At 40.9% G+C, this 125,714-nt stretch overlaps 3 protein-coding genes across 7 annotated transcripts; all 3 read left to right on the plus strand.

The window, feature by feature from the left end:
- The first annotated feature begins 7,961 nt into the window (after nt 1-7,961).
- On the plus strand, nt 7,962-15,846 carry LOC110217191 (natural cytotoxicity triggering receptor 2-like). Its single transcript, XM_020999408.2, has 5 exons — nt 7,962-8,145; nt 8,899-9,240; nt 10,326-10,410; nt 12,082-12,203; nt 12,761-15,846. The coding sequence occupies exons 1-5, from the start codon at nt 8,097-8,099 to the stop codon at nt 12,811-12,813; spliced, it is 651 nt and encodes a 216-aa protein (XP_020855067.1). The 5' UTR covers nt 7,962-8,096; the 3' UTR covers nt 12,814-15,846.
- A 10,911-nt stretch (nt 15,847-26,757) lies between these two features.
- LOC110217241 (CMRF35-like molecule 7) lies at nt 26,758-72,865 on the plus strand. 3 transcript variants are annotated; one of them, XM_020999505.2, is made up of 8 exons: nt 26,758-26,917; nt 41,547-41,713; nt 42,378-42,719; nt 43,782-43,866; nt 46,325-46,443; nt 48,189-48,247; nt 71,836-71,922; nt 72,664-72,865. In XM_020999505.2, the coding sequence occupies exons 2-8, from the start codon at nt 41,662-41,664 to the stop codon at nt 72,751-72,753; spliced, it is 834 nt and encodes a 277-aa protein (XP_020855164.2). In that variant the 5' UTR covers nt 26,758-26,917; nt 41,547-41,661; the 3' UTR covers nt 72,754-72,865. The 3 variants fall into 3 exon arrangements, 2 of the variants coding, with proteins under 2 accessions (XP_020855164.2, XP_020855166.1); XR_013487028.1 differs by lacking the exon at nt 72,664-72,865 and adding an exon at nt 51,514-52,519 and having other exon boundaries at nt 26,768-26,917; nt 71,836-71,910; XM_020999507.2 differs by lacking the exons at nt 71,836-71,922; nt 72,664-72,865 and adding an exon at nt 51,514-52,677 and having other exon boundaries at nt 26,768-26,917.
- Nucleotides 48,736-88,464, plus strand: LOC144457592 (uncharacterized). 3 transcript variants are annotated; one of them, XR_013487029.1, is made up of 8 exons: nt 48,736-48,840; nt 76,566-76,750; nt 77,013-77,442; nt 80,021-80,096; nt 81,979-82,014; nt 82,888-83,003; nt 84,125-84,245; nt 87,448-88,464. XR_013487029.1 is itself a non-coding variant. In XM_078155381.1 (6 exons), exons 2-6 carry the CDS (start codon nt 77,253-77,255, stop codon nt 87,471-87,473), a joined length of 444 nt encoding a protein of 147 aa, XP_078011507.1. In that variant the 5' UTR covers nt 75,795-76,750; nt 77,013-77,252; the 3' UTR covers nt 87,474-88,464. The 3 variants fall into 3 exon arrangements, 1 of the variants encoding a protein (XP_078011507.1); XM_078155381.1 differs by lacking the exons at nt 48,736-48,840; nt 84,125-84,245 and having other exon boundaries at nt 75,795-76,750; XR_013487030.1 differs by lacking the exons at nt 48,736-48,840; nt 82,888-83,003 and having other exon boundaries at nt 75,802-76,750.
- The last annotated feature ends 37,250 nt before the right edge of the window (nt 88,465-125,714 follow it).

A 125,714-nucleotide genomic window follows, 5' to 3' on the forward strand; every position in this document is an offset into this window, starting at 1 on the left:
AAAACAATAACTACACCCCCCCCAAATCCCAAAACTTGTAAGCACCCAAACAGAAAGAGTTCAGATACCAAGCAAGGTACTACACTCAGGATCCCACAGCTATCCTCTGAGTCACTCACGTTGGTAAGCTTGGTGATATCTGGACTCCCCACTCTCATTCACCACTACTACCACCCCTGTTCTCCTGTACCTAATCTGCTGCCACGGTCTGTTGCTTTTACCCCCATAATATCTCTCTCATTCACCCCTTCCTGCTGTAGACACTCATCTCTTCATTCCTGTACTATTGTAATAGCCTGCTGGGTGCCTCAGGTCTCTGCTTGCTCTATCTTCCCTTCAGGTGTCAAAAGTGATCTTCCTAAAGCATAAGTCCCACCACGGCCAAACCCTAATCAATATACTCTGGTAGCTCCCCATCACCTCCAGGAGCAAGTATATAATACTCTGGCATTGAAAGCCCTCTAAACTCATTTTTCCAGTTGTCTTACATTTTGCAAGCTACATCCCACCCCCTCCACTTCCCAGTCCCAGACTTCTATTCCCACCCTCGCTCCACCTACGTCCTCAGGATCCAGTAGCCTGTCCTCATACTCTAACTCTGGATTTTGGGCATTTTCGCTTGGCTGAGCTCCATGCATGCAATGTTCTCCTTCCTCCTCACTGCCTCTTGGCTTAACTTGCTAACATCAAGCCTCAACTAAAATCCCACCTTCTACAGGACGCTTTTTTCATTAATCTTTAATTCAAGTTCCTGCACTCTATTCTTTAATTCCCAATTCATGCCGTATGTAGCATGCTTGCACATAACTGTTGGCGTGTTGGCTCGCCATTAGACTGTGAGTTCTTTAAAACCAAGGGCCAGTTTTTGCCTTTCTTTGTATCCTTAGCACTTAGCACGGTGCCTTAACAAATGCTTCTTCACTAACTGAGCACCTTCTACCTCCTACCTTGCCGGTCCCTGAACGTAAAAGAGAAGGGGCCTCTCCCCCAAACACACGACTTCCTCCTGCCTTCCAGACGTCCATCTCCTTCTTCATCTTCCTGACCTCTGGCTCCAGTGAGAAAAGTGAGAATATCCTCTGACTGTGATCGTTCCTGCTCCATCCCCATCTGGGCACGTCCTCAGAGGCTGCTGAGGGCTAGTGGAACAACTTTCGGAACAAGGCAAATTTCACCTCCTGCTGCTTTAATCCTTTCTGACCTGGGGCTAGCGGAAGGAAGGGCAGGGAAGGAAAAGGGAAAGAATGTGAAGGAGGGACTGGAGAAGCAGAGAGGAAGAAGGAAAGAGATAAGGTAGTGGTCTTGGGAGCAAAAGAGGCGGTGATGGTTGCTATACTGGAAGAATGTGAGCCAGAGCAGAGGAGGAGAAGCGCTAAGTCCAGTAGGGGGCGAAAGGGAGAAGGAGCTGAGGCCGTCGCCGGGAGAGCCGAGAGCGTGAGAAGTTTGTGATCACCTCCCTCTCCCTCCCCGTTATTCTTACAGCTCCCCTTCCTGCTCCTCTGGAGGAGGACCCAGCCATGAGACCCCTCCTCCCTGAATGTTCAGCACTCACCACACCCGGACCGGGGAGGGGATTCTGCCTCTTTACAGGGTGAGATGTGAGATTGAGGTGCAGCCCGAGCCTCCCACTTCCCCAAATAGAGGGCAAGATTTCCGACTCAGTTCCCATTGCCACAGCCAGAATGAGCTCCGAACCCCTTCTGACTCCCCTCGTTCTCTTCTTCTCATGTAGAGCTGGACAAGCTTAACCTCTTCCTCTTATTGCTACTCCCACCCCTTTCTCCTGACCCCAACCTAAGGCAGCCGACTTTTAGGGACTCCCTGTGTCCAGAGAGCGTTCTCAGAAGAATGAAGCATCTTTAGCCTTCGGAAAAAGGAGCTGAGAAAGGAGAGTGGTGATGGATGTTAAGAAATCTTGGAAAGATGCAGAGCTTGAAGATGAAACCGTGGAGCCTTAGGGGAGATAATGAAAAGAGTGGGAAAGGGAAGGGGTGTATGCAGGAACTGGGGAGGCTTCAGGCTGTTATTGCCCCTTTTTATATTTTATCCACTGTATTTTTCTTCTCTTCCCCCCCACCCGAATAATTCTACTTATTTCCTACCTTAGGACCCGACTTACTTTCTCCAGAGTTATTCTAAGTCCCAAGTAGTCTTGATATTTTATCGTGGCTCCAACTCCCTTTTCCTTCCCAGATAGAAACATTTTTATCTCTTTAAAAAGAATTTCATAATTTACCCTTGCTTTCTTTTTTAATAGTCACCAGTCAACTTTTATCTTTTTGAGGACATTGACCCCCTCCCCTTAAATGTCAGAGATTACTTGAAGATGAAAGCAACCTTGGAAGGAATTCGGGCCTGGAGGCCAGCTACCCCTGGAACATCCCCAGTCCTTCTATTTTCCAGCCCAGAGTGCCTCTGAAGGCTCCCACTCCCAAACCACTGTTAAAGTGGGGTTGGGGGGATTAGGCCAGACACCAGGACAGGGATCACATTTCCTGCCCACTGACTCCTTCCCCCTTGGTCCTCCTTTGATGCTTCAGCCAGTGAAGAGGATGATGAGGATGATGAAGAAAAGGATAAGGAGAAGAAGGTGGTGTCTTGGAGACTTTCCCCTGGTTGAGGCCAGCTAGGAATACCTCAGTCCCACCCCCCTCTCTGTCCTCCACCCAGTGGAGTTTGTTCTCAGCAGCACCACCACTGAGCTGAGCGTCTTTTGAAAACTGCTGTTCTGTAAGAGCTCCTCCTTGACATATCACTGGAAATTGTGAGGTCCAGTGAGGGGGTCTGTGGCAGGGCCCTCCACATCCCAACAGCCTTCTCCTTTCCCAGGAAAGGGGAGTAGCCGCTCCTGCCATATCCTCCAGCTGCAGGCTTGATTCACCAAGGCGACCTCCCCAAACTGAGCTGGGGCTGTTAGGGGCACTGAAGGCTGAAGAAGGGGTCTAATGTTTTTTTTTCAATCCCCACCTTCCTGACCTCTCTGCAGCCTCTGACACTATCTAGAATGCTCTTCTCCTTGAAATTCCCTCCTCTCTAGGTTTTTGTGACTCTACTCTGTACTGGGTCTCCTCCCAACCGTTTGACTGGTCCTTCCCAGTCTTCTTTGCTGGACCATCATCCAGGTGAAACCAGTTAAAAGTGGGTCTGCACTCTGCCCTTTTTTCTTCTGTTGCTATATTTGTATCACTTGGTGATGTTATCTCCTCCTACAGAATGAATTATCATTTCTATGCCCATGATTCTCAAATCTACTTATCTAGTATAGATAACCCAAACTCTTTACTGACCTCCAAACTCACACCTCCAACTACCATTGGACATCTTGAATGAGATATCCCACAGACAGCTTAAACTCAGCACTTCCAAAACTGAACTTATCTTTCCCCTCCCTAACCCTCCACTTTTTCAGATTTCACTGTCACTGCTGAGAGCATCACAATCCTCCCAATCATCCAGGCTGGCAACGTAGATGTTATATTTGACTCCTCACTGTCCCACCCTTCCCTTCCCCCAATAAAATTTACTGCCAACGCCTTTTGATTTTTACCTTCATAGTAGCTCTGAAATATACCCTTTTCTCTCCTTTGAAACTGCTATTGTCCTGTTGCATACCCTCATAAACTCCTACCTTGACCATTGCAGTAATTCAGGTGGCTGGTCCATCTTACATTCAGCTGTCAGTCTGAATTCCCTAAAGCATATGACCGTGTCATCCATCAGTCAATAAATTCCAGGGGCTCCCTTTCACCTCCAAGATCCAATACACAATCTTTTATTAGGCATTCAAAAGCCTTCATAACCAACCTCCCTCACTCCAAACTTCCAGGCTTCTTACTCATTACACCCTCCCAGTCCCCACCATGTCCTCTGGGCTCCAGTGACAATGGCATGTTCCTCACACAAAGCATTCAATCTCCTGATGGTGCATTTTCACTGGCTCTCCCCCATGCTTGGAATGCTGTCCCTCTTCATCTCAGCCTCCTGGCTCTCCTTCAGGTTTCACCTAACATACCACCTTCTACATGAAGCCTTTTCCATTCTCCCTTATTTCTAGTTTCTTCCCTTTGTTGATTATTTTAATTTCTCCTGTATAGCATGGTTGTTTACATGAGGTCTTCAGACTGTGACCTCCTTGAGAGCAGGACAGTATTTTGTCTTTTTTTTTTGGTAACTTTACTACCTCACATAGTGCCCTAAAAGTAACTTAACAACTTTCTTTTCCATCTGCAGCTCTGTTTGACTTTGACTCCAAAGAATATCATGCCCTCCTCCCAGGAAAAGCAGATAACCTGAGATCTCACAACCAGGAAGAAAGATTCAGGTTTTGATAGCCTTCACCTTCCCAACTCACCCTTAATTGCCTCTTCCCTCTAATTGGTGGGCTGGAGGTCTGTGCACTAAACTCCTTTCAATGCCTTCCCTTATAGAGACCTCCCAGCATTCCTAGTAACTCTTTTTTGCTTTCTTTTGTGTGTGTTGACTTCCCTCCTTGGATTATAAGCTCCTGGAGAATGAACATTGCCTCAAACACACTGAGACCCGGGAAAGATCTCAGCTTGAAAAGGCCATCCTGGGCAATGTCCATCTTCTTGGCTTGTGTCTTGCCACTTGACTCCTATGATTCTGGAGGAGAGAGTTAGGCTGATGATTTGAGCTGCTCTGCCTCATTTAAAGTCAATCAGTTTACAAGTCGAGATGTTAACCTCATGATGTCATTGGTCATCTTTGAGAATGAAGGAAGAACAACAAACAAGAAGCTCTTTGTGGGCAGGAGCTGTCTCTTTTTCTTATTTATAGTTCCAGCACTTAGCATATTGCCTGGCATATAGTAGGTACTTAATAAATGTTTACTGAATTGAGTTGAAATTCCATAATCGCTTGCCATTGCAAGCATTTAATAAATGCTTGCTGACTGACTGACTGACACATCTTTCCTCATCTATTGCCTCACAAGGAGACCCTCCTCCCATTGCACAGGATCTACCCAGGCCCCGCTCTGCCCCTTATTTTGGAGCAGAAACAATGACAGTTGCTGTCTTCTATTAAAGGGATTCTTGTTGTTGTTTTTCTTCTGTTCTCACAGAGGACCATGACATTAGGAAAGTGATGTCATGGCTTGCAAATGAATTGGTTTTAAGTCAGGGAGGGCTTGCAAAGTCACCAGCCTCCCTGTCTCCTCTGGAGCCATCTGAGATTCTACCCTATCCATAAATCACCAAAGACCTCATTTGTAAGGGACAAAAAAAGTTACCTCTGTCTTTTCTTGAAGACCATAATCCTGCCATGAGAAATGTGCCAGGAACAGCCTCCTGCTGCCTAGTCTTTGAATCCAGGAACCATTGTGCCTTAGAAAGAGTACTGTCCTGGGAGCTGGGAGACCTTGGATCTAGACCCAGATCTGCTTCTAATTGGGTTGAAAATATTACTTGGCTCCTCTGAACCTCTGTTTCCTCATCTTTCAAATGAGGGAGATAAATTAAATGAGTCATTCTCCACTTGTAAACTGTATGTGGAGCCAAGCAATTGTTGCAAGAGATCCATCTCAGTAAAGAATTCAGTAGAAAAAAAATACAAAAGACTCACATTTTCTATGGATTGAATAAATAATTTGTCTCCAACACACATATAGCTCTTGTATCAGACATGGCCTGCTAACAGGAGGGAGGTCAGGATAACCTTTAGGGTGACTTTCCCTTCTGTGGCTAATTGTACTTCTTCCCCTCCACCACTAATGAATGGTAGACCCTGGGAATATCAGTATCAGGAATTCCACATAGGGTAGGTATTAACTGCCTTTATAAGCATTTATTTTAGGTTAGTTCAAAACTTTGAAAAGGAAGCCAATAGACTCTTTCCTCACTCCTCTCAGAAGGCAATCTCACCATAGACTTCTTTCTTTTCTGCTAGTGAGAAGATCTCAGAAACTGAACAAGTTACCTTGACACAATCAATTAGTTTATGTTATAGTAAATTAATCCACAGGACAGCTGGATGTATCAACCCAATGATATCACTGTGAAGTTAGGCTAGCAGGCGCATTCATGGACTCTCATAGTGTCTGCTTCTATACAGGGCTCTGGTATCTTTTGTCTCATGAAGATGAGCATGGCCAGCGCCCACATTTCCTTCCTCTCCCACATGGGACTTGACACGGCTGAGGATCATACTACCTGGCCTCACCTTAGGTTTTTATTATCTTTAAGAACAATGGATGTTCTCATTGCTCCCTGAGCTCAGCCTCACACCTGGATACATCTGTGGTCAGATTCCAAAGGTCAGGAGACTGTACATGCAGAGGGGTAGCTCTCACCACCTTCTCGGGAATTTTTGCAGGGAAACTTTAAAAATACATAGGTTACCAAATGAGTTCATACTCAGAACATTCTCCCAAATGAAATCTTATACCAATGGTTCTTGAACTTCATGGTCTCAGGACCCAAATACACTCTTAAAAGTTACTGAGAACCCCAAAATGATTTTGTTTATGGGTTATCTCTATTGATATTTTCCATATTAGAAATTAAAACTGAGAAATTTGAATCAATTCTTTAATTCAGTTAAGATAATAATAAAATAATAAACCTGTTACATGTTGACAAGACATTTAAAATTAAAGAGAACTTTTAAAAAAAAATTTCAGTGGGAAGAGCCATTGTTTCTACATAACTGTGTAAATCTCTTCACTGTCTTAATAGGACAAAGCTGCATTCTCATGTCTGCTCTCCATTCAATCTCTTGCAAATAGTTGTTTTAGCTGAAGTACATGAAAAAAAATCTGTACTCACACAGATATATAGTTGGAAAAGAAATATGCAAATAGAGAATTAGTACAATTATGTAGATAGTTGTTACCTATGAAACCCTTAAAAGAGGTTTGGGGACTGAGAGGCACCTGATTGTGCAGTGGATACAGTTCTGGGTATGGAGGCAGTTGGAGATGGTTTCAAATCTAGACTTAGATACTTATAAGTTGTGGGACCCTGTTAAAGTCATTGCCCTCTTTTTGCCTCAGTTTCCTCAACTGTAAAATGAGGAATAACAGTAGTACCTACTTCCCTGGGTTCTTATGAGAATCAGTGAGATATATGTAAACAGCCCTTAGCATAGTGCCTGGCACGTGGTAGGCACCATATTAAAGCATTTTCCCCTCCCTCCCCTCTTCCAGAGATCCTTGGACTACAAATTGAGAACTGCTGGATTAAATGGTCTTTAACGTTTCTTTTGGTTGTGGTTTTATGCTCTGTGGTCCCATGACATAGCTTACGTGGATAGCAATGCTAGTCACCATCTATTCCCCAGGGGAGTAATGAAGAATAATTTCTGATTAGACCACAGAACTCTGTGTCCAGCAGTCAGTCCTCCCTATTTTCCCAAATTCCTTTAGCCAAATCACTTTTCTGTGGAAAAGAAACATAATAACCATAAAAAAGAAAGAACTTAGGATGTTGTATGACCAGGAAGACGAGGAAGAATCTTTAAATCTATGACCAGTTCCTCTTGGCCATAGGGAAAGGACAAGTGAAGAGGCAGTGAGGAGATGACATCCATCCTTCCTAAATAGAATCCCCCCCAAAAAAGACACCCCTCAGCAACTGCCATCCATCTGAAGTTTTGCTATCAGACCAGACAACTCCATTTCCATTTGCCTGAATCTTTATTAATTACTAGGCCTAGTTTTCATACGTATGTCTACCTCTCCCAATCTCCCTCATGTCCAGGCTCTTTGGATATCTAAACATGGGATAGATCAGGAAGCCTATGATGTAACATAAGCTCCAGGAGTGGTTCTAAGGGCCAAGGCTTTTCCTGAGGAGGATCCCTAGGCCATCCTTGGGGTCAGATCCCTGACAAGTAGAATCTTCTAGACATAAGTGATTTCACCCCTCTCCTCTGAGGTCAGCACTTATGCTCCTTCCTCTCCTCCCACTTTGGCAACTTTAGCTTCCCCCACCCTCTCTTACTTCTTCTTTCCTCTCAGAGACTCAGAATCAGGCAGGGGAGAATTGGGACCAGCACCATCCTGCCATCCAATAGCTCAAGGACAGCATGAAGAGACCACCTAACATGTCCCCTGCCTCAGTACCCATGGAGGCATAATGGCCCAGGCGGCCCCAGTGCTACTGCTGCTGTTTTTGCTGTTAATGGGTATCTGGGGGTGGGGGGAGGTTAGGGAAAGGTAGAGGTGATGACTGACAGGGAGCAGAGAAGAGAGAGGAGAGAAGAAGAGGGGAAGGAGTACAATGTTGTGATGCTATTGAGGGACTGGGGAGGGATGGGAGCAGAGGTGTGCTGGAGCCAGTTCACACTGGCTTGGAAGAGTTGATTGTTAAATTTCTGGTGAGAACCTTTACACTTTGAAAATTGACAGACACTGCATAGAAATGAAGAGGTGATTTATTGTTTAGTTAATTGGCTAGACTTAAAAAGGGGATGGAGAAAATGTTAATAATGTATATTAAATTTTAAAATGTGTCATGAGTATGTATATATACATGTTTCTGGATATGCTTATATGTGTGTGTATATACATATATACGTATATATATACATATATACACATATGTATATCTATAAATATATACACATATGTATATCTATACATATATATAGTAACAGAGGAGAGAGGAGAAGGAAAGACATAGGAGGGGAGGGAAGAAAAGGAAGAGGGAGGGAAAGAGAAAGATTGAGAGAACTGGTTGTTCATTGTTTACTAGGCCACCACTGATGAGGAGGCCCCCTTGGGTGATGGGATGTCTCTTTGAGGTATGTTTTCTTAGAAGAGGGTGTTATGTAAGGAGACCAGCCCCCTTATCTTGTTCCTATTCTTTGGTCAAGGAAGGGAGATGACTCAAAGGAGGCCCAGCTGGGCTCCCCCTGACCTGATGATCTGCTTTTCAGGTTCACAGGGTAAAGTGTTGAAAAAGAAGTACGAGGAGGGGCAGACACTCAGAGTGAGCTGTGGCTACAATCCCTGGAGAGCTGAGAAGAGCTGGAAAACCTGGTGTAAAGTGAGAAAAGATGGAAAGATGTGTGATAGACTAATTACCAGGAATTCAATCTTTACTGAGCAACTGTGCAACCCACAAGCCTCCCTGGAGGATGACACCTACACTGGTATCATCACCATCACCATGTCTAACCTCAGAGTGAAGGACTCGGGCATCTATTGGTGTGGAATCTATGACCCTGTCAGTGACACTACTGATATTCTCAGGACAATCAGGCTGGAGGTTTCTCCAGGTAAGGCTCTGCCAACTCAATCCCCTTCAGTTCCAGCAGAGCTTAGGAAATACCTGGTGTGAACATGACCGTGGGCTAGGATGTGAAGTTGGGTCTCCTTGGGGTCTCCAGGGAGAAGCTGCTCCCCCTCCTTCAGTCCTTCAGCTTCCTGCCCCTCCCCATTCCCATCCTCTCCTCACTTCCTTCTGGACCACGGTTTTGACAGTAGCTCCTCTTCCGGTCCCTGGGGAAGGTGAGGCGTTTCCTTCTCTGGTCTCATTCCCATGCAGGGCCAACATTTGTCCTGGGGCTTCTAAGTCTTGGGTGTCCTGTGTCACACACTCACACTCATTCATACAAATGTACCTGCACTTACCCAGGCATAGAGACACACAGGGTCCTCCCAACATATACACAGACACAGAATTGTGCTTCACTGATTTAAGGTGGAGCTCTGGCCCCAGGAGACAAGGGAGACAGGGGTGGGTCCACCAGAGGTATTGTTGGAGTAGATCCTGGCAGATTCCAATGGAAGAGCATAGACATAGGGTGCAGTTTTAGTTGTGAAAATGATTATATTGTGACTCTGACAGGTCATTCTATTTCTCTTAGAATTAGTTCCTCATTTGTAAAATGGAGGTAGGGAGGGGGAGTAGGGTGTGATTGTAACAATGAATGTAGGAAATACTCTTTGTGAATTATAAATGTTCTACATCTGGGGATTATTAGTATTGCCTTCATTCTGGACACTGATCACAGCCAACTCCTGGGGATAGTGGAAGCATCCCAGAGGGATATCCTTGGTCAGGCCATCAATGTGCCTGCGGGTAGTAAAGGAGTCTGATGGTGACATTAACAGTAGAAACTATAGGCTAGAGTATTTGACAATACTTAAGGAATGAGATATGAGATATGATGTACTATAATATATTAGCTCATAGCATGCATGCACAGGCATGTATTAGGCATCATTGCCTAAAAGTTTTTCAAGGCCCAGTACCTCACTGGGGCCAGCAGTCTACTGTTCTGGCTTCTCTGGGGAAGAGGAGGCGTGGGAGGGTGTGGGGTCAAGGGCCAAGTGTTTCTTTTCTCTGTTCTTTTTTCAGGCACAACATCGAAGACCACCAAACATTCTCAAATTACCACTGACTCACCTCTCACCACCTCTGCCATCCCCTTGGGCACCAGCAGGTACAACTACTTTTGGAAATCCATTGTGTCTCAAGATCTCCCATCCTTAGCAGTTAATGTGGGGCTCACTAGTGCTGCCCCAGATTCTTAGTCTAACATGACCTCTTTCCAGCTTTCCATTCTAGATGGAAGAACAAAAGGGCAAGCAAAAGGATCTGAGGGTTCGCTTGGGCCTAGTGGAACTGTACTGACTAGCTTTCCCCCTTTCCTTCATTTCCAAGATTCAAATGGCTTGAACTCTGATTTCTTTTGACCCTGGCCTGGCATTGTTCAGTCCTGAACCCACCCTGCATTGTGTCCTATGCTAAGCTCTGTCCCTCCTCCTTTATTTTTGACAGTGGGTATAGTTTATCACACTTCTTCACCTCCAGATAAACCAGGCAAATCCCCAAATTCCTCTCTGTGAAATAACTCTCTCTTCTTGATAAGCTGGGCAGCATTCCCTCATGACTGATGGACAGAGGTCTGGTTGTGTCACCCCAGAAGCTTTAGCGCCTCCCTATGACTTTCAGGATATAATCCAAAGTCCTGGGTTCCATCTGACTCTCTTCAGACTCTGGTTCCAGCCAACTTTTCTAGATTGATAGAACCTTGTATTCCACACCCTCCATGTTCCAGCCAAACAGTCTTCCTTGCTTTTCCTCACACACAACATGCCAGCTCTCATTTCTAAGCCTGTATACTGTCTCTGTCCCATGCTTCAATGCAAGCCCTCCTCACCTCAGCCTTTAGTTATCTGGAGCTTCCTTCAAGTCTCAACTCAAACACTTTCAAAGAGACTTTCCTCATCCCCCCTAATTGCCAGTGACTCCTAAACATTTCTTTGTATTTTTCTGGTTGAATGTTGCATCTACTTGTTGGTGAATGTGTTGTCATCCCCCTAGAATACCGGGAAGCTCCTTGCAGGATGACATCACTTCATTTCTGTCCTGCTCTCCCACCATCTACTACAGCTCCTGGCTCTGGGCAGGCACTTAATTCATAAACACTCCTGGATTCATTCAGAGACCTCAGCCCTGCTTTGGGCACCTGTGACAAGAGAAAACTAAATAGAAAAAAATCAAATCTTCAGACATCCCAAAGTCACGAAGTAAGAAGTAGTGACTAGGATTCCTACTGAAGGATGACATTGCTTTTTTTTTTCCTCTTCTCTTCCCTCTCTGTGGTGGCTCACCCTCATTCTGTCTTTGTTCTTTTATTCTCTGAAGCCTAAGGCCTGCTGGTGTTCCTCTGAGGAGCCAGGGAGGCCTCCTCTTCTTTATCCTTTATCCATTAACACTTTACAGTGGACACACCGTACACCAAATGTAGACAGTACCTAGAGAGGATTCCATCAGTAAGTCAGCCAGTAAGGTACCTAGAATTTATTAAGTACCTACTGTATACTGAATACTAGGCTAAGCTCTGAAGATACAGAGGAAGGGAAAGACCATCTCTAGTTTCAAGGAGCTCACAGAAAAATGGGGGAGACAAGATGCAAACAATTGTGTAGAACATTCTACATACAGGATAAATTATATAGGAGATAACACACATAGGAGATAATCAACAGAGGAAATGTAGGAACCTCCATGGGTAGGGTTAAGACCTGAGCAGTCACTCACCCCACCACCATACCCCCTGCCACATCCCAGTTATATCTCACTTTTCTTGCTTTCCTCTGTCCCATAGGCCATCACACTCTTCCATTTTCTCCAGTTCCCCAGTTATCCAAGTACTATGTGGACTCATTGTGACCAAAGGCCTAGTCTTCACAGCTCTGGTGGTTTGGTTGGGCAGGTACAGGAGCTGCTGTGAGTATGGGACCCTCCATCTGATTTCATTTTAACTCCACCAGGAAGCATGGCTTTTTCTATTCCCAGATAAAAGCAGCTCCCTGAGCCCTAAGCTCTGAAGGAAAGATGCCCAGGCATTTCTAAAAGTCTCATTCTTAGAATCAGACCCTGAGGTAGTGTAGTTGAGAATACCTTGAAAATGCAAGAATAATGAACAAACAGGAGGAAATGTCATCCTAAATATAAATAGGTGTTTCTGGAATTGGCCTGAAGGCTGTGAGCTAGAGGCCATGGGGGGAGGGGGGACTGAGGAGTGGGGCTTGTCTGAGCTTGTGTCCCCAAAGGGGAGGAAGGATGTGGGGTAATGAGAAAGTGAAAATGGAGGCTTGTTCCTTTTCCTTTCTGCATTGATTCTGCCTGTAGGGCTGGGGTCTCCACCTTGACCTCAGCCCTGGGTGGAATCAGGTGAGAATTGAAAGCAAGAGGTATCAGGCTTGGGGGAAAAAAGGGAATACTTTCAGGCTGTAGGACAATGGGGAAGTATTTATTATCTGGACTTTCTCTTCTTTCCTCAGGTAAAGGAAGGAGTCACTCTGAGCTTTCTCAGGACCAAAATGACCTGAAGTGAAATGAACTCATTTCAATGTACATCTCAACCTGAGGTACATTCCTGCCATCCTGAGCTTGGCCCAGGCCACCAGCAATATGCAGACATCCCTATCAGCACAGGCAGTCCAGCCACCATACCCATGCTGATTCCCTGTCCAGATCCTTGAAGCCCTTTTCATGCCTTTTCAGCTTTCAGTGGACCTCAGAGCTCACCTCTTTTTTTTTTCTCTTATGATGAGAAGCACCTATTGTCTATTCCTGTCATCCTTATTACTCTGTAGATGGGTCAATCTGTTTCTCTTAGGCCTTAGAATGGCTCCTCATTGCATTTGAAATGAAGTTCAAAATCCTAGTACTCAAGACCTCTTTCATGGTGTGGCCCTCAAATAGTGATCCAATCTTCTTTCTCACTATTTCCCTGCAGAGACTCTCCCTTATGGCCAGGTTGGGCTCTTCATGTTCTCTAGAACATTATATAAAACTCAATATCAAAGGGGGCCATTCACTTGTTTATAAAGATCCCTCTGTGCTATGTCTGACTTTTAAAAACCAGTTATCAGTATTATCTGCGTTATATTGTGTTTTTATTTATATTGTTACCTATTTTCCAATTATGTCTTAATCTGGTTCAGAGTACACTTGGGAGCATTGAGGGAGGTGTGCAGGCCCTATGTTATGTTTGGACACATCTGTCTGTTCTAGAAGAGGGTTATGTTCACTTGCTTATCTTGCTCCTTCCTATTCTGCCTATTTCTAAGGTCCTTCTGGGCTCCTATGCAGGACCTATTTATTCATTAAAACACTTTAGCAATCAGAATTCCTTTAAGAAGAGGTCTGTGAGCTCACAATAAGATTTGAGGCTCCCCTCCTTTTAAAATCCATTGACATTCTATCTCTCCTTTCATAACATTTATCACTCCCCAACCTGTATTGCCCCAAAGTGGGCTCTTATACACCAGGGGATCCCAACCTGGGGCATGTGACCTTTTTCTATAAATATTTTGAAAAGTAGTTCTGATACAATTGTTCTTCAAGCAGCATGTGGTACAGGTAGTACAGTGGATGGAGCACTGGGCTTGGAGTCAGGAAGACTCATCTTCTTGAGTTCAAATCCAGCCTCAGACACTTAGCAGCTGTGTCACTGTGGGCGAGTTTGCCCCAGTTCCTCATCTATAACATAAGCTGGTGAAGGCAATGGCAACCTTCCTGTATCCTGAACCCAAATGGGTTCACATATAGTTGGACATGACTGAAAAAAGACTGGACAATATTTATTCCAGGTTTTGTTTTTTTTCTTACCTAGAGGATGAGTTCAGATGTGAGTAAAGAGTGGAAAGCAGGCAGGAAGAAGACGGTATAGATTTTTGTTACTTAAAAAAAATATATAAAATCAAAATCTAAAAAAGAAAGAGAATAAGGATTTCTAAGAAAGAGAGATCTGACCAAGGAATGGGTATCCCTCATGTACCTCAAGAAGGCCATTGAGAATTTAGGGATCTCAGCATGACTTAGTTATCTCCTGTTTGGTCAAGATATTATTCCCTGAATTGGGTAATGTTATGAAATGTCTTTTGACAAAAGGTGGGGAGGATTTAGCACAAGTCACAAACAAACACAGAATTGTGGATCTCATACAACTGTGGACTAAGCAGAATCTATTGACTTGGAAAACTTTAGCATTCCTAGAATCCAAAGGCCTAAGTATCCAAGTGCAGGAGTGCGCGTGCATGCACGCGCGCACACACACACACACACACACACACACACACACACACACACACACACACTTATGACTTCATTCATTTCTACAGTCCATTGCTACCATACAGGAGAAATGCCCCCTCAGGGTACCCAGACTGGGACCCTCATGAAAAAGAAAGCAATTTGCTAGCACTGGACTCACTGGTACAAGGGCATTCAGAAGACATCATCCATTGAATCTCTTTTGAGAAAATTCCCCATCTTTCCTATATTTCATCAAGGCTTTCCCCCCACTTTCTCCCAAAGAAGGAGTGTCTATTCTATACTATACTATACAGATTTTTTATGAAGGCATTTGGGGGTTAACATCAGAGATAATAAAGAAGAGACTATCCCACTAAAGGGTAAAGGAGATAAAAAAAAATTAAAAATAGGATAGGGAAGGATGGGTTTGGTCACTTGGGATATCAGAGGATCAAGAAGACTAATGTAGGTATTTGGATTGGAGTAGCCCTTACAAAACAGGAGTAGGGCTACAACTACACCCACTAGCTCATGAAGCATGGGCTGAGTTCTCCTGGCAACTTCTGGGGAAACGTGACAAAATAGACAGGATAGACACTTGAGGATGATGCAGTCTCTGGGAGAGTCCTTTTCTCTCTTGCTCACCATCCCAAACACCATGGCTACAGCAGAATGGGGGCATGTATCAAAGTTCTACCTCTCTGAGGGGCAATCTCATCATAGATTGCTGCCATTTAAGGCAGTAGGCAGATCTGAGACATTGAACAAGTAACCCTGGGCCCAATCAATTAGTTTGGATTGTGGAAATTCAATCTACAGGACAGCAGGCTATATTGAGTCAATGATATCATTGTAGAGTTAAGCCAGAAGAGGCATTTATGGTGCCTCTCAGTGTTCAACTACCTGGGTTTTCTTGTTCCATAGAAATGAACATGACCAGCAGCCAGAAGTATTGGGTTCCCACTTGGTGGGGCTTAACCACACTGAAGATTATAATACCTCGTCCCAGACAGAGTTTTTATCACCATTAAGGGCAATGGAGCATGTGACTAGTCCCTAAATTCAGTCTTATACTTACATATGTCTATGTGCTGACCAGATTCCAAAGTTCAGGAGGGTGTAAATCCTCTGAAGATGTAGAGGCTTAGTTCTCACCATAGTCTCAAGACCTGATGTAGAAACAACTTAAAGGATAGTTGGATTGCCACATCATAAAGTGGGGTCAAGCTTAGAGCATTCCCCTAGCTGAACTCCTATCCCAACAGTCCTCAAACTTTTTCATCATAAGACCCATTTATGCTAATAAAATTATTGAGTTCATCAAAGAGCTTTGGCTTACGGGGCTTTTTTCATCAATATTTATTATATTAAATGTGAGCTGGTAAAATTTTAAAATACACATTAATTTATTTCAAATAAGAATAATAAACCTATTAAATGTTTAAAAACTGTTTTTAATGAAAAACTGTTTTCTAAAACAAAACAAAATTTGTGAGAAGAGTGGCACTTTTTAACGTCAGAATTAATAAGGGACAGTTAGAATGTCCTATGTGATTCTGCAGTGAGTCCGTTGTTTGTGTTGGAATACATGGAAAAAAATTGGCTTCATCCAAGGAGAGGAATGAAGATTTTAAGAGACAGAATCTTGGTTCATGACTTAGCTATAAAGGCCGATACCATAAGCAAAATGGGAGAACAAGGAATAGATTACCTATCAGATCTATGGAGAACGGAAGAATTCGTGACCAAACAGGAGATAGAGAACATTATGAAAAGCAAAATGGATAATTTTGATTACATTAAATTGAAAAGTTTTTGCACAAACAAAGCCAATGCAACTAAGATTAGAAGGGAGGTAGAAAATTGGGAAAGAATTTTTACAACCAATCTCTCTGATAAAGACCTCATTTCTAAAATATATAGAGAATTAAGACAAATTTATAAGAACACGAGCCATTCCCCAATTGATAAATGGCCAAAGGATATGAACAGACAGTTCTCAGATGAAGAAATTAAAGCCATCTATAGTCATATGAAAAAATGCTCTAAATCATTATTGATTAGAGAAATGCAAATCAAAACAACTCTGAGGTACCACATCACACCTATCAGATTGGCCAACATGACAAAACAGGAAAATGATAAATGTTGGAGAAGAAGTGGGAAAATTGGAACATTACTATGTTGTTGGTGGAGTTGTGAAATGATCCAACCATTTTGGAGAACAATTTGGAACTATGCCCAAAGGGCTACAAAAATGGGCATACCCTTTGATCCAGCAATAGCACTTCTAGGGCTATATCCCAAAGAGATCAAACAAATGGGAAAAGGAGCCACATGTACAAAAGCATTCATAGCAGCTCTTTTTGTGGTGGCAAAGAATTGGAAATTGAGAGGATGCCCATCAATTGGGGAATGGCTGAGAAAGTTGTGGTATATGAATGTAATGGAATACTATTGTGCTATAAGAAATGATGGATAGGCTGACTTCAGAAAAACCTGGAAAGACTTGTATGGTCTGATGCTGAGTGAAGTGAGCAGAACCAAAAGGACTTTGTACACAGTAACAGCCATGTTATTCGATGACTAATATTGTTAAACTGAACCCTTCTCAGAATTACAAGGATCTAAGACATCTCCAGAGGACTCAGGATGGAAAACACTGTCCACATCCAAAGAAAGAACTATGGAAGTCAAATTGCTATCACTTATTTTTACCTTCTGTTGAGTTTTGTTTCATCTTTCTAACAGTTCCCCCTATTGGTTTTAATTTTTACTTACAACTTCACTAATGTGAAAAAATGTTTAATAAGAATGTAAATGTAAAGCTTATATCAGATTGTGTGCTGTCTTGGGGTGGGGAGGGTGGGTGGGAGAAAGGGAGGGGGAAAAATTTTCAACTCAAAAGCATGTGGAAGTGATTGTTGATAAATCAAAATAAACTAATAAAATCTAAAAAAAAAAGAGACAGAATCTTGACATTATGACAAAAATAGTTTTAACCTAGCAGATATGCTGAAAAGGTCTCAGGGACACTAAAGGGTTATTCAACCATGCTTTGATGACCTCTGGATTAAATGGTCTCTGAGGTTTCCTTCAGGTCCTGAGCTCTGGTCTAAGACCCTAGGACCTAGTTGATATGCTTTTATAACTGATATAGCAATTGCATTATGAACCCCAGGGGGCCAATGTGGGGAATAATCACTGGTTAGATTGCAGGACTGTGTGTTCAACATTCAACCCTCCCCTTATTCCTAACCCTCCTTAGCCAAATCCCTTCCCTGGAGCTGGAAAAAGGAATCATAAGGCCAGGTGGCAAGGACCTAGTGTGAGCAGAAAGAAGAGAAGGGGCAGTCTCTCCCTTGCCACTGGCCCCTCCTGTCCATAAGGAGAGGTTAATGGAAGACAGAATGGGAGATCCAGGAATCTGCATCTGCTTCTGCCATAGATCTGCCTCCTAAATATATATCCCAGTACATCTAGCAGCTGCTTTCTGAAGTGCTCCCTCTCAGGCCAGACAATTCCATTTCCATTTGTCTGAGCCCTGAATGAATCCCAGAACCATTTCTAGTATCATTGTCTCCTCACTCTCTTCCCAAACCCCACAGTCTTTTGGGGTCCCAAATATAAGGTTCATAGGTATGAGAACAGCATAAAGACAGGATAAATTACATACGAGATAACACACATAGGAGATAATCAACAGAGTGAGTGTAGGGAATCTCCACAGGTAGGGCTGAGGCCTAGACCTAAGGAGACACTAACCCCGCCACCACACCTCTTTCCTTGTAGCTATCTTGCAGGTTTCTTGTTTTCCTCTCTCCCACAGGCCATCACACTCCTCCATTTTCTTTAGTTCTCCAGTTATCCAAGTTCTATGTGGGCTCATTGTGTCCAAAAACCTAGTCTTCACAGCTCTGCTTGTTCTGCTGGATAGATGCAGGGGCCCAGGTGAGTACAGAAACTCAATGTGACTTCATTTTAAATGCACCAGGAAGCATGGCCTTTTCAATTCCCAGACAAAAGTATTTGCTCGAGCCCCAAGCTCCAAAGGAGAGATGCTCAGGCATTTCTAAAAGTGTCATTGTTAGGGACAGACCTTAATTTAGTATGGTTGAGAATTCCTTGAAAAGCCAAAAGTAATAAATACATGTAAGGAAATTTCATCCTGAATGTAAGGGGCTGTTTTGGGTATTGGCCTAGAGTCTGTGAGCTGGAGGCCATGGGAAGAGCTTGCAGTAGACACACCGAGCTTGTATCCCCAAAGCAGAGGAAGGATGGGGGGTAATGAGAAAATGGAAATGGAGGCTTTTTCGCTTTTTTTTTCTTCTTCTCTGTCATTGATTCTGCCTCTGGAGCTGGCGTCTCAACCTCAACCTCAGCCCTGGGTGGATTTGGGTGAGAATTGAAAACAAAAAGTGTCAGGCTTGAGGAAAGAAGGCCCCTAGAAGTATCTCTGAAAACAGCTGCACAAAACCCCTGAAGCTTGGGACAGTACATTCTCCACACTGGAAGCAGACCCCTACCTTAAAAAAGAATTTAAAACTCATGTAATCGGCTGGGATCATGACCAAACCTCGCAAAAAAAGTCAGACCACAGAATCTTTCATTGGTAACAAAGAAAATCAAAATATACAACCAGAAGAAGACAGCAAAGTCAAAGCTTCTACATCCAAAGCCTCCAAGAAAAATATGAATCAGTCCCAAGCCATGGAAGAACTCAAAAAGGATTTTGAGAAACAAGTAAGAGAAGCAGAGGAAAAACTGGGAAGAGAAATGGGAGTGATGCAAGAAAATCATGAAAAACAAGTCAACAGCTTGCTAAAGGAGACCCAAAAAAATACTGAAGAAAATAACACCTTAAAAAATAGCCTAACCCAAATGGCAAAAGAGGTCTAAAAAGCCAATGAGGAGAAGAATACTTTAAAAAGCAAAATTGGCCAAATGGAAAAGGCAGTCCAAAAGATTAATGAAGAAAACACTTCCTTTAAAATTAGAATAGAGCAATTGGAAGCTAGTGACTTTATGAGAAATCAAGACACTGTAAAACAAATCCAAATGAATGAAAAAAAGAAAACAATGTGAAATATCCCATTGGGAAAATAACAGACCTGGAAAAAAGATCCAGGAGAGAGAATTTAAAAATTATTGGACTATCTGAAAGCCATGATCAAAAAAGAGCCTAGACATCATCTTTCAAGAAATTATCAAGGAAAACTGCCCTGACATTTCAGAACCAGAGGGCAAAGTAGAAATTGAAAGAATCCACCAATCACTTCCTGAAACGAATCCCCAAAGGAAAACTCCTAGCAATATTATAGCCAAACTCCAGAGTTTCCAGATCAAGGAGAAAATATTACAAGCATCCAGAAAGAAACCATTCAAGTATTTTGGAAACACAATCAGAATAGCACAAGATTTAGCAACTTCTACATTAAGGAACTGCAGGGCATGGAATATAATATTCCAGAGGGCAAAGGAGATAGGATTACAACCAAGAATCACCTACACAGCAAAACTGAGTATAATCCTTTAGGGGGAAAATGGTCATTCAGTGAAATAGAGGACTTTCAAGCATTCTTGATGAAAACACCAGAGCTGAATGGAAAATTTGAACTTTCAAATACAAGACTCAAGTGGAACATAAAGAGATAAACAGGAAAGAGAAATTATTAGAGACTTATTAAGGTTGAACTGTTTACATTCCTGCATGTAAAGATGATATTTGTAACTTATAAGACCTTTGTCAGTATTAGGGTAGTTGGAGGGAAAAAAATTATGTATATGTATATATAGAGATAGATAGAGGGTGCAGGGTGAGTTGAAGATGAAGTTTTAATATCTGGAGAATAAAATTAAGGGGTGAAAGAGGATTATACTGGGAGAAGGGGAAAGGGAGAGGTAGAATGGGATAAATTATCTCACATAAAACAGAGAAGAAAAGGCTTTTACAGTGGAGTGAAAGTGGGAGAAGGTAAGAAGGAATGAGTGAATCTTATTCTCATAGGATTTGGCTTAAGGAGGGAATAACATACATACTCATTTGGGTATGGAAAACTATCTTACTCTATAGGAAAAAGGAAGAAGGGGAAAAGAGAGCAGGGGGATGATAGAGGGGAGGGCACATATGGGGAGGGGGTAATCAGAAGCAAACACTTCAGAGGAAGGACAGGGTGAAAAGAGAGAATAGAATAAATGGGGGGAGTGGGATAGGATTAAGGGAAATATAGTTAATTTTTCACAACATGACTACTACAGAAGTGTTTTGCATAACTACAGAAGTATAATCTGTATTGAGTTGCTTGCCTTTTTAATAAGGGTGATGGGGAGGGAGGAAAGGAGAAAATTTGGAACCCAAAGTTTTAAAAAAAACATTGAAAAAAAAATTTTTCATATGCAATTGGGAAATAAGAAATACAGGAAATGGAGTATAGAAATCTATCCTGCCCTATAGGAAAATAGAAGGGGAAGGGGATAAGAGAAGGTGGGGAGAGATAGAAGGGAGGGAAGATTAGGGGAAGGGGTATTCAGAATGCATGCCATCTTGGGGTGGGGAGGGGCAAGATGGGGAGAAAATCTGGAATCAAAGTCTTGTGCAAGTGAATGTTGAAAACTAAAAATAAATAAACCAAAAGTGAAAAAACAGAGAGAGAGAGAGAGAGAGAGAGAGAGAGAGAGAGAGAGAGAGAGAGAGAGAGATCTGACCAGGGAATGGGTGTCCCTCAAATAACTGGGAGAGGGGATTTGAGAATTTAGGAATCTCAGCATGATTTCATTATCTCCTGTTTGGTCAAGTTATTATTCCCTGAATTGGATAATGCTGTGAAAAATGTCTTTTGATATAAAAGGCAGGGAAGACTTAGGATAACGCATAATTGTAGATCTCATACATCTGTGGACTAAGCAGAATCTGTTAACTTGGAAATCTCCAGTACTCCTAGAATCCAAAGGCCCAAGCACCAAAGTGGGCACACACACACACACACACACACACACACACACACACACACACTCATATTTATGGATTCATTCATTTCTACAATCCATTGCTACCATAAGAAGGAATGCTCCGTCAGGTTACCCACACTGGTATCCTCATGAAAAACAAAGCAATTCTTGAGCACTGGTCTTGCCAGTACAAGGGCACTCACAAGACATGGTCCATTGAATCCCTTCTGAGAAAATTCCCCATCTTTCCTGTATTTCATCAAGGTTTTCCCCCCACTTTCTCCCAAAGAAGGAGTGTCTATATTATACAGATTTTTTAAGACATTTGGGGGTTAACATCAGGGATAATAAAGAAGAGACTATCCCACTAAAGGGTAAAGGAGATAAAAAATAAAAAATAGGATAGGGAAGGATTGGTCACTCAGGAGATCAGTGGATCAAGAAGACTAGTGTAGGAGTTTGGATTGGAGTATCCCTTACAAAGCAGGAGTAAGGATAGGACTACACAGACTAGCCCATGAAGCATGGGCTGAGCTCTCCTGGCAACTTCTGGGGAAACATGTGACAAAATAGACAGAATAGACACTTGGGGATGATGCAATCTCTGGGAGAGTCCTTTTCTCACTTGCCCATCATCCCAAACACCATGGCTATAGCAGAACGGGGGATGTATCAAAGTTCTACCTCTCTGAGAGGTAATCTCACCATATATTGCTGCCCTTTCAGGCAGTAGGCAGATCTGAGACACTGAACAAATAACCCTAGGCACAATCGATTAGTTTGGATTATGGAAATACAATCTACAGGAAAGCAGGCTGTGTTGAATCAGTGATATCATTGTAGAGTTAAGCCAGAAGAGGCATTCATGGTGCCTTCCAGTGTCTTTCACTGTTCAGCTGCCTGGGCTCTCATCCCATAGAGATGAACATGACCAGGGCTAAGAGGTATTGGATTCCAATTTGGTTTAATCACACTGAATATCTTAATATCTTATCCCAGCCTGAGTTTTTATCATCATTAAGGGCAATGAAGTGTCTGACTGATCCCTAAATTGAGTCTCATACTTGCATATGTCTATGTGCTTACCAGATTCCAAAATTCAGGAGACTGTGTGTGCCAAAGGTTAGTTCTCACCACAGTCCCAAGACCTGCTGAAGAAACAACTTAAAAAGCAGTTGAATTGCCACATCATACAATGGGTTCAAGGGCATTCCCCCAGTTAAAGTCTTATGTCAACAGTTCTCAAACTTTTTGGTCATAAGACCCATTTATACTAATAAAAATTATTGAGTACACCAAAGAGCTTGTGTTTACAGTGGCTCTATTTATCAATATTTACTGTATTATAAATGAGAATTGGTAAAAATTTTTAAATATTAATTCATTTCAAATAACAATAATAACATAATTACATGTTAATCACTTTTTCAAAATTAAAAATAAGTGTTTTCCAAAACAAAACACAATTAGTCAGGAGAGTATCATTATTTTACATATTCCTGCAGAGCTCTTTAATGTCAGAATTAATAGGAGGCAGCTAGAAGTTTCTGATTCTGCATTCAGCGTGTAGTTTTTGTTGCAATGTATGGAGAAAATCTGGCCTCACCCAAGGATGAAAATAGTTTCAACCTAGCAGATATTCTGAAAGGATCTCAGGGAGTCTGAAGGGTTCTTCAACCATACTTTGAAAACTTCTGGATTAGATGGACTCTGAGCTTTCTCTCACCTCTGGAGCTAGAGTCTATGACCCTAGGACCTAGTTGATATGTCTGGCAATTGCTCTCTGGACCCCAACTGACCAAAGGGGGAATAATCTCTGGTTAGATCACAGGACTGTCTCTTCAGCCTTCAACTCTCCCCTTGCTCTTAACTTTTCTTAGTCAAATCCCTTCCCTGCAGCTGGAAAAAGGACTGATAAGTCTGGATGGGGAGGATCTAGTGTAAGCAGAAAGAAGAGAAGGGGCAATCTGTCATTTTCCGCTGGCTTCTCCTGTCCCTGAGGAGAGGTTAATGGAAGAGATAGTGAGAAAATCCAGGAATCACAATCTACTTCTGCCATAGGTGTCTTTCCTAAGTATATACCCCTCCCTCCACAGCTAGCAGCTGCTGTCCATCTGAAGTGCTCCCTCTCAGGCCAAACAACTCCATTTCCATTTGTCTGAGCCCTGATTGAATCCCAGCCCCACTGTTAGCATCTTTGCCCCCTCATTGTCTTCCCAAAACCCCACACTCTTTGGGGTTCTAAACACAGGATTCATGGGTGTGAGAACAGAAAATCAGTGCAAAAAGAGAAGCTCTACTTGTAGGTCTGTCCTTCTACTGACCCAGGCAGGAGCTTGAGGTCAGTCTCAGGGCTTATGGAGGCACAGCCAAGATGGCAGACCAGCAGGAAGCCAGACAGACAAGCTTCCCTCCACAAAACTCCTCCAAAAAGATCTAGAAAAAGAAGCATACTGAATCCTGATGGGGAAATTCAGAACAAGTTCCATTGAGTCATTTGTCCAGTTCAGGTTAGCACATAGAGACAGACAGAGAGGCCTATGGATACTAGGGATGGGATTGGACCAGAACACTCCAATGTCCAGGAGGAGGATGAGCCAGGTCAAGAAGATGTCTTATATCCACACCAAGCATGTGAGACCAGGACCAGGGCACTGTAGTGAATACAAGTGCCAACTGATAGCTTTGTTGCCAGTTTGCCCAGTTCTGGGTCATAGATCCAGGGCAGATTGAGAAATGGTCCTGCCCATGAGGTTGGTGTCCCAACGTAGGGAGGCCCAAGATGGTGTCCTGGCCCACTTAGAAAGAAGAAGTTCAGAAGGATCAGTATTGTGACTCAGACTCCAGGAATAGAGCAGGTCTCACTTCTACCATCTAGCCCAGCCTGAAGAGGAATAGGCAGGGCATGGATACCAGACCAAAAGGCAGCCCACAGTTCTGTCCCTATGAACCAACAAAGCCTTCCAGGTGGCTGATTGTGGCAGAGTCCAGCAGCATTCCACTGTTGCTCAGGCTGAAACTCAGGTCAGGAACTTAGATCAGGGAGGCAGCAAGTGCACTTGCCCTGGATCAGACTATGTGTCAGCCCTGCAGCCTTAAAGGTCCTCAACCTGTTCCTGAGATCCTGGAATCACAGAGCACTCAATACTCACTAAAGCAGTAAGTAATAGGATCAGTCCAGACTTTCCAGAAGTGCTGCTGAGTTCAGCCCTAACAACAAGACTGAAGGCGAGAAATCAGTTAAAAGAATGAGTAATGAAAAATGAACCCAAATATAAAGGGTTATTTTGTTATCAGGGAAGCTCAAAACACAATTGGAGAAGACAAGAATGATCCCAAAACATCTATAAACAATGCCTCATTAAAAAAAAAACACAGGTTGGGCACAAGCTCAATTAGAATTCCTGGAAGAGATGATCCAAGAGTTAAAACCTGTTTCTAGAAATGTAATGAGAGTACTTGAGGAAAATAATTGGAAAAGAAATGAAAGCTATGCCAGAAAAAAATTAGAAAAGGAATCAACAGCTGGCAAGAAGTAAAAAACTTTCCCAAGCAATAAATTCCCTGAAAATTAGAAAGGACCAAGTAGAAGATAATGACACCATTGGACAATAAGGAATACTAAAACCAAGGCAAAAGATGGAAAAAAGAAGAAAATTTAAAATATTCAATATTAAAAATGGATCTAGATCAGATTAAGATGGTATAATTTAATAAATATTGGAATACCTGACAGCTATGTCACCCTAACATGCCTAGAAATGTTGAAAAATATTGTCCATATCTCTTAAACTAGAGTTCAAAATGAAAACAGAAAGAATCTATCAATCACTTCCTAAAAGAAACCTCAAATTACAAACTCCCTGGAACATAATAATACAAATCCAGGCCAAGTCAAAACAACAGCAACTGCAAAAAAAAAGCAACAGCACCCAAAAAGAAAGAGTTCTGGTACCAAGCTAATACACTCAGGCTCCCACAACCATCCTCTCAGTCCCCCAGGCTGGCAATCTTGGTGTTACCTGGACTCCTCACTCTCACTCACTCACCCCCCCCATGTTCCTGTACCCAATCTTCTGTCATGGCTTGTCGATTTTACGCTCATAGTATCTCTCTCACACCCCTTCCTCTCCTCTGACACTGCCACCACCCTGCTGCAGGCACTCATCTCCTCATTCCTGTTCTACTGAAAGAGTCTGCTGGTTGCCTCAGGTCTCTCTTTGCTTTGTCATTTTCTCAGCTGATTGTGATCTTCCTAAAGTATAGGTCCCACCGTGCCCAACCCCTAATCAATATACTCTGGTAGCGCCCCATCACCTCCAGGAGCAAATACACAATACTTTGGCATTCAATGCCCTCTCTTCTCACCTTTCCATTATTCTTACACATTACAACCCTCTCTGCCCGCCCCCTCCAGACACGGATCCCCACTCTCCCTCGACCTACATATTCGGAATCCTCTGGCCTGTCCTCATACTCCATCTCTGGATTTGGGGCATTTTCCCTGCCTGAGTTAGCTCCATTCCTGCAATACTCTCCTTCCTCACCTCTGCCTCCTGGCTTCCCTCACCTAAAATCCCAGCTCCTACAGGAAGCTTTTTTCATTAACCTTTAATTCAAGTTCCTGCCCTCTGTTCATTTTTCCCAATTCAGGCTTTATATAGAATGTTTGCACGTAATTGTTTGCATGTTAGCTCTCCATTAGACTGTCAGCAAGAGCTGTTTTTGCCTTTCTTTGTATCCTTAGCACTTAGCACGGTGCCTTAACAAATGCATCTTCGCTGACTGAGCACCTTCTACCTCCTGCCTTGCCGGTCCCTGAACGTAAAAGAGAAGGGGCCTCTGCTCCAAACACGCGACTTCCCCCTGCCTTCCAGACTTCTACCTCCTACTGCCGCTGCCTGACCCCTGGCTCCAGTGAGAAAAGTGAGAATATCCTCTGACTGTGATCGTTCCTGCTCCATCCCCTTCTGGGCACATCCTCAGAGGCTGCTGAGGGCTAGTGGAACAACTTTCGGAACAAGGCAAATTTCACCTCCTGCTGCTTTAATCCTTCCTGACCTGGGGCTAGCGGGAAGGAAGGGGAGGGAAAGAAAGAGGACAGAATGAGAAGGAGAGACAGGGGAAGGGGGGAAGGAAAAGAAGGAAAGGAAAAAAGGTATCGGTGGTGGAAGCGAACGAGGCGGTGATGGTTGCAAAACTGGAAGAACGTGAGCCAGAGCAGAGGAAGGGAAGCGCCGAGTCCAGTAGGCGGCGAAAGGGAGAAGGAGCTGCGGCCGGGGTGAGCGGGAGCATGAGCTGTTTGTGATCACCTCCCTCTCCCTCCCCGTTACTCTTCCAGCTCGCCTTCCTGCTCCTCTTGGGGGGACCTGACTGGAGACCCTTCCCCCCTCAGAATGTTCAGCACTAACCACTCCCAGACTGGAGAGGAACTTCTGCCTCCTTCCAGGGTAAGATGTGAGATTGAAGTGGAGAGCGAGCCTCCCCCCCAAATCGAGGACAAGATTCCCGCCTCGGTTCCCATCCCCGCAGCCAGAATGAATCTCTCCTTCTCGTTCCTCTCGTTCTCCTCCCGTCTGGTAGATCTGGACAAGCTTAACCTCCTCCCCGCCCCTCCTCCCACCTCTTTCTCCTGACCCCCACCCAAGACAGCCAACTTTTAGGGACTCCTAGTGTCTAGAAAGCGATCACCAGAGACTGAAGCATGTTTAGCCTTTGGAAACAGGAACTGAGGATGGGGGGTGGTGACGGCTGCTAGGAAACTTTGGAAAGGCGTGGATCTTGAAGATGCAGCCCTGGAGGTTTAGAGGGGATAAAGAAAAGAGTGTGGAAGGGAAGGGGTGGATGTAGGAACTGGGAGGCGTCAGGCTGCTATGTCGCTTTGCATTTTATCCACTCGATTTTTCTTCACTTTCCTCTCCCCCCACCAGTAATTCTAGTTATTTCCTACCTTAGGACCCGATTTTCTTTTCCCAGAGTCATTCAAAATCCCAATCAATCTTAGTGTTGTATTCTGACTCCAACTCCCTTTTCCTTCCCAAATAGAGGTATTAACTCTTCAAAAGAATTTCATGATTTCCCCTTGCTTCCTCGTTTAATAGTCACCTGTTAACTTTTACCTTTTTGATAAGTGTCTTAAGTGTCACAGATTACCTGAAGATGAAAAAGACTTTCCAAAGAAATCGGCCCTAGAGGCCAACTCCTCCTGGAACATTCCCAATCCTTCTATCTTTCAGCCAGGATTGCCTCTGTTGGCTTCCCCTCCCAAACTACAGTTAAAGTGGGTTGGGGGGTTGGGGCTAGACACAGGGACAGGGATCACAGTTTCTGACCAAGGACTCCTCCCTTGGCCCTCCTGTGATGCTTCAGCCAACAAAGAGGATGATGAGGATGATGAAGAAGAGGAGAAGGAGAAGGTGATGACTTGGGGACTTCCCTCAGGCTGAAGCCAGCTAGGAACACCTCAGTACTACCCCCTTCTCCAAGTTCTTTTCTTTCTCATCCTCTCAGTAAAATTTGTTCTCAGCAAAACAACTCAGCTATGAAAGTCTTTCAAATGCTGCTATTCTCTAAGAGCTCCTCCCTGACATACTACTGGAAGTTGTGGGGTTGACTGGGGGGATTTGAGGTGGGGCCTCTACACCCCAACAATCTTCTCCCTTCCCAGAAAGGGGGAGCAACCCCTCCTGCCACCTCCTCCAGCTGCAGGCTTGACTCACCAAAGGCAACTCCTAGCTGGGTCTGCTAGGGGCACTAATGGCTGAAGAAGGGGTCTAATGGTCATTTCTCCTTCCTTATCCTTCCTGACCTCTCTGCAGCCTCTGACACTATCTGGAATGCTCTTCTCCTTGAAACTCCCTTCTCTCTAAATTTTTCTGATGCTACTGTGTCCCAGGGCTCCTCCTAAGTATCAGATGGGTTCTTTCCAGTCTTCTTTGCTTTATCTTTATCCAGGTCACACCAATTAAAAGTGGGTCTTCACAGGGCTCTGCCCTCTACCGTCTTCTTTTCTGCCTCTACATTATTTCACTTGGTGATCTCAGTCTCTTCCTATAAACTGAATTATCATCTCTATGCTGCTGATTCTCAAATCTACTTATCTAGCCCCAACCTTTTTACTGACCTTCAGTCTCACATCTCCAACTACCATTGGACATCTTGAATGGGATACCCCACAGATAGCTTAAACTCAGCATGTCATGAAAATAAACTTATTAACTCCCACTTTAAAAAATTTCACTATTACTAATGAGAGCACCACAATCCTCCCAGTAGTTCAGGCTTGCAAAGTAGGTGTTATATTTAACTCCTCACTGTCCCATCCTCACCTCCCCACCATAAAATTTGTTGTCAATGCCTGTTGATTTTACCTTCATAAAATCTCTCAAATATATGCTTTTCTCTCCTTTGAAACTGCTATCCTCCTATTGCATGCCCCCATAAACTCTTTCCTTGACCACTGCAATAATTCATGTTGCTGAATAGTCTCCCTGCTTTTGGTCCATCTTATACTCAGCTGTCAATCTGAATTTCCTAAAGCACAGATCTGACCATGTCCTTCCTTGGTCAATAAATTCCAGGGGCTCCCTCTCACCTCCAAAATCCAAAACATAATCCTTCATTTGGCATTCAAAGGTCAACCTTTGAGCCAACCAACCTCCCTTACTCTACATTTCCAGTCTTCTTACTCATTATACCCCTCTTCCCAGTCCCTACCATGTCCTCTGGGCTCCAGTGACAATGGCATGTTCCTTAACACAAAGCATTCAACCTCCTGATGGTGCATGTTCACTGGCTCTCCCTCATGCTTTGAACAGTATCTCTCTTCATCACAGCTTCTCTTCATCTCTCTTCATCTCCTGGCTTCCCTTCAGGTTTCACTTAACATACCACCTTCTACATGAAGCCTTTTCCATTCTCCCTTAATTCTAGTTTCTTCACTTTGTTGACTATTTTTATTTCTCCTGTATGTAACATGGGTGTTTGCATAAGGTCTCATCCTTTAGACTATGACCTCCTTGAGTGCAGGGACAGTATTTGTCTTTCTTTGTATCCTCAGTGATGGGGGTAGCAAATGTTAGCAACAATTGTATTGTTAGTTGATGGGGATAACAATGTTAGCAACAACTGTGTTGTTAGCAACACTAGTGTCAGCAACAGTTGCTAGACAAGGAAGAACCTCTGTTGCCCAAGATAAATAGGTTTTAATCAGTGAATGCATTACCTACTCATGATGTTAGCCACTAAATCACAGAAGGGACTTTCCCTAATTAGGCACCTGCACAGTAATAGTAGGTGAACCTATGATGTAGACAGGCTTATTATAATATCATTATCATACATTCATGCCCCGCAGTTGGCTTTTCTGTATGCTTTAAAGGTGACTGCACATATAGTTCTCTGTTGCCTTTTTGAATGTTTTTGTTACCAGGAGACTGTGGGTTGAACTAGAGCCAGGATATTTGGTGGTACTTTCTGTTCTATAATAATCCCCATTTTGTTGGGGCAGCTAGTTAGCACCGTGGATAGAGCTTAGACCTTTGAGTCAGGAGGACTTGAGTTCAAATCTGGCCTCAGACATTTGACACTTACTAGCTGTGTGACCCTGGGCAAGTCACTTAACTCCTATTGCCTCACCAAAAAAACCCAAAATGTTTTGTTTTGTTAAGCTGCTGGTTCCTCTAAGTAGCCTAGCCCACTGGAGAGCATAATCCTCAATAAATGCCTATGCTTGGGTTGGAGATGATCTGAGTCTGTGAATTCTTTTGCACTCAACCTGGGGCAAAGTCTCTGATTCTGACCCTCTCCAATTCAAAGTAAACCTTTCAACTCCTTTAGGCCCAGGTCACTCAAGTTCCTAGGAAAACTTGATGGGACTGCTTGGGTCCTAGCACCTGTGGGCCTCTGTGCCTGGCAAATCCCCTCTAAGGAAGGATGCTCTGTTTGGGAACTTTGTGCTGAGTTCCCTGAACTCAAGAGTGTCTCCCTCCTCATGGGATGCTGTGAAACAAGGAGAGTGGCTATAGAGAGGGTCCCTCAGGCTTATGGCTTCAGTCCCCTTCCATCCCACAGGACTTACCACTAGGCAGTCTCCTGCAAAAATTGGAACAAATTTGGCTTACAAGACTAAGAAATATAAAGAGAGAGAGGGAGATACCTCATCTTTGTCTGTAACAGAGCCTGACCTCAATATAAGCTAGATCAGTGCTTCTTAAAACTATGGTCATGACTCCATGTGGGGTCCCATAACTGAATGTGGGGGTTGTGAAAAAAACTGGACAGTAGTAAAAGGTTTCTGAATGTGCAAGGACAAAAAATTAATTCAAAATCAAGCACATAATGAATATGAAGGGGGGTTTTTTGGCAGCGTTTGCCTGTGTTGCATCGCACAACTTCACTGCAGCCTTGGTTCTCAACACACAATATGTCCACTTTGCACTGTGCATGCTATCACACCATGAAATGCCAACAAAGCCTACCAGAAACACTTCAGCTCAGATTCGAGACTATATATGTTATGAATTTCAGTATTTTTATTGTACATATAACATTTTCTGCTCTTGCAGACACATAACAGTTTAATTGTGGAAAATAAAGACTTTTAATATTTTCCTACCATCATTCCTCAGCATGTAAGTATCAAATTAGTATATCTTTGGATTCTATTTGTATTAGAACACTTGATTTTAAAAATTGCTCGTATCTCCTTCTTTTACAGAAACATAAGTGTTTAATTGTAGCAAGTAAAGACAAAAGCCCTTTAATAATATTTCTCCAACATCACCACTGTATGTGCATGTAAGTGTGAACATCAGTTTTTAAAATCAAGCACAAACAAATGCAATTTCATAAATTAAGGCCAGTATTTATTTGAAAAATTATTAGCAATATTTATTTATATTTTAAGAAAAAAATATTTTTCAGTTACGGACAAGTGGATAAATATAGATAAAAATACTGATGAGAATGTAACAGAGTCTTTGCTACCAGGTTGTAGTATACCTAAATTGACAAGAAAAAGAAAATATGTTGAATCATGTGGCTCTCAGGAAGGTGAAGTTTGAACACATTATTGAAATTGAAAGATGAAGTTGTCATATTTTTGACTGAGCTGAAATCCAATTTTGTTCATTTTTTTCATAATGACTCATGGCTTTCAAAACTGTTATTTGCTGAACATTTTCAAAAACTCAATGATTTAAACATATTGCTTCAAGGAAAAAAATTGTAACATTTATATTAAGAGATAAAATTGAAAGTTTTACTAAAAAAGTTAACATATGGAAAAATAGGGTACAAAATAGTTCTTTAGAAATGTTTTTAGCTACAGGGGCAGCTAGGTGGCAAAGTGGATAGAGCACCGGCCCTGGATTCAGGACTCCCTGAGTTCAAATCTGGCTTCAGATACATAATACTTACTAGCTGTGTGACCCTGGGTAAGTCATTTAACCCCATTGCCTACCCCCCCACCAAGAAAAAAAGGTTTTCAGCTATAGATGATTTTATAATTGAAAATAACCTTCCCAAAGATTTCATTGTAAAAGTTATAATTGGTCATCTGAAGTGCCTGGAAGCAGTTTCAGAAATACTTCCCTTCAAATTTTGATTCTTAAAAACTAACTTGGGTTCATAAACCACACTCAATTGAAATTAAAAAAAAATCAGTCGTTGCCATTAAAAGTTCAAGAAGAATTTGCCTAGTTATCAAGTGAAACAGGTTTAAAACTTGAGTCTCCTAAAAAAATCAATAAATGAATCTTGGCTTGGGATTAGGATAGAATTTCCAACAATTTCTAAAATGGCCCTCAACATACCTCTGCCAATTTGTACTGTGTATTTATGTGAAGTGACATTCTCAGCATTAATAATTATAAAATCAAAATATCAATCAACTCTGAAAAACAATGAAGATGATCTAGACCCTACAGTATCAAATATTCCAGCAAAATTTAATTCATGTAAAAATAAACACATCCATCTCATTAGTATGCAAATTTGCTTTCATCTTTAATAAATGATAAAATTAAATGTATACCAGGGAATTGCTTTAAAATAAATTTATTTATGATTAATTATCAGCAAATGTTTGGTTTGTAAGCTTATTTTATATACCTATACACACATGGTTGAGTAAAAATTTCTCAGGTGAAAAGGAGTCAAGAGCGGAAAAATTTAAGATGGCTGATCTAGAGAACCAAGAAAAGTGATTTATAAATGGGGTTTCTAATAAGCTTCTCCAAGTTTTTGGACTTCCCCCTCACCCTGTCATTATCTGTGCACTCTGTTTCTATTTGTTATGTTAATCTGCTCTGTATAGTATAAACATCTGAGTCTGCTACCTTGTAAGATTTAAGATGCAGTCAACCAGAAAAGAAAGGGGGAGAAAAAACCTCTAAGGGTTGTAGCTACAGAAAAACACTGAAAAGATGGATGAGCTTACTTTTCATTTTGAAGTCATAGCTGAAAGTATGAATAGAGAGTTTGAGTATAAATGGTTGGGAAATTTTGGAAAGAAAATGTTGTTAGTAAAAATTTTCTTTCTCTCCCTCTCCCTTCCTGAACTGTGGCCAGGTTTTGTGTTGTGGGAGTGGGGATTGGGGTGGGGTGGGGACAGACAGATGAGAAAAAAAGGAAGGGGGAAACTTTTCCCCTCTGATCTAAGAGTAGAAGGTCATTTCACTGATCAAAGAGAAGCAGGTTTGGGGGCTGTGCCAGTGAAAGTTTCAAAGCTGCATTTAACCATTTCCTGGGTCACAAAAAGAAAAGGTTTGTGTGTGAATTGGTATATAACCAAAAGGTAATTGAGTTTGATATTTAGCTAGAATTTAGGGAGTCTTACAAATTAAAGTTAAGTACTGGTTGATTTTAAAATAATTATTTTGAATCAGTATGTATGTTAAAATTGGAAGCTTGACTAAATTATATGAGGCACCTATTCATAAGAAGAAATCATAGAAAGCTATGTTTCAAATAAGTAGCATTTATGTAAAATATAATACTATAGTTAGAATTAAAATCATAACCCCAGATTCTGTGTAATATCATTTTGAACATAGATCCTGGTAATTGAATTTATTCTTGTTATATTTTAAGTGAAATATTTTCTCTCCTAATTTGATATTTAAAATAAGTCAGATTAATGCATTATTGGTGGAATTGTGAACTGATTCAACCATTTTGTAGAGCAATTTGGAACTGTACCCAAAGAGCTATGAAATTCTGCATACCCTTTGACCTAGCAATACTGAGAGGGTGCTTGGGTGCCTGTACTGGAATCCCAATTCCAAGACATTCTCCCTGGCCTCCAAACACTATCCCTGACAGTTTTCTCCCCATTCCAAAGACCCTATCTGTGGCAATTCATGAGTGGGCCCAGTGAGGTAAAGTATCTTACTATCTCTCCCTGTTACAAAAACTAGCTGACCTCTGTAGATTGCCCTTGTAGGAACAGGACTATCTTGTATTAACAAAACTATCATGTACTGATTCCCACAGTTATCGTATACGATCCAGAGGTCAAGTTATAGACATCAATTCCTGAAGCTATTTTGTTACAAACATAACAGACCAAAAATACACCCTTATACTCCTTAGAAACCCTCTCCCTTCACTCTCCCCACCCCTGTTTCCAGTAGTAAATGATGCCTGTGACCAAGGTTGTATGTTATCATGTAATTAGCATACTTGGTACATAATCCTCTACTTTTCCTATATAAACTTTAGCACCATTCCTGTTAGGTTGGAGGATTCCTTAAGGACCTCTGCCCACCATATTAGCATTATAATAAACTTTTCCCAACTTGACTTAAAGAATGCTTAAGTACATGAATTCATTCCAGAAAACCCTGTCCTGTACTTCAGTCCTTGAGAGGTCCCTGAACCTCTCAAACTGCATCAATACTATTACTAGGTCTGTATCCCAAAAGAGATAAAAAACAAAAAGTGAAAGGACCTTACATGTACAAAAACGTTTATAGTGGCTCTTTTCTGGGGGCAGAGAAATAAAAATTGAGGGGATGCCCATCTACTGGGGATCTGGGCTGAACAAGTTGTGGTATGTGATCATTATGGAATGCTATTGCATTCTAAGAAATGATGAATAGGATGCCCTCAGAAAAACCTGGAAAGACTTGCATGGGCTGATGAAAAGTGAAATGTACTGTATACAAAGTAACAGCAATATTGTAAGATGATCAGCTGTGAATGACTTCAGCAATACAACAATCAAAGACAACTCTGAAGGACTTATGATGGAAAATTTTATCCATCTCCGTGATGGTGTGTGATTGATGCATACTTTTATTTTACTTTATTTTTCTTGAGGTTTTTTTTTTGTCTATGTTTTCTTTCACAGCCTGACTATTATGGATATATTTTGCATGACTACATATGTATAACTTATACCAAACTGCTCGCTTTCTCAATGAGGGGTGGGGTGGGAAGGGAGCAAAGGAGAGAAATTGGAACTCAAAGTTTTAAAAACAAATGTTGTAATTGTTTTCTACATGTAATGGAGGAAAATAAAATACTAAATTAAAAGGAAAAAATAGGATGTCAGAATTTGTTGTATTTGGCACTAAGATAAATTGAGGGTATGCATAGATCTGAAATTTGTTAATTGAGTGACCTTAAGCAATTACATCAGTTTACTTCACAGGACTGTAAAATGTCTAATAAAATGCCTGGTAAAGGGCAGACATCATAAATGTTATCTGTTATTATTGGTTCCTTAATTAGATATGACAAGCATACAATGCCAATGGTGATGAGATGCCTGATTTTCTATGTAAGGTAATTTGGAAATGCATTCAACAGGACTGAAGTCACCTAATTGGTAACGGATTTGCTTTCAGATTCAAATACATAGCATTGTTTTAAATCGGTCCATTCATTGTACTAGTTCCAGAAAGTATGTGGTTTTCAGCAGTTCAGAGGAAGAAAATCATGGAGTGGACATTCCAGAAACCATCTGTGTGGGCAAGGTCTTTAATCCTGGAAAAGAGCTTGTTTGGGTTATGGAGCTCCTAAACAATGAACTTGGCTTGCTCAGAATTTGCAAGTTTATGTATAATGTAGAAATGATTTCTGCCTATTTTTCTTTACATCAGGATAAATTTAAATTTGAGAAGGAAAGAGAAACAAGTGAAAGATGTTAAGTGAAATCTCTTATGTATGTAAGTCCTGGCAAATTTTTATTGCTTATTGCAACTCCATTAGAGTAAAAATAATTGTATCTAGCCTGAAGCTGTGACTGGTGAAATTTGGCATTTGAGGTAAAAGCACTTGGCACTGTAGCTGATTTTGTTTTGAATTTGAATTTAGGTATAGTTGTCTGCGTTAAATCAGTAGTCCACCATTTGAAAGAAATGCCACAAGCTACTCAGAGAAAATGTGATCCTAAACTGTCACAGCTGGAGGTTTGTATCCAGGAAAAAACTGAGAGGACAACCTTGGCGTAAGCCTATGGCAGGGTCTCCTCCTGGCTCAGTTTCCCTATTGTGTTCCTTTGAAGAGAAATGTTTCCCACCTGGCTATTCTTGAGTCTGGCTATGAAGTAGAATTGTTGTGATAAACTGTGACTCATACCTAAAATCTAACAGAGCTAAGGATGTTTTATCCTGTCATACCTGGTATAATCATATGCTTGCCTTTTCCTTTTATGGCAAATTTCTATTATCAGAGCAAGTGGTCAGTAAAAGATATGAGCATAATGTAAGTATGTGATATCTTGCTGTTTCGATCTGAATTTGTAGTCACTCCATGGCCTATGCAAAAATTAAGTTAGTGTTTAACTTTATCATATGTAGAGGATTCAATTCCTGAAGTATCTCATTGTTTCAGAATGATGAGGACAATTAGAGAAAGGTAAATACATTTGTGAAACAAAGGTATGAATCTATTAAGTTGTAAGGTTAAAATTAGGAGCCTCTTTTGTTTTTGCTTAAGGAATAGAATTTTAATACAATTCAAAGATCAATGCTTCAAAGCATAAATGCTTCAAAACGATGTAAGAATAATTGGGTATTGGTACAATTGATTGAGGGACCTAATTGTTATTCTAATAATTACTGAAACTAAATCAGAAACATCTTGAGTTTGGTTTGGGAAAGAGAATTTCAGTGCAATCAATTTTCTTAAAGGGAAGTAACTTATGGAATAAAAGTCCATTTCATTACAAACATGTTTTATTATAAACAACTTATTGATATGCACTGCTTTGGCATGAATTACTTAAGTATCTTCCCCAGTCTTTTATTATAATTGAAGTAAAGTCAGACCCTTATAAGTAAAACTCATTTGCATAACGATTGAACCCAGGAGTGGAAAGTTTCCACCTGCAAGAGTATTGGTCCTCAATAGAATCTGATCCTCTTGAAGGAATTGGAATCAGAGTGGAAACTGTTAAGAAAGTAACAATCCTATATGTCAAATGTAAATAATTCTAATGAGGCTCCTGATTTTTTTTGTTTTCCCCCATTTAGATATTATTTCTAATTATTTTATTGTTTTTAATATTCAGATCCTGTATATCAAATTTGCTTGTCAGATTTGTGTTTTCCAGACTATAGGCCATTCACCTACAGTTGGTAGTGAACAGTGGGTACCAGCCCAATCCCACTCATCACCCCCTGGATATGGCCTGTGCTTGGTTCTGGTCAACCTCCCCTCCTGGACCCACTGAGGCAGGGACAGCTTTATGCCCTTTGTCAGCCTGATGAAGCTCCAGAAAATTGAGACCTCCACCCCTCATCCACCCAAATGATTTTGGGTCCCATATTGCTTGAGGGGGGGAGTTGAAGGAGTTAGCAATATTAGCAACAATTGTGTTGTTAGCAATACTAGTGTCAGCAACAGTTGCTAGACAAGGAGGAACCCCTCCTGCCGAAGATAAATAAATATGTTTTAATCAATGAATGCATTACCCAGGCAGGATGTTGGCCACTAAATCACAGAAGGTACTTTCCCTAAGTGAACACCTGCACAGTAATAGCAAAGACTGTCCTTTAGGTGAATTTATGATGTAGAGAGAGTTATTATAATATCATTATCATACGTTATTGCCCTCTGTGGGCTTTTTGTATGCTTTATAGGTGACTGCAAGTACAATTCTATGTTGCCTTTTTGAATGTTTTTGTTACCAGGGGCTTGTGGGTTGAACTAGATCCAGCATATTTGGATGAATCCCAGGATATTTGGTGCTACTTTCAGCTCCATAAAAATCCCTGTTTTGTTTTGTTAAGGGGCTAGTTCCTCTAAGGAGCTTAGCCTCCTGGAGAGCATAATGCTCAATAAATGCCTTTACTTGGGTTGGAGATAATCTGAGTCTGTGAATTCTTTTGAGATGACCCTAAAACATACCTTGAAACTGCAACATTCATATAGTGCCTTAACAATAACTTAACAGCTTCCTTTTCCATCAGCAACTCTGTTTGACTTTGACTTCAGAGAATATCATGCCCTCCTCCCAGGAAAAGCAGATAACCTGAGATCTCACAACCAGAAAGAAAGATTCAGGTTTTGATAGTCTTCACCTTCCCAACTCACCCTCAATTGCGTCTTCCCTCTAATTGGTGGGCTGGAGGACTGTGCACTAAGCTCCTCTCAATGCCTTCCCTCATAGAGACCTCCCAGCATTCCTACTAACTCTTTTCTGTTTTTCTTTTCTGTGTGTTGTCTTCTCTCCCCCCCCCCACCCCCAGAATTGTAAGCTCCTTGAATTTGAGCTTGCATCAGATGAACTGAGACCTGGGAAAGACCTAAGGATAAAAGGCCCAAGGTCTCCCACTGCATCCTGGACCATGGCCATCATCTTGACTTATGTCTTTCCACTGGATTCCTATGACTGTGGAGGAGACAGTGAAGCTGATGACTTTGAGCAGCTCTGCTTCATTTAAATCCAATCCACTCACAAGTTAGGACATCATGGTCTAGATGTCATTGGTCCTCTTTGAAAACAAAGGATGAACAACAAAAAACAATTTCCTTGTTGACAAGAATTGTCAGTTTTTCTTATTTGTAGCTCCAGCACTTAGCATATTGCCTGGCATATAATACATACTTTATAAATGTTTATTGTATTGAGTTGAAATTAAATAAGCACTAGCCATAGCATGCATTTAATAAATGCTTACTGGCTGACACAACATTCCTCATCTATTTTCTCACAAGAAGTCCCTCCTCCATTCTACAGGATCTACCCAGACCTGGCTCTGCCCTTTATTCTGGAGTAGAAACAACTACAACTGCTGTCTTGTATTAAAGGGATTCTACCCCATCCATGAATCACCAAAGGCCCCATTTGTAAGGGACAAAAAAGTTACCCGTGTCTTTTCTTGAAGACCATAACCCTGCCATGAGGAAGGTGCTAGGAGCAGCCTTCTGTTGCATTGTCTTTGAATCCAGGAACTATGGTATGTTAGAAAGAGTATTGTCCTGGGAACTGGGAGACCTCGGGTCTAGCCACAGATCTGCTTCTTCTTGGTTTGGAAATCTAATTTGGCTCCTCTGAACCTCTGTTTCTTCATATTTCAAATGAAGGAGGTAAACCAGATCAGTCATTTTCCATTTGTAGGATGTGTGTGGAGCCGAGCAATTATTGCTAAAGGTCCATCTCAATAAAGAATTCAGTAGGAAAAAATAAAAATACAAAAAAACCCCCTCACATATTTTCTGTAGATTGAATCAGTAATATGTCTCCAACATACACATAGCTCTTGTATCAGACATGGCATGGTAACAGGAGGGAGGTCAAAGGTCTTTTGGGTGATTTTCTCTTTTGTGCCTAATTGCACTCCCTCCCCTCCTCCACTAATGAATGGTAATCCCCGGAATTATCAGTATCAGGAATTCTTCGAAGGGTAGCTATTAATTCCTTTTTTAAGAATTTATGTTAGGTTAGCTCAAAACTTTGACAAGAAAGCCAACAGACTCCTTCCTTACTCTTCCCAGAAGGCAATCTCACCTTAGATTTCTCCCATTTCTGGTAGTGGTCATATCTGATATACTGAGTAAGTCACCCTTGACACAATCCATTGTTTATGTTATAATACATTAATCAACAGGACAGCAGGATGTATTAATTCAATGCTATCACTGTGAAGTTAGGCTAGCAGAGGCATTCATGAAGCCTCATGGTGTCTCCTGCTATGCAGACCCCTGGTCTCTCTTGTCTCATGGAGATGAATGAGGCCAGGGCCTAGATTTCATTCTTCTACCACATGAAACTTGTCATGGCTGAGGATTGAACTACCTGGCCTGACTTAGGTTTTTAGCGTCTTTAAGAATGATCAATGTTCTCACTGCTCCCTAAGCTCACTCTCAAACCTAGAGACCTCTGTGAGCTTGTCAGATTCCAAAGGTCAGGAGATTGCATGCCCTGAGGGATAGCTCTTACCACCTTGTCAGGAATTTTTTCAGGAAAAGCTTTAAAAATATAAAGGTTACCAAATGAGTTTATACTCAGAACATTCTCCTCCTGAAATCTTAAACCAGAGATTATCGACATTTTTTGTTTCAGGATTCAAATTCATTCTTAAATATTAGTGAGAATGCCAATATGTCTTTGTATTATGGGATATATCTATTGACATGTACCATATTAGAAATTAAAAGTGATAAATTTGAGTCAAATATTCATTAATTGATTCAGTGAAAATAATAACAATGAACCTGTTGCCTGTTTATAAAACATTTAAAGGTAAAAACAACTATTTTTTAAAGTGTCAGTGAGAAGTGTCATTGTCTTACATAACTATGAAAATCTCTTCACTCTGTGCCTTAATAGGACAAAGCTGGATTCTCATGTCTGCTCTCCATTCAATCTGTTGCAATCTGTTGTTTTAGCTGAAGTACATAAAAAAATCTGGACTCACACTGATAGATAGTTGGGAAAAGAAAGTATTTTTAAAGAGGCAAATAGAGACTTATTACAATTATATAAACACTTATGACCTATGAGGAACCCCTAAAAGAGGGTTGGGGACTGACAGGTACTTAGTGGAGCAGTGAATAGAGTTCTGGGGATGGAGTCAGTTAGAGCTGGGTTCAAATCCAGCCTCAGATACTTATTAACTGTATGACCCTGGGTGAGTCACTTACCCTCTTTTTTGCTCAGTTTCCTCAACTGTAAAATGAGGGGCAACAATAGTACCTACTTCCCTGAGTTATTGTGAGTATCAATGAGATAGTATTTGCAAAAAGCACTTAGAATAGTGCCTGGCACATAGTAGGCACCACATAACACTTATTCCTTCCCTCTCTTCTTCAAGAGATCCTTGGACCATTGAGAAATACTTGATTAAATTGTTCCTGAGGTTTCTTTTGGCTGTGGATTTACCCTCTGTGGTCCCATGACAATAGCATACGTAGATGGCAATCCTAGATATCTCCCCGTCTCTCCCCCAGGAGAATAATGGACAATAATTTCTGATTAGACCACAGAACTTTGTGTCCAGCAGACACCCCTCCCCATTCTCTCAACTCCCTTTAGCCAAATCACTTCCTGAGGAAGGAGAAAGGACAGAGAATGCTGGGTGGGAGGGACTTAGTGTGACCAGGAAGAAGATGAAGATTCTCTCTGTGTACTGCTGCTTCCTCCTGGCCACAGGGAGAGGACAAGGGAGGAGGCAGTGAGGAGCTGGCATCCTCCTCTCCTGGATGTTCTTCCTAAATAGACCCCCATTTCCCAAGCAGCTGCCATCCACCTGAAGTTGTCCTCTCAGACCAGACAGCTCCATTTCCACTTGCCTGAATCCTGATGAAGTGCTAGGCCCAGTTCTCCTTCCCTTCATCCTCTCCCCTATGCCCAAGCTCATTGGATACCTAAACATGGGGGTGAGATGTGTGTGAGATCAGGAAGCCTATGGTGTAACACAAGCTCTAGTGGTGGTTCTAAGGGCCAAGGCTCTTCGTGAGGAGGGTCCCTAGGTAATCCTGGGGTCAGAGGCCTGCCCAGAAGAATCCCCCCAAAATAAACACTCTCACTCTCTCCTCTGAGGTCAGCACTTCTTCTCCTTCCACTCCTCCCACTTCCCCAACCATAGCTTCTCCCACTCTCTCTTACTTCTTCTTTCCTCTCAGAGGTTCAGAGTTAGCCAGTGGAGAATCAGGACCAACACCCTGCTGCCATCCATCAGCCCAAAGACAGCATGAAGAGACCACCTCCCATGTCCCCTACCTCTGGACCCACAGAGTCATGATGGCCCGGGAAACCCCAGTGCTACTGCTGCTGCCTTTGCTGTTAATGGGTATCTGGGGGAGAGGGGAGATTAGGGAAGGGTAGAGGTGATGACTGATAGAGAGCAGAGAAGAGAGAGGAGAGTGGCAGAAGGGAGGGAATACGATGTTGTGTTGAGGTGAGGGACTGGGGAGGGATGGGAGCAGTGGTGTGCTGGAGCAGCTCACACTGGCTTGGAAGAGCTCATTGTTACATTTCCAGAGGGAGCATTTACAATTTAAAAAAATTAACAAACTGCACACAAATGACAAATTGGTTTGTTGTTTTATTGATTGACTTCACTTTAAAAAAAAGGACAGTGAGAATGTTAATAATTCAAATGAAATTTTAAAATATGTCAAGAGTATGTACATGGGTATGTTTATAAAAATAAAGTGAGAGAGGATGGAGAAGAAAGAAGGAAAGACAGAGGAAGGGCAAAGAAGAAAAGGAAGAGGGACAGAGGGAGGGAAAGAGAAATATTGAGGCAGCTGGTTGTTCATTGTTTACTAGTCCACCACTGATGAGGAGGCTCCCTTGGGTGAGGGGATGTCTCTTTGAGGTATGTTTTCTTAGAAAAGAATGTTATTTAAGGAGACCAGCCCCCTTACCTTGTTCCTGTTCTTCAGTCAAGGGGGAAGGGACTGAAGGGAGGCCCAGCTGGGCTCCCCCTGACCTGATGACCTGCTTTTCAGGTTCACAGGGAGAGGTGTTGCCAGTGAAGTACCAGGAGGGGCAGACACTTAGAGTGAGCTGCATTTACCATCCCTGGAGAGCTGAGAAGAGCTGGAAAACCTGGTGTAAATTGGAAGAGAATGGAAGGTGGTGTGAAAGAATAATTACCAGGAACTCAGTGGACACTGCACAACTTACAGACCTACGAGTCTCCCTGGTGGATGACACCTACACTGGTACCATCACCATCACCATGTCTAACCTCAGGGTGAAGGACTCGGGCATCTATTGGTGTGGAATTTATGACTCTGTCAGGAACTCTGTTGATGTTCTTGGGACAATCAGGCTGGAGGTTTCTCCAGGTAAGGCCCTGCCAACTCAATCCCCTTCAGTTCCAGCAGAGCTTAGGAAATACCTGGTGTGAACATGACCTTGGGCTAGGATGTGAAGTTGGGTCTCCTTAGGTCTCCGGGGAGAATCTGCTCCCCCTCCTTCAGTCCTTCAGCTTCCTGCCCCTCCCCATTCCCTTCCACTCCTCACTTCCTTCCAAACCACAGTTTTGATGGTAGCTCCTTTTCTGGTCCCTAGGGAAGGTGAGGCGTTTCCTTCTCTGGTCTCATTCCCATGCAGGGCCAACATTTGTCCTGGGGCTTCTAAGTCTTGGGTGTCCTGTGTCACACACTCACACTCATTCATACAAATGTACCTGCACTTACCCAGGCATAGAGACACACAGGGTCCTCCCAACATATACACAGACACAGAATTGTGCTTCACTGATTTAGGGTGCTTGAAGCTCTGGCCCCAGGAGACAAGGGAGAGGGGTATGCTTCCATCACAGGTATTGTTGGAATAGATCCTAGCAGGTTCTGATAAAGAGCATAGACATAGGTTCAAGTCTTAGTTGTGAAAATGACTCACGCTGTGACCCTGAGAGTCATTTCATGTGTTTTAGACTTAGTTCCTCATTTGTAAAATTGAGGTGGGAGAGAGAGAGGGTCTGATTGTAACAATGAATGCGGGAAATATTCTTTGTGAATTATAAATACTCTACATCTGGGAAGTTTTAGTATTCCCTTCATTCTGGACACCAATTACACCCAAGTCCTGGGGAACTAGAAAGCATCCTATAGAGATATCTTCAATCAGGCCATCATAGCATCTGGAGGTGGCAAAGGAGTCTGATGATGACTTTAGCAGTAGGAACAACAGGCTAGAGTAATTGATAATACATAGGAAATGGCGTATGATATGCTATAATACATTAGCTCTCAGCATGCATACATATGATGCCTAAAGGTTTTTCAAGGTCTAACATCTCATTGGGGCCAGTAGCCTAGTATTCTGGCCCCTTCAAGGAAGAGGAGCCATGTGAGGGTGTGGGGTCCAGGGCCGAGTTTTTCCTTTCTCTGTTCTTCTTTCAGCCACAAAATTGAAGACCATCAAACTTTCGCAAACTACCACTAACTCACCTCTCACCACTTCTGCCATCTTCTTGGCCACCAGCAGGTACAACTCCTTTTTGGAAATCCATTGGGTCTCAGGAGCTCTCAGCCTCAGCAGTTAATGTGGGGCTAACTTGTGCTGCGCCAAACTGTTAGTCTAAAGTGACCTCTTTCCAGCTTTTTATTAGGAATGGGAGAACAAAAGGGCAAACAGAGGGAGCTAAGGGTTCTCTTGGGCCTAGTGAAACTGTACTTACTAGCTTTCTTCCTTTACCTCATTTCCAAGTTTAGGATGCCTTGAAATCTGATTTCTTTTAGCCCTGCCTAGTATTTTTCAGCCCTGAATCCACACTGCCTTGTGTCCTTTGCTAAGCCCTGCCCCTCCTGCACCGCTACATTTTTCACAGTGGGAATCATTTATCAGACTTCCTCATCTCCGGATAAACTAGACAAATCCTCAGATTTCTGTCTGTTAAACAACTCTCTCTTCTTGTTAAGCTGAGCAGAATTCCCTCATGACTGATTGCCTTTCCCTTTCTCTCCTTTTATAAATTAACGAACAAGGCAAAATTGTGAAACAAGGAAAACTTACCTTCCAAAAAGATTGCTTAGAACATGCCTGCCCAGAAAAAATATTCCTGTTGCTGCCACTTCCCCTCTCCCTCATTTCTCAACCCCTTACTTCTGACTTCATCACTCAACTGAAACTGCTCTCTCCAAGGTTACCGGGGATGTCATAACTGGCCTTTTCTTAATACTCATCCTTCTGGATATCTCTGTAGTATCTGACTCTGCTGATGTTCCCTGACCCACCCTCACCTCCCTTTCTCTTGGAAACTCTTTCTTGGGTTTTCATGAAACTTCTTCCTCAGCTCTCTCAGCTCCTCTCAGTTCCTTCTCAGATTCCTCTGCTGGGTTCTTATTCGTGTCTGTCCCTTCTGTGTGGGTGTTTCTGATCTGGCCTGACCCTGTTTTTCCTCTCTCTGTACAGTCTCTAGGTCAAAGGTTCTAAACTTGGGGTCCATGAAATTGTTATAAAAAAATTTTATTAGCTATATGGCTATATACATGGTTTTCTTTGTAATCCTAAGTATTGTATTTTATGCATTTAAAAACACTCTTTTGAGAACAGGTTCATGAGCTTTACCAGACTCACTAAGGACTCCAGGGTACAAAAAGTGTTGAGATCCCTTCATCTAGAAGATGCGTCAGATAATTAGTCCTAGTGATTGAATTATCCTGTCTATTCAGATGACATATATATACACACATATGTATATATACACATATATACTTACACATATGTACATCTGCACGCATATATGTATATATGTATATGTGTGTATATAGATACATATGTATACATATATACGTGTGTGTGTGTGTGTGTGTGTGTGTGTGTGTGTGTGTGTGTGTATGTTCTTCCCTGGTCTTTCCTGGGCCCTAGTCATACATCACCAAATAGCTATTGTACATTTAAAACTGGATTTCATGTAGGCAATTCCAATTCAACAGGCTTAAAATTGAACTCACTATCTTTCCCACCCCCTCCTACCCCTCTGCTCCTAAACCCGACTTCCCCACTTCTATTAAGGTCCTCCAGTCCTTCTAGTCAGCTAGGATGGCAGCTTCAGAGTCTCCCACAATTCTTCACTCTCCCTCAGCCTCCTGATCCAGTCAGATTCCCAATTTACTCACTCTACCTGCACAGTCTTTCTTTCACCTGTCTTCCCTTTTTCACCCAAATAGCCACCACTCTGATTTAGCTAATTATTCAGCAAGCATGTATGAAGCACTGCCTATGAGTAGGGCAGTGTGCTAAACACTGGGTGTACAGAAAAAAATGCAAAAACACTGGTCCTTGCCCTTAAGAGGCTCATATTCTAATGGGGGAGAGACAACATGAAAAAAATATATAAAATATATTAATATAAAATATAAATAGAAAGTAGTCCCAGGGTGAAGGTATTAACAGCGTGTGTGTGTGTGTGTGTGTGTGTGTGTGTGTGTGTGTGTAAGAAGACCAGGAAATGTTTTCTGCAGATGAGTCTGAAGTTCAGACCCTTGGCAACTCTTGTTGGACTGTTCCAAAAGCTTCCTAATTGTTCTCCCTGATTCCAGTCTCTCTCTTTTCCAATCCATCTTATATAGAGCTAAGTATACAAGGCATCTAGTGAAATTTTAAACTTCAATGCATTCAGAAGTATAAATGTTACATTTATTTTTAAAATCTGAAAAGTTAACTATTTAAATTTTAAGTATTACATGTTTAGTAAATTTTAGAACTTTTAAGAAACTTTCATCAGCTGCTTGGATTTAGCAGCAGCCAGGTGCTGAATCAGGACACCAAGCAGCTGGGAGGAACTTAAGGTTTCCTGTGGGCACCTGTGGAGAAGGGTGGGAAGAGGCCCCAAAGACAAACCTCAGTTCTTCTCTTAGCTCAGGCACAGGGCTAACTGCCTTCCCCAGGGTGATCTTGTTATTTCATATTGTCTCACCTGACTGGTGTCCCTTTCCTTTAGCCCGAGAGATAACCAGAAATTCATCATTTGGGGCTCAGTGCTGGTCTCTTTGCTCCTACTTGGGTTCCTCAGTGCGGGCATCGTATATGCCGTGAAAGTCTCCCAAAAACCAGAGACAGGTAAGTCACATGTGGTCACTTGGCCTCTTTCCAAGGAACTCAACTTCCTTCTACCCTCCCTCCTTTACTGCCCTCTCATGCCCCTCTAGCATTGCTGACTCAGGGGCTGAGGGAAGATCGCCCCTGGGTTCCACATAGCCTGTGGATGCTACTCTGCTGATGCTCTTTTCTTTTTCTCCTCTATGACAATTTACTCATTCTAATTTTTGTCATAGTTAGTGTCTACTTTTCTTATCTGTCCCCTGACACAGTGGGAGCTTCCCAGGGTCAGATACTGTCTTGTCTTTTTTTTCATCTTTCTTTCATTCAGGCACCTTTGTCACAGGTTTGTTGTAAGGATCAAGTGAGGCAATATTTGTAAAGCTCTTAGCACAAAGCCTGGCACATAGTAGGTACTATGTCAGTGCTTATTCCTTTCCCCTTTCCTCCTTCTCCCTCTTTCTCAGAGCCTAGCAGAGTGCTTTACACATATAAAGGTAATCAATTAGTATATGTAAATTTAATGAATGAATTGCTAGAAATCTCAAGTAAATAAAGCTTTCCTACAAAAACAATTTTTCTCTTTCCCTCTTTTTTTCCCTATCCTATCAATTTAAAGCCACAGACATTTATTAAGGACTTCCAGTTTACAAGACACTATGGCAGGTGCTGGGAATACAAAGAAAGACATGATCCAAAGCTTACCCTCCAGGAGCTTATATTAGAATTCTCCTTTTAACAAGGGAAAGACTTCTCCATGAATAGGATCAAATGAGAGAAAGTCAAAGACAGTCATGGCTGAGGGCCAGCAAAAATGGAAGCTTGAAAATGAAGAGGTCATTTTGAGCTAAATTAGGGACCCAAGTGTGAGGGGACCAAGGAAGACTTCATAGGGCAGGTGGCATCTGGCCTAAGCCAGGGAGTAATAGAATGACTTCAATAGAGGAAGATGGGCTTAAGGGATGAGAAGTCTGATTCCAGGTCCAGGAGGCATCGTGAGCACAGGCATGGAGACAGCAACAGTCAGGATGAGAAAGGTGGGGTAGAGTCAATGATGAGTAATATGAAATAAGGATGGAAAAGGAAGTTGATAATTAGATTGCATAATGCCTTAATGCCAAGCTAGAAATTTGTACCTTATTCAGGCAGCCACTGAAGGCTTTTGAATAGAGAAGAAACTTGATTTATCTCTCTCTCTGACTTTCTCTTTCGCTACCTCTGTCTCTGTTTTTGTCTCTGTCAATCTGTCAGCCTCTGCCCACCCTCCTCTGTCTTTCTGTCTTTCTCTCTGTCTGTCTCTCTTTGTCTGACTCTGTATGTCTCTCTCTCCCTCTCTCCTGTCTTTCCTCTCTCCTGTCTTTCCTCTCTCCTGTCTTTCCTCCCTTCTTTCTTTCCTCCTTTCTTTCTTTCTTTCTTTCTTTCTGTCTGTCTGTCTGTCTGTCTGTCTTTCTTTCTTTCTTTCTGTCTGTCTGTCTCTGTCTCTCTGTTTCTATCTCTTTCTGTTATCTCTGCCTCTGTGTCTCTGTCTTTGTCTCTGTCTGTCTCTCTCTTTTACACACAAGCATACACACTTACTCCTTGAGGCAGTAAGTATAAGTGGAACACAAAACAGGTAAGTTTTGATTGGGGAAATGGTAAAAAAGTGTCATGAAGCACACCAAACACTTCTTTCAGTGGGTAGGTCTCAGTTTTGGGGAGGGGAGGGAGTGGAGTAGATCTCAGCTCCCTCCTAAAGGGTAGGATCTCTAAAGGCATGTGTTTGACAGGTGATGATGATTGCCATTATGTCTATGATGACCTTGAGGAGCAAAAGCAAAAGGCCAGGGTAAGTAATTCTAATCATCCTTTACTTGTGTCCCCAGAGCATTGTACCTTCCTATGCAACTTCACATACTTTATCTCATTTGCCCCTGACAACAGTTTTATGATCTGGAGTGGGAGGGTGTTCTCATTATGGCACAGAACAGTGTGACCCAGTGGATGGAGAACTGGCAAATTAGTAGGAAAGACCTAGTTTCAAGTCCTGCTTCTGACACACACTGGGTGGGTGACCTTGGAAAAACTACTTAGCCTCTTGGGAGCTGAAGCAACTAATGCTCTTAAGAAAGTAAGTTACAAAACAGTGGTTGATCTCCACTGGTAAAGGGAGTTTCCTACTTTGGAGTTCCCCAATGAAATCATCATTCTGGACCAAAAAGGAAAAAACAAACCCCACCTCCATGCAGATCACAGGATCAGAGGGTCTAGAAAGGGAAAGGAATTTAGGGATTATCTGGCCCAACCCTCTGGTATTAGAAAGAAGGAACCAGAGATCTACAGAGGTCAATTGACTTTTCCAGTCACACAGTGACTCACTTAGAGTGAGAAAGATGTAGGTTTGAATCTCACAACAGATATGTCTTGGCTGTGTGGCTTTGGGTAAGTCATAAGGTAACTCCCTTGGCCATATTCTTCATCTGTAAAATGGGGGTAGGGAGGTTTGGACTCAGTGACCTCCATGGTTCCTTCTGGCTCTAAATCCAGACAGGACAAATTATAGAAGGTTAGTGACTTCCCGCTGTTTATTATTTCCAATTTAACCTCTCTATAGGTTGCTTAGACAAAGTTGTTTATATTTTGTTTCCTTCTTTAGACTGTGAACTCCTTGAGAGGAGGACAGTCAGTCTTTTGTTTTCCTTTGTATATTCCATGCCTAGCACATAGTAGATGCTTAGTAAGTGCTTCTTGACTGGCTCTCTAGAGGTAATCAACAGAGACACTAGCATAAAAGGGTTTGGTAGAGACCTTGTAAAAGATGTCATTTTTGCTCAGGCTGGAAGGAAGATAAGAAAGCCAGAAGGTGGGGATGAGGAGAGAGGGAATTCCAGGCATGGGGAATGGCCAGCAAAAATGCACCAAATCACGACGTAGACTGTCTGGTGCAAGGAAGTTTGCACTGGATCACAGAGTACTTCAGAGGTGTGCAGAGTAAGGAGTAAGAAGACTAAAAATGGAGAGGGTGCCATATTGTGAAGGGCTTTGTATGGCAAAGGATGGTAATATGTTGTTCTGAAGAACAATGAAGCATTGGAGTTGATTGAATTTGGAGGAGGGTGAGGTAGGATGACATAATCAGACTTGAGATCACTTTGACAGCTGAGTGAAGGATGAATTGGAATGGAGAAACTCTTGAGGCAGGAAAACCAACCAGCAGGTCATTGTAATAGCCCAGGATTTGGGCTGCTAGGAGGCATAATGTATAGAGCACTAGGCTTGGAATCAGGAAGACTTGTCTTCAATCTGGCCTCAGATACTTCCTAGCTGTGAGACCCTGGGCAAGTCACTTAGTCCTATTTGCCTCAGTTTCCTCATCTGTCAAATGAGCTGGAGAAGGAAATAACAAACTACAGTATCTCTGCCATGAAAACCCCAAATGGGGTCACAAAGAGTAGGACATGAGTGAAAAATAACTGAAGAATAGTAACTAGTTGATAAAAAGGACTACATCAATGTGGTGGCAGAATCAAAAGAGAGAAAAGGGTATATGAGAGAGATGTTATGAAGGTAAAATTAATAAAGCATTGGTAATAGATTAGGTATGGAAGATGAGAGAGAGAGAGAGAGAGAGAGAGAGAGAGAGAGAGAGAGAGAGAGAGAGACAGAGAGACAGAGAGACAGAGAGGAACTGGAGAGTTGTTTAAGATGATACCTAGGTTGTGAGCTTCTGTTACTGGAGGGGTGGTAGTGCCCTATATAGTAATGGGAAAGTTTGGAGGAGGGGGAGGGTTTGGGAAGAAAGACAATGAATTTAGTTTTAAACATTTTGAGTTTGAAATATCTATGAATATTCAGTTCAAGAGATCCAATAGACATTTGGAGATTTGAGTCTGGAGGCTGGGAGAGAAGTGATTATTGGATAAATAGATCTCAGAATCATTAGCACAGAGATGACAAATCCATGGTTATTGATGAGATCACCAAGTGAAATAGTACAAAAGGAGAGGGGAAGAGAGTCTGGGATAGAACCCTAGGGGGTGCTCACTATTAGTGAATGTAAGTGGATGAAGATCCAGCAAAGGTGAGTGAGAAGGAATGGTTTGACAGGAAGGAAGAGAAGAAGGGTAAGGTAGTGTCATAACAACCTAGAGAAAACAGAATATCAGGAAATGGGGTGATTGATGGTGTCAAAGATTCATGAGAGGTCTAGGACTGAAGTAGAGGTCCAAATGCTCATTGTAAACACTGTGCTGCATGATCTAACCTAATAAGCTACTTCTACTATGTTGGGCAGCTACAGAATTAACTGTGACTTCCTTAGTTTGGACTTGATCTGAATTCCCTAGTATGATTCCTATTGCGTCATAAGGTATGTCAAATAATTCCCCAACATCTAATTGAGACAACTGCACCTAACATAGCATCTAGGACATGATAGCCACTTGGTAAATATTTTTCTTTTTTTTTTCTTTTATTATCATTATTATTAATTTATTTAGTTTTAGTTTTCAACATTCACTTCCACAAGATTTTAAGTTCCAAATTTTCTCCACATCTCATCCCTCCTCCTACCCCAAAATGGCATACATTCTGAATACCCCTTTCCCTAATCTGCCCTCCCTTCTATCTCCCCTCCACCTTCTCTTATCCTCTTCCCCTTCAATTTTCCTGTAGAGCAGGATAGATTTCTATATTGGTAAATATTTTTTGACTGACTAAGGAAGCAACTAGCAAGCCAGGCACATAGTAGTCACTTAATAAATGCTTGTTGAATGCATAAATGTGACTGGGACATCTTGGATCTAGTTCTGGCTATATCACTAACTCCATGTGTCACTTCAGGAAAGTCATCTCTCCTCACTTGTACTCATTATTCTCTTCTATAAAATGAGAGAAATGTACTAGATGCGCCAATATTTTATATGTGAATCTAGGACATCCCCAAGTATGTCTCTGAAACATGTTTCCTTCCCCCATTGTAGTACCTGACTTCCCTCTCCTCTCCTCCACTCTACACAACACCTAGCATGAGGACACCAAAGCTGGCACTAGCAACTTCCCCCACTGTGATCTCTACTTTCTGGCTAATGGCCTCCCTCTCTCTCTGGCTCCTAGGAATTCACCATAGAAATGCAAGACGAGGGTTCTGAAGGCATCCAATATGCCTTGGTGGTCCATGGAACCCCGATCAGCCTTGGGGATTCAATCTATGCCAACGCACAAATGGGGTACAACCCTGGTTTGACTCCTATCCGCAGTGAGTCTGTGGAATATGCCAGCATTGCAAGAACTGGACGCCAGCTTCCCAAATAAGTTTCCCCTCAGGAAGCAGTGGTGAAGGACTGAGTAATCATTGAAGGACCTACTTAGTGTAGAACCTCAAGTTTTGAGGGGATAGAAGACATGGAGGGCATGGGAGAAAAAGAATGAGGAGACCCAGTCCATGCCATGGAGGTTCTAATAGTTTCACTGGAGACACTGACAGGAAATGATTTGAGGATAATTGAAAGATCAACATATTAATATATTACTGGACTGATTATCTCATACATTATAGGCTGATTTTCTCATATTAACATATTGATGGGCTAATTTACCCACCACAAATTGATGGTGTATAACCACAGCTGAGCCCCCTCTGCTGTTCATCAATTCTTCCTTCCTCAATCTATTTCTCCCTATATGAGGGATTCTTACTCAGCAGGCCCAGTAACCCTTTCCCTACACCCACCACTCCTAAGGATTAATCAGTGACATGTAAAAAACTTGAACCACTAGAAGTGATAACAATCTCCCTCTGTGAAGCAGAGTTGCTGTATGTGGGGGAGAGAAGGATGAGGGTGTTGGTACAGAGGAAGGGACGAGGCACCAAGATGATGGCAGTATTTTTCCAATATCTGAGAGCCTTAGAGTAGAGGAGAGGAGAATAGCAGAGACAAGTAACAAGAGGAGTTCTTCCCAGCTCTTAGTGAAATGAAAGAAGAGTCAGAGGAAGGGAAGAAGTTGGATGGGAGGATATGAGTTCAACTAGAGAAGGTTCCAGATTCCAGACCTAGAAAGTAGTCTGTGGCATCAAACCAGACAACTTCACCCCAAGAATCTGCCTGAAACACACCTTTTGGTAAGCATTAAGTCAACATAGTTCAGAAAGCAATTTATACCAAAGTTTTCTTGTGCTAATCTGGATTAGAGACATATTATAAAAGAGAATTTTCTGTAATCCTTGTGTCAGAGGTGTTTGTTATTATACCAGAACAAGTAAAGTTTGGGGTAATGTTATTCTTTCTTGTATGTGAATCTGTACCCACAACCCCAGGGAAATCTCTTCCCTAGAGATTTTCTCTCCATCTCATCCCTCTCCCCACCCCAAGATGGTGTGCACTCCAAATACCTCTTCCCCTAATCTGCCCTCACTTCTATCTTCCCCCTCTTCTCTTATCCCCTTCGCCTTCTATTTTCCTGTAGGGAAGGACAGATTTCTATACCCCATTGCCCGTACATCTTATTTCCTAGTTGCGTGTGAAAACAATCTTTAATTTTGTTTTTAGAACTTTGGGTTTTAAATTTTCTCCTTTCCTCCCTCCCCACTTAACCTCATTGAGAAGGCAAGCTACTCAATAGAGGTTATACATGTGTAGTAATGCAAAAAACACTTCCACAGTAGTTATGTTGTGAAAAACTAACTATATTTCCCTTCATCCTATTCCACCCCCCCCTTATTCTATTCTCTCTTTTGACCCTGTCTCTCCTCAGAAATGTTTGGTTCTGATTACCCCCTCCCCCTATGTGCCCTCCCCTCTATCATACCCCTGCTCTCTTATCCCCTTCCTCCCTACTTTCCTGTAAGGTAACATAGATTTCCATGCCCAATTGAATGTGTATATTATTCCCTCCTTAATCCAAATCCAATGAGAATAAGATTCGCTCATTCCCTCTCACCTTCCCCCACTTCCCCTCCACTGTAAAAACCTTTTCTTGTCTGTTTTTTGTTTTACCCCATTTTCCCTCTCCCTTTCTTCTCTGAGTATAATCCTCCCTCATCCCTTAATTTTATTCTCCAGATATGACCCCTTAATCTTCAACTTACCCTGTGCCCTCTATCTATCTATCTATCTATCTATCTATCTATCTATCTATCTATCTATCTATACATACATACATATAATTTTTTCTCTCCAACTACCCTAATATTGACAAAGGTCTCATGAGTTACAAATATCATCTTTCCATGCAAGAATGTGAACAGTTCAACCTTAATAAGTACTGTATGATTTCTCTTCCCTGTTTACCTTTTCATGCTTCTCTTGAGTCTTGAATTTGGAAATCACATTTTCTATTCAGCTCTGGTATTTTCATCAAGAATGCTTGAAAGTCCTCTATTTCATTGAATATCCATTTATTCCCTGGAAGGATTGTACTCAGTTTTGCTGGGCAGGTGATTCTTGGTTATCATCTTATCTCCTTTGACCTCTAGAATATTACATTCCAAGCCCTCCTGTTCCTTACTGTAGAAGGTGCTAAATCTTGTGTTATCCTGATTGTGTTTCCACAGTACTTGAATTGTTTCTTTCTGGCTACCTGCAATATTTTCTCTCTGACCTGGGAGTTCTGGAATTTGGCTACGATATTCCTAGGAATTTTCCTTTGGGGATCTGTTTCAGGAGGTGATCAGTGGATTCTTTCTATTTCTATTTTACCCTCTGGTTCTAGAATATCAGGGCGGTTTTCTTTGATAATTTCTTGACTTTCAGCTAGTCCAATAATTTTTAAATGATCTCTCCTGGATCTATTTTTTAGGTCAGTTGTTTTTCCAATGAGATATTTCACATTGCCTTCTATTTTTTCATTCTTTTGGTTTTGTTTTACAATGTCTTGATTTCTCATAAAGTCACTAGCTTCCATTTGCTCCATTCTAATTTTTAAGGAAGTATTTTCTTCAGTGAGCTTTTGGACTTCCTTTTCCATTTGGTCAATTCTAAGGCATTCTTCTCCTCTTTGGCTTTTTGGTCCTCTTTTGCCATTTGGGTTAGGCTATTTTTTAAGGCGTTATTTTCTTCAGTATTTTTTGGGGTCTCCTTTAGCAAGCTGTTGACTTGTTTTTCATGCTTTTCTTGCATTACTCTCATTTCTCTTCCCAGTTTTTCCTCTACTTCCCTTACTTGCTTCTCAAAATCCTTTTTGAGCTCTTCCATGGCCTGGGACTGATTCATATTTTTCTTGGAGGCTTTGGATGTAGGAGCTTTGACTTTGTTGTCTTCCTCTGGTTATATGTTTTGATCTTCTTTGTTACCAAAAAAAGATTCCATGGTCTGACACTTCTTGGGAGGTTTGGTCATGATCCCAGACAATTACTTGAGTTATAAACTCTTTGTTAAGGTAAGGGTCTGTTTCCAATATGGAGAATGTACTGTCCCAAGCTTCAGGGGTTTTCTGAAGCTGTTTTCAGAGATACTTCTAGGAACCTGTAAATTTTCAGGTCTTCCAAGGTGGTATGATAAGGGGTGAGGTGTTTACTCCTTTTCTGGCCTGGGCTCTGATCTATGAGTGACCACGAGTATTCTTTTCTGCCTTGGAACTGTGAGGAGGATTCCCTCTTGACCACCAGCAATGAGATCCCTACAATCTCCCTCTGATCAGCCACTTGATTTCCCCTCAGTCTGTGAGCTGAGAGCTCTGGAAGCAGCTGCCACCCTGGGACAGTGCTGGGACAGGGGCTGGGACTGAGCTTCCCTCTCACCACAGTCACAGATTTTTCCTACTGACCTTCTAAGTTGTCTCTGGTGTTTGTGGGTTGAGAAGCCTGAAACTGCCACAGCTGCTCATGATTCAGTCCCCTGAGGCCTGCTCCAGGTTTGCTGAAGCCTGGTCTTTGCCTGAGCACCCATGCTGAACTGCGTTCCTCTCCCAGACCAGCACAATATACCTTTCCAATCAAACATCCAGGTTGTCTTGGGGTGGAAATTTGTTTCACTCTGTCTTTTTGTGGGTTCTGCTGCCCTAGAATTTGTTTAGAGCCATTTTTTACAGGTATTAGGAGGAGTTTAGGGGAGAGCTCAAGCAAGTCACTGCTTTTACTCCACCTCTTAGCTCCGCCCCCCCAGTGGTATTTCTGGGTCAGTGGGTATGCATGGTTTTATAGCCCTTCAGGTATAATTCCAAATTGCTCTCCAGAATGGTTGAATAAGTGACAGCTCCACCAACAGGGATTTAGTGTCTCAATTTTCCCACATCCCCTCCAACATTTGTCATTTTTCTTTTCTATCCTTTTAGCCTATCTAATAGGTGTGAGGTAGCTCCTCAGAACTGTTTTAATTTGCATTTCTCTAATCAATAGTGATTTAGAGCATTTTTTCATATGGCTACAGATAGCTTTGATTACTTCATCTGAAAACTGACTGTTCACATCTTTTGACCATTTATCAGTTGTGGAATGACTTTTATTTTTATAAATTTGACTCAGTTGTCTATATTTTTGAGAAATGAGGCCTTTATCAGAAACTTGCTTCAAAATTTTTTTTCACAGTTATGATTGCTAACTGTATTTCCCTCCATCCTATTGCCCCCCTGTTTATTATATTTTCTCTTTCTTGCTGTCCCTCCTCAAAAGTATTTTGCTTCTGATTACCCATTGCCCCAATCTACCCTCCTTTCTATCAGACCTCCTCCCTTCTATTGTCCCCTTCCACTCCTACTTTCCTGTAGGCTAAGATAGCTTTTTCTCTGCCATCTTGCCTCCACCTGCTCCCCACCCCTCCCCCCCAAACTCCAGGAGCTAGGATTTCAACCAAAAATCTACTACCCACCAAAACTGAGTGCAATTCTTCAGGGAAAAGAATAGATATTAAGTGAAATAAAGGATTTTCAAAGATTCCTGATAGAAAAAACCAGAGCTAAATAGAAAGTTTGATATTCAAACACAAGAATCAAGAGAAGCATCAAAAAGTAAACATGTAAGAGTAATCACAAGGGACTTGATAAAGTTAAACTGTTGGGGCAGCTAGATGGTACAGTGAATAGAGCTCTGGCCTTGGAGTCAGGAGGACCTGAGTTCAAATCCAGCCTTAGACACTTAACACTTACTAGCTGTGTGACCCTGGGCAAATCACTCAACCCCATCACCTCAGCAAAAAATAAAATAAAATAGAATAGAATTAAACTGTTTGCATTCCTATATGGAAGATGAGAAAGAGGGATCTCAAAGTTGTCTATAATAATATGAAAAAATGCTCTAAATCACTACAGATTAGAGAAATGCCAATTAAAGCAACTCTGAGGTACTATGTCACATTTATTAAAAATGGCAAATGCTGGAGGGGATGAGGGAGTAATACACTAATGAACTGCTGATGAAGTAGTGAACTGGTTCAACCATTTACCCAGGAAGGGCTGGAACCAAGGTGTCTCATGCAGTCACAAGTGCTACCACTCCTCTTTGCTTTGGAACCATTCTGGAGAGAAGGGGAAAATTTTTCTCACAAAAAAGTGACACACAAGGAAGCACTTTTAAATGGAAGGGAAAATAGATGTGTAGGGGTAGGCAATGCTTGAACATCACTCAAAAAAATGGTTCAAAGAGTAAAGAATGTATATACACACTCAGTTGTGTATAGAAATGTAACTTAATTAATAGGGAAATAGAAGGGTAAAGGAATAAGAGAAAGGTGGGGGATGATAAAAGGGGAGATTAAGGAAGGTGGTGGTTAGAAGAAGGAGGAGGAGGAGGAGGATCAATGGAGAGAAATACACAGTTAGTAATCATAACTATGAATGTGAATGGGATGAGCTCACCCATAAAACAGAAGCGATAATGGAATGAATTAGAGAGAAAGAGAATTTGGAACTCAAAGTTTAAAAAGAAAAGGATTTTAAAAGTAAATAAATTTTTTAAAAAGACATCTGATTGGTAACGTTGGTGAAGTTAATTTCCATTAAATGATGTAGTCAGAAGCCAATCTCGAGGTCTGAAAGAGATTGAGGGGAAATGGAGGCAACAGGTCTAGGTCTGGCTTTCTCAAGAAGTTTAGCCATGAAATGAAGAAGAATTGTGGGCTGATAGCAAGAAGGATGGTCAGATCAGATGAAGGGATGTGGCATAAATGTATAGATGGGAGGGAATCAGTATGTAGGTAGGGAGAGATTAAAGAGTACTGAAAGAGTAGAGATGATAGAGAAATCAACCTACTGAAAACATTTGATCTTCTTGCTAAGCAGAGAGATCTGGAAGCCATGTGAAAAACCCATTTATGGTATAAATTCATTTTAACAACTCACAGAAGATAGTGGAAAATTGTGAATAGTGTCACAATAGTGCCTAGGACACAGACAAGCAGCATGCAATAACGCATAGAGAACTGGCATCAAAGTTAAAAAGGTTTGAGTTTAAGTTCTGACTTATTCTTTTTTGTTTTGGAGGTAATTGGGGTTAAGTGACTTGCCCAGGGTCATACAACTAGTAAATGTCTGAGGCTGGATTTGGGCTCAGGTCCTCCTGACATCAGGGCCAGTGTTCTACCCCACTGTGCCAGTTAGCTGTCCCCTAACTCATACATTATTGCTGTGTAACCCTGGGCAAATTACTTAAACTCTCAGTGTCCCAGTTAAGTTTCTTTAAGGCCAAATTGCAAAGAAGTTATGGATCTGTATAAGAGCCAATTATATTGGTACTTTCCACCAATTATATTGGAAATCTGGACAAAACAAAACAAAACCTTATAGAATGTCAAAAAGCAGTGGAAGAGGACTTTTGGGAAGATGATGGTATATTAGGACCTAGATGAGCCCAGATCTACTGCAAACACTCCAGTATTTCTCTAAAAAGGAATAAGGAAATAGAAAACTAAAGAAAATCAATTATAAACTCTTCCACTCAATCCATTGTTATAGAAAGACTGCTGGAATTCTGCAGAAGCACAGAGCAGAGACAAGGCAGGGTAGGTGGAAGGTGAAGTGTGAAATAGCTCATCATGAAATAAGACCATAGTTGAACTCAGAGTGAAGTGACCTAGGGGACCCATTCTTCTGGGCAAGAGGCAGAGCCGGAGCATCACCCAGCACAGGATCACCTGGGCCCCTATCTGCTAGACCATCATTAGACAGCCTGCACCCAATCCAGCATCCTGGTAATCCATACCCAGCTTAGGATTCAGATATCCTCTGCCTACAACAACATTATGCAACCAGGACCTGGACTATAGCAGGAAACAAAGTGAAACAATTCCTACAGAATGTGGTGTCCACTGAACTGAAGATCAAGGAGGACCTTTTGACACTATCCAGGAGCAAAGAAATACATTTGGACTCAAGCACAAGTTCTCGAAATTCTCAGCCTAGTAACTGAGCCTGGAGAGAACAGCAAACAGATCAGAGAGATGAGAAAATATCACCAGACTACTTGAAAACCATAACCAAAAATTCTTATGAAAAAACTTAGATACTACATTTCAAGAAATAAGAAAATTGCCCAGATCTTTTAGAATCAGAGGACAATTCACCCTGATTCCAAGTCATGATCTCTATCTATTACAGCACCTAGCTGCCAAGACCCAATGCTGGAAAGGCTTTTGACAAAATCTAACACTTGCTTAAAACACTAAGTATAGGAATAAATGGACTTTTCTTTAACAGATAAATAGTATTTACCTAAAACCAAAGTAAGTGTTATATGTTATGAAGAAAAAATAACCTTATGTCTAATTCTAAGTCTTTCAAAAAATCAGGGGGAAAACAGATTCCCATTATCATGACTACTATTTAACATAGTTCTAGAAATACTAGCTATAGTCATAAAACAAAGAAATAGATAGAGAGAAAGAGAGAGAGAGAGAGAGAAAAAGAGAGAGAGAGAGAAAGAGAGAGAGAGAGAGAGAGAGAGAGAGAGAGAGAGAGAGAGAGAGAGAGAGAGAGAGAGAGAGAGAGAGAAATTGAGGGAATAAGCATGGAAAAGAAGAAAACTATCAAGTTTACAGATGTCATGGTTTACCTAAAGAACCCTAGGGAATTGACTAAAAATTAACTGAAACAATAAATTCAGCAATTTTGCAGGATATAAAATATATCTTTGTCTTTTATCAGCATTTCTATTGCCAACAAACCACAGAAGAAAGAGCTAGAAAGGGATGTTAAATGTGACATCAAAAACAAATTTGAGGAGCAAGGAAGATACCTCTAGAACACATTGATAGGTGAATAGTTTGTGACCAAACAAGGGATAGAGAGAATAACAGAAGAAAAATTTGGACAATTTTTATTTCATAATTTTAAAGTCTTTTTATTTGCAAAATCAATGCCATTAAAATTAGAAACAGAGGATGAAATTAGAAAAAAATGTGGTGCAAGTTTCTGTGATGAAATCTTACTCCTAAGATACATATGGAACTGATTCAAATTATAAGAACAAAAGTCATTTCCCAATACATAAATGGTCAAAAGATATGAACAATTTTCAAAGGAAGAAATTCATGCTATCAACGATCATATTTAAAAAACTTCTCCAAATCACTAATAGAGAAATGCAAATTAAAGCAACTCTGAGCTTCCACTTCTCACTTAACAAGTTGGCAAAGATGACAAAAGTGAAAAATGATAATTGTTGGAAAGTGTGTGGGAGGACAGACACAAATACATTGATGGCAAAGCTGTGAATTGGTTCAGCCACTTTGGATAGCAATTTTAAGCTATGCAACTCCACCCCCACCCCCAAATCACTAAACTGTGCATACTCTTTGAACCATCAAAATTACTAGTAGGATTATCATACCCCCAATGAGATCAAAGAAAGAGGAAAAGGACCCATATATGCAAAAATATTTAGCCTTCTTTTTGTAATAGGAAAAACTGGAAACTAAGGAGATAACCATTTATTAGAGAATAATTAAACAAATTATGGAATACGAATATAATAGAATATTGCTGTACCATAAAAGATGTTGAAATGCATGGTTTCAGAGAAACCTGTGAAGATTTGCATAAATCAATACGGAGTGAAGTGAGCAGAACCAGGAGAACAATTTATATAGTGACAACAACAATACAAAAAAAAGAAACTCTGAAAGACTTGAGAACTCCTATCAATGCAATGATAAGCTATGATTCCAGAGAACTGATAATGAGGTATACTGCTCACCTGTTGCGAAGAGGTGATGAACTAAAAAAAAAAAAGGCAGAATAAGACATTTTTCAGTTACAGACAATATGGGATTTTTTTTTTTTTGCTGCTTAACTGTTCATATTTTCTGCAGCACCTCTACCTCATCTAATAGTAGAATGTGGTAGTGAGATTGTGATAGGGATAAGGGTAGAGTAACAGAAAGAGAGAGAGAGAGGAGAGAGAGAAGAGAGAGAGAGAGAGAGAGAGAGAGAGAGAGAGAGAGAGAAGAAAGAAGGAAAGAAAAAAGAAAAGAAAAGAAAGGAAAGGAAAAGAGACATCTTTTATATAATAAATACAGAGAAGAGAATAGAAGCAAAGTCCAAAAGAAGCACAGACAAGCCAAACAACTTTAAAAGCTGATTGACAGTAACTAGGACTATCTTCAAGGTACTTGGTGACTCAGAATCATGGATACTAAATACATCTCAGAAGAACTGACCATCCCCTACAAAAAGGAGCTAGTCAAATTCCCCCTTTCTTTGTCTCTGTCACTATTTCTAATGTTTCTCTCTGTCTGTCTATCTCTGCCTCTGTCTCCCTGTCTATGTCTCTTTTCCTCCTCTTCTCTCTCTGTCTCTCTTTCTATCTCTCTCTCTCTCTCTCTCTCTCTCTCTCTCTCTCTCTCTGTCTCTATCTCTCTCTTTCTCTTTCTCTCTCTTTCTCATTTCCAGACTGCAGCATAACATAGGGACCATCATTTCTGGCCAGGATTTCCTTCTGCTCCCATCACAAATGGTTAATGGAAGCTTGAGAGGGAAGCAAATAGTCTGTGAGCCCTGGTGACCTGATAGGAGAGTTATTGGACCTCTGATTCCTGGTTGCCTTCTTTTCAACCTTTCTGTTTCTTTTTCTCACCACAGGTCAGAGACTAGTATGATAAGGAAGCCAGTTCCTTTAGAAACACATGGCAGGGTTGATCATGTGGTTCATGAAGATTAAGAAAGCAGTTGAAGGACATTTCCTAAATTTCAACCTGTTGTGTAAGGGAGGGGGAATTTTGGATTTCCTAGTCAATATGATCTTGACTCTATCCTTATAGCCAGAGAAGAGAGGTTTCCTGCAAGGTGTCTGTTTTGGGAATTGCCTCATGGATAGCTCCAGGTTTGAGAGTTCCCAAGTTCAAAGGTTCAGGTACCAACTTCCTAGACAGAGAATGGATGGCATGCTTCTTAGAGAAGAAATCACCAACAGACAAATGGGAGGGGTGGGAAGAAGTCTGGACCTTGACAACCCTCCATGTTATTGACATAGGTTGTTCAGATAGTATAGATCTGAATAAAGAGAATGCAGCAGCCCCCAGATTTTGTTCACCTTCGAGTCTAATGGACATTGAGTTATTTGCCTGCATCTGTTCATAGGCTCCTGTGAGTCTCTTTCATTATGTTGGTTTTCTTTGGGGTTGAAATAAAGACTGTCCCATATCCCAAAACCACATTTTACGTTGAATGCCTGCAATGGATACAAAGATCCACATTTGGGGAAACCTAGGCACAAACTATGCAATTAATACCTTTACAGATTTTCCTGGAGGACCCCAGGTGGTGGCAATGATTCAAAATTAAAAAAAAAAACATTCTTGGTTAGCTCAGGTCCCCAGAGATGTATTTGGTCTACATAAGCCCAGAGTCTTTAGCAGTGCCTGAGCTGTAGGTTATAGGAAAAGACAAAAAGATGAAATGGGCATTATTGGAGAGATTCTGAGGGGAAATGGTACTATGTAAGAAAATTACCAAACTCTTCACATCCTTTGACCCAGTGAGCTCAGTACTGAGTTTATATTCCAAAGATGTGAACTGCTATAGAATATCCTTTGGAGAAGCTTACCTAGCCTCGTTGATGTCAATTTCATATAAGTATAGATCAAGTTGATACATGTCTAAATCACTCCATAGAAATTCTATAGAGTGAGGAAGTAGGCATAAGAGTTGTTAGTTATTGATGGACACTTTGTTCATAAGTCATTTTTGGTCATTTTTTTTTTGCAATCATCCAGTACCTTCCTCTCTTTAGGGTACCTTGCAATTCAATTCTCCAGTACCCTCACAATTGTGTCATCTACACAACAGCTCCCTCCACTTACATTTGACCTGTGATAGTGCCATTTCCACTTTCCCACTTAGCACAGTGGGAATAAAAGGGGTAGAGCCTAAAATTTGTGGTTCCATGGTTGCTTAAGAAAATATTATATCATGGAAATGCTGTCATATCTGTTCCCTTGTCTCTCATTTCTCCTGGTTTCATCTTTAAATGTTCTTGGAATGATCTGACTTGCCCTTTGGTGAATAAATGCAATAAAGGTAAACTGAGGTACAGGCTCTAAGCATAATTAGTTTATTAGCTGTGACACATGTAATGGTTAGCAAAGTGGTCAGACTGATCACCTCAGCAAGGCCAGTGACCCTGATGAGAAGTGGTGGATCTTCTTTATTGATATGTAGGAAATGAGGGTGTCTGGGTACTTGGGGAACATTACAGTTGGCTACACTGGGGAAAGTGGGCTGGCATTCAGGTATTGCTAATCATGGTCTTCTCTGACAATTATGGAATGTTAATAGTTTTAGGGGACTCATCTGCCTCTTATAATCTGGTTAGGAGGCCAGCACCACTAGGTTAGTTGACCGCTTGGGGGAGCTCAAACCATCCCTAATTATACAAGGACAGACAACTCATATTTTGAGGGGATGGAACCAGGTTAAGATGGCTTATAGAAAGGCCTTCTAAAGACAAGCAGGTGTCCCAAGGACTAACTGCACAAGTTATAACAACATTCCCTTTCAACCACGCCTTTAAACTAATTCTGACTAGGAAATACCATATTTCTGAGCAAGGTAAGTTCAAGAAGATACTAACAATTATAAAAATCAATTACAATGTAAAATCAATAGAGAAGAAATTAGAGGTAATATTAACTTTTCATCTTTTCACATCCTAATTCTTTCACTATGCTTTCCATAAATTCAGTTTTTTTCTACTGCTCATTTTTTATGAATCAGTTCTGCCCCTATTAATAATAATAACATATAGCTCCTTAAGGTTTGCAAAGTACATAGTATATATTTTCATTCCACTATCCTCCTCTGTAAGATTTTGAAAAGGAACATCACCTTTGGTTTCCATGGCTTTCTGCCTGGCAAAAAACTCAAATGCTTTCTGGCTGGGGTAGTTTCTGGATTCTTTTGAACTCACACAGGTAATTGCTTTGAACTTCTGTAACAAATGGCGTTAGTTCATGTCAAAGAATTTTCTTTGTTCCATTTCCCACTTTTCAGTGTTGTTGACTTATTTGAAGAGCCAAGTTGGAGTTATTTCAACTGGAAAGGGAAAAAGACCAAGCACCTAGTATGTGCTAGGCACTATGTTAAATGCTTTCCCGGTGGTATCTCATTTGATCCTCACAACAACCTTGGGAGGTATGTGCTATTATTATTCACATTTTACAGTTAAGGAAACTAAGGAAGACAGAGGTTAATTAATTTGCCCAGTGTCAAACAGCTAGACAGTGTCTGAGGTTGTACTGAACTCAGGTTTTCTAAACTCCAGGCCCAGCACACTATCCGTGGCACTACCCAGCTTCCATAACTTCTAGCATGTCATATCTTCTCACATATACCTTTAAATCAGTGATGGTTTTTACCTTTGGTCAGATTGCATACATATAGCTGATCAAGAAATGACTCTTACATCAGTAACTAGTTGTTTTTTGTCCATTAAGATTAAATCCACCTTTTCCCCCAATGTTGTTTCATATTGAATTACATACATGTTGACTTAAGTTTAAAAGATCTTTTGAATTCTACAGAAAAATTTCTACACCTCTTCAATCTCTGAAACAGATATTGGTACGTAAGATTCAATGATCTTCATGGTGATTTTTGTTTTTTTCGTTAACACTCATAATCATATGGGAAAGTGATGTGATGCAGTGGATAGAAGATTGGGCTTGGAAACAGGAAGACTAACCTTTATGAGTTCAAATCCATTCTCAGACACTTACCAGCTATGTGACTTTGGGCCAGTTACTTAACCCTGTTTACCTCAGTTGCCTCATCTGTAATATGATCTGGAGAAGGAAATGGCAAACCACTCTAGTATCTTTGCAAAAGAAAACCCCAAATGGGGTCCCAAAGAGTCAGACATGACTGAAGAAGAATAATATAATTATACTTCACTTTCACACCCCATCCAGCTGTCCATCTTGGCAATTTTGGTATGTTGCCACCTTAGTATCATTCCATGAAAATAACAACACCACCCCCCAACCAAAAAGAGACAATAACAATTTTCCACTCCATGTTCTGGGCACAATAATTTAAATAAATGGTACCATTAGTTTTGGAAGGCTTCTGTCAGTTGACTCCCATATATATCAACTCACCATCCTAGTAACTCCTTACACTAAATCTCCTTTCTTTGCTACCACTTTCCTATATGTGTACTCCACCTCAATCAGAATACAAACTGTCTCTCTTTTTGTATATGTATCCCTAGAACTTAGCACAGTGCCTGGCACATAGCAGGTGCTTAATAATTGCTTTCTCATTCATTCATTCATTTATTTTATACATGCATGCATACATTTTTTTTCATCATGAACCCTACAAGGAAAGCAGAACAAATGCCCCTTGAAAAAATGCTTCTATTGCCATTGGGTACATGATAAAGCCAACTCCATGATCTTTATCAACTTGATTTGTCTTTCCAAGACAACTTATGAACCACCTATTTACCATCCAACCCCCTTGTTATTCCAGTTTTAAAAGTGTAATATTGTCTTGGCCATGCCTACCATAGGCATTGCCAAAGAGATCAGGATGCTAGGAGTAGATGCCTGCTAGTTTGGGGCAGGTCTCAGATTCTCTTCCTTGATTCCCTGAGAGTTTTACCTTGACCTGAGAACTGTCAGGGAACCTGATTTGACTGACAAGCAAGCTCGAACTCATCCATTAGATTTATGAGAAAGAGAAGCTTTAGATACTTGAGTGTCAAAGGATATAAACAAATATTTTCCTTTTTTTTTAAAGGATTGGCAAGTTGTATATAATAGATTTTCAGTTTCATGTGCAATCTTTTCATTTTACTCTATTATGGAAATGTTCGTTTTATTCTATAAATTAAAAATTTAAAAATAAAATTAAATTTTATTTTTCAATCAGCCCTCTCTCCTTATCCCCAAATGAGGATGAAAGAAAAACAAAATCCCTGTTACAAACATGTGTGTATAGTCAAGCAAAACAAATCACTTCATTGTCCACTTTCAGAAGGAAATACATACACACACATATATACACCCTAACCCTAACTGTAAGCCTGATTCTTCCAGAGAGTTTCTAGCTCCCCTCTCTGCTGGGATCTACATACTTATTATTAGCTCCAGGAATTAAGTAGTTCTTCTTTCATTTCTCTTCTGCATCACTAATCCATCCTTTAACCTCTTGATACAAGTCAAGATTTCCTTCTTCCTCTTCAGATTGTTCTTCTACTCTCTATGATTTTACATTGAAAGAATTATTCCATTCTTTCAGGAAATATTTCAACCTCCCTAGTGACCAGGAGAATGGATGAGTATTCTAGCACTCACACATTTTCCTATAGAAAGGAATTCAATCTACATTTAGTTATCCCTAACATTTTCTTGCCCCTCTCAGACACAACTAACATGTTCTCCTCACTGTTGTTGTTTTTCAGTCATGTCTGACTCTTCATGACCCCATTTGGGGTTTTCTTGGCAAAGGTACTGGAATGGTTTGCCATTTCCTTCTCCAGTTCATTTGACAGATGAATAGTTCACTGTAGTTAGGTGCAAAATTCCTCCAGTCCTTCATACTTTCTTGAAGTGAGATCTTCCATGGTAGTTTTTGTAACCAACTAGGATAGTGACCTGACATGGCAGGCTATTTGTGGCTATGTTTATTTGACCCTCTGACCTGTTTTTGAGAAATCCATGCTGGTTCTTAGTTGATGGACATTTCCCATTCCAGATACTGAGTAATAACCTCTTGAATAATAATTTGCAGAATCTACCCTGTTTCCTTTTTTGAAAATTGGGTAACATTTGTTCTTCTCCAGTTTTACAACTCTTCATGTGTTCTCTATGAGCTCTCAAATATGTCTGATACAATGGCCCAATAATCAAAGCTGTTAGCTCTTTAGGTGTCATAGGATACCAGATTCATCCAGACCTGGTGAATTGAACTCATTGAGGACAGGTAGGTATTCTCTTATCATGTCTTGACTTGGATTGGAATTGAAACATGGGAATCACCACCCTTATGTTTCCTACATTGGGCAGACACCTTCCAATATCTCTATGTGAAAGGGAGAGAAAACAGAACCAATTCCAAGCAAAAAATGGGAAGCTGGAAATTTTTTATTTGGGGTCCCTAGACCTCTTTACTTTTCCTCACACAGGAAACCCTTGGCTCTGTGTGTTTCACTAGCTGTCCCCAATGTGTGTAGTTCTCTCTCTCCTGAGGTTTCCCTGGTCTCTTTCAGGTCCCAGTTTGAAGGCAAAATACCTTTCTCAACTCCTATATCTTCTAGAACTGCCTATATCTTCTTTGTATGTAGTTCTTTGTATGTTTTCTCCCCCATTAGATTGCAGGCTCCTTCAGTACAGGGGATGTCTTTTGCCTTTCTTTATATCCCCAGTGCTTAGCATAGTACCTGGCACATAGCAGGTGCTTAATAAATGCTAGTTGACTTTAGTTCTTCTGCCCATTTTTCCCTTTGGCAAGGTCTCTGACATAAACTGTTTATTCATTACCTCCTGGACCTTAGTTGCTTTCTCATTAAAATAGGCAAGGGCAAGTGGATTCTGTCTGGACTATGGTTTCTGAAGTTCCATACAGCTGTGACATTTTATAGGAATATAATGTAATGTAGTTATGAGGAGTATTTTGTGTTTAATTTTCATAATTGTTACTAGAACCTCAAGAGAATGAACTGAGGAGCAAATGAGGTGTGTAGAATTGTGTTTCTCCCAGTACCCTGGCGTATAAGAGGTGCTTAATAAATATTTACTGACTGACTGGAAGACACTGGAGAAATAGGGTTTAGCTATTTTTCATCTTCCTCACAGCAGGGTTGGAAGGATGGGCTCAAGGCTAGTATGAAGCATAGGTCATCCTAACTAAATAAGTGGTCAGAGTTTGTGATATGATAAGTGGAGGCAAGATTAGAGAACTCTTGGGAAAAGAAAATGCTCTAGAGATGGAAATCTAAGGAGAGGAAGGGGTGTCATTCTGTGGGCATGGCACAAAAGTCTCATTCCAGGATGAGTTGTGAGAATGTGGAAGAAGGCCTTAGAGGAAGACATCACCTTCTTCTGGTGACCCTGATAAGCATCCACTAGGAGCAAACCGGGGGGAGGTGATGACAGTGGGTGCTAGAACTATAAGTGGCAATGGAAATGCTCATTGGGAAATCTTTGAGATTTTGAGTTATTATAAGTTTTTGCTGCACACTCTATGATTCTTTAAACAATAAAGTTCTGATATTTCTTATCCAGTGTGCTTGCAAGTGATTTCAAACCACGCTTCCTATGGTCCTAGAGACCTCAGGTATAATAATAAGAGGACACCTACCATAGGGATGTGAAGAGAATGGTTATTCAAACTTTCAGTGCTCACTGTGAAATGTTTGGGTTGGAGGTTATTTTTACTTATTGCAGATTACATGATGCTTAATGTTACCTTTTTAATTTAATGAACTCAATCATGGATAGTCATTAGCCAGTGTGTTTCCCCATGAGGGCAAATAAATTAATTAATTTTTAAAAAGTAAAAATAAATTTAAAAATTTAAAAATACCACTACTAGGTCTGTATCATAAAAGAAATTTAAAAAAAATGAAAAAGACCTACGTGTACAAAAACATTTATAACAGCTTTTTTTTTGGTGGCAAAGAATTGGAAATTGATGGGATGCCCATCAATTGGGAAATGGCTAAACAAGTTGTGGTATATGATTGTGATGGAATACTATTTTTGCTATAAGAAATGATAAACAAGATTCCCTCCTGGAAAGACTTACTTGAACTGATATAGAATGAAGTGAGAAGAACCAGAACATTACGCACAGTAACAGCAATATTGTATGATGAAGAACTGTGAATGACTTAGCTATTCTCAGCAATGCAATGATCTGAGACAACTCTGAAGGACTTAAGATAAAACATGCTATCCACTCCCAGTAAAAGAACAGATGGAGTCTGAATACAGATTGAAGCATACTTTTCTTTAAACTTTCTTTATTTCTCTTGGTGGTTTGTTTGTTTGGTTTTGTATTTTTTGTTGGGTTTTTTTTTTGGTCTGTTTTCTTTTACAAAATGACCTGATATGAAATATGTTTTGCATGACTATACATATATAACCTATATTAAGTTGCTTGCTTTCTCAATGAGGATGGCAGGAAGGGAAGAAGAAAGAGAACTTAGAGCTCAAAATTTTAAGAACAAATGTTAAAAATTTTTACATGTAACTGGGTAAAAATAAAATATAAATGACTAATTTTTAAAAGAGAAATCCTAGCTCCTTTTCCTTCCATAATATCATATTCCAAGCCCTCTAGTCCTTTAAAGTGGAAGCCACTAAATCATGTATGATTCTGACTGTGACTCCAGGATATTTGAATTGTTTCTTTCTGGCTGCTTGAAGTATTTTCACTGACCTGGGAGCTCTGGAATTTGACTATAATATTCCTGGGAGTTTTCATTTTGGTATCTTTTCCAAGAGGTGATCAGTGGACTCTCAATTTCTATTTTATCCTTTGGATCTATGATATAATGCAGTTTTCCTAGTTAGTTTCTTGAAATTTGATGTCTATGCTCTTCTTTTGATTATGGGCTTCAAATAGTTCAATAATTCTTAAATTATCTCTCCTCAATCTGTTTTCCAGATCAGCTGTTTTTCTGATGAGAAATTTCACATTCTCTTCTATTTTTTTTTCATTCTTCTGACTTTGTTTTTATTATTTCTTGGTACCTCATAGGGTCATTAGCTTCCACTTGCTCAAGTCTTTACAAAATCTTTCCTATGCTTCTCCTTTTCTCTATTTTTTACAGTTCCTATGCAGGTGCAAGTCCTCATTAGCCCGAGCTCAGATAATTGCAACAGCCTGATTATTCTTCTGACCTCATAGCTCTCCCCCTCCAGTCCATTCTATGCTCATCTGCCAAAGAGGTTTTCCTAATATACAGATTCCTCCTACTTATTATCCTCCTACTTCATAAATTTGAACGCTCCCTATTACTACTAGAATCAAATATAAAATCCTCTGTTTGACTTCTAAAGCATTTCACATCCTAGTTTCCTTCTACTTTTTATGTCCTCTTATACTTCCTCTTCATGTTCTTTATTATCCAGTGACATTGGCCTTGCTATTCCTCACACACAATGTTTTATCTTCTGGCTTGATGCATTTTCTTTTTTAAAAAAATATGGTTTATTATTTTTACTGAGCAAAAATCTATCTTCTCTTGTTTTCAGTCTCTTCTCTACCATCATTGAGAACAAATGAAAAACAAAACCCCTGTTTCAAACATGAATAGTCCAGTAAAACAAGTTTCCACATTTGCCATGTCCAAAAAAAAAATCCTTTCTGCACTCAGAATCCTTCATTTCTTTCTGAGGGGATGGACAGCACGTTTCATCATTAATCCTTTGGAATCATAGTTGTCATTATGCTAATCAGAGTCCCTAATTTTTTCAAAGTTGTTTCTTTACCATATTGTTATCCTTATATAAATTGTTTTCCTTGTCTGTTCACTTCATTCTGTATCAGTCATTAGTTCATCCAAGTCTTTCCAAATTTCTCTGAAACCATCCCTTTCATCATTTCTTACAGCACAATAGTATTCTTCACATTTATAGACCTTTCCCTAGTTGATGAGCATCCCCTCAGATTCCCATTCTTTAATACCTCTAAAGGAGCTGTAGTTTTGCACATCTTAAGAGTTCATTTTACTTAGGAGTAATCCTTAATCTACCCCTCCTATAACTTCCCCATTCCCTTTTCTACTTACCTCTCTTTCACTTCTATTTCCCCATTAAGTGAAATGTATTTCTGTACCCAACTCTGTGTGTGTCTTTGTGTGTGCGTGTGTGTGTGTGTGTGCGTGTGTGTGTATTCTTCTTTTTTTTTTTATCAGTTCACAGGAGAAGAATGTTCAAGTGTCAAATGGTCCCCACATACCCCCAGTCTTATTTGCATAATATCTTCTTGTGCGCAGTGATTATGTGAAATAATTTTCTCTAATCTTCCTTTCCTTCCCTGCCTAGTGTATTTCTTTTTCCCAGTCTTTCCATCCTTCTCTTAAGATCTCCAAGACAACAGAACCACATCCAGGCATTGTCTAATTAGACTCCTTCTTTCAGGTCTGATGATAACAGAGTTCAGAGGTGTCACATGAATCATCTCCCCACATTAGAATATGTTTGTCCTTGTTTAGTCCCTTTTTATTGTTCATTTGTGTTTACTTTTTTATTTGTTTTTCTTAACTCTTGTCTTTGAACCTCAAAACTTCTAATCAACTGTAGTCTTTTTATCAGGAATTCTTAGAAGTCCCCCATCCCATTAAAAATCCAATTTTCCCCTTGTAGGATTATATAAGGGGGCAAAGAAGACTGAGTAGGAGGACAAAAATAGCATCAAGTCAAGCATTTTCTGTTTACCATTAATGGCCCTAGAGAAACTGCATTACTATCATAAGAAAAATGAGAATAATTTGCCCCAATAGCAACTAGAGACAGATCTTGAAATTTTAAGGACTTCACCATAAGGGTAACAGAGGGAACTTGGTAACAGCATGAATGAAAGAGGCAAGGCTAATGGGAATGGGGATGCCTAGGTCATGGGCAAGAAATGACAGGTCAAAGGTGGGAAGTATGGTCTCCAACCTGTAAATATGTGCTAAATCTCAAAGAGATCATGGCTCTAAGGAAAGAGAATGAAATCGGGGTTAAGGATGAGAAGCAGGAAATATCATGTCACAAGAAATCCTTTCACTTGACTGATTACTACCCTCTAAAGCATAATTTCTTCCTCAGAAGGGTGAAAAGAGGATAAGATCTCACCACTGAGGAATGGAGGAGATTATAGGAAAAGATTAAATAGCAATTTGATGAGTCACTATGACAACTCCTGATCAGGGTGTGCTCTAATGTGGCTAGTTTCAAAGGTCCTCTTTATAATATAATTTCATCAACTTGGGGAGCTTTAAGAAGATTTGCTTTTGCAAAGTCACTTATACAAGTTAGAGGCTCCAGTTGCGAACCATTTTTTGTTCCATTATAGGTAACTAGAATAAGGAATTGCACAACCTGGCCCCATAAAGATGAATCCCAAATGCAGTCAGTTCTTCACCGGAAGTTTGCAAAGGAGGTAAAGTTCCTAAAAGAGACAAGTTTAGTAAAATGGATTATATATCCCACCCTATTACCAGTTTATGGGGAGGATGATTAAGTCCCACTTTCTGAATGAAGCCCCACCCTAATGGCTTCAGGCTTTGGGTGTAGGCTTAACCCCACCATTCTATCATATGTGTGTGGGCAGATCCACTGGTGAAATAAAGGCAAGAGATTAGATCAGCAGTAGCAGTCCAGACAAATGTGGTTGTTGAGTCCAATAAGCTCTCTGGGCCTGGAGGGAGGAAGCACAGTGCCTGTTGCCCTCCTAGGTGGGCAAAGGTTAATAAAATCCTTCTCTAAAGGGAACTCTGGGTATGATTTCTCAAACCTGGGCTTCATAAGGAAGCAATTGATCATGAAGCTATGAGAGTATAAATAAAACTGAATCATGACATCTGGGATTGAGGGTCTTTGTGCCCTGATCAAGTTTATGACATCTCTTAAAATTCCTATCCCTTGTAGTAATCCTCAGTCTCAGGCCAGACTTGGGGGTTTCAGACAAGTCTCCCTAGGCCCAAGACTGAGTTGTTGCCCTGGGGACTCAGAGCATAATAGCTGTAGAACCATGAGGGGATCAGAGGCCATATGCCTAATCTCAATGGCCTGGAGAAAGGACTGGCACCAAATATGTATTTGGCTGCTGGACACTGACAGCCAAGTATCTATCATTCTAATAGGCTCCTAATGGGTGCATTATTTTTGTTTGGGGTTTCAGGAGATAGACCGCCAAAGGGAAGGACATTCTTGCTCAGGTAGAAGAAATGAATGTAAAACCCCCTGTATGCATGACAGTTGTGGTGGCTAATCAGATTTATGTTCACTGAAAAAAATTAAATTCCAACAAACAAAAAGGAACCAACAATTATGACTTTCTAGAAGACTGACAATGAATCATCTTCCCACTTGCTGTCATGGAGACAATGAACTAGAAATGCAGAGTAAGACATATATTTTCAGACATAGGCAGTGTATGGATTTGTTTTGCATGTTGTTCTTATTCAGTTGTTGGTGTTTTTTTTTCAGTCATATCCAGCTCTTTGTGACCATATTTGGTATTTTCTTGGCAAAGATGCTGGAATGGTTTTCCATTTCCTTATCCAGCTCACCATTCTCCAGCTTACAATTCATAGTTAACATGGTAGCTACAACATTGCCTTGTTTGGTTTTGTAACCTTCTGAACTTCCTTCTAGGGCTGCTAGGTGGCATGGTGAATAGAGTGTCAGGCCTGAAGTCAGAAAGACCTGAGTTCAAATCCAGCTTCAGATACCTACTAGCTGTGTGACCTTGGGCAAGTCACTTAACCTCTGTTTGCTTTAATCTTCTGGAGGACAAAATGGCAAACCACTCCAGTATCTTTGCCAAGAAAATCCCATGGATAGCTTTGACATGCTACAGTCCATGGAGTCACAAAAAAGTTGGATACAACTGAACAAAAACAACACCTAACAGCCAGTTTGCTTCTCTTTCACATATTAAAAAAATACTATACAAATCCACTGTATGGAAATTAATTTTTCTATCCCTTCACTAATTAAATTTTTCTTCCTTGGTTGATATTTTGTTTATAGAATGGGAGTGCCATGGCTTGCCAATTTGTTCATTTTTACATCTAGGACTATGAATGGGCCCTTACCTGTGTTAGATTATCAGAATGAAATTGTCTTCCCCATTTTTCTTGTTTTGAGGGGAAAGGTGAAATGACCAGTTGAAAAACAAAGTAAATGTGGGTTATTTTTCTTTCCTTCTCAGCTTCAAAGCTGCCTTAAGCCCCAAGTCTTTATATGTGAATTTGTGTGTGTGTGTGTGTGTGTGTGTGTTTGTGTTGATGATGATTGTGTATAGATGTGAAAAACTCTGGAACTTGGACTCTGTGTGTGATAGTAATGCTCTACTCCTACTTTCCTTTTGACAAACCAAATATCAATAATCCTTTAATAATAACAGCTGGCATTAATATAGTACTTTAAGGCTGGCAAAGCATTTTTCAAATATTATCTCATTTGATCTTCACAACAACCTTGGAAGAGGGATATTATCTCCATTTTACAGATGAGGAAACTGAGGCAGACAGAATTTAAATAACTTACCAGGCTCAGACAGCTAGGAAGTTGTCTGAGGCCAGATTTGAACACAGATCTTTCTGACTTGAGTCCAGCATCATCCATTGGACCACCTCTTATAACTTGTGGTAAGAATTAGAAGTCAAGGAGGAAGAAGATTCTAAATATAGGCCCTACTTGGAAGGAAAAGGCAGTTCCACTTAAAGGCCTAGTAATTAGAAAAATGACTTCATCATCTCCATTTCTGGGAAAAGCCCGTCAGTCCTTTCTTCTGTGGATTATTATTTATCATTTATTATATTATTCAGAAAACTATTAATTATTACACTATTTAAGTCTAACTTTTTGTGACTAGAGATTGTTTGATCACAGAATGTTACTCTCTAGCAATGCTGAAGAAGAATACAAGGAATTTGGGGTTCTCCTATGTCTTAGATCCACCCAAAACATTCTTGTTTTTGGTCTCCCCATCTGTCTTATTTTGAATTCACCCAAACTTGTGTTTTGGGTTCCCTTTGTGTTTTGGCTTTGCCCAAATTCCATTGAATGTTTATATTTACTCGTATCCATTTCAATCTACCTTGCTTTCAAGTTGTCCTCTCTAATAAATTGACTATGTATGTGTGATTCATGGGTGGATATTCTTGTCTAAATTCTAGGCAATATAAACCTTCTAGAGTCTAGGAGAGGAAGCCACACCTTCTCTGTAGTTTGCTGTCCCCTATCAAATGCCCTAATAAATTTCTTTCTGAAACTATTTGAGATTTTGGGGTTTGTTCTTGAGAACAACACTTGTGAGTCATTTGTATTCCCACATGACAGAAGATGAGAGACAGGGAACTGGACAGGTTGAGGAAAGAATTCTTGGTATCCTGGAAGCTGGACTAGATGGCCTTGGGATATATCCTGGGATTATGGATTTAGAACTGGAATGAGCCTTGGAGGTCATCTCATCCAACATCCTCAGTTTACTACTACTGTTCTCCTACTGTTTGTCCTTCAAAGAGGACCAGTGATGTCACAAGGTGAGGTCATGACTTGTATGTGAATTCGATGAATAGGACAATACTGCTATGCAAAGTTGCCAGTCCCACTTGGCTCTTAAAGTCATCAAATTCCATTGGCAAGATGAAGGTGAAAGACAAGTGGTAAAGCATGATATTTGTACCTCCTCAGGGGACTAATGAGCATCAGCCTTTGCCTGGTGTTGGGTTCCTTCCACAATGCCATTTCAGTTTACTGATGGTGACCCATTAGGCACACACATTACATACCATGATTCCAAGCTATTGAGTTGGGTTTCTTATCATTTAAAGTATGGGAATAAATAAAAAACATTTCAATCCAAGGCCACTAATTAATCACTTGATTGGATAAGAACTTCATGGCAGTGGTGCCAAGGGTCCAAAGCACCTGCCTGACTGGTGGGCCACTGTGAGATACCCAGCTATCCAGAGGGAAACATTGGGGGAAACCAGCTACTTTATAGATGAGGAAAATGAGGTCTAAAGAGATTACTTGACTTACCAAATTCACATAGGTAGGAAAGATCAAAGCTAGGGTTTGAAGTTAGGTATTCTGAGTCCAAGTTTAGCCTTCTTAACAACATTTTAGATTCTATGAACACATAGAATCCTTAGGAGGAAGTCCTAGCTTTATCCACAACCCACTTAAATAACCTGGGGGATCAGGGGAGCATCTTTAACCATTTCCTAGAACTATCCATCCTATGCTGATCTGTTCCTTCTTTTCTACCTCCTTCAGGCAAATCTGTCCCGTGAGACTAGACAAAGCTAGAAATATCAAGAGGAAGATTCCGATTTATATTATTGTGGATAAGTAACTTCTCCTTGCTGGACCTTGCTTTCCTCAGATATAAAATGAAGCAGTCCAACTGATGACTTTCAAAGTTTCTGCTCTCTCTATATCCTAGAAAAGAAAGAGGGAGATATTAATGCATCTTTGGCACTTCTTAGCCATAGGAAAAGACTCAGAGAAAAGGGCAGGTGGTGGTAAGGAGGTACTTCTTGGTGCTTCTCTCATCCCCCACCCTCCTAGATTGTGCTGAGGGTCTGAGGTCACATATCTCACAGGAGGCACTTCAGTCTGAGGCACCCGAAAACTCCCTGAACTTCAACCCCAAGCTATAGACCTTGTACCCCCTCCCTCACCATTCTGGGTGTCCACATATTGGGCATATTGTGATATGAGAAGAGAATGTGGATGGACTAAGACATCTCAAATAACAGCCACATCCTCAAGGTTTTAGCTGTTCAGTGGGAGGTACTCTGGCACCACCTTAAGGCTCAGAGATCTGACAAGTGACACTCTCATTTCCAAAATTTGGAGGGAGGAGCAAAATCTACTAGCAGTTCCTATAATGTGGGTATGTGGAAAAGTCAGATTTGTTTAACATAAATCTGAGTGGGTGAGAAGCATTGTGGAAATGCTCTCCTGCTCTTCCCCTCTGAGCTCTGTGCTTCCTTCTACTGCCCTCCACGTGCCACCTCAGTGCCCTTCCCCCAGTTCCCCACATTAGTTCTTCTTCCTTCGTAGAGGCTCAGAAGGAGGAAGAGCAGCGTCAGGGCCCTGCCCCTCCTACCATCTCCCTGGGGGCCAGATGGAGGATTGACAGCTCCCTGTGTTGTCTCCTTTTGAGTAACAAGAGAGGACCAGCATGGCCCCAGAGATTCTACTGTCGCTAATGCTACTGCTGCTGCTGCTGTCACTAGGAAACTCAGGTGGGGTGGGGATGGGATGGGGGAGGGGAGAGAGCTGAGCATGAGGAGGAAAGGGCTGAGGGAGGGTGAACAGTAGGGAGAAATATGGAAGGGATGAGAGAGAAGGTTCAAGAGGGGGGAAGGGCTGGGCACCATGGGGTGTCCAGGGGCAGAGAAGAAAGAGAGACTCTCTAAGCTGCCTTTTTCGGGCATATTCTGTCTATGGGAGGGCAGAGGAGGCTGCTTGCTGTCTGAGGAGACCACTCATCTTCTTATCTCCCAGGGAGGACTTGGGCTTAGCTCCAGTACCAGGAGAGGAGACCGAGGTCTCCAGGCTATGGGGCACCAGAGCAGGCTGAAGAAGAGCACAGACTCCTGGAAGGGGAGACGTTCAGTGTGAACTGCTCCTACAAGTCCCAGGAAGATAAACATAGATGGATGTCTTGGTGTAAAAAGCAAGAGAATGGAGAGTACTGTGTTGTACCACCCTTAGAAAAAAGCCCCAAGGTTTCCCTGTCAGACAATGAATACTTCTCCTCTTCATGACAATAGTAGCATCATCACTATCACTATCACAAAGTTGAGGCTCACAGTAAAGGATTCAGGTGTCTGTGAGTGTGTGATCCTTGAAGAATCTCCTAAGACAGTCCCTGAAGAATTTCCTAAGAGTGAAAAAGCCATCCTCAGGAGATTTCACCTGGTGGTGTCCTCAGGTAAGTCCCTTCCAGGTAAAGCCTGTTCAATTCAACACGTTTGTTAATCACATGCTTAAGTGAAGGCCCTTCCAAGGGGACAACGGGCCTCCTCAGCATCTCTGGACAGACTTTCATCCTTTCTAGTTTCCCCTTTTTCTCCCCTCCCTCATTCCCCTCAGCTCTTCTTCACTCTCCACCCTCATTCTTTAGTCAGGGGTTCTTGACCTTCTCTGTGTCATAGACCTTTCAACAGTCTAGTGAAGCCTATGTATCCTACCTCAGAATAATGGTTTTTAAATAATTGAAAGGAATGTTGAATTTCAGTAAAGGTTAGTGAAAATAAATGTGTTTTTTCTCTGCATCCAAATTCACTTGAGATCTATCCATGGACTCCTTGGGAGTCATTGGACCCCAGGTTAAGGACCCTTGCTCTAAGCTGAGTTAAGAATAAAGAACAAGCATTTATTAAGCACCTACTATGTGCCAGGCATTGTGCTAAGCACTTTATAGATATTATCTCATTTTATTCTCACAACAACCTTGGGAGGTAAGTGTTATTATTATCCCTATTTTACAGGCGAGGAAAGTCAGGCACACAGTCAGTCAAAAACATTTCTTAAGCTCCTACTATGTGTCACATCACTAACACTAAGCGCTCTAGATACGAAAAGAATCAAAAGATTCTACCTGTCCTTAAAGATCTCACAATCTGATGGGGAAGACAAAAAGCAAACAAATATGTACAAATAAGCTATATAGAAGATTAATATGAAATAATTAACAAAAGGAAGGCAGAGGGTTGGGAAAGGCTTCCTGTACAAGTGAGATTTTGGTTGGGACTTGAAGGAAGCCAGGGAGCAGAGATAACAAGGGAGAGCATTCTAGGAATGGGGGACAGCCAGAGAAAATGCCTGGAGCCAAGAGATAGAGTATCTTGCTTGAGGAAAAGAGAAGAGTCCAGTTTCACTGGATCCAAGAGCATCTGTTGGGGCGTAAGGTGTGAAAAGACTGGAAAGGTAGTACAGGGGGCTAGGTCATCAAACTAAGAATTTTGTATTTGCTTCTGGAGGCAATAGGAAGCAACTGAAGTTTACTGAGTAGAGCAGTGATATATTTGGATCCGTGTTCAGTCACTCTGGTAGCTGAATGGAGGACGGATTAGGGTGGCAAAGAGAAGGGGCAGACAGATCCACCAAAAGGCTATTACAGTAACAAAAGTGTGAGGGAATGAGGACCCGCACCAAGATGGTGGCAGGATCAGAGGAGAGAAGGGATCACATTTAAGAAATGTTGCAAAGGTGAAATCAACAAGCCTTAGCAACAGGGACACAGTGAGGATTCAAAGATGACTGACCCTAGAAGACTGAAAGGATTATGTTGCTTTAGTCAGTAATGGAAAAATTTGGAGGTGGGAAGAGTTTAGGAGGAAAGATAATGAGTTCAGTTTTTGGCGTGCTGAGTTTAAGATGTTTACTGGACATCCAGTTTGAGATGTTTGAAAGGCAGTAGGAGATATGAGACTGGAGATTAGTAGAGAGGTTAAGGTAGGATAGATGAATTTGAGAAGCAATAACATAAATAAAATGATTCAGTCCATGAGAGCCAATGAGATCACCAAGTGAAGTAGTAGAGAAGAGAACAGAGCCTCTGAGAGACACCTAGGGTAAGAAGGCATCACCTAGATGAGGATCCAGCAAAGGAGATTGAGATGGGATGGTCAGATAGGTAGGAGGAAAACAAGGAGAGAGCAGGGTCATGAAAACCTAGAGAAGAGAAAGGAAAACAGAGTGACTCACAGTGTCAAAAGCTACAGACAGGTCAAGGAGAATGAGTATTGAGGAAAAAAAACATAGGATTTTATAATACAAAGTAATTCAACATAGAGGTTAAGTGACTTGCCATGGCTAGTAAGCATCTGAGGACAGATTTGAACTTAGGTCTCTAGGCTCCATACTCTACCCACTGCACCATGTAGCTGCCTATGTTAGGTCTCCTGTCCCTGGGGAAGGTAAATGACCTTTTCCCAAGCCTGGTAAGAAGCTACCCCTGGAAATCATGGAGACCCAGGGTATGATGTACATATACAGGGACATGTGCTTATTCACACATATACACATATGTGCATATATTCTCCCACAAATAAGTGTTAACAGACACAAATTTGCTTTGCTCCTTTTATTCCTGCAGTCTCTGTATCCTTTCTATATAGGAGGCTTCAGTGGCACACCTGAAGCTGGAACAGGAGAAGATGCAGCTTTGTTTTGTCTTCATGTGACAAGAGCTCTAGCCATCTCCTGGGGAAAGAACAGCCTGTATGACATGCTGTACCATGTTGTTAATGGCCTGGCAGAGGAGGGACCCCTGAGGTGCCTCAAACATGACAGCAGCAGGAACCATAGGAGAGAATCCTGTAGATTGTATGATGAAGGGTATCTGACACAGCTCATAAGATATATCATAAATTATATTCACACAAGGCATTGTACTTTTTAAAGTGCCATTCCCTTACAGGGCCAGCATTCTTGCTCTGGCAGTAACTGGGTAGTATCAGCAGGTGGCAAGTTCACAAGTTTCTCTCTATTTCTTCTCTTCTCAGTTGAAACACAGAGCCCCACGAAAGGGATACAAACTACTACGGAGGTCATTTCCAACAATCCGGCCACCAACAACAGGTACCTCTACTTTCCAAAATCTTCCTTTTCTGTCCCAGAAGTCAATGCATTGTACATAACTTCTCCAAACCCTAGTATGCACTGGCCTGTTCCAAGATTCACTGACTTTTCCCATAGGGAGCCCAGGGCTGCAGCAGGCTTAGCACAAATTCACTTAATGTTTTTCCTCTCAAATTTAAGCTTATCATGGCTTAAGATCTGATATCCTCTGGCCCTAACCCATTGTCCAAAGTGGTTGGTTTGAAGGAGAAAGTTCCTCTCCCCATTTCTCCTTCAACTATCTGCATGTCACACTTCCTAATCTTGAGAGATATTACAGACCGACCAGAGTCAGCTGAGCTGAGGAGCTGGTCGTTAGTTAACTGCCTGGGACCAAAGAGCTTCACTCTTGGCCAAGGTGGGAGTCCCTACACTATAAGGAGGCTTGATTTTTCCCCAACTTCAATATGCCAAATCTTAGCCAAAGATGAGTTGATGGAAAGTACAAGACAGTGTACAAGGAGAAGGGGAGTAGGGTTACCAAAGGCAAATTTTCTGTACTTCACAATCTTGCCTTCAGAAACTATACCTTATCTTGTGCCCACCTGGCATTCAATGCCCTCATACCACTCTTTACCTCTCTACCTTAGTGGTTCCCAACTTTTTTTTTTGTTCTGTGAACCCCTTTCAACAACAAAAAAAAATGTGTTGTGAAACCCTAGAGTAATTTAGCATGCTATTTATATCCACTGCTAGAGGGGCCATTTAAAAAAAAATTAGCACTAACTTCTTGGACTATCATCTTGAATTCCCAAACCACTAAATGGGAACCACATAAATACAGCCCCATGGAATGGAAAAACCCTAGAACCTATCAAGACCATGGCATTCAAGAGAGGACCTGAATTATAATTTCTGCATTGCTTCATATTTACCTGTGTGAGCATGGAAAATCATTTCCTTCTTTCAGCCTCAGTTCCCATCTATAAAATGAAATTGTTGGATTTAATGATATATGAGGCCTTATCTAGCTCTAAATCCTGGGATCCTGAAAAGCAGATCCAAAGCCTTCTCCACTCCTAGGGACACTGTTTCAGGTTCTCTTCATTCTGTAGTCTCTCAGCATTTGCTTCCCTTTGGGGCTCAGTTTCCTTATCCATGCAATGAGGGAGTTGGGCTGTATCATGACTAAGATCTCTAAAGTTCATGATCCTTTCACAGAATTGTGTTCATATTAAACCTTGGCTAAACAAACTTCATTGAAATCTAAGAGCTTGACATTCCTTGAGCAATCACTATGAAGGAAAAGTGTCTAGAGAGGACAGTAAACAGTAATAATAGCTATTATCAATATTATCTCATTTGATCCTCACAACAACCCTGGCAGATAAGTGCAATTATTGTCTCTATTGTACAGACTGGGAAACTGAGGTAAAGTTTAAGTTACTTGCCCAGGTCACGTAGCTAGTAAGCGTCTAAAGCTGTATTTGAACTCAGGTCTTTCTAGCTCCAGGTTCAGCACTATATTCACTCTACCACCTAGTGAAAAGTGTTATAAATTTCATTGTTAGAATTTTCTAGGTCGGCAAAGGTGAAAACAAGATTAAATCCAAGACCTTACATCTTATAGAGGAGCCGACCTAGACTTAACACTTCAAATATTTGCTGTGCAACCTCACTTTCCTCATATGTAAAATGGAGGTATTAGACAAGATGATCATCAAAGTATCTTTCAGGGATCCTATGTACTATAAAGGTGACAATTGTTATAGAGAATCAGAGAGTATACAAGTGACCCTTAATGCAGTCTACTCTTCTTAGTCCATCCTCAAATGATTTGCCCAGGGTCACACAGCTAATAAGTGTCTGAGGCTGGATTTGAACTCAGGTCTTCTCATTTCAGGCCTGGCACTTTATCCATTCTACCACCTGATGAGAGGTAAGTGTTATATATAGATTTCATTGTTGTTTTCTAGATGGGCAAAGATAAAAACAAGATTCAAATCCAAGGTTTACTATCTGCCAGGCACTGTGCTAAGACTTTCATATTCATCATTTCATTTGATCCCCACAAAACCCCTGGGAGGTAGACGTATTATGATCCCCATTTTATAGATGAGGAAACTGAGGTAAACAGAATTTAAGTAACTTGCCCAGGGTCACACAGCTAGTAAGTGTCTGAGGCTGGATTTGAACTCAGGTCTTTTCATTTCAGGCCCAGTGCTTTATCCACTGTACCACCTGGTAGGGGTAAGTGTTATAGATTTCATAGTTATCATTTTCTAGATGAGCAGAGATGTAAACAAGATTAAATCCAATCCTCCTTAAAGAGGAGCTAACCTTGTCCCAACACTTTAAATAATTTCCTGTGTGACCTCAGTTTCTCATATGAAAACTGGAGGTATTAGGTAGACAAGATGGTCACTAATGGGCCTTCCAGTATCCTATGAACCTATACATGTGAAAACTGTTACAGAGAATTAGAAAGTATACAAATTTACCTCTCAGTACAAGTGATAGGTACAACATTTAATTCTACCCCTTTTCTTACCACTTCTTCAAATGTAAGGGAGAAGTTGGTGACTACATATGATTTGGCAGCCTAATATTCGGCTGAAAGTGCAGCTGCTAATTTACCATCTTGCTGAGTCCTAAGCATCAAAAACCTCCAAGGTGGTAGGATACCTTTACTGCCAAAATGCCCTCTATTTTATTGTGTTAGGCACAGAGCAAATCAGGTGCCCAGGGTGGTTTACTTCTTCCCCACCCCACCAACTTTCTCTCATATCTGGCGTATCTCTCTTCCTCTAAGTTCCTCAGAAAAGAAATTAAGCATTTTGGGTGTGGTTCTTTCTTGCCTGCTCCTATTGGTGCTCCTTGTTGTGGGCATCATTTGTACCAGGAGGATCTACCAGAAAGCCAGGAAAGGTGAGAAATGGGGTATCTTAACCCTTTTATACATTCCATCTCTGCCCCCAATCTCCCTGATCTCATACCTCTCTAATACTGTGATCTCAGGCCAGCTAATGAGAGTTCAGGATACTATACAGCCTTTGAACACTATGGTACCAGTCTGCTGACTGATCTCCTTCTATTTCTTTATTCTATGACACATCTCATTTGACTATATGAGTTCCAATTCCCCTAGATGAGCTTCTTGGGGGCAGGGACTTTGTACCTTGAATGAATACTTGGAGATGAATATTTCTCCTCCTTTTCTCCATGTCACTGACCATAATTCAACTGAATTCTCCATTCAGTTCAATTTATTTCAACAAAAACTTGTTAAATGCATACTGTGAGCAGATAGTGTAAGGTGCTGGGGAACACAAAAACAGGTGTGACACAGACATTGCTCCCGAGGAGCTTACAAAATAAAGGAGAAGGAGCAGGGGAATTTGTACATGACTAAGTGTTTTATGAGAGAGTGAGAAGAATACAAAACTGGCCAGGTCATAGTGCTATGAGAAGTGTGAGGAAGGAGAGATCACTTTCAGCTGACTCACAGGGTGGGAGTAGGGGTGAGGAAGCTGATGAGGACATGACACAGGACTTGGGGCTTGAGATCCTACAAATGGAGATGAGGCTGGGACTGGTGAATGCTACTCCAAGGGTAGAGTACAGCATGAGAAAAGGCATGCAGAAAGGAGAGAGTGCAGTTTGGCTGGAATATAGAATAAACGAAGGTGAGTCTGGGAAGATTGAATGGAATCAGTTTCCGTAGAGCTTTGAATGCCAGGCTAAGTAGTTACACATGCATGCACAAACACATATACTAGGAATCTTCCCCAATCTCTTCCTCTTAAATCCTTCAGTAACAGCCTTCAGTAACTCGCCATTTCAAGTCCCCAGAATAGGAATGGAACTTATGACAGCTACATTTTGAATTGTGTTGGGGGAGCAAGAAAGAGGATAAGGAATGGAGAAATGGAACCCTATCCATGGTGCTAAAGTTTAAGCTTAAGAGCAGAGCTGGGCAGCTGGGACAGTAACCCCTTATTAACTTCCATGTAGGGGGTTCACTCCTCTAAAGGTATCTCTTTTGACAGGTGATGACTCTGAGACCCAGGAGAAAAGGCAAAGATGAGTAAGACTACTTGTCCTTTACGTGGGCTTCATACCTTTCACCTTGTAATCTCATCTGAGCCACACTACAGCCCTGTGCTGAGGGTAGGATGGAGTTTTTATTACTCTTCACATAAACAGATTCTAAATCCCATCATTTAGAGCTGGAAAGGAAGAGATTACCTAGTTCAACCCACTCATTTTGCAAGGGAAGAACCTGAGATCCACAGAGGTCAAGAGACTTGACCAACATCACGCTATGAGTTATTGACAAAGTGGCGACTCCAGTCCAGCCTTCCTAATCCCCTGCCTTGTGCACTTTATGCTATAATGCACAATGCCCAATGGCAAAAAAAGAACTCAGACCCTCTACCAGAAAGTCTCCAGACAGGAAATTTCCTCTCCTGTCCTACTCCTAAGAGCAAAGATGGGCAGATCTATCTGTCCTAGTCTAAAAGATCTCTCAAAATAGAAAGGGCAGAATTTGTGTCATAGATTATAATGATTGTATTTGAAATGAGAAACTACATTTTCAGTTTTATAAAGTTATAGCCTTATATGCAGAGCCATAACTAGGAATTCTGGTGCCTGGGGCAATGTTGTCAGGGTTGGAGAAATCAAAGAGCTTTGGCCCAGCCAATACCCTGGGAAGGTGCAAGGTGAAGTGCAGTCTCACAGACCAATTTTGGTGTGGGCATGAGAGGAGGAAGAAAGCATGTGAAGACAATTTGGCCCATCCGGTAACCCTCCCCCCCTGAAGAAAGAGGGGATATGGCAGGTTCTGGTGCCATGGTCATTTGGAAGAGGTGAGTATATTCATGGAGAAGGTGGCCACAGGAGGATGGCTGGACCCTTGTGGAACAATTAGGGGTTTGGGGCATAAAAGAAATTTCAAACTATTGGGTACAATGTTGCAGACAATTCATGGGGGAATCAAGATTAGGGTGTCTTGGCTATAAGGTAAGAAAGGTGATGTCTTTTGCAATAAGACCCACAGAGGTCCAGGCACTGTGAGGATGGAGCCAGGGAAGCAGTATGCCCCCATACCCCTTGAAAGATTGTCAAGCCGATATAAAGTCCCAGTCACTTCATCCTAGTTATAACTCCACTTACATCTTTAATTAAATTTTGATTGATAACTTTTGTTTTTATATCATCTACATATCCTATCATAGTCTTTTCCTTAAACTTTTCCAGAGATCTGTCCTATATAATAAAGAAGGAAAAAGAAGTTAAAAATATGGAGGCCCATAGGAGAAGATTAGACATTCTTGGAAGATGGGCTTTAGGAAATAGATTGGAACGTTGTGAAGCAGTTGAGAAGATACAGGAAACAGTTTACCCCATTGCGTATAGCCTTGAAGACAACCTCTAAGGAGAGGAAAAGAGGAAGAAAATACAGTGAGGGCAAGAGGAAGGTTAGAGTGCCTTAGCTGTGAGGCAAAATATGGCATGTCTCAATGTAGGGCCAACAGAGTTAAGTAGAAAATGCTAGAATGAGCTCAGAGGAGGAGCATGCTCCCATACCCCTTAAACAGTGGTTGCTAAGGCATGAAGCCCCAGTCACACCATCCTAGTTACAACTGTATGTGTTCATTTTATCTTTGTTTCATGGGATGCCACAGCCAAAGAATTCACTACCTGGTGGACAATCTTTTGGTCATCAATTTCTCTGTGCTTAGTTGAGCTATTCCTTGGACAGTCGACACCATTTGTTTTCAGGCTTATACTCCTTTCTAATCTTTCCAGATCAACAGGAACTACCAGAGCCTGTCTTTTCTTAATATAGTCTGAAAGATCCCAGGTCAGTCACCTGCTGTCCCTCGATGAGACATCATCAGAGGCAGACTTGATAGAGGCCCAAAGCGTTCAGAGGTCATTCTATTGTGAATTGCCAATGCACTGAATAACTGAGGCAGGGGGAACAGCTACTCTGCAGGCTCCTTTATTCAGAGAGGGCCAGCAGATGCCACAAGTCAGAAAATGTTATTAAATGCAAGAAGTAGAACACTAGATTGTTAGCTCCTTGAGGGCAGGAACTGTCTTTTGCCTCCTTTTGTACTCCTATTGCTTAGCAAAGTGTCTGGTACATAGTAGGTACTTAATAAATGTTTGTTGATTAATTGACTGATTGAGACAGGACAAATACAGACACTGGGACAAATCATCAATGCATTTAAAAAAACCCTTTTTTTTCAAAAATATGTTAGTCACTAGAGATTGGTTAGTATAATGGAAAAAGCAACGGACCCATAACCAAGAAGCCTGGTTCTAGTTCCATCTCTGCCATAACCTAGCTGAATAATCCGCTAGGGTTATAAAAACTCATGGAGCTTCAGTTTCCTCATCTGTAAAATTAGGATAATACTTGTACTATCTACCTTACATATTTCCTATGAGGGAAGTGCTTTGTAAACCCCCAAATGCTCTTGAAATCTGTTGTTATTGGGATCAGTACTATGGGTGGAGTGGGGAATTCCCTAATCCCTGTGATGATCACCTCAATCAATGTGATGAGCCCACAGCACAGTGAGAGAGCCTTCGGGGCAGGTAATGAGTGCCTTCTTGCAAAGAATGTGGGCATGGCAATTGGTGCCAAATTGAGAGGACAGGAGCTGACTCCTAATTGGGTTTTTAGGAACTGAAGCTATCTAGAAAGTGATTTTCTGGTTGGGACTGTGGGGAAGACAGACTTGTCAGAGCTGGCAGAGCTGCAGGGCACTTCAAGGGCCCTTTTTTTTCTTCTCCGTGTTCATAGGAAAGACAGACCTAGTCTGCCACAAACTGGTCCGTCTTCCAAATGAAAAAAGGTTGTATAGGACAACTACAGTAACTCATTTTGGATTCCCAACATAGGTTTGATCTGTTCCCTAGTACTGTTCTGAGGCATATGCTGGTAAATTTTAACAATGAACTCTCCTGCACCCATTCCCCTCCCCACCTACTAGGTGTCAGGCCCTGTGCTAAGTGCTGGGGATGCAAAAAAGGCAAAAGACAGTCCCCCCGTCCTCAAGGAGCTTACAATGATCACTGGGCATGAGGGCATCTGAAGTCTAGTTCCTATTCTGCCACTAACTTTGTGTGTGACCTTAGCACTTCCCTTGTCTGAGCCTCAGTTGACTCACATATAAAATGGAGAGATAGACTAGATAATTCCAAAGGTCTCATCTAGCTTAGACATTCTATACATTTGTCTGTGACATTCCCCACAGATGCTTACTAGGCATTTTCCATCCTCCCCCTATCACGTTAATGTTTCTTCCTTCCCAGTGTAGCTTGATACTGTCTCTCTTCCCCTGGCTTCTAGAGCTCTGCAATGAAGATGGACAGTGATGAGAATGCTGAGGACATCCATTATGCCACAGTGTCCAACAGAAGCCCCAGAGAGCTGATCAATACCAAAACTCATACTCCTGCTGAAGCTGTGGAATATGCTACCATAACAAGGAACTGATGGCAGCTGCCCAAATCAAATGCTCCTCAGAATCCAATGTGGAAGGACTAGGAGAGTTCACTACCAGCAATGTTGGTGAATCATGTCTCCTCCAGCAAAGAAGTGATAGAACAAAAATGTATGGAAATGAGAAATATGTTATTAGACAAGGACCATGTATAGATTTGTTTTGCTTAGCTATATTTCTTTGTTGGGAGGAAGAGTTTTATAGGATTTTTTTTTGAGGGGGGTAGTAAGAAGTGGTAGCATTCTAAAAAAGCCCAGTATGAATAAAACATCTTTTTTATGTATTAAGCATTTACCTTGTACAAAGCTCTATGCTAAGCCTAGTATGTGTTTCTGATGGGCAAGAAATTTGCTTTAGGGAAAAGGAAGAAGCTCCATGAGATTTTATAACCCTAGTGGATTATTCAGAGATGGCAGAGATGGAACTAGAATGAGGCCTCTTGGTTATGGGTCCATTGCTTTTTCCATTATACTAACCAATCTCTAGTGACTAACATATTTTTGAAAATAAGAGGGTTTTTTTTAATGCATTAATGATTTGTCCCAGTGTTCTGTATTTGTCCTGTCTCAATCAATCAATTAATCAACAAACATTTATTAAGTACCTACTATGTACCAGACACTTTGCTAAGCAATAGGAGTACAAAAGGAGGCAAAAGACAGTTCTTGCCCTCAAGGAGCTAACAATCTAGTGTTCCACTTCTTGCATTTAATAACGTTTTTGACTTAATAACATTTTCTTGACATACACACACAGAGTAATCAATTATCAACTTTAGGTTTTAGTATTAAAACAATACAGTGCTCATAAGTGATAACCAAATTGTTTTAGCTGTAACACAAAATAATAAACAATGACAACAATTGCGTTTCCAGATCATATAAAAATTATTGATAGAAGGATGGCTGTCTTACCAAGCGCAAATGCAGACTGGCTGGCTTCTTTACCTGGACCTGTCCTTCACTCTTCCCCACAGTTGTGTACTGGAAGATGCTTCTAAGCTCTAGTTGCTACCCCTCCCCATCCTTCCTTTACCCAGGTGGAGGAAGGTGAATTTGCAGGTGGAGGTGAAATGGTAAAACTCTCTTTTCCTAATCTTATCTAGCATGAGAGGGCTTAACAGGAAAACCTGAGGCTGAGATATGCTCTTGACTTGGGGATGGGGGGGCAGTGGGGGAAGGAAGTGACAAGATTGTAAAAAGGTTTACACTTTACACTTTCACTTCCTTCCCCCACTTTCCTTAATGATCAATTTCAAAATTTCCAGAATCTGCTAAGATGTTTTAGCTGTCCTTTTTCACTTCTACATCCACCCCTTAAAAAACTTAGAAGGGGCATTGAACCTTTCAGAACTGCATTCACGAGACCAGCTGTCCTTTCTTATGGTACCTGAAAGCACTAACCATTGACTGTTTCTCTGAAAGCATCCATTTAAGGCATATCCAAGGACACAACAAACATAGAAATGAAACTTGCAAAATTCACAGTAGATTTGGACATAATTGTTATCAGTATCAAATTATTGCAATGAATTAGCTTGCAAATGGAAACTCAGTAGGCCTTCTAAAAAATCATTCAAAAAGATTTTGCAAAACATTTCTTTGTAAAAAGTATTTCCCTTTCTTAAAAAAAAAAAAGCTTACAATTTATCCTGATGTTAAAAGGAGTTCCGAGATGTAGTAAAGTTAAAGCCTGTTGGATATCCTCACTAAGTCTAGGACCGATATGTTGAGCCCATGGGAACAGAATCACTATGTTGCCTGAGGAGGTGTGAACTGGCCCAGGTCAGGAAAATGGAGCAGGTAAAAGCCAATCAGAATCAAGATTGGGCCAATGAGTGGCTGTTACACTTCTAGCCTGAGTAAGATATGGAGAACTGGACTGGAAAAAAAAAAAAGCACTTGTAATAGGGGTTTGGTACATACTTAGACCACCTAAGATGGCAGCACCCAGAAGGAATTTGCTGGGGACCTGCTTAATTGGTACATACTTGGGCATTCTCTGTTTGACTACTAAGTGGTTAAGAAGAGCCTTTTTCCACTGACTGCATAGTTGATTCTGTCAATAGCTTTGAAACAGCCTTACTGAGAACACTCAGGGCTTAAGGATTCCCCTCACAGCAAGTGACACCATGCAGTAAATGGGAAAAGGCTTGAGGGGCCTCCTCTTCTCCACCCCCACCCCCTCTTGGGCCATTTGGTCTCAACAAATGGACCTGAAGTTTGGGGTTTTTCTTTCATCCTTTTTTTGTTCTAGGTGTAGAAACTGGAATCTCCAAACTGAGAACAATGCGTGGGGGTGGGGGTGCAAGGGTGCAGAGTGCAAGAATGCAGGAAACTGGCCCAAAGGGACTTTGGACTTGAACTTGAAGGGACTAATGTGTAAAAACTGAGCTAAATTGTGAGGCTAATTCCACCGGAAGTGGGAAGGTTGTGCCCCCAAGGTGCTGGAGGGAAATGTTTGAATATTCGTTCTTCCTAAATCTTTGAAGTAAATATTCCTTTGTAAAAGCTAGTCTAATGATAAGTAATTAAATAGAATTGGATTGCTAGTCACTGAGCCCCTAAAATGGGGAGAACATATTTGGTGGAGGCTTGAGCCAAGAGCAGAGAAGAAGACTCCCCAGTCCCCAAAGGTACTAGAGATCAGGGTGTGTGTGTGATAGGTTAAAACATAGCACACCTGGTCCTGAAAAAGTGGGGCCAGAGTCAACCATGTGACATACTATGCAATTTCCCCAGAACAATCCAACCCACTCCTCATCTGTTTGATTCTGGACCAAGAACATTGTCATGTGCAGTGGCTTTGCGGATATATAAAGATACTGCAGCCTACTCATACCCACCATGTTCTTCTCCATTTCTCTTTGGGTGGTGTTCAGTTTTAATTCTTCAGAAATAAGTGTTTCCCATAACTCTTCCTCCTCCTCCTCATTCTCCTCTTCCTCCTTCTCTCTCTCTGTCTCTGTCTGTCTGTCTGTCTCTCTCTCTCACAAGCACACATATACACACTAATTAGGATAATTAGGATGAATTCTTTGAAGAACTATAGATGTCATGTAGGAACGTGCTATGTTCCAGAAGATGTCATGGTCACAAGGTCATTCACAAATAGGGACATTTGAAGTACTTTACCACCTACAAGGAATCCATCTTTCATCTTTCATTTTTTTAAATTTAATTTAAATTTTTTTTTGGTGTTAAGTAACTTGCCCAGAGTCACACAGCCAGTATGTGTTATGTGTCTGAGGCTGAATTTGAACTCAGTTCCTCCTGACTCCAGGGCTGGTGCTCTATCCACTACCATTGTCTTGTATTATAGCTAGAACATTCAACTCAGAGTCAGAAAGCCCTGTGTATGAGTATCTAGGCATTAACTTTACTTTATTCAGTCCCAATTTCCACATCTATAAAGTAATAATCATAATAGCACCCATTTCACAGGGTGGTTGTGAATATCAAAGAAGGCAATGTATCTGAAGTGCTTTGCAGATCTTGAAGTGCTATATAAAGTCCAACTATTTTTATTGTTATCTCACTTATCTTTTTCAATGTGGGTCAGATAGAAATTGTCTTGGGACAAGTTCTGACCTACTATTATTACTTTGCATTCGATGAGCTGTAGACTATTGCTCAAATGGAGAACACAAGTTTTTCTATAGTTGAGTGAAAGTAAATAATAATAATAATAATAATAATAATAATAAATTAACAAAAGCTCATCCTCTATAGGCTTACTGAAAGAATACTAAATACAACTCCAAGAGTAGATAGGACAATGAGGATGATGTGTATTTCATACATTTCTTCTATGATTTTGGTCTCCTCAGAGATCTCCTGGGAGATTATGATTCTTTGGGATGGCAGCACCTATTAAAAATGTTGTTCTTAAGTTTTTATGCTTCAATACATGGTTTGGGCGAATGTGGGAATTATAAACCAATATCACTAAAGAATATTGATAAAAAGGAATTTAAATAAATCTTAAGGGGCAGCTAGGTGGCGCAGTGGATAGAGCACCGGCCTTGGATTCAGAAGGACCTGAGTTCAAATCCGGCCTCAGACATATAACACTTACTAGCTGTGTGACCCTGGGTAAGTCATTTAACCCCATTGCCTAGCAAAAAAATAAATAAACAAACAAACGAATGAATAAATAAATCTTTAAAATACTAACGCATTTTTCACTGTGGTGAAGTTGGGCTCATACTAAGGACAGAAGGTTGATCCAAATTTATCAAAACAAATCACATAATTAGCTATATTAAAAAGCAAAAAACTCATCAAAAGATATAATTATAGCATTAATGTAAAAAAATAAAAGCCATCGACAGAATGCAATATTCATTTATACTCAAAATATGATAAATCATAAGAAAAGAAGGGGCATTTTCGTATATCATGGAGGTATATATTTAAATCCAAAAGATAGCATTATTTGCAATAGGGAAACACTGGAATTTTGACATAACTCAAGAAATGTTAGCAACAACAATAAGATAAGAGAAATGAATGAAAGGCTTGTACATTGGCAAAAAGGAAATAAAATCATTACTATTTGCCAATGATGTGAGGGTACTTGATAGATCTAGATAATATAATAATGAAATTCATTTGGAGGAACAAAAGGGCTAGAATATCAAGGATAATGGGGGTGGGGGGGAGTAGAAACAAAGGGGAAAATACCAAGTTCCTCCAGACTTTAGATTATATTATAAAATAATAATCATCAAAACTATTTGGCAGAGTAGGTCAGAAAATTACAAGCTCTCCAGATTTCCTCCACGGAGAAGACAAAATAGTGCCTCAGGGTGAATGCAGAGCAGCAAAAATAAACAAGAGTTGGGGCAGAACAGTGGTCTTCCTGGGACAACTGGAGAAGATCTGAAGAAAGACCCCAGGATGGAGGATCTACCTGAGTGAAGTGTAAACATCTCCAGGCTATCTCAGCTGAAATAACAAACAACAAGACCTGTGGGCAGCTGGGTAGGGAGGTAGCCTCAGTCTCAGTCTCAGCCACAGGAATTCTCACCTCACAGACAGTGTGGGGGGTCAGACATCTGAGCTGCTGAGGGATGCCAGGCCCAGCTGTGCCACTGAGAAGTGGTCCAGGGGAGAAGGAACCAGCACACAACTGATGAGTGCAGAAACAGTGGGGAGGACATGCTACTGGCTATGGGAACTTACAGGAGAGTTGAGTTCTTGGTTTCAGTTCCAGGCCAGAGGGGAGAATTGAAGGTCGTAGCCAGTGGAGGGTTCTCAGGGAGTAAGAACATTTCCATTGTAGCATGGTCTGGGGCCCTAGCTGTGGCTTAGAGGAATAAAGGAGTGCAGAGTTTGGGCCCTGGACAAAGCTCAGAAAACAACAGTAAGAAGGACCTGAGGCCAGAGGCATCACCCCCACACCCCAGGACTAGAGGTAATTATAATAACAAGCTGCTAAAAAAATAAAAAGAACAAAAATGAGCAAGCAAAGGAGAAAGTACCCAACCATAAACAGTTACTATGGAAATAGAGAAGACTAGGATTCATCTTCAGAGGATGATACTGAAGCAAAAAAAAAAAAAGCCTCTCCTACCCAAAGAATACTGTCAAATGGTAAACCTGCCCAAAAAGAGTTCTTAGAAGAACTCAAAAAAAAGGCTTTAAAAATCAAATAAGAAAGATAGAGGAAAATTTTTTTAAAAAGCAATCCAAGAAAACCAAGAAGATTATAAAAAGAAAGTTAACCAACTGGAAAAGGAGATCCAAAATCTTAAGGAAGAAAACAACTCCTTGAAAATTAGAATTGGGCAAGGGAAGCCTATGATGTTATAAGAGGCCAAGAAATAATAAAACCAAATATAAAGAATGAAAAAAATAGAAGAGAATGTGAAACATCTCATTAGAAAAACAATTGATCTACAGAACATATCAAGACAAGAAAACATAAGAATAATTGTACTACCTGAAAGCTATGATCAAAAAAAGAATCTTGATACAATGATATAGAAATAGTTAAAGAAAATTGCCTTGAAATTTTAGAATAAGAAGGTAAAGTAGAAATAGAAAAAAGCTACTGATCACCACCCGAAAGAGATCCCAGGATGAAAACCTACAGGAATATAATAGCCAAATTCTGAAATCCCCAGGCTAAGGAGAAAATATTACAACAACAACAACAACAAAATTCAAATATGGCAGAGCCACAATTAGAATTACACAAGACCTAGTAGTGGCTGCATTAAAAGACTGTAGGTCTTGGAAAACTACCAAATACCAAACTATCAAATAGCAAAAGAACTAGAGTTGTGGCCAAAAATATTATACCCAATAAAGTTAAGTATAATCCTGAATGAAAAAAGTGTACATTCAATGAATTGACAGGCTTTTAGTATTTTGTCACAAAAAGAACAGAATTTAATAGAAAATTTGACATATAAGATACAGGAGAAATATAAGGTAAAGATCAAAGACCAATTACAAGGGACTCAATAAGGACAAATTATTTACTTTTTATACGTGAAAATGTCATCTGTACACCTAAAATTGTCATTAGTAATTGGGTAGTTTGAAAGTAAGATTGGGGTAGAGCTGTGTATGATATGATTCTAAAAGTGAAATGGTGTAGGAAAAAATAAAAAGAGTTATTATGTCATACAAATGGGGTGCAAGAGGAAGAACTGATACAGAGGAATCAGATGGGGGAGGAGGGCTGGTAGTGCTGGAACCCTACTCACATCAGATTTGGGTTAAAGAGAAAACAACATATACATTTAGAAGGGAATAAAAGTCTTCTAAATTTAAAAAAAAAATGAGAAGGTGAGGGAACAGGATGAGAGAGGTATAGATAGGTGGGTAGACTAACAGAAATGGGTTAAAGATGGAACAACATAGATAGATAGATAGATAGATAGATAGATAGATAGATAGATAGATAGATATAGAGATATAGAGATAGATATAAAAGTCTTCTAAATTCAGAAAGAAACAAGAGGCCAAGGGGGGTGGGGAAGGAGAGGATAAAGGAGGGATTCTTAGAGAGGGTAGGTTAAATAATAGGAGGGCAATGTAGCAGGTAGACGTAAAGCAGAAGAGTGAGGAGGGGTAGGAATAGGGTGAGAAGGATAGTGAGAAAAAATAGGAAGGAGAAAAACATACAAGTAATCACAGCTTAGAATGTGTATGGGATGAATTTGCCCATAAAATGGGAACTGATGGCAGATTAAAAATTTGAACTCACTAATATGTTGCTTTCAGGAAATGCTATAAAAATGAGAGTTACACACAATCATAAAATAAAGGTCAGGAGCAGAATTTATTATGTAAAAAAAAATCAGGCGTAGCAATCATGATTTCACACAAAGTTAAAACTAAAACAGATTTAATTAAAAGAGAAAAATAGGGAAACTACACTATACATCATTCATATTGTTCAATATTGATTTAAAACATTTAAAATAACTAGATAGTATAAAAAACTTGAGAGTGGGGGGGCAGAGCCAAGATGCCAGAGTGAAAGCAGTGACTTGCTTGAGCTCTCCCCCAAACCCCTCCAAATACCTACAAAAAAAAATGGCTCTAAACAAATTCTAAAGCAGCCGAACCCACAAAAAGACAGAGTGAAATAAATTTCCAGCCCAAGACAACCTGGATGGTTGATCAGAAAGGTATATCACATAGCGCGGGGACAGGAGTGCAGTTTGGCGTGGGCACACAGGCTGCAGCGAACCTGGAACAGGCCTCAGAGGACTGAATCACGGGTAGTTATAGTGGTTTCCAGACTTCTCAACCCACAAACACCAGACAACTTAGAAGGTCAGTGGAAAAAGTCTGTTTCTGTGGTGAAAGAGAAGCATGGGGTCCCAGCCCCATTCCCTGAGCTTGGCCTCAGGGTGGTGACTGCCTGCAGAGCTTCTGGCCCACAGACTGAGGGGTAATCAAATGGCTGATCAGAGGGGGATAGCAGGGATCTCTTCGCCAGTGCTGAGGCAGGAATCTTTTGCTTTGCCCGTGCTTGGATCTGGGTCACAGTCCTGGGTGGCGGTCCTGGGGCAAGGAGGAGCATTGGCATGGTAGAGCTTGTAGTGGTGGTGGAGATCAAATCCTCCTCACAGTTCCAAGACAGAAAAGACTGCTTGTGGTCACTCATAGACCATAAATACCTAGGTCTTTGAAATATAATGATAATTTCTTCTATGTACAGGTTTTTACTTCTTTCTATTTCATTTGTAGAATGTTTTTTTTTTACCTGGGAAGCATATAAAATGTTATTTTGTCAATTTATTATTCAAAGCACTTTTTCATAAATGTAGTTACTTTCTTTACAGATAAAAACATGAACTTTAAAAACAATTCACTGATCTATTTAGAGAATTCAAGTTTTCAAAACTACATATAAAATGCACATTTCAGTAGAAAATTTTTCTTATTAAATACATTTGCTTCATCAATACTGTTCTCTATAATAAATAGTGATTCCTTGTTCTATTTCAAACACACTCCAAAGTAATTTGGCATGAGGAAGCCATCATGTTTTGTAGTAATAAATAAATGCTTTAAATTGTGTTTTCTGGGGCAGCTAGATGACACAGTGGATAGAGCACCAGCCCTGGAGTCAGGAGGACCTGAGTTCAAATCCAGCCTCAGACACATAACACTTATTAGCTGTGTCACCCTGGGCAAGTCACTTAACCCCATAGCCTGGCCCAAAATAAAAATAATAATAAATTGTGTTTTCAAAGAGCCTTCCTTTTAATGTGTTTTTTTTTCAAAAAATAAGGTAGCTTCTTTTCATAACAATATAAAAAAATGTGGTTCTTCATTTATATTTCTCATTGCAAATTGTTATCTGCAAAGCAGACAATGCGCACATATTTCATGAGGTGGCCCATTTTGAACCAGTGTTTGGAGACTGTGTTTTGTTCTCATATCAACTGAACTCTGTCAGTATAAAGACCAATATAATTTCCCATATTAAACCATTTTCATTTTTAAAATCTCTATTATGTTGAAAATTCTTCTTGGTGAGGCATTGTTATTCATAGCCTTATGAAGTGGCAAAGCTTCCCTAACATCAATTTTACAGTAGGTCTTACATATATAATCAAATCTTTCATTACATCTGGTGTTTCATCCACTTGGGATGCAAAAGAGGAAGATTTTGTTTCTCAAATCATCATAAAACTCATTCAGCTATGTGGGTGATTCTTGCATACCATATTATTTTCAAGTGGAGCCATTTGAAGTTGCCATACACATGATTTGTTTCAATGATGTCAATAGTCACAGGCAGCACCATCATTTGTCCTACTGAATGAGGCTTTTTTATACCTAATAATTCTATAAACAAATACAATAGTATAGGTTTGATAAAGCCAAATACCACCCCCACCCCCCACCAAGTTACTGGAAGGACTCACTATTTAACAGAAACTGTTGGGGACACTGGAGAGCAGTTCAGCAGAAATTAGGTTTAGCTTAAAACCTCACACCATATATCAAGATAACCTCCAAATGGATAAAGGACCTAGATATAAATGCTTGTTTCCTTCCTTCCTCCCACCCTTTCTTTATCTTCTCCAGCAGATGGTTCTTTCTATAATCTTCACACTGTATCTTGTGGTTCCTTCCCTCTTGCCTATAAAAATTACTCTGTCATCCTTTCAAAAACCGTCACTTGGACCTGTCACCTCCACTAGTCATCCTCCTTCCCTTTTTTGAAAAACTCCTTAAGATAGTTGTTTATACTAGCTGCTTCTCTTATTACTTTAAAAACAACAACAGCTTTGCAATGTAACTTTCCAATCTCATCATTCTACTGAAACTGCTCTCTCTAAAGTTACTAGTGGTCTCTTAATTATGAAATTGAATGGTCTTCTCTTAATCTTCATCTTTCTTGATCCTTCTGTAGCATTTAACATTGCCTAATAGGGCCCTCAAGGTGGTTTAGTAGATAGAAGACTGGGCCTGGAGTAATGAAAACCTGAGCTTAAATCTGACCTTGAACACTTACTAGCCTTATGACTTCAGGGTCAGGTACCTTATCTTGCCAAGTGATCTTCAGAATCTTCCTAAGATAATTCAAATGGAAATGATTCAGTTTCTTGGCATGGCACTGGTAAACCGTCCGTGTTTCACAGGCATACAACGATAAGGTGGGTATAGCAGCTCTGTAGATCTTCAGTTTGGTAGGCAGTTTAATACTTCTTCTTTCCCACACTTTCCTTTAGAGCCTCCCAAACACTAAGCTAGCTCTGGCAATGTCAACCTCATCTATGTGTACATCCCTGGAAAGTTTACTGCCAAGGTAAGTGAACTTATCCAAAGCATTCAATATTTCTCCATTTGCTGTAACCGGTGGTTCCACATATGGATGGTGTGGTGTTGGCTGGTGGAGAACCTGTTTTCTTGGTGTTAATTGTTAAGACAAAATTAGCACAAGCAGCAGAGAATCGATCCATACTCTGTTGTATCTCGGCTTCAGAGGCTGAAGCTGAACAAATTGTAACATATGAATGAAATATTTTGACATAAGAAAAGATAAAAGAAACAATTCCAGAGAATCCTAGGTAGTATGAACTAATGTAGAATGAATTGAAAAGAATCATTTTATACAAGGAAGGTAAGGATGGCCAAAAAAAAAAAAAGACCTTTGAAAGATATAAGAACTCTGATCAATGTAATGACCAATCATGTCTCCAGAGGACCGATCTCCTGACAGAGGGGTAATGGACACAGGTACAAAAAGAGATACAAAGTTTTTGAGGTAATCAGTGCATGAATTCATTTTGTTTGAGTATGCTTATTTATTACAAGAATTTTTTCTTTCTGCTTTGGGGAGTGGAGGTGATGCAAGGGGAATAAAAAATTATGATTAAAAAAAGAACATTATTTTAAAATGCACAGAGGACGTAAGGGTGTACAGACAAGCAGGATAATCTAGAAAATGATGTGTAGAATTTATCATATACCTTTTTGTAAAGCAAGTAGTATGAAATAAGATTCATGATTTCATACAGAATCCCATTTTCATGTTTTGCTGTGCATGTGGAAATGGGTTTTTTTTTGGTATTTAAGTTCAAAAGAATTTTTATAAAGAAATAGATTGTATGACATACACAAATTAGTAGCAAATGTCACAGAGATAACCTCAGAGCTTGGGAGAAGGGGAAATGAAGAGATCACTGGCCGAGATGTGTTTCTTGACCCCTTTCTCACCTCCACAGCAGCTGCCATTAAGCTGAAGTTATATATTTCACAGGGGATGACTTTAATCTCAGGTGGCCAAGTCCTACCTAAGCCCCAAACTGAGCTCTAGCACAAGATCCCTGTTCTCTCCCCCCACCACTTCCCCAGGCTCTCTGAGAATCTCCACATCTGGTATCAGACATACCAGAACATGAGAAGAAAAAACACAAAAGCCACAAGGCAATTGTGGAGAAGGAAGTCTTGGCCAACGTCAGGCTCAGAGATTTCACTAGGGCAGGTGCCTCAGTAGGAGCTCTTCCTCTCCCCTTAGAGCTCTGCATTTTTATTTTCTCTACTTCCCCCTATTTCCCCCATACAGACTCTCTTTATTTATTCACTTAGTTCTTCTTCCTCCTCAGAGACTCAGAAGCAGCAAGGGAAAATTCAGTGTCCTACCCTTCACACCACCACCCCATGTTCTAGACTGAGGAGGCATGAGGTGAGGTATCCTTACCCCCCTAAGAGCCTGAAGAAGTCCAGAATGTCCAGAGAAGTCCCACTGCTGCAGTTTCTGATGTCACTGAGAATCCCAAGTGAGGAGGAAAGGCGTGGAGGAGGAAGAGAGAATGAGAAGAGAAGGGAGTAAGATCAGGGACTTTGCAGACAGGTCAGGTGGCAGAGAGGGAGGCTCTCTGGGGAGCCTGGACTGCTTCTTTGGGGCATGGTCTGGGGGAAGGAGGCTCCCTGAGGACACTAGTTTCCTTCTTACCATTGCATCCTCTAGTTAGGCCAGAGAAAGGGTCTTGAGTCATAACCTAAACTCTCGCTGACCTAAAGCTGCTGTGCTCTGCTGGCTTTCAGGAAACAAAAAGTTCGCATGAGGAATACATAAGAGACAGAGGAAGAAAACAGAGATATAGGATGACAGATTAAAGGGATAAGTTCTAAAGAAGGATTTTTTAAAATAGGGGAGAGTTGAGCCAGTTTGAAGGAAGCAGAGAACTAACTGATAGGAAGAGATTGAAGGTTAGAGAGAGAGAAGGGATAATTAAGGGAACAATCCACTGGAAAAGACAGAAAAGGATGGATTAAGGTCATAGGTAGGGAGGCTGTCCGTGGGAAGGGCCATTTCATCAAAATTTGGGAAAGGAAAACCTAGAAGATGATGTCAAGGAGCACTGAGAAAAAGAGAAGGTGATTAAAGGCAGCATTTCCAGAATGGCCTCAATTTTTTTTTTCATTAAAGGAAGAGGCTAAAGCTTCAGCTGAGAATGAAGAGCAGGAGTCACCATAGGAGGACTGAGGAAAGAAGGGAAGATTTGGAATAGCTACTGTAGGGAATCAAATAGGAAATTAGAGAGAAATGAAAATATTGCTTTGCTTCAATGAGGACCCAGTTGAGATTAAATAAGATGAAGACAGCTCAGTTTTTGTGACTTCTTCCAGTTCCTTTCATCTGCATGTGAGTAGGAGAGTAAGAGGTAAATGGTGGTGATGACATCTAGAGGTTTAGGGGTGCTAGAACTCCAAAATCAAGACATGTGGGTGCTGCCCAAATAAATTTGACCCAAGCCTTCTTTCAGCCAAATACAAGATTTATTAAAGATCTGCCATATTAGCCAGACTCTTAAGGAATCTGAACATTTGTAAGCTATTGGCTAGGTTCTTAAGGAATCTGAGCATCTTAATGGAGACAAGATGGACTTTATATGCAGAAAGACTGTGGGAGGAATCTAGAAAGGATCTGGATGGGAGTGTCCAGAAAGCTGGGGGGGGGGGGACTGAATGGCAGGGACCTGGACCATGAGGCCAAGAGAGAATGGAGTCTAGATAGGGAAAAGAATGGAAAGTAGCCAGAGGCCATAGGGAGGTAAGACAATGGAGGGCTAAACTAGGTTAAGGATAACAGAGAATTGGGAGATTGGGCATAGGTGATAACGAAAGGCCAGTTGATAGGATTACAGCCTCATGGGAATCAGAGACCTCCTGGGTTGGGTGGGAGAATTCAAGGAGAATCACTTAGACAAATAGGACCTAAATTCTTTTGGGGGTAAGGGAGAAAGATCCTGTATCACATCAGTGGGAGTAACCTAGGATTGGGATTTAGAAAGAATTGAGCAATGAGATGCAAAGGATTCATGGGTAGAAGCCAGTATGGGGTCAACCCAGGTCAGCTGGTTTGAGGTTCTGGAAAAAGAAAAGTGATGTCAGAGTAGGGGAATGTCTGATATTTACTTTTCTTTTTTTGGTTAGTTTTTATGGAAGTAGAATGCTTGTGGGTAATGAGACCCGGGACATGGCCATTACAGTGTATGGTTGAAGTGGATTGGAGGAGTAAGTCATGGAATTTGAGTAGACTGAGGAACCAGGAAGTTAGAGTGTGTGAGAAAGCATCAACATGAATGCTGAAATCTAGTATAAAGGGCGGGAATTGGGGAAGAGAGGAACACAATAAACCAAATACTGAACTCCTTGAGAAAAGACAAAGAATGACTTGGGGCTGATAGACAACAGCCACTGTGATCAATATTGGGTGAAAAATTTTAATCAAGTAAACTTCAAAGGAGGGGAATTTACTGAGTAATGGTGGAAGAGAGAGAGAGAGAGAGAGAGAGAGAAGAGAGAGAGAGAGAGAGAGAGAAGGGAAGGAAGGAAGGAAGGAAGGAAGGAAGGAAGGAAGGAAGGAAGGAAGGAAGGAAGGAAGGAAGGAAGGAAGGAAGAAAAGAAAGAATCCCAAAGTGGCTGAGGGTAGCTAGGGTGTGTTCTGACCTCCTCCCTAGGACAGTGTGATTACCAGGGGTAGAGGGTGGGAAGAGATGATATGGGAGAAGGTATAGCCAGTGTTGGAGAGGGTGGCCTTGAGTGCTGTATTATCTGGGGAGGCCCTGTCCAGAGTGAAAGTTTATTCATTATGGAATAGGAATTCCAAAGGCACAGTGGGAAGGGAAGAGTTGAAGAAGAAGGGAATGAGAAAAGAGGAGGTAGGAAACAAAACCATTTGCTTCTAGGCAGGCAGCAATATATAAAGATAGAAAAACATAGAGTTTGCAAGGCATAAAGTGAGCAGATGGTGGCAGGCGAATAAGAATACTTAGTCTCTGGAGTTCTATGATGGGGACCTTCCTGAACTATCCCTAAACCTATGACCTAATGACAGGATAGGTAAGTTTTGGTGAGAGGAAGACACTGGGAAAAGTTTGGAATAGGAGACACTGCTTTGAACTAGGAGCTAAGCACTGAAATAGAGAACTCTTGGCAGCTAAGGGCAAAGAGGAGGAATTTGAGATCACTGGGGACCAGTAGGAAGAAAAATCACAAAAAGGTGGCAAGAGGCTCTTAAAGCCCAAATCCACCCGTTCTCACATATCAGACGCTGAATAATTTCATTTCCCAGTTTGGATCATCCTCGCTCTTTTCTTCTCACCTGACACACTTTTCTTTCCATAAGTTTTTTAGAAAAGGAGAAAATTATCATTTTGGGTGTGGTCCTGACTTCCTGCTCCTATTGGGGGTCCTTATTACAGGAAGTGTGTACATCAAGAAACTCTACCAGAAAGCCAAGAAAGGTAAGAGAGAGAAAACTTACTTTCTGCCTCTCACTGCCCTCATGTTCCACACCCTCACATCTTTCTAGCATTTCCATCCCAGTGGCTGAAGAAGGATGACCTGTAGAGCCTCTGGGCCAACCCTCTACTGATCCCTTTACATTTCTCTCCCCTATGTGACATCTCATTCCACTTTATAGTATGCTTAGAGTTTACTTATCCCCTTGGTGGACTGAGCTTTTTGGGGCCAAAGGACTGTGTCTCACTCATCACTGTTACTCCCTCAGGGCTTGATAACACTGGCCTTTTACATATATGTTCATAGCCATGGCAGCTAGGTGGCACAGTGGATAGTGCCAGGTTAGACACTTGTTAGCTGTGTGACCTTGGACAGGTCACCTGCTTGTCTCAGTTTCCTCATCTTTAAAAGGGAGCAAGAGCAGAGTCAGGATCCTTGCCCCTCATGCCATCTCTCTTGGGGACAGGCTAAGGGTTGACAGTTCCCTGTGTTCTCTCCCCTGAACACCCAGAGAGGACCAGCATGGCCCCAGAAATCCTACACCTGCTGCTGCTGCTGCTGTCACTGGGGACTTCAGGTGAGAGAAGAGGGACAAATATGTTGAGGAGAGGGCTGAGGATAAATGGTGATGAAAAATAGGGGGATGGGAGTGAGGGAGAAGGCTGAGGCGGGGGGAAGGGCTGGACACTGTGGGTATCCAGGGGCAGAGAAGCTGCCTTTTTGGGGCATATTCTGTCTATGGGAGGGCAGAGGAGGCTGCTTACTGAGAAGACCACTCATCTTCTTATGCCCCAGGCAAGCCAAGGAGGACTTGCGCTGAGTTCCAGCACCAGGAGCAGAGACCAAGGTCTCCAGGCTATAGGGGGCAAGAACAGGCTGAGGAAGAGCACAGACGCCTGGAAGGGGAGACGTTCAGTGTGAACTGCTCCTACAAGTCCCAGGAATATAAACATAGGTGAATGTCTTGGTGTAAAAAGCAAGAGAATGGAGAGGACTGTGGTATACCACTCTTAGAAAAAAGCTCCAAGTTTTTCCTGTCAGACAATGAATACTTCTCCTCTTATGACAATAATGATGGCATCATCACCCTCACTATCACAAAGTTGAGCTCAGAGTAAAGGATTCAGGTGTCTACGAGTGTGTGATCCCTGAAGACTTTGCTAAGAGCAAAGATGTCATCCTTAGGAGATTCCACCTGGTGGTGTCCCCAGGTAAGTCCCTTCCAGTTGAAGCCCATTCAATTCAACAAATATTTGCTAAACACAGATTAAATGCAAGGTTCTTTCTTGGGAGTTTTGAGATTCCTCTGGATGGGGTGGGGTGGGGTCTTAACCCCTCCCCTTTTCTAGCTCTCGCTTTTCTCCTCTCCCTCTTTGCCTCCCCCAACTCTTCCCCACTGTCTTCACTATGACTCTATTCCAACCCAATCAACATTTATTAAATGCCTACTATGTGCTAGGCTGGGGATACAATTAACACAAATAAAGATAGTCCCTGCCCTTTAGGAGCTTACAATCCAAAGGGGCAGACAACACTCAAAAGGAGACAGGAAAGGGGAGTGATGAGAAAAGAAGGTAATGGGACACCAAAGGCATACCTGGCACAGGGGAATCTTGTTCCCTGGAGTTAAAAACAGGCAGGGCAGCAGGTGCAAAGTGGAGTGAGATCATTCTAGGACGAGTTACAGTTCCTACCCCTGGGGAAGAGGAATCACCTCCTCTCAAGCTTGGTGGAAAGCTATCCCTGGGATTTACTGCAGCCTCCCCATATCCACCATCTCTGTCTCTGTCTCTGTCTCTGTCTCTGTCTCTCTCTCTCTCTCTCTCTCTCTCTCTCTGTCTCTCTCTGTCTCTCTCTCTGTGTCTCTCTCTTTGTCTCTCTGTCTCTTTCTCTCTGTCACTCTCCCCCTCTCTCTCCCACTGTCTCTCTCTCTCTTCTCTCTCTCTGTCTCTCTCTCTGTCTGTCTCTCTCTCTCTCTACATCTCTCTCTCTGTGTCTCTCTCTGTGTCTCTCTCCCCCTCTCTCTCCCACTGTCTCTCTGTCTGTCTGTCTGTCTCTCTCTCTCTCTCTCTCTCTCTCTCTCTCTCTCTCTCTCTGTCTCGCACACACACACACACACACACACACACACACACACACACACACACACAGAGCAGCTTCAGTGATTTAGATTCCTGCAGATTCTGGCCTCTCTTAGAAGGCAACAGAAGAAGATGCCCTCTTGCTTTTATGCCATACTCTCTCCAATCATTCAATCAATCAACAACCATGTATTAAATATCTACTGTGTACCAGCCACTGAACTCAGTGCTAGGGATGCCAAGACAAATTAAGACAATCTTTGCCCTCAAGGAGCTCACGTTTTAATATGGGAAGACTACTTATAAATAACCAAGTACTTACAATTTATATACAAAGCAAAGGAGAACTAATCATGGAGGGAAAATTCTTACAGAACCTGGAATTTGAACCGAGTCTTGAAGGAAGCCTGGAAAGCTAAGAGGGGGAGGTGAGGTAAGATCATTCCAAGCATGAGGACAGATAGTACAAAGGCATGGATGGAGTCAGGAGATGCAGTGCTCTGTACAAGGAACAAAAAAGGGGCTGGTGTTGTATCATGGAATATGTAGAAAGAAGGAAGGCATAAAAGATGGGTAAGTAGGAAAGGGACAGATTGTGAAGAGCTTTTAATATAAAAACAAAGACTTTTATTTGATCTTGGAGGTAATAGGGAGCTTTTGAAGTTTATTGAGGAGGGTATTACATGGTCAGACCTGCATTTTAGGAAAATCACTTTGGCAGCTTAGTCCTGCTTGTATTGGAGTGAGGAGAGACTTGAGGCAGGGAGCTATTACAACAGTCCAGGTGAGGGTCACTAAGATTGGTCCATTGATTGGATATGTGAAGTGAATGAGAGTGAAGAGTTTAGGATGACACTGAGGTTGTAAGCCCTAGTGACTGGAAGGATGGTAATGCCCTTGAAAGCAATTAAAAAAAAAACAAAAAAACAGTGAGTTCTGTTTTGGACATGTTAAGTTTGAGATGCCTACAGGACATCTTGGAGACAGTGAAAACATCCCATAGTGACACTCCTGGACAAGCCAGCAATGGACTTAGGATGTCATAGGAGTCTCAGGATGACAACAGCAGTAGGGAAAATATAGGATAGACTAATGGAGAATACATATGAATGGCGTCTGACACAAAACAGTAAGATACCTCATAGAATGCATTCATCAAATACATTGTACTTTGAAAAGTATGATTCTCCTTCTGGGCCCACATCCCTGTTCTGGTAGCTCCTAGATAGTACAGGACATGGGGAGTCTATATGTTTCTCTCACTGTCTTCTCTTTGCAGTTCAAACTCAGATGCCCATCACAGGGATACAAACAACCTCAGACGGCACTTCAACCATCTCTGCGACCAACAGATACCGTTCCTTTCTAGAAACAACATGGTCTCCCAAAAGCTTTTGGCCCCAGAAATTCACGTGCCTCCAAATTGCTCTTGAAGTTCTCCAAACCCAAGTTTGGAGAGTGGCCTGTTCCCAGACTCACTGACATTTTCCAGTCTCAGTACACAGGATAGAAATTCCCAAGGAACCCAGGACTACAGTAGGTATGGAGCAACTGTGCTTAATGCCTATTTTCCCTATGTTCCAGTTTACTATGACCGGAAGGCAGATTTCCTTTAGCTACAGCCTTTAGCTCAGCCTACACTTTAGTGAGAATGAGGTGGTATGGTAAATTCTCCTTCCTATTTCCCCTTTATCCCATCTCTAACTACCACTTGTCTTGTCACACCTCCCAATTAGAATCAATTCTTTGCTTTAAGCCGATGTCTCCAGAACTTCTCTGAGAAAAAATATATACATGTATATAGACCTATATAGTCACACCCCTAATAATAGGTACGAATAAATAAACCCTGCAGAGAACAAACATATATTTATATGTTTACACATTTTTACATATAATTTATATATTTATATATTATGTGTTAAGTATACAATATTAAATATAAATATCTTAAACAAATATATTAAGTATAATGTATTTATATTTATATATTTATTCAATTTATAAAAGTTTTATATTATATAGATTATGTATTATTTTAATATATTAAATAAACATATATATTAAATATGTAATATAAATACAAGATATAATATAATAAATATAAAATAAAAGCAATTAAATAGCTATATTAAATATAATATATTTATATGTTTACAGGTAATTTATATATTATCTAAAATATTTATGTGTATGTGTGTGTAATGTCCTCTGCAGGGATTATATATTCACACCCATTTTTTTTTTTTTTTTTTTTAGTGAGGCAATTGGGGTTAAGTGATTTGTCCAGAGTCACACAACTAGGAAGTATTATGTGTCTGAGACTGCATTTGAACTCAGGTCCTCCTGACTCCAGGGCCAGTGCTCTATCCACTTCGCCTCCTAGCTGCCCCTATTCATACCCATTTTTAAGGGGATGTGAATACATAAAGGTAAAAGATAGTATATACAAACCAGGGTCAGTAAAGCTGCAGAGCTGGTCACCAGTTAGCCACTTGGGGCAAAGAAGCTTCCCTCTCAGCCAAGCTGGGAGCCCCAGCCCATTCTTATTTCCTGCCCTATCTATCCCAAGAAGGTTTCCTTACTCCCTAACCTGAAGGAGCCAGTCCCAACTAAAATGGCATAGTATGGAAAGTACAAAGAGGGTTGAAGTGAAGCAATGTTTCTAAAGGCAAATTTTCTATACTGACACTTTTGCCTTCAGAAATCATACCCCACCTGGTATTCAGTGCCTTCATACTTAGTTATCTAGCTCACCATGTTCCTAGGTTGCAAAACTCTAGTAATTTCAAATTCCTTGTCATTTGGCAACAGATCTGGCTTGGAATTCCAGCTCTGCTTCTTGCTACCAATGTGACATGACCATGAACAAGTCATTTCATCACTGTGGCCTCAGTTTAGCCTTCTTTAAAATGGGACTCTTAAGACCCTCATCAGTTCTATGTCCTGGATCCAGATGAGCAGACCCAAGTTCATATCCGCACTTGAGACACTAGACTAGGTCCCCTTCATCCCCAAAGCTCTTCAGCCTTTGTTCCCTTCTGGACCTCAGTCTCCTTATCTGTAAAATGATGTATTCAGAGTCAATGATCCTGAAGATGCCTTCTTTTTCTAGAGTTTATGATTCTATGGGGGGAGGGGGAATGTTCAGAGATAAAGCCTCATTTAACAGAAAGCGAAATCTAAAACCCTGTTACCTGAGAAAACCAAATAATCACAGCAAGAATAACTACCTTCTGCTGTGAGATTGTGGTGTCCTGGTTAGAGTGATGGACCTGATATCAGGAAGAGCTGAGTTCAAATGCTGCCTCAGACAGTCGAGCTGTGTGACCCTGGGCAAGTCACTTAACCTCTGTTTGCCTCAGGGGCATGATAATGCAACCTACACCCATAATTCTTGTGAGGATCAAAGGAGACAATAGTTATAAAGTACTTTGTAAACCTTAAAGCATTATATAAGTGTTAGCTGTTATTACCATTCTGTGATAGCTAGATTGATTTATTTATTCACCAGTTACCTCAAAATGGATCTATCCCATGAGAGAGGGATAACAAAACTAGCAGGCATAACACATATTTATTCCAGACAATATCCATCCAGAAGTCCACCAGAACTATCTTTTGGTCACACTCTCCACTTGAGAATCACCACTTATGACAGTGAACAATACCCATTTCTCAAATCTTTTATATCTCTAAATAAAACTGACCTGTCCTGTGTTCCATTCCCACTAAAAGTTCTCTGTTTTCTAAGGTAATTATTATATAGTGCCACTGAAGAGGCTAGGTCACATAGTGGATAGAGTATTGGAATTGGAATTCAGAAGACCAAAGTTCAAATCCATCCTCTCAGATATTTTCCAGCTGGGTGACCTTGGGCGAGTTACTTAACCTCTGTCTGCCTCAGTTTCATTAACTGTAAAATGAGGGTAGTAAAAGCACTAATCTCACAGGGTTATTGTGAGGATCAAATGAGGTATTTGTAAAAAAAAAATGCTTAGCCTAGTGCCTGACACATAGTAGGGATTTAAGAAAGACTTATTCCCTTTCCCATAAATGAATCACTGTCAATATGTCCATCCAATAAATGGATCATAGATTGACATTTGTAATTTTACAAGGGCCCTCTGGAGTCAATGCCCTTATAGGTACCTAATACCTTCACATGTTATCCTTCCTATTTCCCACATCCTGGTTTTCCAACACTCCATAGATTAGTTCTTCCTACAAGTCCAACAGTATCCTATGTCCCAGAATATTTTTACTCTAATAGCCAATTAGGCACTCTGAAAATCCAGCAATATTTCCGGGCAAGTAAGTCATTTTGGCTCCCCTAAAAAGGACCCTGCCCTATGGAGGAGAAAGAGTGTGGAATGTAGAATATTAAACAGAGACGAAACGTATGGGACTCAAAATTTAGAATTAGAAGACACCTTAGATAATATCCAATCCAACCCTTACCCTTTATAGATAGGAAAACTGATCACTGAGGTTAAAAGACATATTCAAAGTCACATATGGGACTAGTAGGTGTGCCTGCTAGGTGTACAATCTGCCACCACTCTTTCCATTACTCATGACACCATTATGAAGAACTCTCATTTTATAAGATGGTGGAACTGAGGCCCAGACAGAAGATGTAAGCAAACAAGGTTGCTTCCCCTCCCCCCACCTCCAGTTGTCAGTGGCAGAACTGAGATCAGAACTCAGGTCTCCTGGCTCCCAATACAGTACTATTTCTACCACAACCTGCTGTAAAAATAAGTGCTTTGAGGGATGCCAAAAGGCTTTGTTTAGCTGTGTCCCTTTGTGACCCCATTTGCGGTTTATTTATTTGTTTGTTTTTGCAAATATACTTGAATGGTTTGCCTTTTTTTTTTTTGTCCAGCTCATTTAACAGGTAAGGAAACCGGGGCAAACAGGTAGTAAGTGTCTGAGGCTACTGTGAACTCAGTCTTGCTAACTCTAGGTTCAGCACTCTATACACTGTACCACCTAGCCAAGAGACCTACACACCACAGAAGAGCTTTCTTGGGAACCCAATATGGTGCCTGAAATTCCAACATTAGAGTCATTGCTCAGGGCTAGAAAATTAAGGCAATAGGTGGGGTGGTAGTATTTCATTCAGTTAGAGGCAATTCTTTAAGCCAATATCTCCAGAACTTCTCTTCAAAATTAGAATCACACATAGATATACATATATGTGTGTGTATTTCATACACACACACACACACACACAAACATATGTATATATAATATACACATATGCATACATATACGTGCATATAAAACACATAAATATGCATGCATGTGTAAAATAATTTGTTCTCTGCAGGATTTATATATCTACACCCATTATCAAGGATTAGGTCATCAGATAACTCATATTTTTTTGTCTGTAAGAGCTTCCAGTAATGACCAGTCACCTCACACAGCAAGGTGGAGGGATGAAATATGAGAGGCATGAACATTATGTTTTGGTAAGAGGAAAATGCTAGGAAAGTTTTGCAATAAGGGAAAACTGTTTTGGACTGAGTTAGTCACTGCAATGGGGTATTCTGAGCTGTTGAGGGAAGTGGAATTTGAAGGCATCAGGCACTTATGGAGGGGGAAAATGTCCCAAAAGATAGCAAAATACTCATTTCCACAAAATTCTCTTGTCCTATTACATAACACAAAGCAGCCAAACCTATGTTAGTTTAACTTTCTTTTCCTTTTTGTCATACCTTTAAGATTCTTAGACAACAAGAAAAACCTTTTTGGAGGTGGTCCAATGCTCCTTTTGGAGGTCCTCAAGGTAGGCCTCTTGTACAGCAGTAAAACCCACCAGGAACAAGAAAGGAAGGAAAGTGAAGAAAGAAAAAAACCTTAACTCCCCTCCCCCCCGAACCTTCGGTGTGTGTGTGTGTGTGTGTGTGTGTGTGTGTGTGTGAGAGAGAGAGAGAGAGAGAGAGAGAGAGAGAGAGAGAGAATAATCACCATGTATGTTATTTAAAGAAATTAATAGAGGAAAACACCAGCCTAACCATCATAACTTAACTTGTGAATGGATTGAACAATCCAGTAAAATGATACCTGGAGAGTTTAAGTGATTTATCTACAATTGTACAGGTGACCTGACACTAGTATCTGAGGAGTAATTTGAACCTGGGTCCTTTCCAATTTCAAGACCTGAACTGTATTTACTATGTTGTGCCCCATCCATGAACAAGTCTAGCTAAGCAGTAAACTCAAACAAGATCAGAAATTTAACCAGCAGATTTTTTCCTGGGAATTTTACTGGAATTGAGGGAGATGAACTTCTTCTCCTTGATCTCACTGCTAGGGGAAGAGTTAGAAAGACAATTGATATTGGGATGTGGTCAATGGGCCTCCGTGGGTACACGACACAGAGACCTGGCCCCAGGGGATGAGAAACATAATGGTGGCACAGTAAAAGCAGAATGGTTATTTTCAAAATATCTACACTAGCTATGGAACATGGTCTTTCTCTCATTACTCTTATAGTTGTAAATGAGATCATACTAAGTCTTCAGGATCAGTCCGGTGACCACTTCAGTTGGCCCAACAAAGACCTGAGTATTCATAGTTGGCTAGTTTTTACAAAGGTAGAGATCAAAAAGAAATAGTATAGGGGCCATGGCAAGGAGTTAAAGGAGATATGGTCCCCTGAGAGAGGTTGTTAATAAAGATAAGGTGGTGTGCCCATTGTTAATTAGAACCACTGGAATCAGAGGGCCCAACATCAAGATTATCACATTATTTACTCTTTGGTATAAAAGAACAATCATTTTGCAAGGAGAATAATTTATTGGTGGAACCTGATTTTGGCTGAGTAGCTGAAGGATCAGTGTGGCTGGTAGCCAACACAACCTTGATGACATCGGAATCTTTAGTCTCCCTCACTTCTTATCCAGTCTGTTACCCATTCTTCTCATTTCTCCCTTCATAACATCTCTTATATACATCCCCTTTTCTTCAGTCACACAGCCACCACCTTGATGCGGGCTTTCATCACCTCTTGCCTAAAGTCCTTGATATCATCTCCTTCTATTGTCTTCTGAAGAGCTGGCCACAGGACTTGTTGCAGAATTGATCCTCACAGCTCCCCAAATAGATACATAGTTCATCAAGTCCAGAATGATAGACCCCAAGCCTTTCTACAAAGAGAAGGGAGCTCATGGGTCACATTTTTGTGTTTCTCATAATCCCATTTCCAGGAGGAGGGTTTTGAAGGTAAAACATTTCAAACCCAGCAAATCTACAATGGAAGTCATTATCTTTACTCTCCAAATTACCTTCTTCTGAATTTCCCTGTTACTGTTAAGGGCACTACCATCCTCCCAGATATTCAGGATCACAACTTCAGCTCCATCCCTGAATCTTCGCTTATCCTTCACCATAAATATCCAATCTATTAAAAATCTTGTCATTTCTGCCTTCATCTCTTACATGCATTTCCCCTCCTCTCTATTCATATAGCCACCCTCTTAGGTCAAATCCTTATTACCTCTCACTCAGACTATTACTATAACCTTCTTATTGATCTCCCTGCCTCAAATCTCTCCCAGCAGCTCATCAGATGACATCAGTTGATGATATAGGCCAAAGTGGTAGAACTTTTTGTGTGAAGTAAAAATGTGAAAGTAGGAAGTCTGTCTTCTAACAGTGACATGGAAATCTGTGGGAAATCATGCACCTGAGTATGAGGGAATTTTCCTTCTTATTTATTTTGATATTTTCTCTTGTGGGTTCCCCTGCCTTGGATGTCTTCAAGCAGAACTCCAATAGTCTCACCCAATTCAGTCACGCTTGCTGATTCAGTTGACTCTGGGAGGTAGGTGTTATCATTATCCATATTTTATATGTCAGGTATAGGGGTCCTGTTCATGGTTCCAGGATGGAGAAGAGTGCTTGTGGTCATTCACAGACCAAAGCATAGGTCAGAAAAGTGGTAACCAAAAAAAAAAAAAAAAGGAAAGTGGTAACCACACCTCTCCTTGGATCATGCCACCTTGGAAGAATCGAGGGCTTGCAGATCCCCAGAACTAGTTCTGGAAAAAAAAAAAAACACCTAGCAGGAACAAAAGACTCACTTGGAGAAAGGTGTGGGAAGATGAGGCTAGAGATGTCTATTTTGCTTCCCTTGCAGCTACACACAACTACAGACCCTAGTCATGTGTGGTTGGGGTTCTATATCCTAACACGTGGGTGTTCTGTCCATAGCAATATAATTTTTGGTTGTTTATATTTTGTAAAATATTTTGGAATTTGGAGGCTAGATTTTTTTTCTAAAAGCTGGGACAATTTATTTCTTGTACCGTGTAGTTTTCATTTATGATTTCTTGAAATACAGCTCTGGAAGAAAAAAAAACCAGGCTTTTTAAAAAATGGTTTTAAAGGAGTCCAGGTATTCTCTGGACCAGCCCATTGTGTTTCAAATGGAACTACTCAACTGTGCCTTTAAACCCAAGTCACTCTGCCTGTCATTGAATGGACAACAATAGTCTCTAGCCCAAGCTTGTATGGTTCACTGTTTAAGTTTTGATAACTTAGAATGAGTGTAAATAGCAACTGTTTTCTGTTCTAGGATGGAAACTTTGAGGGTCTTCTCCTAGGCTGATATGTTTGTGATGCTAAATTAGGCCATCTTCTGCCATTGAATGGGCACTGCCTCAGACAAACTGAGGCATAGGAAAGACCTTAATATAGAAAGACTAAGGTCATCCATTCCATCCAGGACCATCAGTAGTTATCTTGACTTTGTCTCACCACTGGACTTTGAAGACTCTGGAGGAGAGAGCGAGGTTGACAAGTTGGTTCAGATCAGCCTCATTTCAGTCTAATTCACTCTCAAGGTAAGACTTCACCCTGCAATGTCATTGGTCCTCTTTGACAATTAAGGAGGAACAATCAACAAAACAATTACTGAATCAATTTTGCTAAAGCATTAATCTGACTATGTGAGCCAACCACTCAATGATCTTCATTGGCTTCCCTTTGTCTCTAGAATCAAATATGAAGTACTATGTTTGCTCTTTAAAGTTCTTTGCTAACTGGCCTCTGTGGGAACCAGAATTTTCTACTCTGTAATAAAAGAAATTAAGGCAGAGCTCTGATCTGACAGCATTTTATTAAAGGGTCCATGACCCCATCCAATGCAGGGGACTTCAGATCTTCCTCATGATCTGAGATGCCCAGTTCCTCCAGGGCCTTATTTCTATAATGCTTGATACCCAGATGATACAAATGAGGCAAACTAAAAATGCCAAGTCTTGTTGGTTGACAGACCCTGACTATGACCCTCTAGGACAGTCTACATAAAATACATAAAATCTGCTTGACAAACAAGCAGACCTTAACAGACCTATCTTGACCTGTCAGGAGGTCCTATCAAGCCAACAAAGACAACAAAGGGCTGGGGTGATAAATAAATGTCAAAACAACAACAGAGGCTGATGGGCCAGTAGAAAGGCAGGCCACAGACAGACAAACCCAGTCACTTATTGGTCAAATGCTCACAGCCATCTCCCCTTGTTGGGCAATAGAGGGATGAAGGAGGAAAGAGAAGCAACAAAAATAGCTGAAGGACTTCTCATTTCATTATGTCACCTCTGCCACAGTGGGCTTAATCACCACAACAAGGCAAAAACAAGAGTTGAGATCCTCTATTCAGGCTCCTATGGTTAAGCAAGTAAACTTAAAATCTGAAGTTCACAAGTCTAGGTCCTAATATACAAAACTTATAATCACTACCCCTATGGAATCGCATCAAACTGATTTACACTGATTGGAATATGATTGCAATCTAATCACAATCATCTATCATATCCCTTTCAACTTTTCCAGTCTTCTTACACACTGTTCACTTCCTCATACTTTACAATTCAATGAGACTGGCCTTCTTGTCATTCTTCATATACAATACTCCATTTCCTGTCTGTGTGATTTTATACTGGCTGCCCTCAGTGCTCTCTCTCTTCAACTGCTGTCTCTTAGAATCTGTGGCTTCCTTGAGGATTCATTTCAAAAAACTTCCTTCAAGAGACCCTTCTGGGTCCCTCCAGCTATTAATACCTTCCCTTGTATTGTATGTGTATCTTGCATGTGCTATTATCTATGTATATGTTATCTCTCCTATTAAAATGTAAGGTACTTGAAGTTAAGACCTATTTGGGCTTTCTCCTTGTATCTCTAGTCCTTAGTAAAATGGCTGGCACATAGTAAGTGCTTAATAAATGTTTGTTGATTAATTGATTAACTGATAAAATTTCCTGAGTTCCCAAAATGTATGAGCAGTTAGACATTTAATATTTAGCATTAAGGAAGCATCCATTGAACTGGCAGACAAAGGTGGCTAGATGAAATAGAGTTAAGGCAAGGGGCTGGGTTGATGGTGGGTCTAATATCTAGTTGTTCAATTAGAAATACTGATGGTTTTGTCTGGCTTTTAGTTCTGTGGGTTGAAGGATAACCATTTGGCCAGAAGTGTCCCACTTAACTGCCATGTAGACAGTAATTCTATTCCTGCTTTTCTTTCCACTCATGAAGTTCAGCCAATGTGGGACTCCTACCTACTAGCATGCCATCTTCTGAATCCAGTTCAGGGTGCTTCTTAGAGTGAAGTGATATGCCCTTGGCTTTCCCATGGCTACCCATCTATTTAGAGGTCATGTGAAATATTCTATAGAAGGAGGATGGCACCTTTACTTGGGCAAGTTCATGCTGGATCTATTCCAATCATTCCTGAAGGTAGGCTCATTTAGGAAAGAAGCCTGACTCCTTGCCCAAGAAAGCAGGAATATTTCACCTGGAATTTACTACTGCCTTGGTGATGCCATCAAATCCATCAGTTTGAAAGTCAGGTGGTGAAAGTTCTTGATATGTGGGTTGAGATTCAATAAAGAGGCTTTTGAAACAGGGTAGCATGGATTGACTGAGAGTGCTGCCCTTTGGAGGGCATGGCCCCCTTTTCTAGATATGAGAAATCTTCCTGTGACTTTCTCCTTGATAAATTCCTGAGTCAGGAGATTCAGGCAAAAGCTAACCATGAATCAGCTCACTGGGTATGTTCATGGGGACTTTAATCTACTGGTTTTCTGTTCTCTGTCCCCTCCTCTGGCTCTCCCAGCAGTCTGTTTTTTTCTGGTCAGTAGCTCATACTAAAGTTGTTTTTTTTTTTCAGTAAGTATCCTCTGCCTCCTTGCAAGTTATGGACTTCCCTTTGCTCTATTTTCTCCAAAATCATTTTTTTTTCCTCCCTGGAGGAATCCCTTTCAGGGATTTAGTAAATTAGCCCTTTAATAAATGCTAGTTAACTGAATGATTGGTTTTTCCAGGAACCAAGAATCCTTTCTGATATTCTGTTGTTATTAAAAGCTTATACAGAAAATATGAACAAGATTCCATCACAGGCACTGCAATAGCTGGAGTTGTATCTCACCTTGTCTGTTTTCCCTACCCAGGAACCCAAGTCCTTCCATTGATGCTATATTTTATGGCCTCATCCTCATTAAGGGCTTGGTATTTGTGGGCTTACTTATTGTATTATGGAAGCGGTACCCCAAGGTGAGTAGGGTCTCAGGTGAGGACCTCAGTTTTAAATGGATGCAGTAACATCCCTTTGCCATCCTCCAGATAGAGGTGCCTCCCTAGGCTCCCAGGCACAATAAAACATTCCCATATTTCCAAAGCACCCATCCTAGGGCCATCCTAAAGGTAATGCAGGAGAAGGCTCCAAATATCTAGAACGAGGTACAGCTTTAAGAGCTATTTAATATCTTCAAGCTATTAAATCTTAAAACTGCAGTGGGACTTTGGAGAAACAGTATATAAACAGAAAGGAGAGTTGGCATCATCATAGTTAACAGTTTCTAGGACTGAATTCTGGGTTGAGGCCAAGAAGCTCAGTGGAAAGGGAGAAAGAATAGAGGTATATGGGATGCAATGGGCTTGGATCCCTAAAGCAAGAAGGGAGGATAAATGTGTCTAGGAGAGGGAATGGTGATAGCTTGAACAAAGTGTGATGGACTTTCTCTTCCTGTGCCATTTCTTCCCTGGGTCTGTGAATCCTGGCTGCTCCTCTGATGTAGAAGAAGAAAAAGGAAAAGAATTAAGGGAGGAAAGATGACCCGGTTGAAAGAAGGGTAAGAATTTTATTGGCCTATGGGGCAGGGTTGGATGTGGTAGAGAGCATGGTCATGGATAAAGTCTTTCCATTTTCTGAATTTTCTCCTCCTTCTTCCTCAAGCCAATGAAGACACTGAAGGAACAGAAGAGATGAAAAGAAAGGGGATTTTTCAGAGTGAACTCCCAAACAATACCATTTGTTCCCAATGACCCTAGCCCAGCCCAGGCCATAGAAGATTTTGAAACATTCCCATCTGAGCTGAAAGCCAAGCACCACAATCTCTGATCACCCTGTCCAGATGCTGGGACCCTTCCCAACCATTCAGGCCTGAGACAAACTGACCATTCTCTCCTACTTATGCCAGTCTCTGACGATAAGTTAATCTCTTAACCCTATCCCTTCTTACTGTCTCCAAAAGACTGCCCTAACAATCATGCTCCCTGTCTCTAATTTTCAATCACTTCTACCCCCTGGTTCCTTCTCTACTGCCTATAAATACACTTATTTTTCTCTGTCTTTAGGAATCCTCACTAGATTCTACTATATCTACAAGTTATCACCCTATACCTCTCCTCTCCTTTTCAGCCAAATTCCTAGAAAAAAGCTTTCAACACATGTTTCCTTATTTCATTTCCTTTCCCATAGTTTTCAAGCCTATGCAGTCTGTCTTATGACCCATCACTCAGCTGAAACTGTTCTCTTCAAAGTTACCAGTGACTTTTTAGTTGCCAAATCAGAAAGCCTTTTCTCAGTTCTCATCCTTTTTTTACCTCTTTAAAGCAGTGTTCACCACTGCCTTCTTCTTACACTAACTTCTCGTTGAGTTTTTGTGACATCAGTCTTCCTTCCTGTTAGTCCCCTTCCCCACAAATTATTTACATCAATTTTTATATACACTATATTAAATATTGTTTATAGTACATACCTATTGCCTCCCAAGATAGATTGTAATCTCCTTAAAGTCAGAAACTTTGACTTTTATCTTTATGACTCCAACTCTTAACATAGAGCCTGTGTAGTCATGGAAAATACGTTTGCATATTAGTCACATTGTAAAAGAAAACATATACCACAATAAAACCCCCCCAAAAAATAAAGAAAAAAGTGTACTTTGATATCAGATTCCATCAGTTCTTTCTCTGGAGGCAGAAATCATTTTTCATCATAATTCCTTCAGAGATGTCTTGGATCATTGTATTGGTGAGAATAGCAGTCATTCACAGTTGATCATTTTACAGTATTGTTACTATGTACAATGTTCTCCTGGTTCTACTCATTTCACTTTGCATCAGCTCTCGTAAGGCTTTCTAGGTTTTCCTGAGAGTATCTAGTTCATTTCTTATAGTACAAGAATATTCTTCCAAAATCATATACTGTAACTTGTTCAGCCATTCCCCAATTGATGGGCATCCCCTCAATTTCCAATTCTTGGCCACCACAAAAAGAGCCACTATAAATATTTTTGTACATATTGATCTTTTCCTTTCTGATTTTTTAAAAATCTCTTTTCAGATACAGACCTAAGTAGTGGTATTGCAAAGTCAAAAGGTATGCATGGTTTTATAGGCCACAAAGGCTGTTTCTTCAAAAAAAAACCTTTCAGTTGCTTCTACATTGTCTACAAATTCTTAAACATTGCTTTTAAGGCCCAAGACAGTTTTCCCACCCACCCACCCACCGCCAACATCTTTCTAGCTTTATAACTCCCTGTAAGAGGTATTTTATTCTTCATTCTCTTTCCATATTGAACTAATCACTTTGTTGCTCAGTCGTTTAACTTTTCACGACCCCATGGACTTGTCTATGGAATTTTCTTGGCAAAAATACTGAAGTGTTTGCCATTTCCTTCTCCAGTGTGTCCCCATTTTACATATGAGGAAATGAGGCAAATAGGAATTAGGTGACTTGCCAAGGGTCACACAACTAGCAAGTGTCTAAGGCTAGATTTGAACTCAGATCTCCCTGAATCCAGGTCCAGTGCTCTATCTACTGTACCATCTAGCTGCCCCAGAACTAACCATAGCTCTCTAAAAATAAAAATTAAAGACTTTGCTCAGGCTATTCCCTAGCCTGAAATTTCAAACACACAAAGTCCTATCCATCTCCTAAGGCCAAATTTAATGCTACCTTTTTCTTGAAGTTTCCTAGATCCTCCACCCACCCTCCCCTTTCTCTGATTAAATATAATCTCTCTCTCTCTTCTTAGGTTCCCATAACACTTTTTCATTTTCTCACAATACTTGTCATATTCTGTTGTATAACCCTGAGTCATTGCCCCTCTTTTCTCATCACCACCCTATACCCTATCTCTGAATGCGGAGGCAGGGCCAGCTATATCTAATGTTCCTGAAGAATGCCTTGTATACAGTAGGTGTTCAATAAATGATTACAGCCTTGTATTAGATTTAATTAATGACATTAGAGATATTTCTGGTATTTGTGTCAAGCAAGGCTGGCCTTCACCATGCCCTGTCCCAAATGTCAAAGCCCTTAGTGGCTACCTAAAGAACCACGTGGGGGGGGGGGCAGAGCCAAGATGGCAGAGTGGAAGCAGTGATTTGCTTGAGCTCTTCCCCAAACCCCTCCAAATACCTGTAAAAAAATGGCTCTGAACAAATTCTAAAGCAGCAGAACCCACAAAAAGAGTGAAACAAATTTCCAGCCCATGACAACTTGGATGATTGATCAGAAAGGTATATCATGCTGGGCTGGGAGAGGAGTGCAGTTTGGCTTGAACACGCAGGCCTCAGCGAGCCTGGAGCAGGCCTCAGAGGACTGAATCACAGGCAGCTGTGGTGGTTTCCAGACTTCTCAACCCACAAACGCTGAAGACAACTTAGAAGGTCAGTGGGAAAAGTCTGTTTCTGGCAGTGAGAGAGAAGCTAGGTCCGAGCCCCAGGTCTCGAGCGTGGCCTTTGGGATGGCGGCTGCATCCTGAGCTTCCAGCCCACAGACTAAGAGGGAATCAGGTGGCTGATTAGAGGGGGCTGGTGCAGGATTCTCTTTCTTTGCCCATGCTTGGATCTGGGTCACAGTTCTGGGTGGCAATCCTGGGGCGAGGAGGAGCGCTGGCATGGTGAGCTTGTAGTGATGGTGAAGAGAAAATCCTCCTCACAATTCAAGACAGAAAAGACTGCTTGTGAGCACTCATAGACCAGAGCACAGTCCAGGACAGGACAGGCCAGGAAAAGAGTAAACACCTCGCCCCTTATCATACCACCTTGGAAGAACTGAAAATTTACAGGTCCCTACAAGTATCTCTGAAAACAGCTGTACAAACCCCCAAAGCTTGGGACAGTACATTCTCCACATTGGAAGCAGACTCTTACCTTAACAAAGAGTTTAAAACTCAAGTAATTGGCTGGGATCATGAGCAAACTCCAAAAAGAGTCAGACTATATTATCTTATTTTGGTGACAAAGAAGATCAAAATATACAACCAGAAGAAGACAACAAAGTCAAAGCTCCTACATCCAAAGCCTCCAAGAAAAATATGAATCAGTCCCAGGCCTTGGAAGAGCTCAAAAGAGATTTTGAGAAGCAAGTAAGAGAAGTAGAGGAAAAACTGGGAAAGAAATGAGAGTGATGCAAGAAAATCATGAAAAACAAGTCAACAGCTTGCTAAAGGAGACCCAAAAAAATACTGAAGAAAATAACACCTTAAAAAATAGCCTAACCCAAATGGCAAAAGAGGTCCAAAAAGCCAATGAGGAGAAGAATGCCCTAAAAAGAAAAATTGGCCAAATGGAAAAGGAAGTCCAAAAGATTACTGAAGAAAATACTTCCTTAAAAATTAGAATAGAGCAATTGGAAGCTAGTGACTTTATGAGAAATCAAGACACTGTAAAACAAATCCAAAAGAATGAAAAATTAGAAAACAATGTGAAATATCTCATTGGAAAAAAACTGACCTGGAAAATAGATCCAGGAGAGAGAATTTAAAAATTATTGGACTATCTGAAAGCCATGATCAAAAAAAGAGCCTAGACATCATCTTTCAAGAAATTATCAAGGAAAACTGCCCTGATATTTAGAACCAGAGGGCAAAATAGAAATTGAAAGAATCCACGATCTCCTCCTGAAAGAGATCCCCAAAGGAAAACTCCTAGGAATATTGTAGCCAAATTCCAGAGTTCCCAGGTCAAGGAGAAAATATTACAAGCTGCCAGAAAGAAACAATTCAAGTATTGTGGAAACACAATCAGGATAACACAAGATTTAGCAGCTTCTACATTAAAGGACCACAGGGCATGGAATATAATATTCGGAGGGCAAAGGAGATAGGATTACAACCAAGAATCACCTACCCAGCAAAACTGAGTATAATCCTTCAGGGGAAAAATGGTCATTCAGTGAAATAGAGGACTTTCAAGCATTCTTGATGAAAAGACCAGAGCTGAATAGAAAATTTGACTTTCAAATACAAGACTCAAGTGGAACATGAAGAGGTAAACAGGAAAGAGAAATCATAAGAGACTTATTGAGGTTGAACTGTTTACATTCCTGCATGGAAAGATGATATTTATAACTCATGAGACCTTTGTCAGTATTAGGGTAGTGGAGGGAAAAAATATATATATGTAGATAGATAGATGATAGATAGATAGATAGATAGATAGATAGATAGATAGATAGATAGATAGATAGATAGACAGATAGATAGATAGATAGATAGATAGATAGTATAGATGATAGATAGATAGATAGATAGATAGATAGAGGGCACAGGGTGAGTTGAAGATGAAGGGGTCATATCTGGAGAATAAAATTAAGGGATGAGAGAGGGTTATACTAGGAGAAGGAGAAAGGGGGAGGTAGAATGGGGTAATTTATCTCACAAAAAAAACAGAAAAGAAAAGGGTCTTACAGTGGAGGGGAAACGAGGGAAGGTGAGAGGGAATGAGTGAATCTTATTCTCATAGGATTTGGCTTGAGAAGAAAATAACATACACACTCAATTGGGTATGGAAATCTGTCTTACCCTACAGGAAAATAGGGGAGAAGGGGACAAGAGAGCAGGGGATGATAGAGAGGAGGGCAGATTGGGAAAGGGGTAATCAGAAGCAAATACTTCTGAGGAGGGACAGGGTAAAAAGGAAGAATAGAATAAACAGGAGGGGCAGGATAAGTGTAAGGGAAATAGAGTTAGTTTTTCACAACATATCTACTATGGAAGTGTTTTGCATAACTGCACATGCATAACCTGTATCGAGTTGCTTGCCTTTTCAATGAGGGTGGGTGAGGAGGGAGAAAGGGAGAAAATTTGGAACCCAAAGTTTTAAAAACACATGTTTAAAAAAATGTTTTCACATGCGACTGGAAATAAGAAATACAGGAAATGGGGTACAGAAATCTATCCTGCCCTACAGGAAAATAGAAGGGGAAGGGGTTAAGAGAAGAGGGGGAGAGATAGGAGGGAGGACAGAATAGAGGAAGGGGTATTCAGAATGCATGCCATCTTGGGGTGGGGAGAGGGGCAAGACGGGGTGAAAATTTAGAGCTCAAAATGTTGTGGAAGTAAATGTTGAAAATTAAAAATAAGTAAATTTATTAAAATTTTAAAAAAGAAAAAAGAGGAACCACACAAGAAGCTAGAACAATTGCCTTCCCTTTACCCCATCTCAGGCTTTCCCCAAGCCAATGTGAGGCATCTGGGGTACCCCAACCAGAGCCACCCTCCCTTTCCACAAGTTCCCTGTCAACTCTTCTTTAATTTTTCTTTCTCCTGATGAAACATCGATGCCACTATATTCCTACCTGTCAGAGGGAATCCCAAATCCCCAATCCACTCTAAACCTTATGCCCTTTGCTCATTCCAAATGGTGGCAGGCCAGTACCCTCCAAGATCTCCACCCTGCAAGGCAGACATCCCAATATACCCCAGAGTTTACTGGGCCTTGTCATCCACCTTGACGTTGTAAACTGAGGATCCTCCTGGCCTTTTTAGTCCCCCTGAAGCTGAAACTACTTATATGTATTGTCTCCTGGAGAACAGAAATTTTCTTTTTTATTCTATTTCTATTCCTAGTTCCTTGCACAGTGCTTGGCATATACTAAATGCTTAACAAATGTTTTCATTTATTCATTCATTCATACCACATGTTCATCCTGCACATCTGTGCTTTAGCCCAAGATTTCCCTGCTTTGTCTTCACCTGCAACCATCCCACCTACTTCCTCATACACAATTTGCATGCTACTTCCTCCACGAAGCCCTCAATGACCTCTTCCTCACTGGATCTCATCATTCCTCCTACTTTTCTTATCTACTTGCAACAATTTATGTACTTATATTCATAAATACATTTCACCTACTTTAATCTGTATTTATACTTATATTATACATATATATTCCACTTGTATCTTTATGTTCTATTTTGTTAGCTTTTTGTATACCTGTCACAAATTCCAACCATTGTGATTATGCTCTATTTATCTCTGCCTTCTACTTGTACAAGGGACCATATGTCCTGACATATTTGCCTTCCTTCCTATGACACTGCCACCATACATTATCTGTAGCACTTATATAGTACTTTAAAGTTTACAAAATGCTGTACAAATTCTGTTGCATTTGATCGTCCTAACAACCCTGGGAGGTAGGTAATATTGTTATCTTTATGTTTTTAAATAATAATAGCTAATAATAACAACAATTAACATTTATATATCATTACCTATGTGCCAGGCACTGCGCTAAGCACTTCACAATTATCATCTCTTTTTCTCCTCACAACAATCATAGGAGGTAAATGCTGTCATTAGATAGATGAGTATACCCCAGGAGGTATTTGTTTAAAAAGAACCACTTACCTTTGTTTCTTCTTTCTTGTGGTTCCTCCCATTGGTTCTAATTCTTCTTTACAACATGACTAATGTGAAAATATGTTTAATAAGAATGTATATGTAGAGCCTATATCAGATTGCACACCCTCTTGAGGAGAGGTGAGGGGAGGGAGGTGGAGAAAATTTAAAACTCAAAAGCTTATGGAAGTGAATGTTGAAAACTAAAAATAATTAATTTTTTTAAAAAAGCAATTAAAAAAAGAAACATTTATGGCAGTGCCTGGCACATAGCAAGCACCATATAAATGCTTATCCTCATCCCTTCCCCCTTAGAATTCTATTTGGGACCTAGATTCAATATATTCTCATTAATTCAATTTGCCTAGGCCTGCTGTCAACCTTCCTCCTCCCCTAACAAACTGCTTAAACTTCATATTGTAATAGAAACAAAAACCATTTAATTTGATTAGGAAATACATGATAAGGTTAAGTTTAAAATGCAGTTACCTAAAACTGCCATCTACAACGTCAAGTCTCAAGGTCCAAGTTTTCTACCACCCCTCAAAGTGAAATCTGATCTTTCTGCTTACTCTCCTACCACTCATCACTGATAAGAGAGAAAAGCTGGAAGTTCTTGACCTGCTTAAGCCTTCTGCACAAACATGAGAAAGGGGAAATAATTCAGTCAGTCACTCATGGCAAGGTAGAAACGTGAAGCCTGGATACATTGCAGAAGTTCGTGAAGCCTCCTAGGTACAGCTATAACATCAAGATTGAACCTCTTGAGTTTTTTTCTCTATGGTCCCAGATACTCCCACTCTTTCTAAAATGCATGCCTTACGGCTCCTGTGAGGGAAAAGTCTCATGTGTTAGAACCTTATTTCTCACAGGGTTAAGAACCTGAAAGTGCTGCCATCCTCCAGAAGGGGGAGAGAAAATAGGATCCAAAGTGTTATCTAGGAGCTAAGTGGTAGAATATGACAGAGTAGATAGAGTCCTGGCCTTGGAGTCAGGATGAACTGAGTTCCAATCTGGCTTCTGTTAGGGTAGAAAAATCACCTGTTTGACTTCATGTGGTAGGTAACTACTGCCAAAATACATCTACTACAACACAGAAATTATGAAGGTAAAAGCCTAGGTTTTATTATGCTTAAGCATAGGTTCAGAGGGGAAGAAAAACAACCCCTAAACAGAGATTAACATTTTTTGTTGAACTTTTATAGAGAAAATTATATCAGAAAGACAGAAAATTAATTATTTTACACATTGAAATCTTGTACATTCTTTTAGGCTATACAAGTTGTTTTTTTTGTTTGTTTGTTTATTTGTTTAAGACAGATTCATAATACTTCCTTCAATATTATAAAAGTTGAATAAACTTAGTTAAGCCGAGTCATAATCTCATATATCTCCTAAGGAAACAAACCTACGTAAGCAGACTTTACAAATAAATTAAGTTCAGTTATAGATTAAACTACATTCAGAGGGTTCACAAATAAACTCATGAAGGGGAAGATTTCTATGCCTACAAAATTGGCATCAAGTTACCTGAGAAGCCTTGACTCTCTTTTGGCTTCTTATCTGAGTAATGTTAAATAGTCTTCCCTTAAAACCATTGTATCATGTGAGTCAGGTTTTGGTCAGGTGACATTAATATTAACAGAAGGCAGTCTTTCAGTTAGCCAAAAGATGTAGGAAGAATGACCCTGAGCCCTGAACAATACAAATTAATAAAAAGAAATCAAAGATGAAAAGTTATCACACCTCAACCATGCTTAACTACATAACCCTGGGCAAGTCACTTAACCTCTGTCTGCTTCAGCTTCCCCAACTTCAAAAAATGGAGATAATAATAGCACCCACCTCCCAGGGTTGTTGTGAGAATCAAATAAGATAAATTTGTAATGCACTTAAGCATATTACCTGGCACCTAGTACTTAATAAATGATTGTTCTCTTTCTCTTCATCATCTTCTACCCTTATAAGCTGAAGCCAGAAGGGGCTTGGCCAATAGGTGCCCTTTAGCTTTATTAACCCAGATGGTACTTCCTTGGATCAAACATCCTCATTTTTACCCCAACCATTTTGTGCCCTGTAGCTGCTGCTGCTGCTCCACACTCCAAAAAGAACATTGGATACCGGGGAAGTATGGCAGAGGGGGTGGGGTGGAAGAAGAATGTCTCCCTGGCTGATATAGATGAGCCTATTCACACTCACTATGCTCTTCTCCGTTGTCTTTTGAATGACCCTCAGTTTTAATTCTTCGGAATATTATATTCCATAACTAATAGTCAAATACCATTAGCAGAAGAATCTTATTCAAAAATTCATCTTTGTTCCAAGGAAAAGTTTGGGCTCATTACAAACACTACACAATTTCACCAA

This window comes from Phascolarctos cinereus, unplaced genomic scaffold, assembly GCF_003287225.1.
Source record: "Phascolarctos cinereus isolate Bilbo 61053 unplaced genomic scaffold, phaCin_HiC Scaffold_5;HRSCAF=322, whole genome shotgun sequence".
In the NCBI taxonomy this organism is placed as follows: domain Eukaryota; kingdom Metazoa; phylum Chordata; class Mammalia; order Diprotodontia; family Phascolarctidae; genus Phascolarctos; species Phascolarctos cinereus.

Excerpts from the sequence above, each read along its gene's own strand:
- LOC110217191 (XM_020999408.2), top strand. The coding sequence starts at position 8,097 with ATGGCCCAGGCGGCCCCAGTGCTACTGCTGCTGTTTTTGCTGTTAATG. Across the intron at positions 8,146-8,898 it reads GCTGTTTTTGCTGTTAATGG|GTTCACAGGGTAAAGTGTTG; the intron begins GTATCTGGGGGT and ends TCTGCTTTTCAG. Across the intron at positions 9,241-10,325 it reads CAGGCTGGAGGTTTCTCCAG|GCACAACATCGAAGACCACC; the intron begins GTAAGGCTCTGC and ends TTCTTTTTTCAG.
- LOC110217241 (XM_020999507.2), top strand. The coding sequence starts at position 41,662 with ATGATGGCCCGGGAAACCCCAGTGCTACTGCTGCTGCCTTTGCTGTTA. Across the intron at positions 46,444-48,188 it reads CTCCCAAAAACCAGAGACAG|GTGATGATGATTGCCATTAT; the intron begins GTAAGTCACATG and ends TGTGTTTGACAG. Across the intron at positions 48,248-51,513 it reads AGCAAAAGCAAAAGGCCAGG|GAATTCACCATAGAAATGCA; the intron begins GTAAGTAATTCT and ends TCTGGCTCCTAG.
- LOC144457592 (XM_078155381.1), top strand. The coding sequence starts at position 77,253 with ATGAATACTTCTCCTCTTCATGACAATAGTAGCATCATCACTATCACT. Across the intron at positions 77,443-80,020 it reads TCACCTGGTGGTGTCCTCAG|TTGAAACACAGAGCCCCACG; the intron begins GTAAGTCCCTTC and ends TTCTCTTCTCAG. Across the intron at positions 80,097-81,978 it reads AATCCGGCCACCAACAACAG|GCCTGGCACTTTATCCATTC; the intron begins GTACCTCTACTT and ends TTCTCATTTCAG.